The following is a 110,096-nucleotide window of genomic DNA, read 5'->3' as shown; positions in this document are numbered from 1 at the left end:
TTTGAATTTTTTTTTCAAATTTTGACGTCGGAACATATGCATGTAGGATATCGTTGAAATCCTTATGAAATTATCTTTAATTTGATATATGTTATATGAATTTAAAGTTTTGGGATTTCTTTTAAAAGTTAGTTATAACTAAACACGCAGTTAATTGACATTAATACCCTATTGATATTTTTTGGAATTAATCCTATGGACTTATTGACGTTTTCCGTTGATCGTATTGACATTTAGGGATTAATGACCTAAGCCCTTAATTTGAATATCTAATAACTATTATTTAATTGTAATTAGCAATTAAGTTATGAGTTAGCAATATAACACTCCTCATTTCAATATACTAGTATTATTTTTAGTGAAATGTGTAAGAGAACTTAGTATTTACAGTAATCACTCTATTTCTAAAGTGAATTTTATGCTGTTCTAGAGTATCATGTTCATATAATCATATTCAACATATTACATATACATATATTTTTGAATTATGAAAAAGAAAATTAAAACCACTTAATTTGCCGGAGTTGGTGAACCGTGAACAGGCAACATATCCACAATAATTCCCAACCCCATTCTATCACTACAAAAAAAGCGGCCATTTGTGAGCACAATGATGCTAGCAAAACTATATTAAGTGCTCGCAAAGGTAAGTTTTGCTAGCAGATTTCGAACACCAACGCTGCTAGCTATAGAGCTTGTAGCAAATTTGTTAGCAGTTTTTGTGAGCAGAAATTCTTTTGCGACCACCTTTTTGCTCGCTAATCGACGATGTCGACCAAACTATGTATGTGCTCGCAATATTCCTAGCAACTCCAATTTGCTCGCAATTTTTTTAGCACCTCCATTTTGCTCGTAAATTTTCTAGCACCTTCAATGTGCTGACTGTTCTTTTACTAATTCTTATTTGGATAATTTATTAAATAAAAATTCTAACGAAATAACAATTAAAAAAGAACAAAATTCAAAACATTTATAATGAAATGACAATTAAGAAAGAGCAAAATTCAAAACTTACATAAAAGCAATAAGATTGTTTTACACTTTTTAGTTTTTAACTCATTCGGTTAACCTTTTCAGTAAGATTCAACAAGTGTTCTAATATCCTCTCATTTTTTTTCTCAAATTCCGCGCGTAACTCCATTTTTTGCCGCGCTAAAGCAGCGTCACGCGCTGCACCTTGACTCTCCAGCTCCGCGCGCAATGCAGCATTTTGCATCTCCAGCTCGGCATGTCGCTGCTCCTGCTCTGCGCGGGATGCCGCATTCTGCTGCTCCAGCTCCACGCGCATCTCAGTTGTAATTTGCTCTCGCATTGCTTGTAACTCTTCCGTGTTAATACCTGAGCCTCCAGTGGATGATCTGCTAGCAACATTAGGGAAATAAATGCTCGTTGCCTGTCCAGCTCCGGGAATTTGGTTTCTCTTCATCTTCTTCACAAAAAGGTCAAGGAAAATGCGATCAAAATCTGGATCTACTTCCCCTGCAGCTCGTAATTCATCGGCTCTTGCCTTAACTTGCTCCTATAAACATGTATAATAAGACAATAAGCATCAGAACCAATGCAGTAACTAAAAGATAACAGTAACTAAAGAAGAAACCAATGCAGTAACTAAAGAACAGTGAGCATCAAATGCAAATGGAAAGATAACAGTAAGTCCACTGTAGTTTAATAAGACTCAATCTCCAAACATTGTATCTCCAAGGCTAAGTTCTAGGGAGAAGCTTCAGACTTCTAATTTCTAAACCCATTGTGGCTTTCTGTGTACAAATTAGCAAGTCCTAGCTCCACTATAAGTGATATGGACATTGCAAGGGGACACAATTTGAAAGAAGGTCAGGTACTCGATTGAAGACTCAAGCCCCTCTCAACAAACAAGTGAGAAAAAACACAAACAACTCAAACAACTCAATCTAAGTGTAAAAATACTGGCAATACATTATTTGGATTATCAGTAAAAAGATTCTACCAAAAGCATGAAATTCTGAGTGTCTATGGAAGCATGCACTTAATCTGCCTACATCAATACCTTATTTGGATAATCAATCAAATCTCCCCCCCCCTTCCCCCTAAATCCTACTGGCTACTGCCTCTCCATATATAGAACTTCCACTGCTCCATTTTGATTAAATCACTACTAATATCAATTACATATTAAATCACTACTAATCAAGAATCAGAGTTGTAACAAACCTTCAAATTTGTAAGCAAATTAATTTGAAATTACCATTTTTTCTATGGCGCGCTGCGAACACAACTCCCCCGATGAATCTTTGCCCCTTAGCGTGTGAACCCTTACATAAAGTTCTACAAATTTAGGCATCTTCCCTTTATTCTCTTTAATCTGCAAACAATATTCAAAATGATTAACAATAATTAAAAAATGAACAAGTTAAACTAGAAAATGCAATGTCTACCATCTTTTCCACAGTCACGTCAAATGGAACAGATCCGTTACAATGTGTGCCGAGGGCTTTCTCATAACCTTGTTTACGGTTTTTCGAACATCTCTCGGAAACCTTGATAGACTCAGCCGTCTTCCACGCTTTAGTGTAATCTTCCCACAACGCATTTGTTAAGTAAGCAGGCTTTGTTTTCCTATTTTTCAGTCTGTAGATATGATTGCCATACTTACGCTTACATCTCTTACGAAAAGCACTTTTGGCAAGATCTTGATTGTAGTTCTCAATATTTGCATGGACCTGCAAAATAATATAAAAGAAAAGAAACAAAGTTAGAACAAAATATTAAATAAAATATTAAAGAATTTAGTTACATCAAGAAATTCTAAGCTACAATTAGAATATCAAGTAAAACATTGACCATTCTTTACTCTAATGGATTATAGTTTATACAATTACCTTAAATTCTTCCCAATAGGATTCAATGTATGCTTCGTCAAGAGTTGCTTGTGAGAATGCAGTTGGGTGTACTATATTCTGAAAAGCACTGTGCAATATGTTCGCCACGGCTTTGGAAGGTTGCAATCTGCATATGAATATATAGTTATGAACTTTAAAATTTATAAAAATAATTATCTATCCACTTACAATCCATCATTTCTTAGATGAATGAATATACGACCATCTTGATCATGTGTAGGATGGTCCCTCACTGTACCATTTCGCCTCACTGTACCATTTTCCTCTCCTTCCTCCCCTTCTTCCTCTTCGACACGAATTTCTTCCTCAAGAGCATTTTCTTCATCATCATCAAGAACAGCCAAACTGCGTCCTCGTCTTGTGAATCCTCCTCGCATTTTTCTAACTGAAATAAGTAATGCTTTACTTTCAGTATATGGTAATCAAGAAGAATACATATAGTATACAACAAAATAGGTGTCCAAGCCCACAAAAGACTGCATATGATTGATAACTATAATAAATTATGATAATAAGTATAACAAAACACCACACATATTCATAGCTGATCTATCCATGTGTAATGCTCAGTCTAACATAAAGGAAGAACCAAGTAATCCAACAACAGAGAGAAATGGTGATTATTATCATTAATCAATAACATAAATAGGCTGCCTGACTAATTCTAAAAATGAACACAAACTTACACAGATATTTGAGAAGATCAACTGCCAAAACCAGACACACAATAAACATTCTAACAAATATGATGAACAGAACAGAGTCTAAATCCATTTCTATGAAGTAAGCAAAGTATGATGAAGAAATACCTAGCACTTGGTTCATTATCATCATCACGTTTCTTGGAATTTGTAACATTCACAAAAGGGAGATTCACAATTCTAATGCTAATGCTAATGCTAATGCTAATGCTTCTATTGTACCATAGAAATGAGTATTTCTTTTCAATTATACTCCAATGCTAAAATAATGATGATCTATAGATAAGTGCATTTGTCCAGAAATTGTTTGATTAAGCTCTATAGATAACATTCTGCTAACAAACACTCTAATTAAGTTTGGCCATTATTGAATCCTAATAATAGAAGATCTGTTTGAACATTTTAACAAACACATGGAAGATGGCAGAATGTGTTCTACATCTGTTCATAATTTTTAATCGAATTAGGGCAAAAACGAATCTGCAAAACTCTCATTTCATAATCTGCAAAACTCTCATTTCATAATCTGCAAAACTCTTATTACCAATTCAATCAACGCTATAATCTACATTATATACAAGTAATCACCTGAATCTGATGACATTGCTTAAAATATTCATTTCATAATCAAAATCAAACAATCAAAAGCCATTGCTAAAATTGAGTGGAGAACACTGCAGCTCTAAATCTCTAACCAATTAGCATATTCAATCAATGATATAACCAATTGCTAAAGTTGAATGAAGATATGCACCTCAGTCTCAATTGAGAGGAAAACTAAGTCAGTGAGAGGAAAGCTTGGGATTCAAATCGGTTAAATCTAAGCCGAAACCTAATTCAAAGCAGGCGCACCGTTAGCAGCTTCGGGCTTCAAAGCATTCCCTGCTTGTCCCGAAGAGGAAAATCTGCTAGAAAACTGCAGAGAACCAGTGAGAATTAGACGGAGGCAGTGAGAATTGGGGGAGGAGAATACCGATCGAGAGAATTATGTATACTAAGTCTAATTCATTTAAGTCTAACTCATTTCCAATACCATTGGAACAGATCTTTTCATTTCCAATACCATTGGAATCGGTGAGAAATAATAAGTCTATATACCATTGCACGGCAAACTCTAATTCATTTGGAATACAATTGGACTTCACAATTACTTCTCCCAATAAGTCTATATTTTACATTTTATCATTTGATTAACATTAATTAACTATAGTTATCATTTTTTAAATAAAATATTTTAAAAATGATAACAACTATATTTTCAGATTTTGCGAAATTTCAATAATTGGACGAAACAATAAAAATAAGATAGTACTTACATTTTGAGATAGCATCAATGCCCAAGAACTAGTCATCTTCATCTTCATCGCCATCTTCATCGCCATCTTCCTCTTCATCTTCCTCTACCTCTTCCTCTTCCTCTTCATCTTCCTCTTCCTCATCCTCATCCTCATACTCATCCTCATCCTCATCCTCATCCTCATCTACAATCTCTCTAAAAATTGGAATCATTGCGCCGCTAGGGTCACGATGTGGTGGGTTTATGAATTGTACATCATCAGATATGTCGTGAACTTCCACTTCATCTTCTTGGAAAGCTATATCTTCTTCTGCCCCTTTCATGGTGATGTAACTAGAATCGAATTTCTTTGCTCGAACCTTGAACACTGCTCGCCAGTTCGCCTTGTCTTTTTTCTTGCTCGGAAAAGGTACAAAATAAACTTGAGATGCTTGTTTAGCTAAGACGAAGGGATCATATTTCGGGTACTCCTTCTGAATATTTACTTCTGTAATTTTGTACTTCGGATGAACAATTGTACCACCACGTGGAGGTGGAGCTGGATTATACCATACACAGTTGAACAAAACAACTTTCTTTATTGGTCTTGCACGATATTTGACCTCCACAACTTCTTTCAAAATGCCATAAAAGTCATCCTCGTCATAGTTGTAATTCGACCCTCTGATGCAAACCCCACTGTTGATTGTGGATTTACTCTTTCCATAAGAGTCTGTGTGGAATTTATATCCATTGACAATACAAGCATTATAACTCGTGACCCCGGTCAATGGTCCTTGCGACAAATAGTATAAATGACTATCGTGAGGTAGGTTATTTTGACCCTGTATATCAACCACTTTGTGAATAAGTTACATATTCCCGACAATTAAAAATATACAAAATAAAAATATATAGAAAACTTACATATGCATTAAACCATGATGCATAATGACTTTCTAATTGTTGCTCTATCTCCGGCAATGTTATTCCTGGAAAGCATTCGCGCACTTGCTCGACAAACATGTTGTTTCAATAAAAAAAATTATTAAATAAGTAGCATCTATTTAGTTCAATAAACGAATTTAAGGAAATCAAACTTACTGCTCATATTCCTTTGCTTCTTGAGTATTCAACAATATGTAAGTGTGTGCCGCTTTGTACTCGACTTCTGACAAGAATCGTGCACGTCCCTTCCCAACACATCTGGTATCAAATGTGAAAATATGAAGCATATATGTTGGGTGAGTAGTTCCCCCTCCGTCGTCATTACGAGGAACATCTCTACCTCGGCAACGAACATGTGACTCAAAGTAATGAGTGCAAAAGTGAGATGATTCCTCAGTCAAATACGCATTACATATTGATGCTTCCACAGCAGCCTTGTTCTTTACATTTAACTTCAACCTGCGCATGTACCGTTCAAATGGATACATCCATCGAAATTGCACTGGTCTTGCGATCAATGCCTCATATGCTAAGTGGACTGGAAGATGCTCCATGGAGTCAAAGAAAGACGGAGGAAATATCATCTCAAGCTTGCACAAGGTAACCACAATCGACTCACTGTACTTTGTCATATCAGCCTCCCGTAGCACTGTAGCAGTAAGATCTCTAAAGAAATTGCTCAACTCTGTCAGAGGCTCCCATACATTGTGTGGAAGTAACTCACGAAGTCCAATTGGTAGCAATCGTTGCATAAACACATGACAGTCGTGGCTTTTCATACCGTACAACTTGTGTTTCTTCATATCAATGCATCTTGACAAGTTAGAAACATAGCCATCCGGGAATTTCAAAATGTTGAGCCACTTGAGCAATAATTTCATATTTTCTGTATCAAGTGTGAAATTAGCCTTGTGATATTTCCCGTCACATGGCCAAAGTTCAGGCCGTATACCAAGTTCTTCCAAATCTCTTCTTGCATTAGCATTATCTTTCGTCTTGCCTTCCACATTCATGATGGTATTGAAGATATTGTCAAAAATATTTTTTTCTATGTGCATGACGTCCAGATTGTGACGAATCACATTTGTCTTCCAATACGGAAGATCCCAAAATATGCTTCGTTTATTCCATCCAAAAATTTTGCTCAACTCGGAGTTTGCTATTTCTGCACCTTCATCAAAAACTCTCTTGTACTCAAACTGTTCCAAGTTATTAAGTATCTCTTCTCCGTTTAAGATCGAAGGAGGCCCGGAATGTTCGGTTCTATTCTTTATGAAATTCTTTTTGTCTCTGCGGAACCGATGATTTCTATTGAGAAACCTCCTGTGACAATCAAACCAAGTATTTTTCCGTCCATGTTTCAAGGAAAAAGCTTGTGAGTCCTCCATACAATACGGACATGCACGGTGCCCAGATGTACTCCATCCTGATAACATTGAATACGCGGGGAAGTCGCTGATAGTCCACATCAGTGCTGCACGCAACTGGAAGTTTTGTTTTCTTGATATATCGTATGCTGGAATTCCTTCAGCCCATAAATCATTGAGCTCTGCAATCAATGGTTGTAGAAATACATCAATTTTCTGTTTCGGACTCTTCGGACCTGGCACGATCACAGTGAGAAACATGTATGGATCTTTCATGCACATCCACGGCGGCAAATTGTATGGAGTTAAAATTACCGGCCATAATGAGTATTGTGAACCACTTTGGCCGAATGGCTGAAATCCATCTGTGCTAAGTGCCAACCTGACATTTCTTGATTCAGAAGCAAATAAGGGATGTGTCTTATCGAAAGTTTTCCAAGCTATAGAATCAGCTGGATGACGCATCTCTCCCGGAGTCTGGGCGTGCTCTGCGTGCCATCGCATGGATTGAGCTGTAACTTCAGACGCATACAATCGTCTTAATCTTGGGCCCAGAGGAAAATAATACATCTTCTTGAATGGACTCCTGCCATTATCCTTGAATCTAGCCTGACCACAAACTTTGCATTCGGTCCTATTCTCGTCTTCTCTCCAATAGATCATGCACCCTTTCTTGCAACAATGTATCTTCAGATGGGGCATATCTAAAGTCTGCATTTGTTTCTTGCACTGGTAGAAACTGTTAGGCATATGATTTGGCTTTGGCAAACGCTCCTCCATAAACTGACACAATTCGTCAACAGCTCGCTGAGACATTCGATGTTCAGACTTCATAGTCATTATTCGAGCATTTGTTGACAGCTCAGAATAATCACACCCCTCCCACAAATCACACTTAGACGCTTCTAACAAATTATAGAAATGTTGCGACTCATTGAATGGGGGCTCTGGCATGTATGTAGGCGGAACATACTGCCAATGCTCGTGAGCACCTGACTGTCCCCACGCATCGTGCACCATGTGCTGGTACGGATTCAATGGTGGATCACAATGCATGGATTCTATTTGTCTTGAGCTGGACGACGCTTCAACATCATAGTGAAATCTCCAATCATAATAATTTTTAGTAAACCCCCTTTTCACAAGATGCTCCTTCACCATGTCCGTACGAAGAAAGTTTTTATTATCACATCGTGCACATGGACACCTAATTTTCGAACCATCCATTCTAGAGGGATGTTGCACAACAAAATTTATAAACTTATCAAAACCATCAATAAAATCAAGATTCAATTCTGCGGTGGAAAATTTTCTCTCATACATCCACTCTCTTCCCGAAATTTGATTCATTTTACTATTTATCATACACAAACAATATAAATCAAATAAAGTATAATAATTTGAATTATTTAGCCCACAAATTTAAAAGAATATTTGCTGAATAAAAAATTTACCTTTTAATAATTGGAAGATGTCAAGTTGGGTCGACCACGGGCTGCGGAAACACCTCCAAATCGCAGAAATCTTAGGCAAGAAACAATATAAATCAAATCAAGTGTAATAATACTTTGAATTATTTATCCCACAAATAAGAATAACTAACAAATGAGGTATCATAATATATAGATCAAATAAAGTACACTAATATTTTGAATTATTAAGCCCACAAATTTAGAAAACATCTAACAAATCAAGTATAATAATAATAATGTGAATTATTTAGCCCACGATTTAGAAGAACATCTAACAAATCAAGTATGTAATAATTTAGCTCGCACATTTAGAAGAAAAGCTAAAAAATCAAGTATGATAATATTTTGGCTTATTTAGCCCACAAATTTAGAAGAATAGCTAACAAATCATGTATAATAATTTAGCCCACAACTTTAGAAGAATATCTAACAAATCAAGTATAATAGTTTAGCCCACAACTTTAGAAGAATGTTAATCAAAGTTTTACCTTTCAATAATTGAAAAATATCAAAATTGGATGAGCTTGCTTCCCCACATTTCTCTACTCCCAACTTCAATAATTGAAAAATATCAAAATTTGATGAGCTTGCTTCCTCATATTTCTGAACTCCCAACTTTTATGTCACCAATAATGTAAATCAAAGAAGCAAATTCAAGATTATGGATAAAGGTTTAGGGGGGCGTCTGGGATCTAGAAATGAAGAAGGCAGATCTGGATAAGGAGGTACATTTGGATAAGAAATAAAGTATTTGCTAGCACCTATTTCTGCTTGCTAATTTGCTAGCACTTATTCCTACTAGCTGATTTGCGAGCACATGTATTTTTGCACCATTTTGCTAGCACTTTTTGCCAGCAAATTTTCGAACATTATATTTGTGCTCGCAAAACCCCTAATTTTGTACCAACTCCAGAAACGGGTCGTTTTTTTAGTCTTTGCTCGGTGTCTACTAGCAGATTTGCGAGCATTATGGTGTGCTAGCAAAAAATTGGTAGCAAACCGCCGCTTTTTTTTTAGTGTATCTTTCGTAAGTAAATTTCCTTTCCTATCGTAATTAGAATTTAACTATTCTAAGAGCTTCTAATTATGATGTGAACTCTATAAATTAAATAGAGACTCTCAAAAAATAAAATTTATCTTTCTCAAGCCTAAACTCTTCAATTATTCTCTCCCTGTATTGATCGTGAATGTATGTCAATTATCCTTTAATTTGTTTCAACAGCCTTTTCCGTTCTGATCAACCGATCAAATTATTTATGTAAATACATTTATTTTGTGTTCAAACCTCTTCCAAACAAAATATCACGCGCTACAGAATATTGAGTTGTGTTACTGGACATATTCTAGTTGATATTAATTCGCCTCGAATTATTGTCTTTAAATAAAGAGAACCCAACCAAAAAAAAATAAAAAATCAATGGTCAATATTGGATTGATTTGAATTGAAACATCTAGCATGCGCACTTTCAGTCTTCTTTTTTTGTTGTTCTTATCACTTTATTTTGAATTAATTTTTTGTGGGATCGATTTTAGCGGATTTCTGATGAGTTATTGTTCCAAACATTTTACCCAAACGCAGCCCTTAGTGGAAACGATGTTGTAATTGACTGATTTGATTGAGACAATTTAAATGCCAGAATATATATGTGCAACATTAAATTATATTGATGCCCACACAAAATATCAAGTATATAAAGGTCAAGAATATCAAGCTCCTCGTACAAAAAAGGAAGCACGCTACATTACTCATCAGTTCATATTATAGTGCAATCAATCATTCACCTAGGTTAATCTAAATTCTTGCAACCATATATAATTAAACCAATCTAAAGAAAGAAGAACTATATCTTTCATGGTTATATATCACAATAATTTTAAACTCAATTACTCTTTTGCGCCTTTTCCATATAATTGTCGGGCCTAGCCAGAATATTGGAGTACATGAATAAGGATTTGATATCATTTTAGAGTTACAATTAATGTGTCAAAATCAATATATCATCACATAGTGTAATTGTTCATTACTAGTTAGCTAAAATTATCCCTAAAATAGAGTTATAGACCTTTTGCTTTTTGATTGCATATTCTATAATCTATAATTCGGATTTTCTTCGGATGATCAAATGAGAGTTAGGATTTTAAAATTGGGAAAAAGAATTTTAGAAAATTAAACTAAGGGCTAAGAAATGTTTTTGAAATAACTGAACTTAATAGTTAAATATGCTTGTGACTTATAGCTTGAAGAACCAAAAATAGTTGTTGCATGTGAATAGTTTACTTTTGGAGGAAATCTTTTAAGGATAAACATGTTTTAGTGCATTCCCATAAAAATAACCCACTTTTATCCGTCCTTTTAACATAGTCAATTCTATTTTTAGAAAACTTATTTTTCTAGGTAGATCTCATTCTCTATTAGTAATATTCCAATATTTTATTTTCCTCCTTATCTCTCTTATTTACTGACTATAAATTAAAATTCGTACCATTTCAAGTATTTATATTTATGGGACGAAAAGAGTATCATAGATACCAAAAATCCAATATGACACGAACATGAGCTCAATCTCTGAGTGTCGAATAAATTTTGAACTTGATGATATACTCCACTCAAGTCTCAACAAATTAAGTAGCCCCACAAAGGTCTAATACTCCTTATTATGCTTTTAATGTTTAGCATGTGTGATTCCTTTGTAGAATGAAATCAAGAATTGAACTACTTTATTTTCGTGACTAGTTCACGTAGACATGACATGAGGGACATAGCCGCAAACACAATTTTTTGGAAAAGGTCGGTGGCAACTCATACTATTTTGGATTGTTTAAATATACGATTCAAACACGTTACAACTTATGAGATGTTATATTCAAGCTAAGCTGTCAAAAAAAATATATTCAAGCTGAGCTGTCATATGGAGTAAAATAATGAAATTTTGACTTAGTCGCCAAATCTATGAATACAAAGGCTTTCATCAACGTAATCAAGAACGTACACTCCAGCAAGAATCGTCGTCGATTAATTCATTAAATCCTTTAAAAAGATGAAGCAAATTGACAAAATATAAATTTACAAATCGAGTCTACTATATGTCCATACCAACGAAACCGGTTTAAGCAAATTAATGAACAAGAAGTCAGCAATGGATACCTTAATTAACATAAAACAAGAATAGAATGCCGTTGGTTTCCACTTAGTAATTAAAAACACAATTAAAGTTTTGACTTACATACTAATCGTTTGGCCAGTTTACATTTGTATACTTCCAAAACTCGATCATTCTCATTCTAAACTTGTAATCTTATAAAATTAGATATAGCCTATACACCTTCATGTCCTAGCTAATTAATTAAATTGAAGAAACGAATACAGCGAATGGGACATACAAACACACGTATAAGTACCCGATTGGAAATAACAAATCATATATTGTGATTTAATTTCCCTTGAAAAAAGAATTCTGCTATTAATTTATTCAGTATAGGAAATCACAAAATTTTCTTAAACCAATTATCTATAGAGATAACAGATAGAACAAGTACATAATATACACAAAAAGTTGCTTCAATAAATATGAAATAGTGTCTAAAATCCAGCAACACATTTAATTAATTAGGCAAGAAAAATACGTACAACCATTGATCTAGGGCTGTTGAAGAAAAGATGAATCCATGTTGAATTGATCAGCTAGAAATTGGGAATTGATCTCGAGCTGTGGAAAATTTGAATTATGATGGTGATTAATAGCAGTGAAGTAGTTGTCAGGGAAGCCATGGAATCCGAGCTGCGGCTGCGACAGCAGAAGGGGAGCCGGCAGCGTGGTGGCTCTGCCCCGGAGAGTGGCGGGGCTGTGGTGGTTGTGTCTCCCCAAATAGGTGGTGATCACCATTGATGAGTCTTCATATGATCTCTCAATAAGCTTCTTCACACCACACTTTTGGCTAGTGCACTTGTAGTAGCTCCTATATAGATTACATTTTACATCTATTAGTCCAAACTCCAATTCAAAATCAAAATATAGATTGAAACAAATCAAAAAAAAAAAAATCACTACAAGTAAAAAATGAGTAGGGGTTGCAGATTCTCACTGCATAATTTTATTTCAAAACTGAATTACCTTGGAAAGGGGCTATTCTTCACAGCTTTCTGGCCATACTTTCTCCATCTATATCCATCTTCAAGATTGTCTATCTCGCTTTTAGTCACAAAAGCAAATCGTGCTTCTCTTTCCTTTTTCTCCCCTTTCTTTTTCTCTTTGATGCTAAAAAATATTTGTAATCAAGTTAGCCCTCAATCTAATTGTATTTTGGCTAAATTTTAGATCTTTTACATTTTTTCTTCATATATATATATAGAGAGAGAATTAGGGTTTTCTTTCTCGTTTCCGACTAAGATTTCTAAAAATCTAATCACACAAAATCATATTGCTCAACTACCTCAAGAAAGCCAAAATCTCTATTTTTCTAACTTTATACTATGTATGAATGGTGTATAGCCTCAAGCAATAGGAAAATACGAATTTTTTTTTAAAATTTTCGTATTTGAAACAAGAAAACTACTATTGAGATCAAAACATAGAATTAAAGAATTAGTACAAAAACGTACACTTTTTTAGGCTTCAAATCTCCACCTTCACACACTTTCGGCTGCTTGCTTTTGCAAGAATCTGCTTCTTCAACTCCGGCCTCCATGGAAGAATTCTGAGCTGCTGCAGCGCTGGAGCTAGTCTCTCCAAGATCAAGATTATTGTTAGAGGAGCTATCACCAAAAACAGCCGCAGCTTCAGATGATGAGTCAAAAGCGGGTGCTGATGGGGTGTTGTACCCTCCATGAAAGAAGCTCAGATCAAAGATTTCAGCAGGGTTTTGAATAGGCTGCTTCGGGTGGTTGTACATAAAAGGTGTGGGAGAATTGTGATCGGTTAAGAAGGAAAAGTGAAACCCTTGTTGTGATCCCATGTTGTAAGGATATGCGTTGTTGTCTGCATCAGGCATGGGAGATGGATCTTGAACACTGATTTGTTGAAGAGAATTGGGGTTTTTTTGTAGGAGAAAGTTGAGGAAAGATTAAATTAGGCTTCTTTTAATGTGTGATCCAGGATCTGAGGCATTCTTAGCTTATGCTTTTTCACATACTCTTGTGCCCCCTTTAGAGAGAGAGAGATGAGATCGGTCATATAAGTCATGATCATGAAAGTGATGTTTTCAATAAATACCACTCTATGCTTTGAATTATTTTTTGTTGTAGGCTTCATCAAACCATCTTTTTCTTCTCATTTTCGGATTTAAATTTAATCATAGTATACTACTATATGTGAAACGCGTTCGTGAGTGTGTGTTTTTTGTATAATACTTCTATGTTACTATTATAGATATATCTAGGATCTTGATCTAAGAACAATTTAATTATTAATATGACTAGATTTATGTACTTTGCATTGCTTGTGTTCTTCACTAAATCTTAAAGTTATTGGAGTTTTCGCTCATCAGAAATTGAGCACCTTTTAAATTGAATTTACTTTTCAAAAATTTACATAGAATATGGTTTTACATTCGGCCTGCAGCCATTATACTATTTGAGTATGTTTTTTTTTTTAAATCTGTCACCTGTACGATTTAGAGATTTTAGTCATGATTTGAAGACTACCCTTAAAATGAGGCCTAATACAAGGAAAATAGTATATTGTACATATGGGGACTCGAAGTAAAGGAGATGGCATTATCCATTACATTGGTATGTTACATTATTATATAATTCCATTCTATCACGTGCATATATCATATATAGTTGATTGCATTAATACGTTGGTTTTAAACTAATCGCCTACAATTTCATTGGGGTGTGAATACTAAGCGGAAACCTTCATGATAAAAGAAGAGAAGAAAAGAAAAGGAATAAATTCTAGTATATCTTGGAGTAGCTTTCACAATTTGATGGCAAAAAATAAAACCAATAAATTAAGATAAGGCCTTATTTAATTGTGTTTATCTAGCGGATTGTCAATATAGAGAACATGATCATGAGAAATTGGTTTTGGTTTCTTCTCCTTCATGGGTAATTAACATAATGTGACACTATATAATAGTTTCATTCAATATATACACGAATAAAAATCTTATAATCAAATAATCTAATACAGTAAAAAGTTAAATTAGCTGCTGATTGTGCACAAAGCACAGGATATGATCACATTATGCACACATGATTAACTAATTTGGACAGTACTATTATTTTTAAGTACATCTAGCTAGACAGTACATATCCGATTATTATCCCACCAATTATTTTCGGAAAACAGTTTTGAATTACTATTAATCTAATCTAATCTAATTGTATAATGAATTGAGCATAGTCTCATTTACTTTTCTTTAATGTGTTAAAACTGGACAGATAAGTGAACCGACGAAAGTATTGATTCACGATTGTAATCAGCCGGATCGATGCGACATTAATCATGTTATTGAAACACAGTAGTTACTTCTTTTATAATCAATTTGATATACTGTGGAGTATAGTTTTTGAAAAGTAAATTGCTATAAAAAAAACTTGAAAATTTGACAAAAATTATCAACTAGTAGAACCAATCTAAACATTAAAAAAAAAACAATTTGAGTTAGTATTAATTTATGAAAATTGTATTTGTATACATAGTTAACTAAAAAAATCTGCTCGTGAACAACTGATTTCAAATTTTCAGTTTTTAGAGTGATATCTCCTTTTATATTTATTTATTTATATTTAATTCAATCATTTACTAATATCGACGAGGGAAGAAGATGCCTAACTAATTAGTGATTAAGATGTTTAGTTCGAAGCCACCATATACAAGTCTTTGAGTAAATATTTTGACGTTTTGAAAATTTTATTAGTGGCTAACTCATAATAAAATTGCATGTGGCCGTTAAAATGGGTGGCAGGAGAAATAAAGCCAAGATCACGGCCTTCTTTTTCGGAGAAAAAAAAAAGTCTAGTCATGCCACGTGCACCGTCATCTGACTCTGAATTGGCACGTGCCAGAAGTCCACATTACCGGCTTCTGAATTCTTCATTATACAATTTAATTAAATATGCTAGACGCTCCCCCCCTAAATAAGCTAGTACTATTAAATATTAATATATCAATAATCAACGTGCTAGATTACTAATTTACTACTCCATCATGTATCGATTGTTAATGTTACACCAAGGTGACGTTCGATTGTCACAACTAATAATTATGAGATTATTCATCTAGAATTAAGTTATGAGATTATTTTAGTTGGAGGGGAGAGATTATGACTGATTATCATGAGACTATCCATCTAGGATAAATTGTAGAGTATAATCTTATGAACCAAACATGATACATATTTAATCATGAGATTTAATCTTGGCAACCGAACACCCCAGTATATGTTTAGAATTTCACAAAGATTAATGTCAAACGGCGGTGATGTTTGTAACTGTGTATGCATTGAAACTCATGTAGTACTAATATCTAGAATTAAATGAAGCTTAGCCTTAATTAGAGAAGTCCAGGAACCACAATCTGTTTAAGTTAAATTATTTGGACCACAGCATCAACGTGCAACCACAAGTTTATTTTCAACATTTATGGGTGGCACTGGCACACGAAAAAGTCACCAAAATCAACAAGTTTGTTTGTGAAACTTTGACCAACATTTCGTGTAAAATGAATGCCCCAAACAATCTGGCTTCCAGCAAACAATCACCATTAACAAAAGCTACAAAAATGAGCAAGCTGGTGTAGTATTATTAGCTATTAACACACGCAAAAACAATGATGGTCATTCCCAACATCTATACATCACAAACACATGTACATATCTCTCTCTCTCTCTGCCTCAATCTTCTTCTTTTGGAACTAACAACCAAAGTCCAAAAGAGCTCAAATAATTCAAGATTTCCAAGTTCCAACTTTGTCATCAAGAATCCTTTTTTCCCATTAGCAAATACACTTTGAACATGTGCAAGTAATGTGTGTCACTAAAATCAAGCTCTAATTATCCCGACATGTGTCTCGGTCAGTTTCTATCAGCTGCATTGTTTGGCATCTAAGAGTGGTTGTCGGTATTGGACGAACCGCACCCCTTTAATTACTTTCATTGTAAATATCATTAATTTTATTGAGAGATGCAATATTGAAATTGAAAATTATATGAACTAGATTAGAATACTCGACTTTAATTAGTTATACTTGGACTTTTTCATTAATTATCGTAGACAAATGCAAGCCTAGCGACAGAGTGATTAATGTCCGAAACTAAAGATTTTCGATTGGAGTCCACTATGACTTCATAAACTAATTCTAACTATCACTTATTTTTGAAATAATTGTGTCAGACACTTACTATTAGAATCAAACCCGAAAATAAAGGAGTTCACTACCCTTAAGCTGCTTTTGATGTGAGTTCCATCAATAGTTAAGACAAATTTGCATAATTGAAAAGCCTCTACAACTGCCCAAAAGACATATGCTTGAAAACGTTGTTCGTCCTATGGCTCAATTAATCTTTCATCATACAACTACTCAACAATTGTACCCGAATTTTGTCTTTGCATTTCATGGTAACCATGTAAGACGACCATTCTTTTAATGACATCTCCCTGACACCAGATACAAGCTGAATACAATAATTTTTTAAAACTAATATGCATATGATGCTTATTCTCTTATACTCCCCCCGTCCCGTTTAAGATGACACGTTTTCCTTTTTAGTTTGTCCCAACTAAGATGACACATTTCCTTTTTTGGTAACTTTCTCTCTCCAATTAATACACTCAACCACTTTTTCTCACTCCTATTAAAATATCTATCTTTCTTTATCTCTCTACTTTAATACTTACACCCACCTTCTCTGATGTGAATCCGGGAAGTGCCAAATCAATAGAACAAACGAAGGCATCCAATGAACCACACCGGAGCTGGGGTCCGCTTCAAACATCAATATACCTATCAAGATGATGTCCAAATACTCTTCTAAGACCATCATTGTCTTTATCGTCAAAAGAGCTTCGCGTGGGTACCTCACACGTCCCAAACGGAGTTCGGATGAGAGAGATATGATCGTTTTAAGAAGCCGCGCAATGCAGAAAGAAACACGCGGGCGGGTGTTTTGCCAACCCAAAAACACCCGGTCGGGTTTTTTTGCCGAGAAATCAGTTTTTGTCCAGAGACTTCACCCGGGCGGATGAAATGAGCCGTGGGAAACACCCGGTCGGGTGTTTTACCCGAAATGTGACTTTTTTACCAAGACTTGTCTTGTTTTGCTTCTTTTTATCTCCTAGTATAAATACTTTTGCTAGGGTTCTTTTCAAGCAGCTTTTGAATATTTGTAAGAGACAATTTCTCCATATTTGAGAGCTCACCTTCTTCATCTTTTGAAGACTCATCAAATTCCTTCGGGTTGCATTCGATCTTTTGCCGGGCTAAGGTTGATTGTAAAGGTATGCTTGCTAGTTCTTGTGTTGCTAGTTTGTGGAGCCATTAGGTGTTTGTATGTGAAAGTGCCTTTGGGATTTCTTTCTTGTTCTTCACCTAAATCATAACACTAATCCATCCTCTATCCTTTTATCCATTTTTCTTGTTCCATTTCTTGGTTTATCTTGTTTATTTGTTGGGTTTATTTACAAGAATAAGTCCGGGGCAAATTAATGAGTCTTCAATCTAGAAGATTCACATTATTTGGTATCAGAGCCATTGGTTCTTGTTCTTGTAAGAAAAAAAAATCCTCAAATGGTGAAAATTGTTAGAAAAAAAATTATCAAATAAAAAAGAGATATCTCAAGATCTATCCATGGGCTTTAGCTATAAATTGATATATGTGTTCTTGGGTATGTCAATTTGATTGTCGGAAAGTTGTAGGCCGAAATTACATCAATTGTTGGGTCTTTTGTTGTTGGATGAAATTGTGCACACAAAGTGTTTGTTAATTTGTCCCATTGGCTTAGCTTCCCACTTTCACTAATCTTGTGGCTTCTTGGACTAGTTTTCACTTGCCTAGTTGTGTATCTTGTTTGTGCTATTTGTGCAACCTTGGGATTACATCATCGAGAGCAAGTGAGGGAGAGTATCTAGCCACTAAATCTCTAAGCCTTCCGAGAGACATTGGGTGTGAGTTTGGGGAATTGGGGACATACTTTGTGGGTTGGGAAGTGAGCTCCTCACTAAATTCTTCATTCTTAGGTGTGTGCGTTGTTTGTGTTACTAACAAAAGGGATGTGTCCCTAGTTCTTTTTATCTTCTTTGTAGGTACTCGAAAATGCCACCATATATGAGGAATTCTAGGCACAATTCGCCTAGAAGGGAGGATGGGGACGACATCGCGTCCACATCCGACGACACCCTCAAAGAGATGTTTTCCTCAATCATGAAGGAGATGCACGAGGTGCGGGGAAACATGAATTCTATTCAACGGGGCTTTACGGCATACCATGAGGATATAGCTCTCCTTAGAAATCGAGTTAGGCATAACCATTCCGTAGCACCTAGTGACCAAGAGAGACATGATAATAGTGGCTACAAGTCAAGGTACCATGATGATGGACTTGATAGAGGGAGTAGAAGGGAGCGAGTACCAAAGTTCCATGGAGAGTCTCACTCTAAAAGGATAAAGGATCATGGTCATCATAAGGTGCATGAGTGGTTAATGGGGGAGGAAGTCTCAAGTAACGCAAGGATGAGCTCAAGCCCTCGACATGGTGGTGGAGACACAAGCCGAAGAAGCATCCCACCAATGAAGGTGGACATATCTCATCCTAGCTATCACACGAAGGTTTCGTCGTGGTTGTCATCCAACTTCACTCCTTCAAAGAGCTTGATTCAAAATAAGTGTGGTGATGTTAACCACATTGTTAAAGATCATGTCAAGCATAGGGTGGATTTTGTTGCCAGTGATGATGAAGAAGAGTCTTCCACGGCCGTACATGAAGAAGACGCACGCCCAACTTTTAACGATGGCGTGTCTAGCATAGTGGAAGCCGAAAACGAGTGTGAGCCATTAAAAGACCTTCAAGTATTGAGCATTGAAACAAAGCCACATGAGGTTGATAATGGGAATGAGCACTTGAGAGAAAATCGAGAGAAAGAGCAAAAGTTAGAAAATGAGAGCATGCTTCAAAAGCAAATAGAGCGTGAGAAAAGACGAAAATGTGAGACGCAAAAGCCAAGAGAGAGTGGTGGGGGTGAGTGTGAATCAACGCTTTCAAGAGAGAAAAACCACAAGCATGTGAGAAAAAAAGGTTGCTTGTTAGATTCTAAGATCACCCATGAGAGGGCTCTAAATCACCCTATCATTTTTGCCCTTGGTGATGAGAATGACCTTTATTTCACTAACTCTTATTACTTGTCTTTTCTCTTGGATGAATTTTTGAGAAAGGAATTGGAAGGATTGGAATGTGAACCTCGGATCATGGATGCACCAAGTAACTTCTTAACGGTGATGAACTCATGGAAACAAGGTCAAGTTGAATCACCTCTTTCCCGAGGTTCAAGTATTCTCACCTTAACTTGTGATAATGATTTAATGAAACAAGTGAATGTGATTGGTTTTCAAATGCCCATTTGTGTTGATACTCGTATCACTTGTGGTTTGTTTGATATGTGGCATGATAATCTTGAATCATTATTTGCTAAGTTTAGTCTTACAAGCTATAAGGATCCTTTCTTGTGTATCCCTAGCCCTTCTAAGAATGTAAATTCTTTTATGAAGGCAACGTTAGATATGTGGATTGGTAGAGTGGGTGAATTTGGGACCAAGAGGTACAAAGTGTTTTATGCATGTGTGTCTTGGCATGATAAGTTCTATTATTGCAAGACAATCAAACCTTTTAATGGAGTTGGTATGTTTTATGGCTATTTTGTCAAAGATCTTACAACAAATGGTTTTTTTTTTGAGGTGCCTTGTGAATGAATTGTTAGACTTTTGTGCCTCCATATCATGTGCTTATATTTTGGACTCGTTAGAGTATGATCAAGGAAAATGTCTTGATGGGATGCACATTTGTGTTAGGAGAAAACTTGGTAACCATACCATTACTTGTGATATTGAGCTTACACGTGCATTATGGTTAGGGTGTAGATCTTATACTCCTTACTTGGTGCAAGCTTCATTGTTTGATCATAACCTCATAATCCCTAGTGGCCGAATTTTTCCAATATCGTTATTACTTTATGATCACAATGATGGTATGATTGATAAGACCATATATGCATTAGATATACTCCACATGGAGATTTGTAATCTTGGCTATATAGCTGATAAGTCGTATTCTAAGCCTTTGTTACTGGTCAGTATGTCGTGAAATGCATGTATTATCTGCAAAACAGTTGCTCAAGTGTGTAGGATTAAGGGATCCAAGTCAGTAGGAGACGATTCAGGTGACGCAAGTGAAAAGGGCGCCAGAAGGGTGCAATACTGACCAGGATGCATGCCAGAGAAAAGGCTCGAGATGGAGAAGAAGGATAGCTGGGATGATCATTAACAAGGGCAGAAAAGTCAAAACGTGAAGGAAGTCTACCCTAAAAGCAAGGGCAAGCCTCCCTATAAAAGAAGCCACTTGGAGAGAGAGAAGGGAGTTGGTTCCTTAGAGTTCGGTCAGGAGCTCTAAGTTCTCGGTTCTTAAACACACTTAGTAGAATTCTCTCTAGAAGATCAGTCCTTCAGTATTGTCCAACCTCTCGTTCCTCGCCACAGCTATGGTCACTTGACGTCCAAGAGTCTGCCGGAGAAGTCATCGATCCACCGTTCCAGCCAGTTGCCGTAGTAGTATAGCAGTATCATCGCCCGGAGTGGCAAAACAATCGTTATTTTGCTTTCTAGTTTAATCTTTACCTGTTTTCGTCGTTGGTTTTGTTTCAAACACTCATCGTTGTTGCCTTTTGAAGTACTTTGTGAAGTTCCAACGTTTAAATTATGAAGTTTCTATTTCGTATGTCGCTTTGGTTCGAGTTTGCTTCATTCTGCCTAGGAAAGTTAGATCTAGTTGTTGCTTTTAATTTCAAAGTGTTTTCTTATCTGGAGTTGTCGATCTGAAGTTGTAGTTATGTTTTAGTCTAATCTTCGTGCTTGAGTCTTCGTTTTGCATTATAATCACCGCCTTGCATGTTAGTCAGTAGAAGTAAAATTGCAGTTTCACCGTTTATTTTAAGTTGAGCATTTTAATCAATGGATCTTGAGTTTGAGGTTATGAATCTGAGTTTAGTTATGGTGTTTGTGTTCATCTGATTTTTGTTAATGCTTGGTGAAGAAGAAAACGTCAAAATCAACTTTAGTTTGGACCACTTTACTTTTAAGTTACTTTTGCTTTTGTTCCCTACTTTTCAGTTGTACTGTCCAGACCTGTCAGAGAGCCACCTAGCCACCAGATATGCCTTGTAGTCTAAATTTCCTCTTTTAGTAACTGTCTACTTTTCATATGCCTTGAGACACCTTGTCCCCTATTTCCACGAACACCACCACATGCCTGTTATTTTCACACCCACTAGTCAGTAGAGTACCACCTTTATTTCTTGCCTAGGTAAAATCTCAACCCAAGCGTGGTAGCTAACCAAAAACACCCAGGAAAGTCACCGCAGTTATCCAAACGTGTCCATCCTTGTGGGATTCGACCCTTACCTCCACTATACTAATCAGTAGAAGTGGGTTGAGGAAACTTGTTTGAAGCCAGGTTCCGGTTGTCGTACCAACGACACAGCTGGGTCGGGAATCTCTTCCTGATCAGTTGGATACACTCCAAATTACATACGTAAAACTAGGGAAAGAGTCTGGAACCTCTCAATAGCTCTCTATTCCTTTGGCAAGCCTAGTCCATCTTCTAGAACTATGATACTTGATTTGGATTTACTTGATTTTGTAGGTATGCTTGATTGGGATTTGAGGACAAATCCTTCAAAAGAAGGAGGGAATGATGTGAATCCAGGTGTCGGAAAGACGAATATAAGAACCGGATTTGAGGACAAATCCTTTCAAAAAGAAGGAGAGGATGATGTGAATCCGGGAAGTGCCAAACCAATAGAACAAACGAAGGCATCCAATGAACCACACCGGAGCTGGGGTCCGCTTCAAACATCAATATACCTATCAAGATGGTGTCCAAATGCTCTTCTAAGACCATCATTGTCTTTATCGTCAAAAGAGTTTCGCGTGGGTACCTCACACGTCCCAAACGGAGTTCGGATGAGAGAGATATGATCGTTTTAAGAAAGCCGCGCAATGCAGAAAGAAACACGCGGGCGGGTGTTTTGCCAACCCAAAAACACCCGGTCGGGTTTTTTTGCCGAGAAATCAGTTTTTGTCCAGAGACTTCACCCGGGCGGGTGAAATGAGCCGTGGGAAACACCCGGTCGGGTGTTTTACCCGAAATGTGACTTTTTTTATCAAGACTTGTCTTGTTTTGCTTCTTTTTATCTCCTAGTATAAATACTCTTGCTAGGGTTCTTTTCAAGCAGCTTTTGAATATTTGTAAGAGACAATTTCTCCATATTTGAGAGCTCACCTTCTTCATCTTTTGAAGACTTATCAAATTCCTTCGGGTTGCATTCGATCTTTTGTCGGGCTAAGGTTGATTGTAAAGGTATGCTTGCTAGTTCTTGTGTTGCTAGTTTGTGGAGCCATTAGGTGTATGTATGTGAAAGTGCCTTTGTGATTTCTTTCTTGTTCTTCACCTAAATCATAACACTAATCCATCCTCTATCCTTTTATCCATTTTTCTTGTTCCATTTCTTGGTTTATCTTGTTTATTTGTTGGGTTTATTTACAATAATAAGTTCGGGGCAAATTAATAAGTCTTCAATCTAGAAGATTCACATTATTCTCTCTCTCCAATTAAACACTTTAACCAATAATTCCTAAAATCCCGTGCCGACTAAGCAATGTGTCATCTTAGCCGGGACGGAGGGAGTATGTTTTATAATGGTCAACGTCTTGAAAAAATGAAAAACACTTGAAAATGTTTAAATTTATTTTTCATGAGCTAGCTAGAGGCCCACATCAAATGTTATTTTTTTTTATCTATGTTTGGACCTAAAAAAATCCACGGTGCATTAATCTGACTTGGAACTGGACTGATTTTGGTATCGTAATCAACGCCTTTTGGTTTAACTAGCACTATTGGTTCTACTAGTTCAATTTAGTTCCAACATTTGTGGACCATGACTCGATGCGGATAATTGTTGGTTGCATATCCAAAACCGGTAAAACTGATATTGATTTTGGCTTGAAATCAACAAAATGCCGTAAGAAACCCATCATAACCTGCTAAAAATGCCAGTTAGAAACCACGATTTAGCTCGTTTGACCAGTTACAGTGTCACTCCCTTTGGAACTAGAGCGACAACTCTAAATGGTCGTGTCTATTATTTTAAATTATAGTAATATTGCATCTATGTATACCTGATTCCAACTAAAATGAAATATTTTTGTCCTATAATTTGGCAATCATTTCACCTTTGTTTTTGGATATTAATAGTAGTAGTAATTTTCCTTTGATTGAAAGTAGCATAAGTTGTCTTATAGCTAAAGTTTAGGTAAAAATGAACTAGGGGAGCACTATGGTGACACCATAGTTAGAATGACAACCTAACACCATTATAGGCCGTCCGATCTCTTAATTAGATGGATGAGATTGATTTGTAGGATTAGAGTACGAATTGCTTGCCTATTAACAGAATATTGCGTGTATGGGTATATTTGTCATTTGACCATAAATGAAACTGATACAGATTTGAAAATCACGATTAATTTGGATCTGATTGAGAATTACTCTCTCCCACCACCTTTCGCTCTTCCGCTCTTCCCTAATCTGCAATTAATAGGCACTCTCAATCCAAAAAACCCTTTCTCTCTCCCCAATTTTGTAATTAATCGGCGCTCTCAATCCAGAAACCCTAGGAAGAAATCGTTTTCCACCAGTTCTCTTCGCCTCCATCCTAGCATTGCAGAAGAAGGAGCATCGCTGCTGAAATCTGTCCAACCTTGCACTCTCATCATAGATGCTCCTGTGATGCTCTTGATTGTTGCTCCGACACGATAGGTTGAGTGATTGTGTATGCAATTTTTTGATTTGGTATTGTTGCCGACTATTGGGTAATTGCTTAATGTCGATTGTTGGGTAATTGATGTGTATTAAATTTTCTGGTTTGTTGATGATGGTTGGATAATTGATGTGTATGCAATTTTATGAATCATTATTTCCTTCTAATCGTTAGTAGTTGATGAGTATGCATTTTTTTCAATTTGCTATTTCTTTGTATATGCAATTATTTGATCTATGTATGCAATTTTCTGATTCAGCTTATGCGTTAATTGCTTGACGAGAGTGTAGTGAATTGCTTGATTAAACATTATGGATTGCTTTATCTATACTCAGACAAAAAAAGTAGTAGTGAATTGCTTCACTACGATTGATTAAGCTTATGCGGTGGTGAATTGCTCAATTAAAGTTTATGGATTTCTTTAAATAGTAGTGAATTACTTTACTGTGTTTGATTAATTGCTTGTCTACATAATACAAATTGATTGCCTAGAATCTAATTCTAAAAACTAAACTGAATTACTTGTGTAGTGAGTGATAATTGCTTATGTTATCCAATTTGCATGCTTGCTTGCAGATGTCAATATTTCTTTTTCATTTGAAAGTGCTTCCTATGTAGCCACGAAGATACTGTTTGTTTTGCTATTGGCTTTCCATTTGCTCATGTTTCGTTTTAGCAATAGTTGTTAAGATATGATATGTTGGTTGATGCATTATTATCCTCATAGGTTTGGAATATTGAAAATTGAGTATAGATCTGTTTGGTACGATTTGTTGTTGATTGTTCCACAATGCGTATTTGACTGCTTAATAAATGGAAAAATGATTGACGGTTTGTGGTGAATCGCTTGATTAAACATTATAGATTCCTTTAACTACACTTAAGCAAAAAATAGTAGTGAATTGCTTCACTGCTTTTGATTAATTGCTTGTCTACATAATATAGATTGCTTGCCTTGAATTTAGTTTTTATCAAAAACTAAAATGAATTGCTTGACTAGTGAGTGATAATTGCTTATGTTTTTCAATTTGTGTGCTTGCTCGCATATGTCAATCCTTCTTATTAGACTCCAAAATTCTGTTTGCTTATTGACTATGTTGATTGCTTCTTGTTTATATTGCCCCCTTAATAATTACTAAGTGCCATAACCGACTGTTGTTGCTTTGCATGTAACGCACTCTAAATTCCATGCTTGCTCCTTTTGGGTTCTTTAATTGATTGATTATTAATCACTTTCTAGATTGCATTTGTATGAATCGGTGTTTGCTTGTAACGCTTTGAAAAACATTAGGAATTGCTTGTTTTTATTGCATTGTTGCTTGGTTGGTAATAGATGGAGTGCTTTTTGAATTACGGGATGCCGTTGGTGTGGATCCTGCGCCCTAATGACACTTGATTGAGCCTTAGTAATTGCTTTGTTCTGTTTTATTGTTTGCTTGGTGTGCATCAGATACAGTACAAATGTGTAATTCTAGTGAGGTGTGCTTGGTTCACTTATATTTTTTGCTTGGTTGCCAACTGATTTTTTTGGTTGCTTATTAAGGACGGAGTATTTGCTTGTTCTAAAGTTATTATATGCTTTAGAGTATTTGCTTTGTTTTATTTGTATTTATTTTGGTAATGCAACACATGACTCAATTATATAATGGTGAGAAAGACGAAGGCAACCGAAGAGGAATGAGAAAGACAATCTGTCGAAGCTCGCAGTCAGACAGAAAATTAGGGTGGATGAAGTAACAATTATGTTTTGAATTCCGAATGATGTTTTTTGACAATGACCACAACTTTATTTTGTTTATGAATTTGTTGGACGAAATCTAGGTACTCAATGAGTTTTGGTATGTTTTACTGTAGATATTACTGGTTTTTGAAGTCAGGGTTACTTTTGTCTTTATCATATTAAGATTAAGAACATTAATGAAACATAATATGATCAATTATTATTTTAAGCAAATGGTGCCGAACAGACAAGCAAATCATCAAACCTAATCAAACGAAATTGTAGTTTCAAAAATCAATTGCGAATATTATTCAAAATCAATCACAAATCGATTTACAATATTGTAAAAGAACATATAACCGACTCTGTAGCAACCATGTATAAATTTCCATGAAATATGTGATACATTAGTATTTTAAGAGCATTACTATTGCATAAGGAAACAATGAATATAAAAGCAGTAAAAACAATGTAACCAAGCAATCTGACATCAAAAACTTTGATATGCAATTTCTGAATCAAAGGCAAGCAATAAAACAATTGTAAACAAACAATTTGATTATTCTTTTTCATCCACCCTCTTGCAATTCCTAGAGTCGTGGGGGCCTTATTCCCCACAGTTCCTACACCTACGCAGTGGTTTGTCATTAAACTTAATAGCCTTATATTTTGGCGATACCAAACGACTGACAATTCTGTGTACCAAAACCAGATGCCCGAGCATATGCGTTGTAGAAAGCAATTGTTTTGTCTACAGTTTTAAATTTCTGACCAACGAATGGTTTGAGGCTGTTGGGGCAATTAAGCACACATGCAACTATATAGCATAAGAAATAAATAGCAATTGCTTAATTATGAAAAGAAAAGGGCATCGTGACTGAAAACACAAATACGGAATGACTGTTACAATAAGCAAAATATAGCACACACACAAGCAACTAGGCAAATATTAGTAAGCAATCAACAATACAAAGTAATGGTTGACTATTACAGCAAGCAATCACGGAATACATAGTCATGCAATCTATTATCTACTTCTATTTGTAAAATAGAAAAGGAGTATACATGAAGGAAAAACAGTGCTAAGCAATTTCAGAACTACAAAAAAGCATTATAACAAATGGTTGCAAGCAATTTGAGATAATCACGGACCAACGACATGTATTATTGTGGTAATATGGTAGGGACATGAAATTCCAGACGCAAAAGCAAGCAATATAGCAAACGTATACCAGCATGAAATATGCAGTCATTGGATATGAATTTCAACTACATGAGTTTCAATTGCACATTCATTTCAATTGCAAATTCAGAAAATTAAAGTGGGGAACAAAAACAATTGTCGATCATATTGAATCAAGGGAACATACACAACCAAATTCTTGAAATCAGGGAGATGAATTGCATATTGAATCGATTAAGTTGAATTGCAAAACATATTCACAAAACTCCAGTTCAAATTCCTGATTAAAGATGAACATAATGAGTTGAAGAATTTATTACATTCTGGAAAATCAATGATTCCATCTATATCAGAACACTCATTCTCCATTGATTGAATGAATTGAAGATTAAATTAATAATTGGAGAGTGAGCGTCAACAATTAAAATCAGCGCAGCCAAAATCTGATTCAAATTATCGTGAATATGTTCCAAAATTGAAGAAAGAGAGAAAAGGAAAATCACGTGAATTATGCTGGGAGAGAAACAGATGGAATTGTGTTTCCATCTCTGCCCTCCACCGTTATTTTCTGAGTTTTTTTTATAAATAAAAATCTGCCACATGTCAATCTAAGAATGCATCTGGTCTTATATCTAACGGTATGCATTGGTGGTACAGTGTCACCCAAAATAGCATTGTCATTTTAGCATTCCTCATCAAATTTATTTAGAGCATCCGCAATGGGCGGCTAGCGACCGGCTAGCCGATTCGTCGCGCTGGCTGATCGGCTAGCCGAACCATTGGAGTCGGCCAGCGCGAAATCGGCGAGCCGATCGGCGTGGGCTGGCCGATCGCTCGGCGCTGGCCGATGCGCTGGCCGCCATTGTGGCGGCCCGATCGGCCAGCGCCGAATTTTGTTTTTTTTTTTAATTCTTTTTTTTAATTTTTTTTAATTCTTTTTTTTAAAAAAAATTTAATTCTTTTTTTTAATTTTTGAAAAACTATATAAACGCGATTTTCTCCATCTCTAAATTTCTGTACAAGAGCAACATCTAGCGATGGACAACAACAACTAGCCCAATACAAAATTAAGACCTAAAACAGAAACATGTCATACCGTCGGGTAGCGGCAAACTATAACAGATTCAAGGTGGCTCGTGTGTGGAAGCCCGGATTTTTTTTTATTATGTTATTTTTATGATTTTAGTTAATGTACTTTTTTTTATTTAAATAAAATTAATGAATTTTTCCGTATATGTCTCGTAAATTTAATTCCGTATTTTAATCGTAATTTTAATTCCGTAAATGTAGTATATTTTGAATTATTTTTATTGCGGCTAGCCTATGGCTGGCCTAAATCTGATGTGACAAGTAGATTTTTTAGTATTGCTGACGTGGCAGGGGAGAGAATGGCTGGCTTATTGCTGGCCTAAGCACCATTGCGGATGTTGTTATGTTTATAGTAACTGTAACTGGATGTTGAATAGTTTTCTTTTAAAAAAGGCAAGGAAATAAAGCAAAAGGGGCGGGAAAAGGGCAGTCGTCTCCTTGTACAAAGTGGAAATCTAATTCACAAGGCAGCCAAATGCTACGATTCACACACTTGAAAAGCGACCGATTTTCGAATTATTGCGCCTAAATTCCTTTCTTCCTTGCAGAGAAAGAGAAAAAGATTTGCCCCACTTCTTCATCAAAGCATCAATCCTTGTCGCCTTTGTATATATGCACTCTTTAATCACAATGATGTTCACTGGAAGCGGAGGCGATTTCTGGAGAATTGAGAGTGATAGAGAGGGGCCAAAATTGGAGGGTTTGCGGAGTAGGAGAGTGGCGTTATGGCCAGTAGTAGTGGGACCAAGGGCGATATGGGCCCGCCGCGGTCGCTCTCCAAGCGCCTCACCAGGGCTCTCACGGTCATGGACCCTTCCGACGAGAATTCCGCCGTGGACAGTGAGCTGGTGCCGTCGTCGCTCGCCTTCATTGCCCCTGTTCTCCGGGTCGCTAATGAAATTGAGCAAGATAATCCCCGCGTTGCTTATTTGTGTAAGATTTTTACTTTAAACAATACTATCTCATTTTCATCTTCGTCTCTCTCTTTCCACTTTTCAACCCAGGTTTTTCTCTACTTTTATTAATTTATCCCAGTTTTGCATCAATCAAGTGTTCACTATATTATCGTCAGTTTAGCTAATTTAATGTCTTCAAATAAAAATTTTACTTATGCAATATGTTTGTCATGTATTTATGCAATTTTCTTTCTTTTCAATGCCCTGTTCGTGTCTTGCTACCGTCAAGAATTCTCACCTCCTAGTTTCTTAATTGTGTCAAAGAATCTTATCTAAGATGTTGGAAGTAATAGTTTCAGAAATTAAACAGCAGGTCCAATGCTACAGCTCCGATATCCAGTTCCTTCTTGTTAAATTTGATGTTATAGACCGATATCATATCTAAATCAAAATATGGAATCTAAGCTTTTTTTATATAAGTCCTCCTGCTTTATTTTTTTCTTCTTGTGCTTCAGAGTTAGTAATTTGTTACTTTTGCTGTCTCTTTCTTTTCGGAAAAAATGGACCAGGCCGATTTCATGCATTCGAGCAAGCGCACAAGGCAGATCCGACATCCACTGGGCGTGGTGTTAGGCAATTTAAGACATACTTACTTCACAGACTTGAAAAGGTTGGCTTGTTGTGCATTCCAGTTTCCTAGAAATTTGTTTTGATATCTATAGGTATTATGTTCCATTGTTCCTGAGATTTTGGTCTTTGAGCTTTACCTCCTGACTCCTTACATCTTTATTTAGTTTTCTGCTATATACCGTCTCCTAGATTTGTTCCTAGGTTCATTGTATGCTTGCCAAGAAATTAGAAACGGTAACGGACAGAGAGAGGTCAATATATAATAATTTACTGTGCGTACAATTCTTTAATTGTCGGATATACTATAGCATTGCAGAGAGAGGAAAAAGATTCTTTAACCTTTCATCACTGCTCACCAGTGTACCAAGAAAAAGATATGATTAATCCATGGTCCTGCTTCCATGAGCGCAGCATTGTGTTGATAGATGAAGATGCAGTGCTGTGTTCTAGGCAAATACTTGAACTGTATCTAGTTTCCACAAGCAACCACTTCTATTTAAACTTTTAAATGGATCATAACTCATAATCTGTTGCTTGCCTTAGTTTTTTATTAATCCAGTGCATCTAGTCTTGTTTGTGTTTAAAAATTAATGGTTGCAGGAAGAAGCAGAGACAGAACCGAAGCTTGCAGGTAACGATCCCAGAGAAATCCAGAAATATTATCAGCTGTTCTATGAGCACAATATCAAAAGGGGGGGAAATACAAAAACACCGTGAGGCTTAATCCCAAATCTTTGTTATTATTAAGATCAATAAACTACAGAATTTACTTGATAGTTTAAGGATGTTAATTTGTCCTATAAGGGAGGAGATGGCAAAGATCTATCAGATTGCTACTGTCTTGTATGATGTGCTGAGGACGGTCGTGCCATCAGCAAAAGTTGATAGTGAGGTTTGGTTATGTTTCTCTTATAGTAGTGAATTGTCCTATCCTGTGTTAAAAGAATTTCTAATTCAATTATTATGATGTAATAAATGCAGACCCAGAAATATGCGAAAGATGTTCAAGAGAAAAAAGAACAATATGAGCACTTCAACATTCTTCCCTTGCATGCTGTTGGTGTTAAACCAGCAATTATGGAGCTCCCTGAGGTTATTATATATGCGATGTATCTATACTCGATTCGTGTACACATGCATTCAGAACTTTTGTCTTCCCTCCACCTTAGAGTGAATATTTCTTGATTAAATATTTTAGATCAAAGCAGCACTTCAAGCTATTCGTTATGTATATCATCTTCCAACATTTCAAATGCCTGAAGAAAGAGAGAGGCCAGTCAATGACATTCTTGAATGGCTTGCTTTACGTTTTGGATTTCAGGTATGCATACTACTTTGTGGGTGTTATTGTTGCTTTTGCTACTTGACTACTGCTAGTCCTATAGAGTAAATATTTATGTTGATTTTTCCTTGGCTCCTTTGTGACACACACACACTTCATTTGATTCATTGACTGCATTGCAAATTCTTTCTTTCTGTTTACTACTGTTATTTCCTGAAACTTGATGCTTAAGATTGCTCACCTCAATGTATTTGTATTCTTCTATGGTGTTGAAGAAAGGAAATGTTGCTAATCAGAGGGAACACTTGATATTGCTTCTTGCTAACATGGACATAAGAAACAAGAATCTTCAGACTTACACACATGTAAGTATGTCATTTGTTCTCCATGGAAAGAATCAGAGAATACAAAGTAAATCCATTTTTTCCTTGATCCCCTCTTTTAATAGACTAATGGTATTGATGAAAAACTGTTATCCAGTTGGAAGGCAAGACGGTTCAGGAATTGATGGACATGATTTTTAAAAATTATCAGTCATGGTGTAAATATCTACACCTTAAACAACATCTGGAGTAAGTTGACTAAATTATGATTGCACTATTACCGAAATTTCCTTATTAGAATGTCATGTAGCTATCTCATTTTCATGCTTACAGCTGTCCACGAGATGAAAGGAAACAACAATTGCAGCTTCTGTATATTGGACTTTATCTCCTCATTTGGGGTGAAGCATCCAACATTCGATTTATGCCAGAGTGCTTATGCTATATTTTTCACTGTGTACGTTCACTTCTATTATTTTACAACATCTTACTTGATATGCTATTATATGTGCTATTTGTTTTAGTATAAGAAAAAAAAAAAGTTCTTTGTGATTCTCTGTTTAGTGTTCAAGTACATTTCTGATAGTTATTCTTATATATGTATTCAAAAGAATAACTTGTTCTGTTTGGGAAAACAAGATGGCAAAGGAGATGCATGAAACTCTGTTCAATAATGCTCAACACGTTACTGGAGCTGCTACCCAACTAGTACCACTAGGTGAGGAATCATTTTTGAAGAAGATAGTGACCCCTATTTATGAAGTTCTCGAAAAGGTAAATCAGTCTTTGAATCTAGTATTTGTTAGTTATTTAATTATTCATTTTATATTAACTCAGTTATCTTCTAAATAAAGGAAGCCAGGAGAAACAAAGAAGGAAAAGCAAGCCATTCAGCATGGAGAAACTACGATGATCTTAATGAATACTTTTGGTAACTCATTTATTATAACTCTATGTTTTATCATTAACTTTTCAGAACATTTTATGAACTTATCATAACACATATTCTACATATTGAGACCTTCACAGATACTTTTATTGTTATAAATCTAATTTGGTGAAGTCACTGTCCTAAAAGTTGAATTTTTTATGTATATTATTTGTTCATTTATGCATTAATTCTGTTTTTTTTCGTTTGTTGACTTGCATTTCCTCCCTTATCAGGACTAAGAGGTGTTTTAAGTTGAAATGGCCACTGGATCTAAAAGCTGATTTTTTTGTGCATTCGGAAGTGATAAAGTCCAGGCACAAGGTATTGAGTCCTATAACATGGTTATATCTACATTCATTGTGTTGATAAACACAAATATATGGACCTCTCTAGTCACACTTCTTTCTTGTTTATTCTTTGTAATAAGATTGATAATTCATCTCATAAATCACTATTTCTTAAATTATTGCAAAGGTATATGCTTGAACCCAAGTTGCATTCCACTTGCAATGTGGGTTGGCTACCACTAACAAAGGGGAAACTGAGTCAGGTTAACCAAGATGAAATAGATGTTTCATTTTAAAATCCTTTTATCTAGAAAAGCAGATATGTTGGTGAAATATAAGTTAACCATAAACAAAAAGGAAGAAGAAGAGTAAAAGAAAAATACAGCCAAGGGATAGTCCTGAAGTCACTCTATTAACTCGTTCATGAAGAAAATATTAAACTCACTGAAATTTGAGATGTTTGCTTGAAGTTGTGAACTGTAAATTTTATTGTCTTGTATGTACCCAGGTTTTCTAGAAGTATTTCTCAATTCATGTTTTTAACTAAGAAATACGGGGTACTAAATCAGTTTTGTTGACAGAGACATAACCAGACTGTTGGAAAGAGAAAGCCCAAGACTAATTTTGTAGAAGTGCGTACGTTTTGGCACCTTTACAGGAGTTTTGACAGAATGTGGATTTTCTTTATATTGGTGCTACAGGTACTTCATTTATACTCACTTTGTTCTGTGATGTTTTGTACTCCCTCCGTCCCAACTAAATTGAGTCGTATTCCTCTTTGGGATGTCACAACTAAGTTGAGTCATTTCCTTTTTTAACAAAAAAACAAAACATCCAATCACTCTTACTTCATTCCACCATCTACTTTACTCTCTCTTTATCTTTCCTACTTTATTCCTCTCTCCTACCTTTCAACACAATTTCTTAGTCTCCGTGCCCAAAAGATTTGTCTCAACTTAGTTGGGACAGAGGGAGTATATATATTCATCTTAAGTTGTTTTATGGCTCTTAATTAGAGTTGGAAGTTTTTCAGAAAATATTTATCTAGAAACAACATTTTAGAACCTCATATGTCTTACATAAAATCAAATCTCAAAATGTGTCATCATTTTCTAATCATCTTATCTTAAGCCAATCCAAAAAGATTTACAAGATTCATGCACTAAAGTAGGAGGAGATTATGTGCATATTCTCGTGTTAGAATGGTTGTGACAATATACTGCTTATTAGTTATTACTTCGAACTGGCCCAAATTTAATGTCCAAATATACTGTCATATTTTAGTTTCAGTCTAGATATACTGCTATATCAATTAAATTTGACCCATAGTCGGCAACCTCGACAACCTGTGCTCTCTGCTCTCTGATACTATTATAGAAATCCAATTGGTTTTACGATGGAACCTTAGGAATGTCTATCGTGGTATCAAAGCAGGTTGCCAACTCTGGCCAAATTTAACTGACCCTATATCTAGACTGAAACTAACAAAATGACTGATCTAGCATATCTGGCCAGTTTGATTGTGGATTGGTCCAACCTGATTAAAAGAAGTCCAACCCTTCCAAGGTTCACCTTGAAGGGTTTGAAGGAGGGTGTTGGCAATTGAAACTAAAAGTAACATATAACTATCCCAATCGGTGTCAAAAGAGAACTGAAACCCCTATATAGATTTGATGGGTCCTCCTATCACCAATTGGTTTTAGGATGGAACCCCATGGATTTCTATCATTTATTGTTTAACTTTTTTGCACCTTTTCTTTTAACTATCAGTTCCTCAATATATATCAGGCGATGATTATAATTGCATGGCATCAACGTGTATCCTCAAATGTTCTTTTTGACGAGGATGTATTCAGAAGTGTTTTGAGCATCTTTATCACTGCTGCCATTTTGAATTTTTTGAGAGGTACCTGTTAGCCTTTTTCTTTCTGTTTTCAAAATTGTATGTTTTTCTTTGTGCCAGTGTGGGTGTGTCAGTACATCATTTGCATTATTCTTGCAATTTTGTTATTCGAGGCAGAGCCTTGTTTTATATCATTCTTAATATAAAAATAACATGCCAACCATCCCTCTGTAGCTGTCCTCGACATGGTCCTCAGTTTCCATGCCTGGAGGAGCCTGAAAGTTACCCAGATACTCCGATATCTCCTGAAATTGGCAACTGCTACATTTTGGCTTATAGTCATGCCACTGACATATTCCAGATCTATTCAGAACCCAACTGGGATAATGAGATTAATTGACAATTTGGGAGCAGATTGGCAGAACCAAGACCTTTATTATTACTGCATTGCAATCTACTTTTTACCAAATATTCTAGCTTCCTTCCTCTTTCTGTTTCCTTTTATGCGGAGAGTCATGGAACGCTCAAATTGGCGCATTATTGTTCTTCTTATGTGGTGGGCTCAGGTTAGTTGATTTAAAGCTGCATTTCTGACGTATATGATAATTATGGTTTAATGTATCCTTTTTCTGTTCCAGCCAAAGCTGTATGTTGGAAGAGGAATGCATGAAGATATGTTCTCCCTTTTCAAGTAAAATTTCGTTTTCACCATTAAAAATGCATAAATCTGTGTATATATATATAAGAGAGCGATCAACTTAGTTCCCTTTTTACTGTTGGTATATTTGCCCACACACCAAACATATAAAATTACTAAAAGGTTTAAGTTTCAGAGTTCAAAAGCTAATTATGAGCATGACATCTGATTTATTTCTTATATGAAATGATAATATCTCATTTTTTGGTCCCCATTTTGCTACTTGTCTCTAGTTCGATATGATAAGTGTCTCAAATGTGTTACTAGAGTATCTCTTAGGCCCTTCTTGTTATGTAGGAATCACCATTCCATTCGCTCCTCCATTCCATCATACCTAGAAGAGCCTAGTTTCTTACCTACCTTTTTTTTAACATTCTTTCCAGGTACACGCTTTTTTGGATTACCCTGCTAATAAGCAAGATAGCATTCAGCTACTATGTTGAGGTAACCTTATTCTCTTTGACGAGAAATATATATGTATGTATGTGTGTATGTGTGTATGTGTGTATGTTTGTATGGGTGTATGTATGTCTATTCGTCTTGGGGACTTTGAGGAAACACTTAATGAGATATATGCTATATAGAGTAGTAACTATAGCATTCTAAATTAATAAATATCTGTTGTCACGGTGCATGATTTTGTGCTCTTCTGACAATAGGCTGCTGTATCTGACAGAATGATCCCAAAAAGATATTAATTCATCTGGACACAACTATAGAAACTTGGTCTTGTATATTCAGTTTTTTCTATGATCATAGACGTGATTCCTCTATTTTTAAAAGTTTGGCGTATTTGCATGAGCTTTCTGCTCTCTAATAAATTCTCATATGACTTCCATTTTTGTCTTAAATCAGATATTGCCATTAATTGAACCAACAAGGACGATCATGAATATCACTGTCAGTAATTATGATTGGCATGATTTCTTTCCAAATGGTAATATTTTCTCGGTTTAACAGTTTGGGGTTTTGTTCTAATTACTTCTGGGGTTTTGACGATCTAACCATTATGCATATGGAATTCAGCAACTCATAACATGGGTGTGGTTATTTCTATCTGGGCTCCAGTCATTCTGGTACGTGACCAGATACACTCTTGCAATGAAATGTTTCTACCAATTTTCTTCTTAATATTCATGAAAAGTTTATCTGCCTATAGGTATATTTCATGGACACACAAATATGGTATGCTATATATGGAACTATCATTGGTGGGATTTATGGCGCATTTAGCCACCTTGGAGAGGTTAGTGATTTTGACCCTGTCAAGTGGCGAGATAGTGACGTACAAAACCTTTTCAACTTGTGGGTGTGCTTAAGTAATATGTTTCAAGAATCTTTCCTGACCCTCTATTTCCTTTTGTTAGATTAGAACCCTTGGCATGTTAAGGGCAAGGTTTGAAAATGTTCCTTTAGCATTCAGCAAGCGTCTTGTTCCATATTCCAAAGGGGAAGCCAAACGGCATAGAGGGGTACTACATCGATTATCTCTTGATGATGATTTGACAGTCTGGGAAACATTTTTCAAATATTCAAATGAACTATCTTATTAAAATGTTTGTACACTTTACCGATGTATGTCTGAAAGCCTTTAGCGTTCTTATTTCTCTGAACTGTTATGGCAGGATGACATGTATGATAGAATAAACATCGCAAAGTTCTCTCAGATGTGGAATGAGTTTATATCATCTCTCAGAAATGAGGACTTGATCAGTCACTGGTATCTCTCTCTCTTAGATGGGAAAGCATATGCTTTTCCTTCAGAGTTCGGTTGTCCTGATGACAGTAGTTTTTATCGATAAAATGATTATATGGGACCCATTTTCAGGGAGAGAGATCTGCTTCTTGTGCCTTACTCATCAAGTGATGTCCCTGTTGTCCAGTGGCCTCCTTTCTTGCTTGCCAGTAAGGTAATAACTTATCACATTTTTTAATTGCTATTAATATTCCTTCTTGAGTGAATGTCTTCATGTTGATATCAGATTCCAATAGTACTGGACATGGCAAAAGATTTCAAGGAAAACGATGATGCTGAACTCTTCAGGAAAATCAAGAGCGATGATTTCATGAAGTCTGCGGTAATTGAATGCTACGAGATATTGAAGCAAGTTCTAATTGGCCTTCTGCTAGATGAAGGGGATAAGGAGTAAGAGACCTATATCTGGCTTGTCATGCTGAGTTTATCTTAATTGCTAATTGTGAAGAAAGAAGCAGATGTTGTTTCGTCTTACTATGTTACTGAGATGAGTTACTTCTTGAACTCTTGCTCCAACTTTCAGAATTATCAGGCAGATCTGCAACAAAGTTGACAGCAGCATACGTGATCGTAGATTCTTGAGGGAATTTGACATGACTGGGCTGCCTTTATTAAATGAAAAATTGGATAGATTTTTCAAACTTCTTGTAAGATCCAAAATTTTGAATGTTCAGAATCTAACTCTTCAGTAAATCTAGATGTTGAATGTCTCTTGTGATATCAATTTGGAGTTGGTTGTTGAATGACAGATGGAAGATTATGAAGACCTAGAGTTATACAGATCTCAGATCATAAACAAGCTCCAGGATATCATAGAGATTATCATTCAAGATGTAATGTTTGATGGCCATAAGTAAGTTTCGTATTGTTTGTAACAGTTAGGCTGTGATGTTATATTTTCAGTATTTTGAAATGTAACCTTTTCTCTTTTCTTCAGGATTTTGGAAAATTTCAATCAAGGAAACGAGAAAGAACAGCAGAAGTTTGAGAAGGTCAATATCAATCTCTTGGAGAGCAGCTCCTGGAAGGAAAAGGTATTGGAAACATGAAAGTTTGTTAGATTTTGTCTTCTACTGTTCTACGTCCTCTCTATAACTGACCTAATATTGTTAATCCTAAATTTAGTTTATTTTCTATTGTGCAGGTCGTCCGACTTCATTTGCTTTTGACTGTGAAAGAGTCAGCAATTAATGTCCCAATGAATTTAGAAGCTCGGCGACGCATTACTTTCTTTGCCAACTCTTTATTTATGACAATGCCTCCCGCTCCTAAAGTTCGTAACATGCTGTCTTTTAGGTATGTTCTAACCTTGAAAGTCTTGGGTTGCTTGTCTACTGGCTCGTGGCTGTAGTTATGCTCATTTCACTTCCAAAATAAACAAAAATATTTCCCATCCGAAAACATGTAAATTGCAAAGCGGACAGGAGCATATTCTAGTTCAACTCTGAAATCTTACCCTTTTGAAATCATTCCATTGATCATCGTAATCGAAAAACATGTAGCCAATGCTTCTTTTCTTTTTCTCCCTCCCTCCCTTATAAATGTTCCCAACTTTTCGGCATGAGTTTTAATAAATGTTAGGTAAGTGTGTAGAGATGACCACATTTATTATAGGGTATTGTACTTTATTGCAGATGTTAGGTTAGTGTTTAGATGAGCTGTGGGCCATGCTTGGTTTTTTATGTAAATAAGTTGATATAATGAGGGGAAAATTGAAGGGGTTTGTGGTGGGTAATTCCAGAATTGGAATGGGAACACTCGTGAGGGACAAACTAAAATGGTAAAATGAGAGCGCACTAATAATGGACAGAGGGAGTATTACTTTTTTGTTACATGTTTGTCTTTGCTAGCTTTTCTAAAATGGCTCTGTTTCTTATCTTTCTTGTCTATACTTTGCACGTTAATATGACCCCCAGGCATAATAGTTGAGCTGAGTCTCTTGCAACTCTACCACAATTTTGAATCTGTTATATTTTTCAGCGTTTTGACGCCATACTATAGAGAAGATGTTCTATACTCACCGGAAGAGCTTAAAAAGGAAAACGAGGATGGCATTTCAACTTTATTTTACCTTCAGAAAATTTATCCGGGTGAGTTCTAAATCCATCTTGTATTGCAATTACTGTGATAATTCAGGCATTTATTAAACTATCGCGCTGTTCTGTTTTTAAACAAAAAAGATGAATGGAATAATTATATGGAGCGGATCAGAGACCCCAAACTCAGTTATTTCAAAAGAGACAAGAATGAAATGGATCGTTATTGGGTATCTTACAGGGGCCAGACACTTGCTCGAACAGGTCAGATATACAAGCATATATTTGAGAACATCAATGTGAATATACATTCTGAAGGACATTTTCTTTTTTATTTTTCTTGCTGGGTATCCAGTGAGGGGAATGATGTATTACAGGGAGGCCCTAGAACTTCAATGCTTTCTGGACTTTGCTGATGATGATGGTTGGCCTCTCTCTCTCACACACACATCAATGCTTTTCTGTAGCAAATCACTTCTCTTTATGTGGAACTATCTGTTGATTTTGGCATTCAATGTTCCCCTTGCAGCTATATTTGGTGGCTATCGGGCCATTGATACGACTCACCGTAACTACAAAACTCTCAAGGACAGAGCACAAGCTTTAGCAGATATGAAGTTCACTTATGTTGTGTCTTGCCAGGTCTATGGTGCACAAAAGATGTCTAGCGATCCTCGAGAGCGTGGCCACTATCTCAATATTCTGAGCCTCATGTTGGAGTAAGTGAAACTAAGCACTTAGTTTTATAGATCGATCCTACACTGACCAAGTTCAAAATCTGTAATGGATCTTCTAGGCATCCAACGCTGCGTGTTGCTTATATTGATGAGAGGGAGGAGACAGTAGAAAAGAAAACTGAGAAGGTTTATTATTCTGTCTTGGTCAAGGGAGGGGATAAGCTGGACGAGGTGCAAAAAATGACTATCTCCGTGTTCTGTTGCAATTGATTCGTACCTGATTTCTTCTTTTTGGCCTGTGAATGACATCATTTTATTGCAAACCCAGGAAATATACCGTATCAAGCTTCCAGGTCCTCCAGCTAAAATCGGGGAGGGGAAACCCGAGAATCAAAACCATGCTATCATTTTTACCCGTGGAGAAGCCTTACAAACAATAGACATGAATCAGGTTTGTCTAAAAGTTCTCTATAAATTTCATCTTTGCTTGTTTTCATCATCATATAAATGGTTATTTTTCCTCAGGACAATTATTTTGAAGAAGCTTTCAAGATGCGCAATGTTTTGGAGGAATTTTTAAAACGTCAGCGGAGAAGACCGACAATTCTGGGATTAAGGGAGCATATCTTCACAGGAAGGTTTGTCATTCCATTTGAAGAGCTAACGGATACTATTATTACTTTTATTATTAGACAACTAATCCCCCATGATACAATGCTGTGCATGCACTGATCTTTTCTTTTCTATAATAGTGTCTCATCACTTGCTTGGTTCATGTCCAATCAAGAAACTAGTTTTGTGACTATTGGGCAAAGGATTTTGGCAAACCCTTTAAGGTAATGTTATCTTTCTGGTCTATCCTCCTATATTTTATGTGTCCTACTATCATGATGTGATGTTTCAAATTCTTCTATTGCTTACAGGGTAAGGTTCCACTACGGGCATCCTGATATTTTTGACAGAATCTTTCATTTGACAAGAGGTGGCTTGAGCAAAGCTTCAAAAACAATTAACTTAAGTGAAGATATTTTTTCTGGTATAAATATCTAAAATCTCTTCAATTGTAATATTCTCTTATTCTTCATTTTATCTTGACTGAGTTAATACCTTCAGGTTACAATTCAACACTGAGGAACGGCTATGTAACGCATAATGAATACATCCAAGTGGGTAAGGGACGGGATGTTGGCATGAATCAGATATCTCTGTTTGAGGCGAAGGTTGCAAATGGCAATGGAGAGCAGACACTTAGCAGAGACGTCTATCGGCTTGGACGTAGGTTTGATTTCTACAGAATGCTGTCCTTCTACTTCACCACAGTCGGATTTTACTTCAGTAGCATGGTATGTGAAATTACACCTATTTCTTATACTTATAGTTTCTCTGCATATTAGAAGAGTGGATAAGATGTTATTTGTCACCAGGTTACCGTGCTTATCGTATACGTCTTCTTATACGGACGACTATACATGGTCTTGAGTGGTTTGGAAAAGCGAATTCTGGATGATCCTTATATTCGTCAGAGTAAAGCTCTTGAGGAGGCTTTGGCAACTCAATCTCTTTTTCAGCTAGGCTTGTTGCTGGTGCTGCCAATGGTGATGGAAATCGGCCTTGAACGAGGCTTTCGAACTGCCATTGGCGATTTGATCATCATGCAGTTGCAGCTGGCATCTGTCTTCTTCACATTTCAGCTTGGAACAAAGGCTCACTATTATGGTAGAACACTGCTACATGGAGGGTCGAAATACCGAGCCACAGGTCGTGGTTTTGTCGTCTTTCATGCCAAGTTTGCCGATAACTACAGAATGTATTCCCGCAGTCACTTTGTCAAAGGTTTGGAGCTTTTGATGCTTTTGATCGTGTATGAGGTATATGGGCATTCCTATCGAAGTTCATCACTGTACTTCTTCATTACCTTTTCAATGTGGTTCCTTGTTGCTTCCTGGTTGTTTGCTCCTTTCGTTTTCAACCCATCCGGGTTTGACTGGCAAAAGACCGTGGATGATTGGACGGACTGGAAGAAGTGGATGGGAAACCGCGGAGGTATCGGGATTGCACAGGATAAAAGTTGGGAATCTTGGTGGAATGGAGAGCAGGAACACTTCAAATACACTAACTTAAGGGGTAGAGTGCTCGAGATCATCCTTGCATCTCGCTTTTTCATATACCAGTATGGCATTGTCTATCGCCTCAAAATATCACACGGCCGCAAGGATATCCTGGTACGCTCTAAAGCAACCATCTTTTTCCTTCACCATATCTTCGTGCCATCACTCTTGCTCAAAATCATCCACCTTGTAGGTCTATGGCTTGTCTTGGTTCGTGATGCTCACAGTTCTTCTCGTCTTAAAGGTATAAATGTTTGGATTTCCCCTTATCTCTCTCTGCATATGGTCAATCTCATGATAGAGTTGTTTCCACCACAGATGGTGTCGATGGGGAGGCGAAAGTTTAGTACAGACTTTCAGCTCATGTTTAGGATTCTGAAAGCACTTTTATTCCTTGGGTTTGCATCAGTGATGACTGTGCTATTCGTCGTTGCTGGCCTTGCTGTCAGTGATATATTTGCTGCTACACTGGCCTTCTTGCCCACCGGGTGGGCCCTCATCCTCGTAAGCATTTGGGTTTATCGTTTTTCTTCCTCCATTCTATGGTATACATGTGTTGCTTCTTTATCTGATTAATACCACTAATTGGCAGATTGCCCAAGCATGCGCGCCTTGTTTGAAGGGAATTGGGCTTTGGGTGTCTGTGATGGAACTGTCCAGGGCCTATGAAGCCATAATGGGACTCGTGATCTTCATGCCCGTTGTTGTGCTGTCATGGTTCCCGTTCATGTCTGAATTCCAGACTCGTCTTCTCTTCAACCAAGCCTTCAGTCGGGGCCTCCAGATATCGATGATTTTGTCCGGGAGGAAGGAGGAGAAGTCGTCAACCTCTTGAACCTCTTATTATACCGCAGCTGTTTCCAAATAGAGTTGTGTAGTTAGTGAAACTGAAAACGAAGTAGCAAAAATAGCAAATGGTATTAACATCATTTTCCATTGCAGTTGGATTGCCGCACTTGTAGTAGCCTTTTGCGATATTATACACGTTGATATATTTATATGAAATACATCATTTTTTAACATTTATAGCTTATTTTTTAAAAAAAATTACAGTGTCTTTTTGGTATTGTGAAATTGTAACTATGTTGGAATTGGAATTGAAATTCTCTGAAATAGTAAAATTTAATTTGAAAGAAGAGTGAACTACGTAAATGGTACGTGATCTTTCACTTTCGCACGCAAATGGTACTTGATCTTTATTTTATACTCCCTCCGTTCCATAGTAATATGAGCGTTTTTCCATTTCCGTCTGTTCCATAGTAATAGGGGCGTTTTTCCATTTCCGTCTGTTCCATAGTAATAGAGTCATTTCCCTTTTTAGTAAAAGTCAACACATTTTATCACACCTACTTTACTCTCTCTTACTTTTTTCTATCTTCATCTTTCTACCTTTTTCATTTTTCAATTTATTCTCTCTTTACTTAACTCACCTAACACAATTTTTCTTAATCTCCGTACCGAAAAGTTTTGCCTCCATTACTATGGAACGGAGGGAGTATCTTTTTTGGTACTCAGTGACAAGAATAACCCTAGGTACCAAACTTGTGATTATTTTGTCACAGATGATATTTTTGGAAATTTCCACCAAACATGTGATTATTTTTTTCTTCATTTCTTATTTCTTTTTTTTCTTCTTTAGTTTCTCCTTCTTTTTTTCTCTTCTTTTTCTTCTTTCTTTTTAGTGGTTTATAGATATATCTAATTGCATTCATAATATAAATCAAGAACAAAACACCTAATTAAATTAATTATTTAAAATTTAAATCAATTAAATATTTTGTATTGAATTGCTTTATACTCATTTTATGATTTAATTACATAAATGGTACCTGATCTTTCACTTTCGCACGTAAATGGTACCTGATCTTTATTTTATATCGTTTTTGGTACTTATAAATCACATTTTTGGTACCTGATGCAATTTTCTTCCCAAAATGCCCTTTAAACAAATATATTTTCCCATTTATGTCATAGAGGGTATTTTGGGCAAACATAAAATTAGAACCAAAAGTGATATTATAATATCTTCTCTCATTCTCCTAATTCTTTATATTATTATTAATCAATATTAATATTAATATTCATTTGTAATATCATTCAAATATACTTAAATATAATTATAGTTATAATTATATTTAATTATTACTATTATAATACTAAAAATTGATAGTAATTGATAAACAATTGTAGTATAATTATATAAATTATGAATCACATGATTTTATGTAATAATAATTATTATTATTTTACATTATATTAGTAACTAATCAATATAGATTATTATTGTTATAATACTAAAAGCTGATAGCAATTAATAAATAATTATAGTATAATTATATAAATTAGGAATCACATAATATTATTTAATTATTATTATTATTATTATTATTTTACATTAAATTAGTAACTAATCAATATAGCCTTAATAAAAATTTAACATTGTGAATTGTATTCATAATGATATAAAAAATTGAATATTTTTAGTTAGGTGTTTCAACCTTAAAATGAGTATAAAATAATATAATAAAAAATATTCAATTGATTTAATTACTTTAAATAATTAATTTAATTAGATATATTTTTTTATTTATATTATGAATGCAATTAGATGTATTTATAAACCACTTAAAAGAAAGAAGAAAAAAAAAGGAAGAAGAAACATAAACTAAGGAGAAAAAAGATAAAAGAAAGGAAGATAAAATATTAAAAGGATAGAAGAAAATGAAGAAAAAAGAAAGAAGAAGAAACTAAAGAAGAAAAAGAGAAATAAGAAAGGAAGAAAAAATAATAACATATTTAGTACTATTTAATGGAAATTTCCAAAAATATCCTCCATGAAAAAAAATCACATATTTTGTACCTAGGGTTATTTTTGTCACTGGATACCAAAAACGATATAAAATAAAGATCAGGTACCATTTATGTACAAAAGTGAAAGATCAGGTACTATTTATGTAGTTCACTCCTATTTATATGGAGCATGTTTTTTCAATATATTATGTACCATGATACACACTTTATACAATACACACACGTTGGACACGCATAGACAAAAACAACACACACTTCAAATACAAATACATACATTACACGCACATTGGTGCACACACAAAATACATGCATTACACACCTACGTAATACACATGTTGCATTCAAATCACACACACTAATTACACCCTGCAAACACACATATTCAGTGTGCATTGTGTGTGAATGCGCTTGTGTGTCTGTGTTGTTTGCAATGTATCGTTGTGTGTGTAGTGTGTATATGCAATGTGTATTGTGTGTAGTGTGTATTGCGTGTAGTATGTGTTATGTATCAAATATTGGAGTAGCAATTGAATTAGATGTATTTTCTTCTTTCTTATGTGCTATCATCGTTGTTTATTCCTTTTAGTACAACTTTAGAGTATAATAAAAATATTTAAAATCAAGCAAGAAGAAAAAATATGGACGAGAGGTAGAGAGAATTTTTGAATTTTGCAAAGAGGCAGATCGAATATAGAAAATTTTGTATAGTTTTGGCAGGAAGCGGTTTGTGAGAGGAGAAGAAAAATATACTCCACATAAGAAAAATAAAAAAGAGAGGTGACGTGGAAGGGGGCCTTAATATTCATATCAAATGAATTTGGTAAAATAACGAACCAATTTCTAATTAAAAATAAAATTATGGCTGAATAGCACCACCCGTGTTATAAATCTATATATCATAGTGATATTATTTTGCACATATCTATGAAACTATACCAAACGTAATTAATGGAGTAGTATATTCATTAGTTGTGGCATATGTCTAATCTGATTGCAGAAACATCTATAAATTGAATGCGATTAGATCATCCCTCTCCATATAGCATAGTAATTATATATAACTAATAAAAATGAAACGCAATAAATGGAGTAAAATCTAGGACTGCCGAAAACACAAATTAACACCTCACTGACCTTTCATTTATGCAAGTATCGCCGCCAAAGTTGCCATTAATATTTTTAATCACGCTAATAACCTGTGGGGATTAGGCATCAACTAAACTCCGTATCTGTATAATAACTTGGATATCATACATATACGAATTAGGGTAGTAAACTCGATTGAAAAAGTAGTAATGAAATTCGAATTTGAAATATTTTGGTCTAAATTAAAGGATAGTATAATAATCTTTAAGATCACATTGCTAAATATTAAGGAATTTCGGTAAAACAAAATAAAATAGCTAAAAATATTAAGACAAATACGGAGTACTATAATTCTGGCATATTACACACGTGTCACACATTTTTTACATGAGTTACAGCAGTTTACACTCGTTGGGTTTATGGTCAACATTAGTTTTTCGGTTCGATTTTTTTTTTAACAAAATCGAATTTAAAATATTTAAATTTTTTTGAAAATAAATTAAATCGAACCAAATTATTTAAACACATTAGAAAAATCAAGATTTAAAGTACAGAAACTTCTGTCCGAATAAACCCAAATTCTACTACTATATCTTAAAAAACCGGAAAAAAATGAACTTGAGTATACATAAAATATTCGTATTAAGAAAGTAAAATGAAACATCCCATCATAACATTCATATTCATATATATAAGTTAATATAAATAAGATTTGTTATAGGATATAATATTACAATTTGAACTGAATCTAAAAACTGAAACTTACCAAAAAAGAACTAAATCGCATCGAATCAAAATAAAATAAAATAAAAAATAAATTTTTTTTTTTCAATATTAGGATATTTTGCTCCCCTAAACATCTCCAATAGATAATTCAAGAAGATATATTTATTATTTACCTCTTTAGTAGTGAATTTTAAGAAAAGAAAGTAAATAGAAAAATATATATTACAAATAGAACTAAATTTACGTGCACGGAGAAGAAGTAAGTATATCTTCTCAAAACTAAAGAAGGTATATCTTCTCAAAACTAAATTTACGTGCACGAACCTCATATTCCACTAACTCATTTCAACTCACATTTTATTATAAAACTAATACTCCATATAAAAGTAGGACCCACTTCTACTAACTTTTTCAACCCACTTTTCATTACATTTCTTAAAACCCGCGTCCGGTCAAAGTGTGACAAAATTTAAGGAAAGGAGGAAGTAGTATAATAAATTCTCATAGTACTATATTTTTTTATGTTAGAGTATAAATTTAAAAAAATTTTGAAAAAAAATGCAAATATGATAATTATTTTTATTTGTTTATATCTTTCCTTAGGCAGAACTAATTTCAGCACCTATAGGCGCTAGTATAGGCCTTAATTCAATTAATTTTGCCACACTATTTATTGTTCTCCAAAAAACTTTGCTCTTCATAATCATAACTATATATACACACCTCTGAAATTAAAAGCAACGTGTAAAAAAATGGGAAAGAGGAAATCAAATGGATCAAGTCCAATAAAATCCTCCAAGCATGAAAAGATGTTGCAGCCAAAAGTGTACATCGCAGACACCTACAACTTCAAAAGCCTCGTCCAACAACTCACCGGAAACGGAAAAAACCCTGCCCCGGCGTTGGAAGCTCCCTTGGTTGAGAGCGTGAGCTGCGGAAGCGTTGGTGCGTCGGTGGAGGCGTCACCGGAGCTGGAAATTTATAAGGGTTTGGAGGCGATGCTGATGGAGATGGACTCGGATTCGTCTCATAATATTGATATTGCATTTACCTCTAATAATCATCACACGCTTCAGCAAGATCATCAACATCAGGCGACGTCTCTGTATGAGTATGACTATGATTTTAGTGGGATCATTTAATTAATTTAATGGTTTATGTATCAAATTCACGGCTCATAATAATATATGACATAATTCTATTTTTATATATTTTCAGAAAACATGCATATCAAGATTATGAATTTGTCATCTTGCGAGTTATTGTTAGGACTCAATTCTCACGTCGGTTGTGAGAACAACTGTGGGGTATATTGAGTTTTCTCTCCTAACAGACTAGTCTTTTAGGATTAGTTTTCATGTTTGGCATGTACTATCAATTACATTTAAAGATTCTCTTATTAGTATGTGCATAAATTCCTCCTCTAGCTCCTTCTATTCTCCATGATTCCATGAATATGCATATGGTTAAAGCCAAGAATTGATGAACAATTTTTACCAACAATGTTGGCAATTATACAATACAAAAATCAACTAATATTATGATCATATCAAATGAATAACGCAAAAGCTAGCAAATGATAAGTTATCAACTAATGAATTAAAAGCACACATAAATATCAGGTCCACCTATATCTTCTTTATCAAATGTATCAATCTCACATAATATATTCATCAATATCCACATGTATACCACAGATAACGCGATCTCATCAAACAAAGCAATCATAAAATACTCTAATAACCACAAAAATGTAGAATGACAACAACGTGATATCTAACTAACTAAACCACAACCCTAAATTGTGTCAATTAACCGTTTTCAATTATTTAAATACGACATACGTGGCACCAATCAAGAATTTAATAATAGGGAAATATTTAAAGTGACAAGTATTTAGCCAACTAAAGATCGAGATATCATCTTATTCGGTGTGAGAAACAAATTTTGAAAGTTTAAATAAGGAGTGTAAAAAATTAGCAAGAATATAATCCAAATTGTTAAAATTCAATATGTTAAATTTAAATTAATTAAAATATAACCACATTGATTAAATAGTAAGTAATTTGGAATATTAATTGTCATTCGGCGGGGCAGAAGGAAAATCCCCATTTGTGATAGCCGATAGGTATTTCGCGTGATCAGAATATAGAACATCTCCAACGGCGGCTAGCGGGCCGGCTAGCCGATTTCGGCGCTGACCGGTCCGCTAGCTGAACCATTGGAGGCGGCGAGCGGCAAAACGGCGAAGAAATCGCGAGCCCACGCCGGTTTACGGGCGTTGGCCGATTCGCTAGCCGGTCGGCTGACCGCCATTGCAGGCGCCCGATCGGCTAGCGATCGGCCAGCCCATTTTTACTTTGTCTTTTCGAAGAAATGGAAGAAAGAGGAGATGCAGAAATGGAGAAGAAGAGATGAAGAAGACGGCGGCACTTTTTATTTAGGTTTTAAATGGACTTATTGGACTTTATAAATGGACTTTAAAGTTGGGCTTTTGGGCTATCAAATTAAATTTATTTAGTTAAATTTTAAAGATGAATATTAAAGTGAATCTTAATAAAGGGACATATTTAACTATAAATTAATCCCGTATCTGTGTCGTAAATTTAATTCCATATTTTGTGTGATTGTAATTTATTTGTTATTTTTAAATATGTAATTTTTTTAGGACACATTTTTTTAATTTAAATGAAATTAATGAATTTTCCCGTATATGTCTCGTAAATTTAATTCCATAATTTGTCGTAAATTTAATTCCGTAAATGTAGTTGTTTTTGAATTATTTTTATTGCGGCTAGCCTGTGGCTGGCCTAAGGCTAGCCTATTTGAGTCTAATGCTGATGGGGCAGGTGGATTTTTAGTGCTGATGACGTGACAGAGAGAGTGGCTGGCCTATGGCTGACCTATTCTTAGTGTGGATGCTCTAAATAGGTAGTAGGAATAGTAGGAGTTATATATATTGAACAATAGGAGAACAAATGACTCTGTGGCCCAATGGATAAGGCGCTGGTCTACGGAACCAGAGATTCTGGGTTCGATCCCCAGCAGAGTCGCGTTTCACATAATAACTATTTTTTGCTTGAGTTATTCAATTTTCTGTATTTATTAATATAACTTTACATCATTTAAAATGATGTACTTTTCCAATTTTAGTTAATGTATTGTAATCTGAATCATGTAAAACAATGTTGTGTGAGTTTGTTTGTAATCTGAATCATGCAAAACAATGTTGTGTTTGACAAACTCTATATTGCCGTCCAAAAAAAATAGAGCACATTTATTTATGGAAAGTTTTCAACAAATAATAATCCTACACATCATTCTACTAAAACTATTTTTCACTTACTTTTTCTCCTTCACTCTTACTTTTTTCACTTCTCTCTTACTTTACTAATTCTATATTAAAACTCGTGCTAACATAAATTGCTCTATTTTTTTTGGACGGAGAGAGTATATTGTAATCCGAACCATGATTTTAGAATAGAATATTGAAGTTGCAAAAATGAAGATAAAAATCATGGATAGTCTTTATACAAAGATTGAAGCTGCCTACTAATAAGCTTACTATTATTAATGGCCATCTCCAGCTCCAAGTCATCGGACCACCACTGCTCCAGCCCATGCGCCTCCACAAAGCTCTGCTTCCCCTTGCTCGCCACAAACATCTTTGCACCACCACCACCACTCACCTCCGCCCCACCTCCATCACTATAATAGCAGCATATATAGTCACTGTTGTTCACATACAAAAGCGGCATCCACACCTGCTTCACCTCCGTCTCCACCGATCTCGCCACATCAGCATCCCCACCACCACCACCTCTCATCGGAATCACAGACTTAAGCATTCTCCACGCCACGCCCGCCCTCTCCCCCACACTTTTCAAGCTCGAAGCCAACGAAACCGAGGGCGGATTGAACAGATGCGCCTCCACACAAACCCCTCTCTTGGCCAGCTCCTTCCCTACCTGCAGAGCAAAGCCAGCACCCAACGAATGCCCCGCGATGACCACGTTAGCAGCGCCATGCTTTTGAGAGAGGGAACTCAGAGCGGTGAGGGCTGTGGTGAATCTCACTGAGCCTTTCAAGCTCTCCCAAGCTAAGAAACGGAGATCATCCTGGATGTCGCGCCTCATGGTGGGAGCCTTGAGGAGAGTGCCTCTGAGAGCAAGCACAGCCTTAGGGGCGCCGCTGGGCTTCATGACCACTAGGTCTTGGAGGGCGGCGGCGCGATCCCATTCCAAGACAGCGCCGAAGATGGAGGCGTCTCGGTGGTCTATAAGGGGCTGGACGAGTTTGTACTTGAAGGGCTTCCACCATTTGGGAGCCAGGCTTCTGCTTTCTTGGCGGTCGAGCTCCAGTAGGTACACTGCTTGTATGAAGCAGGCCATCACTGTCCTCTTGTAGTTTGCATCCTTCCTGTTTGTCCATCAATTAGAAATACGTCACTCACTCCTTTTAAAAGGCTAGGCCAGAGTGAACATTGTATACAATATGAGATTAAAAAAAAATGGGCCAATCGTTATAAGGGAGAGAGATATTCATACTTGTTTGCTATTGTTTCATATATTCATTCAAGACACGCCTAAATAGGCTGAGAATCATGTACATATGGTATGATTTACCCTAACTATAAATCAGGAAGAGATAATTTACAATTAATGTGAGATCATTCTCATTTATTCTCTAATCTCGGTGTATCTTCCAACAATACTTATATAAATGAGATATGATCATGAGGCGATGTGGGACAGATTTAGGAGATTTTTTTAACAAAGTAAGCAATGAAGTTAGAGGGATAGCAGTATAAAACAGAGACGGACCAGGTGGAGTTGATGAGGTCTCTCCAATTGATGGAAGGGACGTTGCGAGGGCCGGAGACGTTGAACGCATAAGGGTGCTGGATTTCATGCTCCACCGCGTGCGCCGATACGTTCTTGGTCTCCACTGCGCCCCGCCGCCACATTTCTTCCGGAAACTAATAATTGAGTGGGCGTGGAAATATTCGCATGGTGGGATGCTTTATGCGTGTTGAAGGAAGAATAAAGGAGCTGGGTGGGATGCCATTGTTTTTGCATCGGATTCCATGAGAACAAATTTAAGTGATTTCAGAGCGTAGGATTACGATACTTGTAATCTGCCGGAGACACCCATATGTCTTCTTTTTTTAAAAAAATTATGGGTAGTGGCATGAGCATGAAAAAATATGACCTTTTTTAATACTTATATCACTTTTTTTATAATCAAATATGCATAATCATATTACTATATACTGTATATATTTAGTACTGCCTTCATTTGAAAAATAGAAACTTTTGAAATGACATGAATTTTAATACATAATTGGTAAAATAAGAGAGAAGAAAATAAAATATGGTGGGAGTAGTGTTAGTGAATTGTGGAATCTAAATTACTATAAATGATTTTTTAATGATCTTGTAATTAAGTTGATATGTAGTAATAATATATAGATTAAAATTTTAATAGAAAATTTTTGTTTTTAAGGGACGAACCAAACTGAAAATTAGTTTTTATTTTTAAGGAATGAGTTATTTTAATTAAATTTAAACTGTACAATGTAAAAGATTTTTTTATTCTATATTCCTCATTTTGACATTTTATTGTTACTCTCTCAGACTAATATTTACAATAAATTATCTTTATTTATTTCTCTAATTTTAGTCCCTGTTAACATTTGATAATTGGTTTTTATTCACGTCAATTTAATAAGAGCTAAGAGATTTGGAAAATTTTAATAAAATTAACAAAAAGAAAAGAACAATTAATAGGGAGTTATAAGGTCATGTGTCCGCCCATATAGGCCGCGAATTTATCAAGAATATAGGAATTAAATAAAAATACAATTCACAGTATAACTATAATTGTTCTGTGATAGATTAACTGGCATATGATCCCCTGAGCCAATATGTTTATTTTCTTTTGTATGATTTAATTAATTCATAGTTTAATTAGCTATAATTATTCGACCTAGTTTGTTTTGCACGTTCCATCCATAAGTTTGTGCAGTATGAGTCATGACAAACAATTGCATATTCATTTATGATATAAGACGTTGTGTCTGGTTATAATTTACAGAAAAATGAAACCAAATCCAATATCAATGCAAATATGACTATGTCACTACTAAAAAAAAATCACATGTATCATCAGCAATGTTCGCTTGTTGTTTCTTTCTGCTGGGACGTCGGGATCATCTCTCGATCACTGGTAGGTAGCACCGGCTTATTCCCGAGTATTGCCCCTTGTTTGCGAATATAGTGCCATTTTTCTTGTAGGAGATAGACAAAGAGTGTGAGAGACACCTGAATTGTGAAAAGGATTGTCCAAATCCTCACATTCTTTGAACTTCTCTTGTGGTAGGCTTCTAGGCCAGTGTATATGTTGATAACTCCCAGTAAAGAAACAATTATTCCAACTAGCCAGTGAAAAATAAACCAAATATTTCTGCTTTTGCTTCTCCTGCAATAAAAAAAAATGTCACAATAGGTATGTTTGCATATTTATTGAGTGCATTTGAAGGGTTTTTTTTTTTTTTTTTTTTTGAGTGCATTTGAAGTGTTAAATCTTTACCGGTGCGGCCTGCAGATGCCGGCCAGTGCCTGTAACCACATGATAACATAAAAGGCGAGGCCTATTCTCTGGTGATCGTTGTTGAAAGAGTTGTCGAAGTATTTTAATGACATTACTGCTGCTGCTGAAGCGAGTAGGACCGAGACTACCTGGGTGCGACAAATATTAGTTCTAGTTAAATTGTGATCATAGTGAACAAAAATTGGTCTCATTACTTTGAACTCGTTAGGAGTACTTAATTAAAAGGGATTTTGAGATTTATTTGTTATATTACATAATTGGTAAAATAGTTCAATACAAGCAACTTTGAATTGCTCATTCATGTGAAAAGAATTAATGAGTCTTTTCCTTTTCATAATGATTATTAGCACCAATTAAAGATGACTAATTTAGATTATCTTTGAGTCATTAAAGATGGTTGTGGGGTAACCCTGACTAGCTACCAAAATGATACTGTTGAGTGGATTTCATCAATAATCATACATAGGTAACTATAGGCAATTGTATTAGTATTAATTAGTAGTAGTGGAAAAGATGAGAATAATGGGCTTGCCTGAGTAATAGCATGTATATAGAATATGATCCTGAGCCTCTTCCCAGATTCCTCTCTGTTAGTCATTCTCTTTACCAGTATGGCAGCCGGCATGAGCAAGCCGACTGAAGCCCAGAGGAGAAACCCGTGGAGCTTGATCTCGAATGACAGTTCACGAGTCACCTGACACATACACACACAGTTGGCCCCTGTTCTTGAAAATTAAACATGGATAAGATATAAGAATATTCTAGTACATGAAAATGTACCTTGTATCTGCTGCTAGAATCCATCGTTGGATGCTCTTGCAACGAGGCGATTGATGGTCGGAGATTGAGAATGTTGAGGCCTACCGGTAGAGCAACAGCCACCAGCTTATGAGAAGAAGGCATTTTTCAAATGTAGAGGATTTCAACACCTAAAAAAAGTGAGAAAAAGCAGCATATATACATAATAGATGTCATGCTATTGTGAAAGAGAAAGCCATCTATTGCTACTTAGATTTGTCACCACTACTTAGCAGGAAAGAAAAAGTAGTTGCTCATTTACTCTTTTTGTGTGTAAAAGAAAAGTTGGATGATTGTAACAAATTTGTTATGTGTATATTTGTTTGAGGAATGGGGAAATTTGAATAGATTTTAGAATGGGGGTGGGGCCATTTAATGGAAGGAATGTAGAATTTAGGAGATGGATTTGGATTGTTAGTCAGAATTGGTATTGGTGGAGGTTAGAAATTTGAGATATTGTATTTATAGTGGTCTGCAAAAGTTTATGCTGTGACACTATCTTCTGCTACCCCCACAATATATGTGCAGACAATTATAGAAACTATATACTATAAAGTAGAAGATGCTTTTTTAAAAGTTTACATGAGCTTTCATTATCTCTACGTGTTCATTCTTTATCATAAAAGGTTTCTATTTTCTAATTAAGATAGTAGTATAATATAGGAGTATTAACTTTGAAAACGATAATTATTTAATTTCATATATATGTGTCTGAAATACAACATGCATATCAACGTATATATAGTTCCTACCTTTCCCTCAAAATTATATTCAAACTATAATATGATGTGTTTTATTCGTCTTTGCTTTTTTTTTTAATTTTTTTTTTTATGATGAATGATTCAGTTATGGGTTCACTGCTATAATGGTTGCTAACAGAAACAGCTCACAAAAGCATAAATAAATTAAATGTAGAATTTGTGGAGACGGATGATGCAAACTTTATTTGTGGGAAATCTAAGTAATTGATTGCATAAATTAAAAAAAGGTGAGGAAAATGGTCCCTCCCTTTATCATATATAGAGCACTGCGCAGTTGGGTCTTGTTTGTCATCATGCAGAATTGGATTCGCATTATTCATGCATGAATTTATTTATTAGAACGTGTATAGCTTGATTAATTTGAAAACAACGTTACATAAATGCAAATACTCAAGAAGGGATTTCTTGATTTTGATGGAAAATGACTGTCAAAACATTCTAAATTGGTTTATTGACATGCTTTGCATATCCATAAATCAAACAAGATGATGAATTTTGGCAGTCCAAATACTTTAATTTATGATTTTTTTGCCTGCTACGTACTTAGATAACTAGGAATACAAAAAGGCAAATATTAGTATACTAGCAATTGAATTAATATGAACAACTGACTAGCTCACTGACTTTTTTTACCATATTTTTAGCACTCCAAGAATAAATATCGATCATTTCGAATTTTGGAAATGAAACATATGGCCTGCATATTGTCCTAATTTCAAAATTAAAATGGGAGAAGATTATGAAATAAATAAATGAAAAGAATGCAAGATCATATGCCAAATATTTCAAATGACTTGACTTTTGGTCACATGGAAAGTGATGAATGAATAAGCTCTAATAGTCAAGTAACAATAATGATGCCTAATTGACAATCTATTGGTAGCAGGTCTTTTCTTTTCATAACAACCAATTTTGTTTTAGTTAAACGACACAACTTTTAACAAGCTATAAATGTGAATGAAAAAAAGGTGATAATTAATTGGGTAATCAAGTCATTTAGTGTACATGACTGTGACTCTGTAAGTGTGTGGATTGTAACTATTAAGTTTTGATTGAACTACTATAACAAATGTTTAATTTATTATATACTCCAGTCGATTCATAATAAAATGTTATAATTGAAAACTTAATAAAGTTGTGATTGATTTAAAATTACTCGAAAAAAGATTGTGAATGCCTTTACCCACAAAATAACGCCCTTTTAATAGGGAAATAGGAGTATATGTTTACGTACACAAATTCAACATCGTGTCATTATTATATGGATGTAAATTTCTCTAGTTTGCAACTTAATTCAGTGACTGATTCAATATTTGGCGCAAGTTATCCTTTATTAAAAAGAAACACTATTCGCGTTATTAAGAAATTTTCAATATCGATATGATTCGCCCAAAAAGTATTTCCAAAGGCATAACCATATATACATATAGTTCTGGTTGGCAATCCCATAATGTCATTAGTAATTAATCACCACTGACAAACGAAACTATTGATAAATTATACTATCAATTTTTGAATTGAAAAAAAAATCCAACTCTGCGTTTTATTTTAAAAGAATATATTCTTCAATTGTTTAGGCGTCAGATACTGTCATCATATGTATCTTTAATTCATATTTTGCTCATTCTCAAATTATTTATCTCTCAGTTCTGTACTGTTTATATCAGGACTATTTCGGGCGCCGTTAACATTAAAAATAAGCAATTAAAAATAAGCAACAATCCTCAAATATCAAAATCTTGGGTCGACCACTGATTTCAAACTCCTCGATGCAAATATAAATATCCCCGACCACGAGCCTGAGCCGACACTTGCTCTCTAAAATCTAAACACAGGGTGATTTCTTTGTCGTTGGCAGCCATAACCAGGGTAAAAAGGCTGTAATTAAGTGCACTTCCTATTAGAAGATAAATGCTGTCTTCATAATGGAAGTAAAATTTTACTGAAAACTTCCTACTTGAAAAGGGAATTGGAATCCTAAAACAATGATCTTTATTTTGAAAATCATCTTATCTACTTGAAATTTTTCTTTCTAGAAAAGCAGGACGCAAATTATAGGCATGGCCAGGGTTATGTGTGTAAAGGTTTAAACCATGATATGAGCCTTAAAATTAGGAATTATGTCAATTTTGTAACTACCACTTATTATTGCTCAAACGGACGTCAAATTATCGCCCAGTTTTTCCCTCACGCCGTCTAAAATATTAGTAAATGGAATTTAATACCACCAAGTTTAGTCAATTTTTAGTCTATATTGCACCTTATCTGATTTGAACGAGAAATCACGTAAATTGTCTTACAATGATTTTTGAGGGCAAATGTGATGGAGCTAGACATACATTTGTAAAATTTTGGTGATGTGGATGAATACTGCCATAAATGTGAATAACTTTAAAAAAGAGTGATAAAATAAAATAAGAAAAAACAAAATAAAAACGATTATCACCATATTTTGTCTTTAATTTTAATAATAAAATGATGAGGTGCAATTGATTCAAAATAAGTTTGTGATTTAGTCTTTGAATTTATAAAAGGCCCCATAAGCATTGATATGTCATATATCGTCATTTCTGATGCTAAATTTGCGCCATTTAATTTTTATTACTAATATACTGTATAATTCTCATAAAAGTGATAGGGGATTGCATCGGCGACAAAAACTTCGATCCTAATATCAAATTGTGGAGTCCATAAGATAAAATGTAGGCATTGCTGAGGTGGCGAGTTAAGGATAAATTAGACCTAATATATATTTATAAATAATTGTCAGTAAAAGACTGATATTATGGAATACTCCCTCCGACCACGAAAAATAGAACATATTGTGAATGAGACGGGTTTTAATGTGGAATTGGTAAAGTAAGAGAGAAGAGAAAAAAGTAAAATGTGAGGTCCATATTATTAGTAAGAGAGAAGTAGCACTAGTGGAATGTGAGTTTATATTATTAGTAAGAGAAAAGGTGACAAAATAAGAGAGAACTTGTTGAATTTTTTCTTTTTTTTAAACGTGCTGTATTTTTAATGGATGGAGGAATATATAATTTGATTGACAAAGTCATTCGGTCCCCCGTCCATCAGAAGCAATGGCACATTTATTTTACCTGAGGAAATTATATTAGTAGTACTACATATCATAGTATTTGGGCCAATTTCGGGCTTCGAATTCGTGTTTCTAGTTAAACGGATTCAGGCCCAACTATATGGGCCAATTTCGGGCTTGAAATTATTATATTTGAACGAGGGAATAATAAAAATCAATCGTTTCGAAAAATTGATGTTCCTGCTAAAAAGGCGTCAGGCCCAAACGTATGGTCCAATTTCGGGCTTAAATAACAAGTTTAGATAGATGTTTTATGTTTGTTCGGATATTATTCCAAACTTATGGTATATAATTTTTTATTATGAGTTGAATCACAGTGGAGTAATAATTTTTAAAATAGTGAAATTCCATACAAAATTGTGGGACACAATTTCAACCTGTATTACTACTTATATTGAATTTGTAAGAAATAAAATAAAAAGCCACTTTGATTGTAGCCATATGTGCTATGAAAAAGGTTTGAGGGAAGATTGAATGTAATAGTGTAGAGTGGGCTATATATTATGACTCATAGGTATAGGAGAAAATTACAAACTCAACACATCCTAATATATTACTCCATAAATAAGTTTACAAACGATGCACATTCATCTTGAGTTCCCTTTCAAACTCTACATATGGATAAGCCAAAGTTTGTTCGCCCTCTCCCACCTCCCATCTGCATAACAATCACCAAATTAATATGACTCCAAATCATTATCATTAACATTAAATTAATAAGTGGATTAATTACCTATAAGTTTGAACTAGATGGTGGAGGAAAAATGCCACCTCAACTTTTGCTAATTCGAAACCTGGGCAACATCTTGACCCTCCACCAAATGGAGTAAATTTCTTGCATGTTTGATCTTGTTTCTGCATATTCAATCATTAAATTAAATATCTAATTTATAGTCATAAATTAAATATAGATTTTTTGGAAAAATGGGCTTAATTTTACCTGCCATCTGGAGGGATCAAAGTGAAGAGCATCTGCATGAATTGAGGGGTCAAGATGAACTGCAGAGAAAACAGGTAGGACCTTCCAACCTGCTGGAATTATATAATCTGCCCCAAAATAATATCAATGAATTAGCAATACATGTACAGATAGGAAAATTATGTATGTATGCATGAATAATAATTGCATAGAAACTACTTTTTTGGTTGTCAAATAGTGCTGCAACTGATATAGCTTAATTTTGTGGACCATCAAATATTTATCTATTTAAATATATACCTCTAAACTTGACATCTTTGATTGCCTTTCGGTGGACAAATTTAACAATGTTTCCATATCTCAGAGCTTCACTTATGACCTGTCTTAGAAAGGTCCACACAAATTTAATTAATATCACACTTTTTATTGCAGTCAAAAAGATACATTCTGCAATGAAATTAATATTCACTGCTATCATGTACTATTACATGTATAACTACATTAATAATAAATTGTGGAAAAATATCTTACATTTTGTGTGTATTCCATCATTCTGTAATCTTCCCAGTTCAGAAATTCATCCTTTGTCTTCATGCTTCTTATTTTATTATGTTCAAGCTACAACAGCAAACAACAAATTTAGATCAATAAGAATATAATATAGGAGTACTATTATTTATTGACACAGAAATATATATCAAGACATTTACTAAAGTGAAAAAACTTTGACTATTATGAAGCCATCTAGTTCTCATATAAAAGTACTAATTGATGTACTCTCACCACACCCAATTATTAAAATCTCATGATTTTATCTTCAAACACAAGTATAAATAAAGTGTTGACTTCATAAAGAATAAAGCACAGTCTAGTATGGTACTGTACTAAAGCACGCGCGCGGCATCTTCTATCGTCTAAAAGAATATGAAATAAAATACGAGACTGAAATTCGAAACTCGAATTTACCTTTAATTGGTGGACGGCTTCAGGGGATCGATCGAGAAAGAACACGACCATGGACATAAGAAGTGAGGTGGTCTCATACCCACCAAGAAGAGAATCCAACACAAAGCTAACTTTTTCATCTTGGGATAAGGATTCTACACATAGTAGAATCTCAAGAAAATCACTCTTTTTGCAACCATTAATATTACTTCTTCTTCTTTCCTCTATGATTGCTTTGACAGTTGAAGATATTCTAATTCTAGCCTGTAAAGATGTCATGGCAAAAAGGGTGAGCACATGCAATTCATGCCTTTTTTACCCTTAAAAAAAGAGAAATGAAATTCCCATGGGAACAATAATTGATGAAATCCAAATCTAGATATATAGGCTTAATTTATAGTAATAAAAAAAACCTGAACAGCTCTTGCGTATGGAGTGCCAGGAATGTAGATAGGCAAAGAAATGAGGCCTTTCATAAATGTGAGAAAATCTTGAAGAATTTCCTTTGTTTGTGGCTCATCTTGTGTTAGTCCTAGCACTTGCTTCACTATCACATTGAATGTGTACTGCAATAAAAGAAATTAATAATAATATGTAAAACATAGGTAAGTATTTGTCAATTGTCACACCCTTATAAAAAAAATTGACAAGACACATTACCTTCCTAGCTTCCTCACAAAAGAGTACTTGATTCTTGTCCTTCCACGAATCAAGAATCTGCGTGGCAGTCCTCTCGATGTCGTTCAAGAACTCGGGTTTCGACTTCATGGATGTCACGAGTGAAACGGCGATGTTCCTTAGGCGCTTGTGCGTCTCACCAACAACTACTAACATTGAATTTTTCCCCAAAATCCCATGAATCGGTTTAGGATAGCTGCATTGGAACAATTTGTCTTCGTTTTGTAGTATGTAGTAATTCAGCTCTTGGTCACATGAAACAATTGTGGGAGAGAAGAAGAGATGGGATTTGAACACTTTCCCATACCTGCAAAAAAATTATGAATCATCAATTTTTTTTTTCATACACAACACACACTCTCTAGGTGCATGAACACGTGAGTGATGGCAGCTTTATCAAAAAAAACACAATGATGTGAGAACATGTTTATGAACTTGCCTAGAGCAATGGTTTTGTAAAAAGGCACCAATTGAGGTGGAGGAGTGAGGCTTTAAAAAGGAGAGGGTTTCGCCGAGAAGCGGCCATCCGAAGGATCCTCGAGGGACATTCTTCACCGCCACCAAAGGCCAGAAATGGTACACGATCGTCACCAAAGATGAAACGGCTAATACGACCACCACAGCCACGTTGGCAATGATCGAGAGGCCTCCGGCTATGCCAAGGATCAGCAACATATCTTTTTATTTCGAATTTTTTAAATCGGAAGAGTGAAATATTTGTTGCTAAACAGCACTCTGAGGTTGGCAACAAATCTTGGACAGGCTTGAGTTTGACTGGATATATATAGACACAGGAAAATGCAAATGAAAAAAAAATAATGGAGTACTAATAAAAAGCGAAAAAAAGGAAAGAAATTTTAAAAGAAGAAAAGTTCGGTTTAGCCTTTTACCGTTGATGATCATATATATGTAGAGATAGATTAGAGGTGTGTGCAGTAAATTGAAAGACTCAAAGACTGTACAAGGAAGCTAAAAATTTACAATGGGGTTCGGTTTGCAAGATTGTTTCAAATTTGTAATGTGTTTGGTGGATGAGATTCAACCCCACACCTCAATCCTAGATGGATAATCATGAGATAATTAGTCATAGCTACTCCTATGATTAACATAATCTCACAACTCAATCCTAGATTGTATTTCGGTATTATTTTATCTTGGAAACCGAACACCACCCTATAATATTAAATGATAATTTAGCAGCCTCTCTATCCGCTGCGTTGCATATATGACATGGAGAAAAAATTCCCTAGCAGTATTAAAATAGCTGGATTATTACTAGAATATTGTTGAGGGAAATGCTTTTTAGCAAGACAAATCGAATATTAAATACTACTCCGTATATATGATGATCAAAACAAAACTAGCTAACATTAAAATTAGGGCGAGGTGAGTATTGAGTTTTCATATTATTTTCAAATCCTAAAAAACGAAAAAAAGGTCTCCACTCCTCACTCACCAAAGGCCCACATAAAACTACCGGAAATCGATTTTCATTTTAAAATAAAGCCGAAAAGCTGCATTCAATTTTTCTTGGTAAAAGTAAACTTCAATCCACCAATGTTTAAAACGCTTAAATATGTCCGTAAAACACACGAAAAATAAAATAAAATTATGAATATTGCAATAATTTATGTGGCATTACTGAAAAAATAAACCCGAATGAGTGATGACTAATTCTAAAACAACTCATTTCCAATTTCCACATTCACCCACAATTACAAATCACTAACAATAACATAGGCGTCCACGCACCTTATGACTAATTAATGGCCCTAAACTCAGGATCCATATATCTCTCTAGGCTAACAAAGTCATGCCAACGTCAGCAACAATTTCGGTCATACATGGAGTATAGATGTAAATTACATAAGGAATTACTACATAAACTCTATTAATAATTATGATAGGGACCCTTTTTCGGACATTGTTACTAAAATTTAATCGTGTGAACATACGTAGTCATAGTTGCAATAAAAAGGAATTTATGATGAAATTAGATAGAACTGATCAACCTAGTCTAGGATCTAGGCATTTACAGACAAAGTAGGGAGCAGAGAGTTATAAAGATGAATTGTAAATGCAATTTTTATGATATTTGACTGTTTTCTTATTTTTATTTTTGTACTCTGTATTTGACTGGGGTGAATAGAAGAGAGTAATATCTTCACCTTCAAGATTTATCATGTTATGCTTAATAGTACTTGAAAGTAATATTCTTTTCAGTTTTTTCTCAGGAAAAAATAAGAGTAAAGTAGAATACAATTTTTTTTCAATTATCTACTAGTGCAATTTAGTTTCTATCTATTTAATTTATACGGTGGGACGGACGGATTAGTACTTTTCTGTTGTAAAACAAGCCAATTACATTTGGTGTTGGCTACTTTTTCTGGTTAGTACGATTAACAACTTAACATATTAATTAATTTGTTAGTTGGGCAGTAATTCAATGATGTCTCCTGTGACTGATCAATGTCATAATTGTTAGCCATAGTCGTTTACACCTGCCCTTTTGCCTTTATGCATGTTATACATATTGCAAAACATTCTTATACTAATAATTTTAAAAATCGTATGAACTATGAAAAATTATTTTTTATAGGCATACACGCTAAATTTTTTAAAAAAATTTGAACTGATTTTAGTTTTCGACGTATTTTGATACTATATTTTTTTATGTAGCTAAAATTAGGATCATTCCCCGAAAAAAGAAGGCTAAGAATTTTTGATAGAGATGGAAATGGGGAATTTCGGAAACTTGGAGAAGTAGGAGTAAATTTAAAAAATTAAAAGATTCAGAAAAGTAGTGGTCTAATCTTTTGTCAAATTGTATAAATATATATGGATTGCTGAAATAAAAAGGGAGCATGAAAATGGCTGTGTAGTGAGTATAACAACATGCAGGCACTTTAGGTGGTCAAATATAGCCACTATGTAATGAGTAGAAATTCATGATTTTCCACTTATCCATTGTCTCCCAATTTGTAATTAACCATTAATGCCCATAATTGCTGGACCTAACTGCGGCTAATCCACTATCTTAACCTTTTTTTTTTGGTAAAATCTAAATTTGCATATCTTACAAGCATAAAATCACACAATTAATAAATATTAATTTCTTATGTATTTGGAAGATAAAATGAAATATTAAACACTCTTATCATGCGATGCACGCGAGATATTAAAAATTATGCTCAGCCTAACCCTTCCCCTCGTATTTATGATCACGAATATTAGAATTTGTAGATTACCTTTTTAAATCTGATTTATATATACACCAGTCCACTGCCAAAGTAACAAGTTTCATTATAATGATAATTAACGATAAGTGCAAATTAACGTCTACAGATAACTAGCGAAGTGCTAATAAGTAGTTGTAGTGCAAATACAAAAACAGAAATGATTAACTAGCTAGTAGTAGTTGTTGTCTTCCAATGCCTTCATTTTAAGTGCTACTTTCTTGGGGAAACCACATCATATTAACAAATTATTTTTATAATGCATGTTACTTTTCATGCATATCAACTATAGTCTATATATGTTAACAATCGATGTAAACTAGTGGTGACCTTTTGACAAAGTATCTCACACAAACCATAGCAAATCACACCTTAACTCTTTTAAGTGAAAAATTTCTATGATTGATGAATTTTAATCGGCAACCCTCAAGAGAACATTACTTAATTAGCAACAAATTAATGCTTCATATGTTCTTGAGTTTTTTTCAGTTACTATCTAATGACATCTTGTTCTAAAAGCGTATAAAAACTCTTGTGTCACATTTTTCATTTATTGGTTTAGATAATTATAATTTATAAAAACATTATACTATAGTAAGTATGATTTAAAACCACGATGAACTCCTTTTCTTTTTAAATTGAGAAAAGTCTCACAAAAGAAGGGACAATGGCCAACCCGCAGCTTTGTTTGAATGAAAAGTGCTACAACTTTTTCTCTTATTAATTGATGACAATTTTGTACTATTTCTTGTAGCAATATCTCTCCCCTGGAACCAACTGCGCTAAGCCCCTGTGGGATTTTGTACTATTTCTTAAAATTAAAAATATAGTTGTAATGTTATGATCTTCACCAACCAAAAAAACAAATTCAACGAAACAAAAAGAATAAAAAGAAATCAGTTCCTACTAAATATGCAATCTAATTAAACAAAAAAGACATAAAAACACTAAAACCAAAAAGCAATAATCAACCTATAAAATTGTGGAGTACTATGAAAGAAGTGAAGAGTAAATACCTGTGGGCTATGAACATAAGGAAGACTAATTAGAAGCGTGTACATTACAACTCTATTAGTAGGTGTGTGTGAAAACGTTTTTTTGCATTATAGTATATCACTGCAGACATTATGTTATGAGTTATGATTATCAAAGTTTTGGGAGAGAGAGAGAGAGAGAGAGAGAAACAGTTTAATTAAATCTACTAGAATTAAAGGATATAAGAGTTTTTTTAAGGAAGTGGTCGTTGTAGTTTTGGGTGACAAATCCAAAACTAAAGCAGATTTTAAGGGATTTGTAGGAGACTGCATGCTGTAAAACACACTGGTGGGGAAAGATGTTACATAAGCACTTTCTATTCACACAATAGTTTAACCATATTTCAGCTCTTATGTTTGGTATTCTGAAAAAGAATAAACTGACATTAACAATAAATTTTAGAAATTGGAACTTCCTTGTATGATTATTAGTTTGACTATAAAGTGCATTTGTCGTATTGACTATTGAGATCGCAATGGCCTTTAAATTTCAAATATTAGGTACGTGTGTATGGACAAAAAAAATATACAAATTGTGTTAAACTACTTACCATTTTTTTTTGAAAGAGTGGCATTTTATTTGGCTATATCTGTACTACTATAATATAAAGTCAGTGTTAAAATAATTGATCTGAAAATCTGAATTCATTTTTACGCTATTCAATTACATTTGTGCTTCGTATGTGACGTTAATAATTAAAATACAAAACAAAGTGTCGAAGGTCATATATATGTCTAAGCACATTATTTCTTGATTTTGAAGCAATAATTATTAGTTCCAACTTTCAAGAGACCATTTCCTATTTTTCTCATATTGTTCGTCAATCGAAACTCTTACTGTGATTCTATATATGTCTTCCGTCACACACACATGTATTATGTTAAAAATAGATTGACATGTTGCACTGCCACTTTATTACACGAGTTTGTCTTATAGTATATTTTTTAACTGTTACCATTATTTTATAGAGAAATGTACATCTATTCGATTGATTATCACAAAAATATACTCATTCACAGATGTTTAAAAATGATTACATTGGGTAATTGATTTAGTGCCTCTAGGCAAAAGTAGTTAAGAATGGTTTGTTTTTTAAATAAGAAGAATAGCTGCAGTTATCATAAAATAATGAAGGTGGTATCATTAGTGTTAAGCAGGAGGAATAGGCTAATGACTGATATAAATTGGTAGTTATTACAAATAATTTTGAAAATAGCCACTAATCTTAATTTAGATAGTTGGAATCTGCCATATATATGAAGCCAAAAATGCCATGCATGCAATTGCAAAGTGAGATTCACAAGTTCCAAGACTGCACGAGGCACGAGCTTATGTCAGTTTGACCATTCTGTGTTTTTATATTCCCACGTTTGACTCCTTTTTTATACATATAGTAATTAATTATTACTACTACTATTACTATCCTCTTAATTTCTTTATTTTCTTTTTTTCCACTCCATGACAAAAGCTCTTTCAATATTTGGGTCGGGTTTTAGAAACCGTGCATCTTAAATTTAGTTTCCTATATATTCAGTGTATGCATGCTATTTGATTTATGAGGTTTCTTCACTATTAATTGATTTTTCTTATACTCCATAATAGTACTCACATGTCACATTATGTGTCCAATTAAGGCCAATGGGATAACGCATTTGAGTAGTCATAAATTTATACTCCTATACATGTATCCATCTAATTCGGAAAATTAAGGTTTTTTTTTTAAGAGATCTAATTCGAATTTTGAAAAGAAAAACACTAGTTATTTATACACCTCAAAATTATTTTGAAAATTTGATCGAAAAAATAACAAAACATAAATTACAATGAAAAATCAAAATTAAATTATAAAATTACTAAAGAAAAATTGATATTAAGAACATATAAGTTCAGTACGTACTATTTTAGAAATTATTCTAGAATTAATTTCACATTTATAATTAACAATTAACAATACATTAACATAATAGAGACAGCTTGATCCTAAAGTCCATGTCTCGTGCATTCATGGGAGTTTTGAAAATTTGATATTTAAATAATTAAATCATAGGAGTAGTAGTAGTATAAAACAATCGCGTTTGTTCTAATTAATTACTTGGACAATAAAATTCTATAACACTCAATACTTAAATTTATATCAGGTGGATAAATTGATAAAATTATGGGTTAATATTAAAAAATAAAAATAATATAATTATAGTTTTGAAATTCGTCAAGTTATTATCACTATACTATCATAATAGGGATCACTCAGTAAGCTTTAAGAGATCTTTGGTACATAAATTCAGGAGATTACAGAAAAATGACATTAATAATAAATCAAACTCCTATAAATCATACTCCATAATAGGGGTCACTCGACGATGGAATTTTGTAACACATGATCCTAAATAAATTATATTATAGGAAAACTGATATTTAATAATAAATTACTGTATAACTATAATTTTGAAATTTTAACATCAACTATATTATAACATAACAAGGGCCATTCAACAGTCATTTATGCTTGTTGTATGACTAACTGATATTATAGAAAATTTACATTAAAAATTAAGAGTAGTGATAAACGTACTTATACGTACGTACATAACCGAACTTTTTTAAACATTTTACATTGAAAATCATTTTATAAACATTAATTGATTTAAAATAAATTTCATACTAATCATTTTGCAACACTTCAAGAAAGATTTAAAATTTATACTTAAATATTTGTATATTTAATAAAATATATATTTTCTACTAAATATTGTATATTAATTCAAATCATAGTCGAAATCATGCTACGATTCGACATAAAATTTCTATATCACTTCTTTGTTATTGCTACATATATTACAATAAATAACAAAATTAATTTTTAATTAAATTCACTTAAATCTAAATTTTTTTAAAATATTATGTACATGTACAATTATGTACGTTTATCTTTTCCCAAAAATTAATACTAGTATAAAGCATCTTTATTATTTTTAAAAAATATCAATTATATGTAATAACGTAATACGGGCCACTCAATTATGAAAGTTTGTACTAACATATATCCAATTCTTAAGTATATCTCTGATGCATAAATTGATAAAATTATAGAAAAATTTGTATTAAAAAATACGGAGCATATAATTTTGAAATTCATCAATTTATCATTATATTAAAAACATAATAGGGATCACCCATAAAAGTCTTAAAGGAAGATAATTATTTTTAATTAGATGCAGTATAATTATTGATGAATATCAATATTATTTTAACTTTTAGAGTACCATCAAAATGGTTACTAATTTATTTATTATCTTATTACATTCCTCTCTCTATATATATTGGTTACATACATTATTTTGTTTAAACAAATTTGATCATTTAAATATATATGTTATGTAATGTACATAGTATACTTATGAAAAAAGGGCTGTTTTAATTTTTTCAATTTAATTTCAGGTATCTCTTAGTTGGGATCGGATACTCAAGTTTGACAATTAAAAATCTGAAATTAAAATCGGATCGAGTATTGGATATTTTTTTTGGTGCAAAGTCGGGATCGGATAAAAAGTTTTCAGATCAGATACCCATCATACCCGATTGGATAAACTTGTATCTGTCGTAAAATGGTTCTTCACAATCTCGATAGGCTTACTGCAATCTTAAAATTAAAAGAGTTATAATTATGGTGTTTCAGTGAAAGAGATTGGAGCCACTAGGGATGCCGTGTTGTACCAACATTATAATGAACAATTAATCAATATAGGACCCTTTTTTAATATAATAAACTACATTAATTTTTTCGAATAGATGGTCCAAAATTGTAAATCACTAATTAAGGTTGAACTACTTTGAATTATTAGAATAGAACATGAACCCCATTAGCGCTGCAAATCCCATCATTAATCTCAATAATCCCACCATGCATATATATGTTAAATAATCCAAGTCAAACTGTTCACAACTTTACCAATTTTGGTGTAGAATGACGCGATAAGGGTGTAATCAATCTTTGGGAATCAGAATGTTGCTTTGTTAAATTATTGTATATTTGTATGTATGGAGCATAATATATGCAAAGTAAATGCATCAAGTTTTCAACATCAATACCCGGAATATTGATATATAGTAGTAATTAATATGCAGTCCATCATTTGTAAAGACTTATAAGTTACGTTATTAATTTTCTTTTTAATAATTATTTTAATTTTAATATACATCATTTTTTAGACAAATAAAATAAAATTCAAAGCTCAATTAATTTCTTTTAATTCCTCTCTAACTTGATTAATAAAATAAATATATACTCCACCATTTATAAACTTAATGATCTGATAAAATTTTCTGAAGTATGATAATGGAAAATATGTTTTTAAAAAATAAGATGTCAACAAAATATTGATATGCTTTACTGTAGTATTTAAAATTCCCTCCGTCTCTTAAATTTAAACATAATTTCACTGAGCACAGATTCTAAGAAATGCAATGGAAAAATGTTTGAAAAAGTGAATGGATGTGAGTCCAACTTTTAAATATTAATTAGTTTTATAAGAAAAGAATAAATTAGTGGAGTGTGAGGTCTAGTAATTCACTACTAAAAATAGTAAAAAGTGAAATGTGATAAATTTTATGAGATGAAAAAAAAAATACTACGTGACAGAGGGATAGAGGAAGTATTATTCTATATCATATAGAATGTTGCTATTATTCTAGTTTATAAGTATAACAAACTGAAAATGAGAAAAAAGAAAGTGTGCATAAAAAAGTTGTCGTGGTGATGAGGCGGCCAGAGCCAGAGAGAATGAAAGAGGAATACGCTCACGAGATATAGTTGAGTGGACCGGCGCACGTGCAATCATGCACCAAATAATTATTACCAATTTATGATTGTGGGGACATTTTATTTGAACCAATTTATATCTTTCAAAACATTTAAGCGGTAAGATTCATATTAGGCCACAAAAAAAATGTCTCTACTATTCTATCCTTTAATGAAAAATTGTGTTTTGAATGACGATTATTCCCTTATAATTAAAAAAAATGAAGAAAACGGAATGAAAACTCAAATGATTTAATAAGTCGAACCTGATAGGCTGAGTTTTACTATAGCTCCAATTTAAGAGTTTGCAGGTTAAAGACACTGTGCCGATATAATTTTTATTTTGCAATTTTATTTATTTTATAATTCAACTTTTTCATGTACACTGAAATCAAACTGCACATGAAAATATTGCAACACAAACTGGAGTAAGGAAATGCTCATTCATCACATAAAAATGGTCTTCTTCGTCTATTTTGATTTGTCCCACAAAATCAGTCTATTTCTATTTTTGATATGTTTTTCTTTTTTACGAGATAAATCATATTCTTCATTAATAATACTATAATTAATTTTTTTCTCTCTTTTATATTTTATTAATTTTATATTAAAGTATTTATTGTTTATTAAGTTTCTATTTTTATGGAACGAAGGAATATGATTTAGGAAATAGGAAAGTTGCATGCGTGCGTGCAAGAATACAAACAATGCATAAAGAAGAAAGGAGAGAGGGCTTTCAACTCCATTATGGATGTTTGCACGTGGAAGTGGGGTTGCCCTTCCCTTTCTCTAATACTATTATTACCTTTTATTTATTAGGGGTCAAACTCTTTTATGTGAAATCATTTTTTGTGTCAAAATCTACAAGAGGTCTCATTTTATTTTTTATTATCCTTTCAATTTAAAGCCTACTTCTAAAAATATGTTTTGCTGTTGTGAGATCTAGATGATCTAAGCACAACTATTTACGAATAAAGAAACATTCAACAATTTTTATGGGGTACATGCCAGGGGTGGAGTCAAACAACTTTTAAATTAAAAAAATCAATATTTAAAGGGGATGATAAATAAATAAATCAACCTTTAACTTTTACGTAATTTATACACTCATAATGACAATAACAATTCATGAGCTATCAAAACAAAAAAATAATTAAAACTCCTATTAAAAACAACTTGAATAAACGTCAATGAATAATAAGGTCATTCATTATCTACAGACTTTCAACTTAGCAAATAAGGTACCAGGCCCACGCATCTATTGATTTTGCATTAATGAGCCTAATAAAAGTATTTATAACCTTCCAACTAAGTAAAATATGAACTATTGGTATTGGTAGCCCATAAATGACAATCAAAGAAGATAAGTGAACATTCTTTTTGTAATGCAAAAGTGAAATATCCTAAATTAATAAGATATTACTAAATTATGGTATTATTCGTTAGTAAACTTTAATTTGTTTTAATATAAATGGTAAATTTACTTTTTTCGTGTAGTGTATGTTTGATTCAATTTATTATTCCATATGACAATTAAAATGTCGCGATCTCAGTATAAGTTCAATGTTAATTGTCTTTCTTGCCTCAGCTCATTTCATTTTCTTCTGTGTACATGCCTTTTTAATGTGTATGATTGTCACGTGCAATAATCATGTGAATTAGATGCTTAAATACAAAAGCCATGGCAATAATAATCTGAATTAGATCCTTAAAATTGAACGAACTGCATGATGGAAATCATAAAATTGATTTATTCGTATATTTGTTATGTTAAGATTTTCAAATAGATGAACTAAAAAAAATGGCTGTTATTGTAAAGTTTTATTGTGCTATAGGTTATTGGGGATTATTTAAAATGTTTTTCCTTTCGTAGATTTTCACTATTCATTTATTATTTGTATTTGGAGATTACCTAGTAAATTGGAGGCTAGCTATGAATAGAATTACTAAAAAGGGAGGTGAATATACACCGTAAAACTAACACATCAGTATGTGCAACAAAGTAATTACTTTTTTACTTTAAAAAAAAAATTAATTCATAAATGTATTTTTCGTTACTTATCACAGAGGAATTTCTCCATGTTAAGCAACATCGACACATTGTAAGAAAACATTATAGGAATTTTCCCATGTTCAAACAAATCAAGATTCAAGAGCCCTTTTATCTGTTTCCTCTTGAAAGGCGAAGGATAAATATTGCCACTATATGTCTTTGAATATCAATAAAATCTCCTCATTATTTGATTTGCTTTCGTTTGGACAAAACACATTGTGTGTTTAATCTAGCAATTCAATGTCGTATGCTTACCTCTTCAAGTACATTATCATCGGTGATACCGGTAATATCCTTTTTTCCTTTCTCGCGTTTGTTTAGGTTTATTAAATACTTTTTTCGATTAGATTATGATATTGATTTATTATTTTGGCATTGTCTTATGATCTGTAATATTTCGACTGTGTAAATGATTTATTTTTAACTCAATTAAAGCTTTAGTTGTAGTTTTTGCAGTGAGAAACTGTGAAAATATGATTCAGAAATTGCCTTCATAGTCTTGCAATCTGATTTTGTATCTCTGCCATATAGATCTGTAACATTATTATGCACATTAAGAACGAACTATGTCATGGTAAAATTTGTATGTGATGATGGATGGATGAAGTTTTTGTATCATTTCTTCAGGTGTTGGAAAATCATGCCTGCTTCTGCAGTTCACGGACAAGCGCTTCCAGCCAGTGCACGACTTGACTATTGGTGTCGAATTTGGAGCTAGAATGATTACCATTGAGAGCAAACCGATCAAGCTACAAATTTGGGATACGGTTTGTCATATGATATATAGACATTGGTTTTCTTATAATGCAATGTTATGAACAACATTTTTGGTGCCAACTTGTGAACTAAGATGTTCCTTTGTCATTTTTCTTATGTACAAAATAGCTATGGTTAGTTGGTATCTTCGTTTCTTATGATCCTTATTTCATAATGATCATGCCAGGCTGGTCAAGAATCGTTTAGGTCGATTACGAGGTCTTACTACAGAGGTGCTGCTGGAGCCCTGCTAGTCTACGACATCACAAGGTGTTATTTTTTTGAATACACGGAAATTAGATACATTAGCTTTAATTCAATGGTGTAATTAAATTATGGACTAAAAATTCAGATGCAGATGGTTACTTCTCTCCCACCATTTTTTTCTTTCATAATGAGAATGTTTTCGTACAATTTAACTCCAAACATATAAATTTAGCCTTTGTAACAATAACATATGTTTCAACTTCACCAATGAAACCCGATTTCGATATAAAAGGGGCTCCATTGAATCGTGTTGTACCAACTGATTGAATTCGATTTCATCACTTCTAGGAGGGAAACTTTCAACCACCTTGCCAGCTGGTTGGAGGATGCAAGGCAACACGCGAGCATGAACATGACGATAATGTTGATAGGAAACAAGTGTGATCTAGCTCACAGAAGGGCCGTTAGCACTGAAGAAGGTGAGCAGTTTGCAAAGGAGAATGGCTTGGTATTCATGGAGGCATCTGCTAAAACAGCTCAGAATGTCGAAGAGGTAAAACCAGTACTCATCAAGTTCAAGTCCTTCATATAATGAGCTACTATATGTTATAATGTACATAATATTTCATGTTTCTTGTGACTCTTTTCCTCAGGCCTTTGTGCAGACTGCATCAACAATCTATAAGAAGATTCAGGATGGCGTTTTTGATGCGGCGAATGAGGTGCGTGCAAGAATTTTCTAATATGGCAAATTGATGATAATGATGGCCTTATAACTTGTTTTGTCAAGAATGGTCTAGAGATATTTGCCATATTCATTTTAGTTTGTGTCTTGTTTTCGCAGTCGAATGGGATCAAAATCGGATATGGAGGAAACCAAGGAACTTCAGCTGGAAGAGATGGAGGTGCTTCTCAAGCTGGAGTTTGCTGCGGTTGAAACTTTGTGGAGAAAGTATGAAAATGACGAGTGTTAATCTTTATTTTCTTATGTTTCAAATAGGTCTCACATATATTATCAACAATGTACTTACTACAATGTTGATCCACATTCTAAAGTTGGTTGATGTGAAAACAAAGGACATTCCTCATCAAACTTTTATGTATATGTTTTTTTTATGGTTGAACTAGTTTACATTATTACTATACGTATATGAACAAGGTCCATGGTGATGAAAAATCGAATTTCAAATAGGTGTTTCATGTTTAGGGGATTGTTGGGATTCGTTAAATAAATTTTTGATCAATTTAGATGATTATAGGATTAATTACTTCCATGTTAATTCATGCTAATAACACAAATAATTCATGTAAATTAAGAATTAAAATCCTAAACCACCGCTTAGATAGTTCAATATTTTGATTCTCTTTGTGAGGACAAAACTAATCAAATGTAAATGAGTTGGGCTAATCAGTTTCCTTTTTATAACGTTATAATGTGCTTGCTAGCGCCGAAAATTTCAATCAGGCCCTGATTGATAAGCAAACAATGAAATTCTGGGCCATAAAGATGAAATCCCTAAAATTATGCTCAACTAAATTTAATATATCCACCACTCATCCTTCTCCTCTCCTCATTCTATCGCACACATCAAGCCTAATTCTCGTCATGCTTGCGTCATCATTGTTACAGGCGAGCTTCTGCCGGACTTTTACATTTCTCTCCGACTGAATTTTGTGTACCAAAAGAATAATGGTCAGCTCTTAATTTTCTCTTTCATTTTGTTTATTTTTATAAACCATACGTGTCTATCGAATTTGATTTTAAAATGATTTCTTCAATGTGCATTAGTGTGGAATAAGAATTGGCTTGATTTCAGGAATTTTCTGGTTTGTATACCAAAGGAGAGTTAGGTGTTCAGTCCAGGTTTAATATGAAATCTGCAATGTAGCCATGTATTCACATCATCTTCATAAGATTTCGGTTTTAATATGCACTGCCTCATTAATTCTTTAGGTTTATTATTTACCACTCTGGTTGTACTTTGCGCTGCCATATATTTATCTAATGGAAATTAAATTGCTGTTATTAGTGTATTTCCTGACTCTGTTTTGTGTTATTCATTTCTGGCATTGATGGAGTCTAATTTGCAGAATTATCCCTCTTTTTGACTTATTATATGGTCTAATATTTTAATGGTGTGTTCATTTAGAAACTATGTGGGCATCATTTAGGTTGATTTATGTAGAAATTTTTTTTTTGCTATATAGAGCTTCAGAGAAGTAAGAGGCAGACCTCGAAGGGATTACCCTTCAAGATCAGAAGATAGATCCTACCATCGTCGAGAAAGTAATCCGCCATCAAGGCACCTCTGGGTTGGAAATCTTCCTCATAACTTAACTGAAAGTGATGTAGCTCATCTCTTTTTACACTTTGGAGAGCTTGAGAGCATTGCAGTCCAACCAGGCCGGAGCTATGCTTTTATTAATTATATAAGTAAAGAAGATGCCTATGATGCATTTAAAGAGCTTCAAGGTTTTGATATCGAAGGCAATCCACTTAGGCTTGAGTATGCCAAGGCGGTTAGTTCTGTCAATCTTTGTCTTTTTTTCTTCTCGTTCTGTATTGATGCCTTTCCTATGTTAAAGTATATTACTTGCCCTGTTCTATGGAATCTATAGTTATCCAAGTTAGGGCTACTGCACTGCAGAAGATTCAAAAATGCTCACATGGAGACTCGAATCATTGCACAATCAGTTCCATCTCATTCGTGCACATCAGTTACTATTTAAAGGTTTTCACTCTCCTCAGCTGGCATTCCAAAATGAGAAGGAACAAAAAGTAGACAATTATACTTATGTAGTCTACTTGTTAATGACTGAGATTCTTATCCTCACTTTGTTCCACTCAATGCTTTCCAATTATTAGCATGAGTTTTGCTCGCTCGCACAATATCTTACATCAAGTGCAATTACTCCAAGGTGCTGAACCAATGCTTCCCTCTTTACACATGGATCTTTCCATCAAAACATGGATGCTTTGTGCCATTCTTGTGTGCCCTGCGCTCTTAACAAGACTGACTGGAAGTCCTCTTTAGTAAATATTTGCATTAGATGAAAAAAGTTATGCAAGCAAAATAAGGCTAAACTATTGAACATATCCATTGCTTGCCAAGTAGTTGAGTTACTTCTTAGTTCTTACATATGGGCAGCCAGTCGCCAGAAAAACCAGACTTCATATTCTTGCTAATTGCTGTGAACTTGAATTGCACATGAATAGAGTTAGCATTTATCAGCAGGCCTCCTCCAAGGCACATATCTCCAGACATGTTCGAAAAGTTAAAACTAGTTGAACGGTGTAGGGTGACTGAATTTGTAGTTCCTGTCCTTGAACCATAATATGTCTCGTTTGTGGTCTTAGTATCTCAAAGCTTTGCTGCACAAGGAACATTTTACACCATGGTGGATGTACACAGCTAACTATGCACTTACTACAAGGAACCTTCTATGGGTTTCTACTTCGTTGTTCAAATCAAGCAGGACAGTGCTCATATCGACACAATGCTAATATGCAACTTTAGACCCTCACAAATGCATATTAATCTATTGAACTTATTGTTCAGCACTGTTATTTCTGACCAAACACTGCAAGTTATATCCAGTCGTGTATTTTGCAAAAAGGCCATTGTAACTCCATTGCATCAAACACCACGCATATCATTATATGTTTCTCACAGCTTGTACCTGTCAGCTAGTGATTTCATTAGAAGCACAAATCATTTTTCTCCAAAGGTGGAAAACAATGAAGATGGAGAAAACTGTCTGTATGTCTCCGACGATATAATTCTAAGCCATTCATCTTATAGCGCTAAAAGACATTTTGGCTCATGATACGCATATCTTTATGATATTATATTTTTTGGGAGAAGAAGGTCATATTATTCATGGTCCAGTGTGCTGAGCTACATTTATCCATGGAAGAGTCCAAATGTCTGGTGAAATCTCATCCAATGAAACGTGAAGGTGTAAACTGTCACCTAGTTGCCTATACTCGGTATACAGCATTAGTGTCGTATGTGTGATAGGTACCAAGACTTCAGGATGGGGTTTAAAGAGCTGATATTTCAATGAAACACTGTATCTACAACTCACCTTCAAATGCATGCCCCATATCCAGCACATCTAGACTCCAACATAAAGAGAGAAAATCACATATAGCTAAAGTAAGCATGTGAGGTCAATGAATGAAAAAGTTAAATGTTCTCTTGAATCGAATGAACCATAAACCTCTGTATCTGTTTCTTGCTCTGACTTTGCTATAAGTAATAAAAGGCCACTGATAAACTTTTCCTAGTAATTATTCCAACTCCTAGCTTTCAGGATTTGGTTCAGTGACATGCTTTTCAGGCAAAATGAATGCATAAAGTAGTTGTGTGATTCTCTAAGTTGTAGGTAATAAGCAGAAGGCTATATGGTAATTGCCTTTTCTGATTTCTGTGTCATGTGTAGATAGTTTCTTCCCCTGAATTCAATTGATTTGTGACTTTTATATGTTTTTAATACCTTTGTTTGACAATATAGATAAAGCACTCTTTGAAATATCTTCTCAGCATTAATATTCTGCTATAAAGATACAGGTGAAGTTGGTTGCTTCATTGGCATGTAGTTCTTAGTTATGTAATAGCTGCAGCGAGCCATTTTTATAAAAAAAACCTTGATTAAGCAGATGAAAGACAATCAACCCTGCAGAACACAAGTATACCTTTGAGATGCTCCTCCACAAAACTTTCCGAAGCACACTTAGGACTTTCATATCTTTCATAGGACCATTATAACTGTATATAATGGGATCATCCAGTCTAAACTCAGGGACTGATGTGTAGGCTAGATCTGCACTCATTTCCATGTTATGTAATAAATGTTAGGACTCAGGAGGAGTCCCTTGGTTTTCGTGGCCCCTTAGAGTCTTGCTTAGCCTAGGTGTGCTAAAGAGGTGCAACTCATGGAACTCTAAATATCATGGTGATGTGAGAAAGTATTTAAAGATATGAAGTTTTAAGGACTGTGAACTTTGGTAGTAAGAAGAAGAAAATTGTAGGGTTAGGTAGTGTTCTCTGGCGATTGGCGAGTATTCTGAATGCTGGTGTTAAGGGAGTGCCATTGGTGACCCACCAATGAATTCCTTTGTTCCCTTTTGCAGATCTCAGAAGTTGGAGATCTTTGCACATTTCTGGTTCAAACTTTCTGTTCACTTGAGATTTTTGCTGGATGCATCTCCCTGTTTAGATGCTATATGCAGAATTTTTTCTTGGTACCCTTAGCAGATAACCTCACTCTCACTCTCAGTCTCAGTCTCAGTCTCACTCTCACTCATGCATAGACATGTATGTATATATTGAGTGTATCCATTTTATCTTTTGAGAAATTTTTCCTTTCTTTCAGCTTGTATACCATCTAGTTACTGAACATTGCATTGGTAATTACATGTTCAGTTTCTTGTGGTTGCAAAACTCAATATCAAACTGCTGGTTGAAGGCTAATATGTTGCTTTTATGGTGAAACAATGTGAAATTCTCTGTTTGTTCACATAACTGAATTGACTTTGTCCTGTATTTTGTGTTTCTCAACATTTTGAATCTTTTGATTTATTATCCTTTTTTGGTTTTGAAGAGGAGTCGAGCTATCATGGCTCTTCTTTTTTCAGTTTTTATGCCACAGTGAAATTTCTTTCTTAGAATTCGGGCACTGCTTCTATGGTGCAAAAATGATACGGATAATAAGATGGCGGATTTTTCTTTTCAGTACTTGCTCAATTTCCTCCCCTCAAGTGTATATAATGTGAAGAGAGAGAGAGAGAGAGAGGGAGAGAGAGAGAGAAGTTAGATGGATGGATTTTGAACAATTTAATTATAGATTAGTGGTTGTGGAAGAAGCTTTGACTTTTCAAGTATGTAATTCAATAGTAGTAATGGAGTTCAAATTTGCAGGAAAAATCATTAGTTCCACCACGTGATGCAGATTATTACTCTGAGCGCGAACTGAGGGATAATCCATATTCCAGGGGACGAGGGTCTCCCTTTTCCTCGAGGGACTCAAGAATGCGTTACTCTAGTCCCGAGTTATCACATCACAGAAAATCCAAGAGTGACATTAATGCAGAACCAAGTGAGGTCTTGTGGATTGGATTTCCTGCCCAGCTGAAAGTAGATGAATTTGTTTTGAGAAAGGCCTTTTCACCATTTGGTGACATTGAGAAGATAACTGCATTTCCAGGTCGCACTTATGCATTTGTTCGTTTTAGAGATGTGATGGCAGCCCGCAATGCTAAAGAAACACTACAGGGGAAATTACTTGGAAATCCCCGTGTAAATATTTGTTTTGCAAAGAATGACATTGGGCCATCAAACAGAGAGAGGAGCTCAAATGCTCCTGCTTCACCACACATTGGAAAACATGGACGCACTGAATATCTTGATGACTTTCGTTCTGATAGGGACTATGGTCATATGTCTGGTGATCACAGCATCAGATCTCCTAATGAGCCACATCTGGATTATGGTGATCGTAACATGAGGCATACTGATTCTTGGTCCGGGAGGAATAATATCCATCAACGGAGGAGATTCCCCAGGAAAGGGTCTGAGCTTGGGATATCCACAGATATTTATGATCATCCCCATAGCCATCCAAGGAACATGAGAGCACATATTCGTGAATTCTCTCCTGAAGGTTATCCTCATCAAGGTCCTATCTATGATGATCCGTGGGATTTGCCCGAAGATGTATCTCTCTTGCATGGGGTAAAAAAACTGAAGACCAACACATTTCCTACTGATAATGAGTTGCCAGAATATCCACTGTCTGATCTAGAGAAATCGAAACGAATGCCCTCTCGTAATATTTCTCAGTCTGGTCTCCTTGATATCAATGACAGATCCAGACATTCAGGTGGTAGACCAATTTCTGAGCGTTTGATGAACACTGGCCGAGGTGATAATCAGAATCCACCATATGATGATTTTCAGGTTGCTCCTTTGCCGATGATGCCTCCCCTTGATATGAGAAAATTGACTCCTGATTCTCGTGAATCTTCCTCAAAAGAAGTGTGGAGGTGGAAGGGTATGATAGCTAAGGGTGGAACAACTGTTTGTCGTGCTCGCTGCTTCCCTGTTGGTAAACCACCGGACATTGTCCTGTAAGTAGTAGCCTATCACAATCCTTTTCTAAACAGGTATCATGCTTATCGGTTTCCCAGAAGCTTTCAAGGTTTTATATTGGCAGAAATTGCTGCAGACATTTATCGGGAATCTGTTGAGCACTCCGCTTATCAGATAGTACACTTGATATGCTAGAAAGATAAATAAGCACATCCAATATTTCTCATTTGGACATTTTTTTCCATTGGAAACATAATAGAATCTAGAGGAGTATGGCTGCTCCGGAGAATTTATTGAAACGATATGTGACTTTTACTATTTTATCAATTGTACTTGGATATTGCCCTTTTCGTTACATCTTTCACCTTATGCTACCAGACTACTCATGAAATGGTTTTTAATTTGCAGGCCTGAAATTCTTGATTGTACAGCGAGGACTAGCTTAGACATGCTTGCGAAACATTACTATCAGGCGGCTAGTGCTTCAGCTGTCTTTTTCACCCCAGCAAATGATCCTGACATTTCATATTACAACGAATTCACGAGCTATCTTGTGGAGAAGCAGTGGGCAGCAGTTGTAAAATTGGATGAAAGGAACACCTTATTTCTCGTACCTCCTTCAGAGTTCTCTGAGAATGTTTTGAAAGTACCAGGTAAAGTGTGCATCTCTGGTGTTGTCTTGAGGTTAGATCCTCCTGGTTCTAGCCAAGGATTCCTTCCTCCAAACGAAAACCGAGAAACTCCATTTAACTCGTTCCTGAATGACTCGGTGTATCAGAATTCAGTCTCACCTTCGGGGCCTCACTTGCCGCCTCCACCACCTTTTATTAACGATATGCGGTCAGTTGATTCTCAGCTGGCATCGTCTCTCATCGGGCAAAAGAGACAATTGAGTGGCGTATCGGGTTCAGGAGAGTATAAACCATCAGGAGGAAACATGAATCAACCAGGTTACCAGTCCCAAATGCCCCCTAATTATGGATTACCTAATAATCAGATGTCAACCGATTTCCCACCACCACAGTACGATCTAGTGCGGCAGTTGCTGCAGCAGTCCCCAAACTTAGTTACATCACAACGAGAGCCTCAGTTAAACCAGCAACAGCAGCTTCAAAATGCCAGGCAAGATGATGCAGACACTGATCCGCAGAAACGTTTGGAAGCAACGCTGCATCTCGCCGCAGCTCTTATTCAGCAAATCCAGCAAGGGAAAGGTACCTGAGAGATCGAAATCGTTTGTGGAGCTGTGCTATTGCATTCTTAGTGATAATCGAAAACCGGCTTTCTGTTTTGCCTTCTTGTCCTCTTCTTGTACTTTTTATGGATTGTTATGTAACAGTAGATTTGTGTGGAAAAATATGGATAAAGGAACCTGTGCTTACACATTCATTCCTGAGATTGGCTTTGGGTATTTAAGTTGATGTATTGGTGTTCTTGCTAAGCAGACGGGATTTGGATTATACACCTCAATTTTTATCTACCGTTGATGTCTTTCGTCATGTTTGTGTTTGTAGTTGCATTCAGTGTGTGCAATCTTGCAAGGCTAGGAATGTACAGTACATTGGTTGTAAGACTTGTAACAATTGAATAGTGAAATGATTCGTTATGAACAATCAATGTTGATACTCCAAAAAATGTGAGATAGTTGATGATAAATCTAACAGCGTCAAAAGTTTGCAGGGCTATCATCCAGCTGCTTCTCGTCTTCTATATCCACCTCCAATATTTCCTGGAAGCCCAGAAATGATCTCATTAGGATCATATACAAACATTAGCAGACACAAAGTGGATCGAGCAGCACTTACAGGTATTCTCTGCTTCAAGTAATTCCCCAACCTAGCCAAAACTGTGGAACGTTTGTGCCAAAATCGGCCGCTGAGCCTGATCTTCACATACGGTCCATCCAATTCCGCGAGTTCCACTTTTCCTATCCAATCCACATTATCAGATACTACTACACATTGAAAAATTCATGGTGACAGTTGAGAAGTAGTATCACCTGTTATGTTAACTGAAGTGTCAAAGAGCTGCCCCAGCTGCAACAAATTAATAAAAGTGTGAGGGAGGTAAATGCAGGGAGAGAGAGTTGCGAAGACGAACTTGCCTCTGTTTTAGCATCGATGAGAACTTGCTCGATATTATCCTCTGTTAAATCGAGTGGTGCTGATGAGGCTGAGATTGCAGCACTAGGGAACCTCCGCCTCGGGTTTCTGAGATGGATCATTGTGGTTCGATTCTTCAACTGCAACAGTGTGGGTGCGGAGAAGAGATTGGATGCAAGATGATGTGATGAAGGTGGAAGTTTTGCTGTGGGAAAGAGGCTGCTATGGAAAAGTTTCAGTGGCATTGTTACCTGTTTTTGTTATCCAACAAATGTGTGGCCAAAATATGAATAATATTTAGTCTTACTTTTTATGCATTATTCATCACTTCTTTTTATATGAGTAATGTGTAACTCGTTTCAAGCCCGGACCTGTCCCATAATACTTTATTGTATTTTTGTATATTAGCATTATTTTTTGAGTAGTTTTTAGTTTTGGTTGGCAATAAAGCAAACATTTTTAGAAATAAGTTGTTTTGTGATTTTTAAAATAATCAGAAGAGAGTTAATAGTAATTGAGTTTTTCTACTTTTTTAGGTCTTGTATTTTCAAAATACTAGGAGAACTATATAAGGATTTCGATTTAACTTTCGTGTTCAATTAAATTAAGTAAAGTCCATTTTTTTACGAGAAGTCTAAGTGATACTCTGTTCGTCCTTCGTTATGTGTCTCAATTTTTTATTTTAATCCATTTTATATTAATTGTCCCATTTTATTTTTATCATTTTTTATAATGGACCTCACGTTTTACTGACTCATTCTCACCCACATTTAATTACTATATTACTACTAATATATAAAAGTAGACTCACGTCCACTAACATTTTTTAAACTCATACCGGGTCAAAGTGAGACATATATTGCATGGACGAAGGGAGTTTAAAGAATGTTATTTTGACATGACATACAAAATAAATTTTATTCCCACACTGATATTATTATTATTATTATAGAAATTAAGTTCTACCATGTAAATTTCTAATAATCTCGTATTGAAACTTGAGAAAAAAAATAGAAACAAAGTAAGAAAGATTAAAGTAGAGAAAGATAACAAAATATGAAAAAGAAAATGTATTAATTATTATCATATACAAACAACTCAATTATGGTGGAATATCTCAAAATTCAAAAAAGGACTTAACTACGATGGAACATCTCAAAATTGTAAAATGACTAACAAAGGAAGTGAGATTACATTAGTCGAGACTTAAAATATGGGCAAAGCCTACATTTCGCCTTAAAGATCGGGTGAGTTTAACGGTATCGATATCTTTTCCATTGACCACCAACTGATTTTTCTCGTCAATCTCGAACGTCACTGATTCAACCCCTACAAATTCATCAAACAAATATATTCATGATTTCATATTTTATCACGATATTCTATATACGAAAATAGATAAAGTGCATCAACTTGGAGTAAACTTGAGATGATGAGGAGAAGAAAACAGAGGAAAAATAGTAAATACTGATTCAATTACCTTTGGAAACTACTGCAATCTCCATTGCCTTTTTCCTTAATTTAGCAGTAGAAATGCGTCTCTTCCAAATGATATCGTAAGGAAAGATGTGCTTCAACATATAAATCACAATCTTTAATGGCTTCGGCAGACACTTCCTCCCATCCAAACACACCTTAATAACAATCTTCTGTTGTTACACAAAAAAAATACTACTCATAAAGATTTTTTTTACAAATTAAACACAGATAAGAATATAAGATTAAATAAATGAAGTAAACTATACCGTCATTTATTTTCTTGGGAGCTGGAGCATTAAGTTTCAAGGAATAACAAGGTATTTATTGCATTCGAAAGAGACTTTTCCAAATGCTGATTTTTCTTTCACAAACATGCATATTTGATATTTCCATCATATTTTTAACTTCTAAACTGGGTTATGATGTCCAGTCAATGACGTAACAGGGCATAAACCATAAAATACCAGAAATAAAATTAGTCCCACTCAATAAATATGCTAACATTCTTAACCCTCATGGAGTTTTAGGAGGGGTTATCAATACTGCAAGTAGAGAGAGAAAAGTAATTAAATATTTTAATGAGGATAAAGAAATTTATTTCTAAATATAGAAAGCACACATTTTATGATGGAAATCTTGAATGAGGGAAGGGAATACTACTATTTATTAAATATTCTTCAATTTTTAAGTCACACATTTCATAATTCAAAATATCAGTACTAGCTACACTACTACTTCATGACATTTTACTAGTCTCTATCTCCTCAAAACGATTGCCAATACTGTCATCGGAAACTTGTAAAAACACACTCAAGGAAAGCGACCAAATAATCATGCAAACACATATTTTTCACAACTTGTGTAGAAATATGAAGAACCAAAATCAACTTGATATATAAGTGTATATAACAAACACACAAAAATAAGTCACCTCCCTCTTAATTTCAACAAATTTCATTAGAAGAGAACTACTAGTATCGTGCAAATTTTGTAATTCTTTTTTAATTTTATACTTTTGATACTCCCTTCATTTTACGGTAGTATTAAATTTGACTTTAATGGAAAAAATTAGAGAAGAAAAGTGTTGACTTTTACTAAAAAGAAAAATGACTCCACTTTATAGAAATATGAAAATGACAAAATGATTCTATTATCATGAAATGGAGGGAGTATTAAATTTGCATTGAATTAAGAGCCATCATATCGATAATTGAAATTTAGGAAGGATAAAAAAGTGGTTACAATTGTTCTATAATTGTAAATTGTAATATACTACTAAATATGATAAAATATATATTTATTTTAAAATTGATGGTACAATTGTAATATTGTTACAGTATGGCTCTCATTGACTGATTGACTTAATTTAATGTGAATATCGACGTCAACGGTCGAAATAACTTCTTTCATTGAATCTAATTAAAATCATTCGGACTAAACCACACGGCGGGGAAGAGAACTAATCCATTTTGGCATTTTTGTAGGTAAATTTCGAAGTAGTAGAAGTAGTCAAAATTTGAATATGGAAGTGCTGAAAAGTATTACTATAAAACATTTATGTACAAAATCGAAATTACAGGTTGGCTTAATATTCTTTTTTTGTTTCTCTCTGTCTACAGTGATTTATTTAATGCACTCTCTAAAAAAATTTCAGAATATAGATTGCTTGTTCTACTTTCTTTTTCTTTAATATTTTTAAATTATAACTTGAATTTTTCTAGGTAAATTATTAAAATGTTTTTATTTATAAAATTTGATTAATTGTTCCTTTTATAATTTGGAATTAGAGAATTGTGAATTTCATCCCTAAATTTCTCTCGATTTATTTGATAGGAAAGTGAAGTTCTGAGATAAAACAAATTTCTAGAAAATAATTTACGAGAATATGACTTCCAATAATTTTATTTTCATGTGTCTGAAAAGATGACAAGCTTTTAAATTATATGTTTAATTGAGACTCCAAAAGATGCCTACAAAATTGAGAAAAAAGGTTTAGCATGACTGCGTGAGAGATCGGAAGAGAACTCACAGACACCGATAGAGAGATTGGACAAATTGGGGAGAAATATACCTAGATTGAGTAATAGAAAAAGAATCATGATATTTTAACTTCCATATTTTTAAGAATAATATTAATTTCTTTATTTCCTTTCAATAAAACCAAACACATAAATTTAATAATTAAGAATTTTATTTTACTTTCTTCATTTGTCCGACATTTAATAATTAGAAATCAGATTACTTTGACGGAGCACAATCTTTATCAGACAAAGAGACCCTTAAATAAATTTATGTATCAAGAGAATAACTCATTTTCTACTACATATCTTGAGGAAGATATTAAGCAAAGTTTTAAACTTGGATTAATATCATACCTCTGTTCATAATCATACATAGTAATCAAGCTAGGTTATGACGACCAAAGTCGAGAATCAAATTAATATTGTTAGTTTTGATGTGAATCAATTTGAAAGTGGATGAACTCGGTGGAATCTTGGAAACATGCTCTTCTTATTCTCGTAGGCTAGGTGTACATCCATATACCTTGTGTGTGGAGAACTGATTTTCATTGTCTTTTCTTGTTGGACTGCTATAGAGATTAATGGTTACTTAATAGTCGGACTGCACTGCTATTCGAAATACACTTATTATTATATAATCTAACGTCAAAATTGTTTGACGTTCAACAAGCATAGACGTATGATTTAATTACTGACATACATATAACATTGATTTAACCGCCGTAACTTAATTACGTAAGGATTTTAATATTGTATATACACGAAGTCAATGAATATTATTTGCTATATTCAATTTCAAGGAGTGATAGAGCCGAGAAAATACAAAACTCACAAGGATAGGATTAAAACTCAGTGGCTAAATATAATATCCCTACTAAAAGAGTAGTTTGCAGTAAAATATACTTATAGCTTGATAAAGATAAATGTAGAGGGAATGTATCTAAATTTAGAAATGCAAATCTTGTTCTTGGGATTAGGTAATCTAATGGTCAATAATTGACTAAAAATACAAAAAGTGAATATTAATCAGTTTTAGGTCATTATAAAAAATTTAGATTTGATGTCATTTTAGTTCAATTTAGGTTGTCCATTATAAAAAATTTACCTAAAATATATACACTAACAATGACCTAAGTCCTCCGTGTAATTTTGTTATGCGGTTTTTTTTATTAAGATATAGTTTTGCATAAATCAAAAGCATGTATCTAGAAATACAAAAAAAGTAATATGAGCAATTATATGCACTAAGCTTCATGTTAAAATTAACTTTGAATTTTATTTCCTCCATTTAAAATTTTATCATTTTTCTTCACATAAAAAAATCACATCCTATAAACTTATTAATTTAAAATCTATATATTATTTCAATTTACAACACAAATGTTTTTCTATAAAAATTCTCAGGAATTTGTGATTACAATTTCTTTTTTAAAATTGGACTCTATCATTGATTTGGACTCATCCTAATATCATATTAGAAATTGATCACTCACCCATTTATAAAAGTAGCAAAATTTTCGAATAAAACCAACATAAAAGTCATGGTTTAATGATTAAAAATGACCGTTTTCATAAATAAAACAAAAAGGATAGTACATTACAAATAAAATGACAAAAATTATGATTGTAAGAGACATTATAAACGTAATTATAATAAATTTATATGTCATGACCGCACTTTGCTAAGGATAGCAAAGCCGGGAAACCGTGACTTAGGGTGGGGAATAAGAAAAGGGGAATAAGAAAAGGGATAATAATGATCGAATATTCATTTAGAAATAAAGGGAAACAACTTCAAATTAACTCTTAATCACTAGAATTTGAATGGAAATCTTACATTTCAATAAATAATTATCAGAGTATAGAAAGACAGCCGATGTTATCTATCTAGAATCTTAGTATGCAGCAGAATGAACACAATCAACATGTATGGAGACATGCACCGCCGAGAGCCTCTTCTTAAAATAAAAAGAAAATCAAAACTCTGCTCAGTATTCTCCACTGTCACTGTCAACCTGCACATTTAGAAATATATGCAGGGCTGAGTATAAAATACTCAGTGAACACATTGCCGAAATATACATACATAAAATTGAAAATGTTGTCATGCCATCACAGTAACACTCGAGAGTTTTCTCTTAAAAGGCCCGAGCTTACTAAATTCTTTGTGAGCTAAAGTTCGACTGATCAGTCTAAGTCCTTTTTGTACTTCTGCCATATCTGAACACCAAGTGCCGTGGAGATGGTGCTCTCCCACGGTCATTGATAAGGCTAATTTCATGCATTGGTTAAGGAATAAATTCTGTGATTTCCCAGGTCTAACAAACCTTTTTGAACCAGGTGTGTAGAGAAAATTGCCAACCCCAGGAAGAAGACAGAGATCACCTGGTGGAGGAAGCCGACAAGGGAAATAAGCTGAACAAGGAAGAGCGCTAGACAAAAGAGCATTGAATCGAAGGGCAAAATGGGCATTGCAAGAACAGTCTAGAAGCCCCATCCATTATAAAAAGGGAGCACGCAATCAACATGATGATCACCTTCTCAGCTCCTAGCTTAAGTTTCTGTTTTTTTTCTACACACTCACACACTTGGGGGAAATCGTAGGGGGGTTCTCGTTTCATCGGAAGTTTGGGTGCAACACCGTCTCTACGGAGGCGAAGAAACAATTGTTTTTATTTTTCTGTCTATTTTTGGTACTCGCCGAGCCCTCGCTGTTCGAGGCTCGGCTTTGGTGTTGTTTCTATCGTTTGACATTTCGTATTTTGCAATGAATATGTCTGTTTATGTTTCGTTTATCTTATCGTGTTGTTTTGGGTTTGATTTGTTGATTATTGTTGGTTGATCTGAGTTTGGAGTTGGTTTGTAAGAAATCTGTTGTCAATCGGTTGAATCTACGTAGACTAGTGAGGATCGGAGGTGGAAATGATGTTTGGTTGTTGTGGATGGCTTGGATCCGGAGTGGATTAAGCGTCCCGTGGTTGGATCTGCTTGTTTTTGTTTCATTCGATTGTTTAAGTTCGGTATTCTCGTTTTACCTCGTCTAGTAGCCGTAGATCTGCTTTAGTTTTATCTATTCTTCGTTTCTGTCGGTTTAATTCCGTCTACTTTGCTTTGATCTTCGTTCTTTCTCTGTTTTTAACTGGTTATTTCATAATAAATGTTGGAGAAGATGATGTCGCTGTTAGTTAGTCCTTTAGTTAGTTATTTTGCAGCTTTTCAATCGTACTCTACCTTTTCAGAAAATGGTCCCCACATTTAGTTGCTTTCCCAGGTCTAGGTTAATTTAGGAAATTGTTCGTTCGATCTAGTAATTGTCTCGCTCTATTTCGTTTAATATGCATGTTTTTATGTTTCTGCCTAGATCTAGCGGTTAGAGTAGCATATTTCAATTATCAAGTCTAGGAATTAAAGCTCAACCCCAAAATTGCGTGGCAGCAGCCAACAAAAAAAATAGTTCCCGAGTATTTGAACATGTTTACTTGTGCATTCATCTCTGTGGATTCGATCCCTACTTCCACGTACTAGTTTTCTTAATTAAAGCGGGTTGAGGGTTTTTGTAACAGCCCGCCCTCCTAGGGTACAATAAATGCGGCGGCTGCTACCCAAACTGACTCTAAAGAAGTAAACATAGGCTTGAGTTTCATTTGAAAAGTATTGACCCAAAGAATTGAAAGAATTATCAGAGTATTTAAAGCAATAACTTAACCTAGAAGTTTAAAAGAAAAAGAAAGCTATCATAAATGACGATCAAAATATCTTAAGAGTACGACATAATATCCAAGACAAAGTCACAAGAAAAATCAAACCGAAGGCAAGATGCAAATATTCCAAAAGAAATTCTAAAGTGTATCAAGATTCAGCGGAAGGCGACTAAGAGAAAGAATAGCTATGTATGAAGACACAACTACGCTTGAAGTTCAACATATCCATATTAATTAGTTATCATGCTCAACACCCGCCACCGCTCGTCATCGTTCAACCTGCACATAAGGAAAACACATGCAGGGCTGAGTATTTTGAAATACTCAGTGAGCTCATTGCCAAAACATTTTATAAGTTATGCCACCCTTACCAAGTGAACTCGAGTTTTAAGCAGTTAAGAGAAATATCACGAGTATCACAAAATATATTTTCATAGACTGGCCAGTCAAAATAATCCCCCATTTTCTCATCAAAATAACAATCACAACATTCCATAGTGCGATGAAAGTGTGGCCACACTTTTTGCCCATGAGACCGGCCGACTAGCAAGGACGGCTCTCGATCCCCTCGTGTACACAGCCTGGTAGGGCTTGCGGCCCATACTCAGACCCGAATTCGTATAAGCATATCCAACATCACATCTAAACAAACATAGGCATGACATAACAGTTAAACCACCCTTATAACACCAAGCAATATTTTTGACAAGATAAAAAGAGAGTTTTTAGAGTAAAGCCCACCTTGACTGCTTAGTTTTCAAGTAGTTTCGCTTTTCCGTTATCCGGCTTCGCAACCAAAGTTTCACCTTTTAATCACATAAGCACATATCACAAATTAGGTTCAATACTACTCTTACTCATGCATGTCTCAATACCTTTTTCCTTTTCCCATCGATTTATCTTATCATTACTAATTAATCAAGATCATGTTTATCACACAAGAATATTTAGCCATCAAACACACACTACACAACACAACAACACACACACATACACGACACACACACACACACGCCACACACGCACACACACATGAACATATTCCCACATCCCTTTTATCCCACTTTCACTCAACCAAGATGCATGAGGGTTCAAGAAGACCGATTAATCGGTTAGAAGAAGAAAAAGAGAAGAAGAAGAAGAAGAAGAAGAAGAAGAAGAATAAGGAGAACTCATAAACAAAATACCTTTTTAGAGAAAAACGATCGGTAGAAACAAAGTAGAGACTTGGTTCTTCAAGAATCTTGGCGTTCAAACTCTAAATTCTTCTCAAAGGATGACAAAATATTGGTGTGTGGAAGAAGAAAATTTGAGAGAGTGAGGGGGGAGGGTTTCGAAAATTATGGGGGCTAGGGTTGGGGTTTTGGTTCTTATTTATAGAGTCCAATGAGATCTTTAGAATATTTGGTAAGATTTTATTCTCCACAATTAAATAAATAAATATTGTGAAGTAGGGAAGAAGAATTAACAAAAATAGATCCTAGGGCAAATCTCCTAGTTTTCGAAAATTATGCTTCTAAGATGACCAAGATTTTGTTTTGGTATATTTTACGGAGTAGAATAAAATATCACGGAGCAAAATAAAAATAAGGATTCTCCCATCTTGGGATGGAAATAGGCGTCCCTATGCCTATTAAATAAGGCATGGATTTTGAATATTAACTAAAATAAGATAAGGCAAGATCTCTTTGAAGTATGGAAAGATTTGGTAGAATAATTAAATTCTAGGTATGGAAAGAAATCAAATAAGAGGTTAACTAAAATAAAATAATTCCTTTCCTCCTACACATGTGATTTTCGAAAATCACAAAAAATAAAATAGGTGGAAATTTTCTCTAATATTCTCACTCACCCTTAGAAAATTAATTTACCACATAATCTCATAAATTAATATATATATCACATGCCACATCATTAAATCAACAATTTGACTTTTCAAACCTCCCGGTCAAAGAAACTCATGCAATAAATTCACTCATCAAATAATTCACACCTTCCACGTCATCAATAATTAATTCTAGGGCTCTAAAATTAGGGTTCTAAAGAGGGCCTTATGATCACCCGCGTATCATGAGGAGAGGTTCAGCAAACGCAATCAAGGAACAAGAAGGAGAAGGAGTTGGGGACAGGATAGAACGGTTGGAGAAGACACTTCTTAGTGCGATTGAGAAAAAGAATTCCCCGACCTCGCAGGAGAAAGAAAAGCCGCCAGGCCCAGAGGAAAATTAACTCCAGCTCTATTATGGTCCACCACCCGATGGAGAGTTCCAAGCCCAAGTAAATGCAGTGGAGAATTGGAATCAAAGTAATCAGAATACAAGCTGGAATCAATGGAAGATCAAGGAGGCACCATGGAGAGACAACCCTTGTTTTAGATGGGCAGACGGAAACTAACAGCTCCAGCTACAGTACCCAGGTCCAGCAGAGAACCAGCAGAACTGGCCTAACCGTGGTCAGGACGGACCCCAACATAATTCAAACTGGTCCGGAAAAAACCAGGAAGGATCGAATAGTTGGAGTTATCGCAATCAAGGGGACCAGTCCAATTGGAACAACATGAACCAGAGTAATCAAGGGAGCTCTTATGTGCTGCCACATCAGAGGAACGCCACCGGATACAATCAGAATTTCCAGTGCACACCAACGAAATCAAGGGTCAGGGAACCAGTTCAGCAACAATCAAGGAGGTCAGGGTAATTATCGCCCAAATCAGGGAAGCGGACCGAGCCACAATCAGGGGTCAAGTTCAAATCAATCGAACTACAAGCCTCCGAGGAATCTGGATGAGATGGTACATGACCTCGTCAGCTCTCAACAACACATGCAGAACAATATGCAGGCAAACAAGATGCTCAGCAATAGCATAAGTCTGCTATGGATATGTTGGCCAAACAAATGTCGCAATTGGCCACTTCGTTGAATGAGATGAGGGGACACGAAGTAAGGATACCAGCTTCAGTGAAACCACCTGACCGGGCAAATATTAGTCAGATAACTTTGAGGTCAGGACGGGGCTATGAAGGTCCGGTGATGAGAAAAGATGAGAATACACCTCTATTGGTGAGCAAGGAAGGAAAGACCCCTGACCTAGAGGGTAAGCAAGGTCAGAGTAGAAGATGATCCTCAAAAAGGGGATCGGGAGAAACCACTACCTCGGATGGCCGATCCATTTTTCTTAGACCCGGAGCCTGAAGTGGAGATTGAGGAAGGAAAGAAAGAAGTCGGTGAGTCATCCGTCTCAGGTCTGGCAGGGACGTTGAAGCGTACGAAGCCATTCCCTCATTGTGGGGAAGCCAAAATGAAGAAGGACGACACCAAAGACTTCATGGAGATTTTCGGCAAGCTGGAGATCAACCTGCCCTTCCTACAAGCTTTGAAGCTGCCTACATTCAGTAAATTCATCAAAGAGTTCATAGTAGGAAAGACCAAGCCCGACGGGAAGATAGTAATTGGAGAAAATTTGTCGGCTGTGATACAGAAGAGGAGGATGCCATCAAAGTGCACAGACCCATGTATATTCACTTTGCCTATTTCTCTGGGTGACATAAAAATTGAGCATGCTATGTGTGATCTAGGGGCTTCGATAACCCACTTTCGATATATAAGAAGTTGATAGGAGTGAGTCTGGTGGATACGAAAATGGTAATTCAGTTAGCCGATAGAACATGCATTTCACCCGAAGGTGTGTTGGAGAACGTGATAGTGATAGTGCATGATTTCCTGTACCGAGCTGATTTTCATGTGATAAAAATGAGTGATAATGAATCTGCTGAGTCAAGCGGAGTGCTATTAGGGAGACCATTCTTACGCACCGCTAAGACTATGATAGATGTGTTTGATGGAACAATATGCCTGGATTATCATGGGGAAAAATATACATTTAACATCGATGAAGCCATGAAAAAACCATTGGATGTTGGGAATTTGCATTCTGTCGATGTCATTAACCCCCTGGTCCAGGAATATCTTGAGACTGAATTAATGCAGGAACAGTTTCACAATTCGGAGCTGAGCCAGTCTGTTGATAAGGAGGTGGCAGGATGGTGTGAAACCCTATTAACTCGGAACCTGACAGATGAACAGATCAATGAAGCGATCATGGCATTCTGCCACCAACCACTGTCATTCGAGTCTACGGGGTCTGTTCAGGTGAAAGGTCCAGACGAGGGAACAAACTTGGATTAGATAGCAACAAAGAGTCTGGAGAAAAACCCCCTGCCCCAGGAAGCCATCACACCTAAGAAGGAGTTGAAGAAACTACCCGAGACACTGAAGTATGCCTATGAAAGGTTTTGTTTCGCTGTGCGTGTTCAAATAGGAAATAGCAGGTTCCCTAGATCCAGCAAGTCCACCAGATCACTCGGTCTAGGAACTCGTGGGTCGCGAGGAATCCCGGTCGTCGGACACACAGAGCACTTTTTCTTTCAAAAACCCTCAACCACTTTACTAAACCTAGTATAGGGAAGTAGGGATCGATCCCACAGAGAAGGATGCGTAATACTCATGTTCAAGGATTTGGGAGTGTTTTTGGTGTTGGCTGCTGCCACGCATTTTCTTGGGTTGAGGAAATCAAAATTAACTTGACTTGGGAACTTTAAAAAATTCTTAAACTAACAGCTAGACCTAGGCAAAATCATGAAAGAGCGTAGTAGAGGAAATTTAACTATCCGACACTTGATCTAAGAAAACCTCTACACTACTAGACCTAGGAAATAAAGCTACTGTGGGGACCATGTCTGAAAAAGCAAGGTACGAATGAAAAGTTGGCAGAATAACTAACTCTCGTACTAACTGACAGTGCCATCGTCTTCTACAACCAAAATTGCTTAAAACTTCTTAAGAAAAACAGCATAAGCAAAATTAAAACAGAGCAACTGACTTGAAATCAAATTAATGCATAACAAATGAAGAACTTAACAGATCTGCATACTCTAGATGAAGTAAAATAGAAATCAAGAAGAAAAACAGAATCTATCGAACAACTATCTTTCCACACGTCGAATCCAACCTCAGACGCTAAATCCACTCCGGATCCAAGCGTCCGACATGAACTCCAAACAACAGAAACCCTCCATCACGTCAGATTTAAGCCAGGAACTCCGAATACTCAAACAACCACAGATCTGTCACCAAATTCCATATCAAACACCTCAACACCAAAATAAACAGAAATCGACATAACATTTGAAGAAATAAACTAACAGCAGAGAGATCTATGCAAATTGACTTGAAATTTAACTGCTAAACGCAGATCAACAAACGGTAAAACAAATAAGCATCATCATCATCAAGGTCGACTCCCAAAAGTGAAGTTCGACGGTAATAACAAGCGAAACAACTGAAATTAAAGGTAATTGTATCTTCGCCCTCACTCGGGCGGTGTTGCCAACCACGAAATTTCTAAAAAGTAACCTTCTATTCCCGACTACCCCAGATCTATTTCCAAGTGTGTGTAAAGTGTGTGAGCTAAGAAGAGTGAAAAATTTCTCCCTATTTGCGTTGCATGCTCTTCTATATATATAGGCGTTTGAGTGGGCCCAGCGAGGTATAGATAAGACTTTGTTGCCCTCAGCTGTAGACTCCTCTGTCACGCCAATTTTCCTTGTAAATCCTGCTCACTTCGTTCCTTTCCCTCGCTAGACCATCTCCTTCATTACTTCCTTGATCTAGCGATTTTCTTCACACACCTGACTTAGGAAACGTGTTAGACCCAGCAAATTATAACATTTTTCGCACATTACCGATGCATGAAATTAGCCTTATCAAACTACCTTGGGGAAGATGAAACATTCCCAGTGATCATCGACAGCCACTTGACAACGGAGCAGGAGAATGATCTATTGGAAGTAATCCGGAGGAACAAGAAGGCCATTGGGTGGACGCTCTCCGACCTGGTGGGGATCAGCCCTGATCTTTGCATGCACCACATCCGACTGGAAGAGGGGGCGAAGGCGCGTAGAGACCCACAGCGCAAGCTAAACCCAAACTTGAGGGAAGAAGTTCTGAAGGAAGTATTGAAGTTGCTATCCTTGGGGATTATTTACTCCATTCCAGACAGCGAATGGGTCAGCCCAGTTCACATGGTACCAAATAAGTCAGGAATACAAGTTGTGGAAAATGATAAGAATGAATTTGTGCCTACTAGATTGGTGACTGGATGGAGAATGTGCATCGATTACAGGAAGCTTAATGAAGCCACTAAAAAGGATCATTTTCCTTTGCCCTTCATTGACCAAATGTTGGAAAGGTTGGCTGGAAAGCAATATTTTTGCTTCCTGGACGGATACAGTGGATACTTCCAGATATATGTGGATCCGGAAGATCAGGAGAAGTCAACTTTTACCTGCCCGTTTGGTACTTATGCGTATAGAAGAATGCCGTTTGGATTGTGCAATGCACCAGGAACATTCCAGCGCTGTATGATGAGCATCTTCTCAGACCTGTTGGAGGTATGCATTGAAATTTTTATGGATGATTTCACGGTGTATGGAAATTCCTTCGATGCATGCTTTGCCAATTTAGATATGGTATTGAGAAGGTGTCAAGAGAAGAATTTAGTCCTAAACTTTGAAAAATGTCATTTCATGGTACCTGAAGGAATAGTCCTTGGTCATGTAGTCTTCGAGAGATGGATTCAAGTGGATAAAGCCAAAGTGGATGTAATCTCGAAACTACCCTACCCCAAGAATCAGAAGGAGGTTAGAGAGTTCCTGGGTCACGCAGGTTTTTATAGGAGGTTCATCAGGGATTTTGCAAAAATCGCCCAACCGCTAACGCATCTCTTGCACAATGATGTGGAATTTGATTTTGATGAAGGATGCAAGAAGGCATTCCAGATGCTGAAGGATAGACTTGTCTCTGCCCCGATAATCTGCGCACCAGACTAGAATTACCCATTCGAAGTAATGTGCGATGCGAGTGATTTTGAAGTCGGAGCAGTCCTAGGTCAGAGGATTGACGGGAAAAGCTATGTCATTTTTTATGCCTCGAAAACCCTCAACCAGGCTCAGAAGAACTATGATACCACATAGAAAGAGATGCTGGCAGTGGTGTACTCATTCGAGAAATTTCGACCGTATCTGCTAGAGTCGAAAGTAATAGTCTACACTGATCATGCTGCGATTAAGTATCTCCTTGCCAAGAGGGAATCTAAGCCAATGTTGATTAGATGGGTGTTGTTGCTGCAAGAATTTGATTGGGAGGTAAAAGACAAGAAAGGGACGGAGAACAAAGTTGCAGATCATCTGAGCCGAATATTCCAAGGGGATACGGATGAAGCTATACCGGATGCCTTCCCCGAGGAACATCTTTATTATGTATGGAAGTCTACTAGGTCTATTAACTGGGAAGCAGTGTTCACAACAACAGGTCTAGGAACATCAGACAGGGGTAAGCGTCCGATGAATGTAGAGCCATGGTTCGCTAACCTGGCCAATTACTTAGTCACTGGAGAACTACCAGGGTCCCACGAAATTTCCCGGGCCCAGAGAATGAAGTTGAAGAGTGAAGCCAAATACTACTTCTGGGATGATCCCTACATCTGGAAGATGTGCTCAGATCAGGTTATCCGACGATGCATCCCGGAGTGGGAACAGAAGGATGTCTTGAACCACTGCCATGCCTTAGCTTGTGGAGGGAATTTTGGGCCTAGGAAAACTGCCAGGAAAGTTTTGGACAGTGGATTTTATTGGTCGACTCTGAACAAAGATTCTTTTGAGTTTTGTCAAGTCTGTGAAAGATGTCAACTGACCGGGGGAATTTCTAGAAGAGATGAGATGCCACAGAATCCAATAATACTTTATGAGATTTTTGATGTTTGGGGCATGGAATTTATGGGCCCTTTCCCATCTTCATATGGGAATACATACATTTTGGTTGCGGTGGACTATGTATCCAAATGGATAGAAGCAAAGGCTACACCCACCTGCGAGTCAAAGGAGGTAGCTAAATTTCTGCGGGCCAATATTTTCAATAGGTATGGGGTACCCAGAGCCATCATCTCGGACCAAGGTACGCATTTTTGTAACCGCACAATAGAAGCTTTGATGAGAAAATATGGTGTGCATCATCGGTTAGCTACACCCTATCATCCCAGTCGAATGGTCAAACAGAGATTTCGAACAGAGAAATCAAAAACATCTTGGAAAAGACGGTGAACACCACAAGGAAAAATTGGAGTAAGCACCTCGACGATGCTCTCTGGGCATATAGGACTGCTTACAAAACGCCAATCGGGATGTCACCGTACAGATTAGTATTCGGGAAGATGTGTCATTTGCCCGTGGAAGTGGAGCATAGGGCTTACTGAGCTGTGACAGAGATGAACATGAAGGCACAGGACTGTGAAGAGGAACGGAAACTGCAGCTACAAGAATTAGGGAACTAAGGCTGGAGGCATTCGACTCGGCCATGTGGTATAAAGAAAGAACAAAGCTCTGGCATGATAAGAATCTCCGAGTCAAGGAATTTCGAGTAGGGCAGAAAGTACTCCTTTTTCAATCCCGGCTGAAACTAATGCCTGGTAAGTTGAAATCCAAGTGGATAGGGCCATACACGATCATTGGCCTTCGAGCAAATGGAGCTGTAGAGATTCAAGGAAGCGCCCTAAACTCAGTTCCTTTCCTGGTAAATGGGCACAGAGTGAAGGTATACAGAGATAATACAGATATGCATGTGGTGGAAGAGACGCCACTACATGCATCTGCTATTATTTCTTAGGATGGTCAGGCAAGTGGATATCCTCAATGAATTCCTAGGTCAGGTAAAGTGGGGAACAATTTTTTTTTTTTTTGCACTGACCTAGGAAATCTTGGGGATACTCATTTGCTATGTAAATAGTTTAGTCACTTTCTAAAAACAAGAAAATCCAAACAAATTTAAAATTTTAATCTTCCAAAAATATTTTAGAAACACCAAACTCCTTGGGGAAATTGCTTTGTCACTCATGATCTCCGACCCAGGAATTTGGTGTTTCATTTCTTTTGTTCTAGATTGCTAGGGGAAGTAAGAGTCTTGCAGATTGGAGGGAAGGCGGTTGCCTTTTGAAATTCGAATTCCGCTTTTCGAGGAACGTACGGTTGCTTACATCATATGGCAACCTTTCGCCTGCCTCTATGAAAAAGGATGAAGATATTTGATTTTTAATCATAATCAATTGTCCACTTCTCTCTCTACTCTCATAATTCTCTCTCTAAATAATTTTCCCCAAAATCGTTTCAAACCCTAACCAAATCTACCCAAGAAATTGTGAGTCGCAGGTAACCATGAAGAAAGCACAGGGAACCACCGTGAAGAAGGGAGACCCAGCCACCAGACTACCGTCCGGCGAGTCGTCCGGACAACCGCCGTTTCAACCGACTTTCTCGACGCTTGATATTCGCTCAGAATGGAACCCGACTTCTGTGCAAGGTTCCTCTACCGTCAAAAGTTCTGATGAGGAAGCATTCCTGAAGGAACTAGAAGAGAAGTTCGGAAGTAAAGAAGAGGCCGAGAAACTGTTCTCCCGTTTCTCGATGTTTCGTCAGCAACCGCTTGCAATTCCGGAGGAATCAAAGGCGCAACCACCGAGTTCAAACCTAGGGGATTCCAAAACCCTAGATCAGACGCATGCAGCAACTGGGCCGAACCCAAACAGTGTAGAACAGGGAAAAGGCGGCAGCAGACTCGAGGAGGAAAGCGTCAGCAGATTTGCAGACGAATTGACAGGATGACGGTGGATTATACGGTGGATGGAATCGCGAGGGAAGGTAATGCACCTGCCGTACAATTAGTGGACGGGGAAACCCCGGTGGTTGAATCTGTGGGGGGGGGGGAACCCCCGTTTCTAAGAATGTGGAGGGGGGGACCCCGCTTGATCATGGGGGGGCAACCCCGACTTTGCTTGTTGAGGGGGAAACCCCAGTTGTGTCTGAGGGAGAAATCCCTAACAAACCTGAGGAGGAGACTCCGATTAAATCTACGGGGAAACCCCAGTTACGTGTGCTAGGGGAGAAATCCCTAAGAATTCTGGAGGGGACGAGGTCCCCGTTGATGTTGCAGGAAAGAGGCCCGAAGAGGACGGGCCGTTGGAGGTAGTGGATTTGGAGAAAGAACCAGAGGACTCACCCGCTGATCCGCGGGCGTCAAGGAGAATGGTCCGACGAAGTTTGCTGGACGAAGTAGAAGAGGATGACCAGACGAACGGATCTGGATTCTTGGCCCCGGGGGCGACGAGCATGCAGGAGGGAGAGACTCCTGACTCTGAAGATGAGGTAGACACCGCGGAAGAGCGTCGAGTAGTCAAGGAGCGCAAACGGAAGGGAAATACAACTGTCGTCCCTCGGCCCAGGAAATCTCAGAGACTCATCTTGGTCGGGAAAGTTCCCCGCTCGCTCCCCAAGGCCTCTGGACCTGGTGATGAGAGTAGCGAGACCGAGGAAGAGATCGAGGAAGAGGAGGAGGTCCCAAACTTCGAGCGAGAAGAAGTCTGGATCACGAAGAAGCTCCTAGGAGCTATGTCTAAGTTCAATGACTCGAAGAGGATACAGACGTACAAGGATCGAAGCGCAGTTGGGAAACTGGCCAAATCAAGGAAGAGATACGATAAGGACTCGTTGAGGGAAATAGAGTCTGATGAAGAATTCCTTGGCCACATCAAGGGAATAGGCTTTGAGTGGCTCCTGAACCATAGTGAACAGGAGGTGCCAGTGGAAGCGGCCCGGGAATTCTTTTCCACTTTCAGGTTCAAGGCTACAACCGATCCAGATGCGAACTCTATCTCCTTCCGTCTTTTCACCATCGAGCATACCATGAGTGTAAGGGAGTGGTTTTTGAGGATGGGGCTATTTAGCAATGCCGAGGATGATGAGGGCATTTGGGACGACAGAGTATACGGCCCACCAAAGGACACACCCGGATTCTCACCACAAACTGCTTGGGAATACTTGACACACACTAGGAGCGGAATTTTCAAAACCAGAATATCAAAAGGGATCCACCTCACCGACCATCTTCTACGTTTCGCCCAAGAATTCATCGGGTACAATCTGATGGGCACAGCCAGCTCCAGCATCACCACCACCGTGCTCTACTTTACTTGGTGCATGTCTAAACGCATCAAGGTTCACCTTGGATATTGGTTAGCCCAGGCCTGCCATCAGATGACTGCCAACCCATCCCGCCACATGTACACTTGCTACCTTCTCGGCGCCTACATAGAACGCAACTTCGGCATGAAGATTGGGAAGGCAGAGCCGAGTGTTACAATGTGTGAGCCCCAGGAGTTATTCAGCATGGAGTACTTTTTCAATAAAGGGCTCTTACACATGGAAGGGACGGAGACGTGGACAAGGTGAAGCGTGAACCAGAGCTAGTGGAAGACGTGGTGAATGTGGATGTGACCGAACTACGGAAGGAGGTGGCTGAGGTGAGAGGAGAGATTGGGGAAGTCAAGAAGGTGCTACAAGAGATCAAGGTGAGTTTGAATACCCTGGCTGGACGCTCATCTGCCCAGAATGAGAGGATGACCGAGGCGGTCAAGCTTATGCAGAGAATGGCAGTATGGTTGGGAGAGATGTTTCCCCAAATCAAGGAGAAGCGGAAGCCCGGTTCGGGAAGTTCCTCCCTGCAGCAACTTCCACCCCCCTCCAAGCCTTCGGTAGCCCCGCATGTGTCTCCAGCCTTGACGTCTATCCCTGTGAAGAAACCCATGTCTAGACCCCCCCGTTATTACTGAAGAGGAAGCGCCGGCATCGCTGGCAAAGAAGAAAGTGAAAGTGAACCGCCCCAGCATACCATCTAAGTCTGGCTCCCAAGGGAGCCGGACCCAGAATTGAATCCCCCCGTTGACCAAGTAAATTTTACATTTCAGTCATTTCATTTTATTTTTTGTTTTTGTATATCCATGTTATTTGTGCTGAGCATGTTAAACTGTTTTCTTGTGTGTTCTCCCACTTAGCCCAATCTTTGGTCTAAGTGTGAGAAGTTTATATGTTTCTTCAGCATGCTTTTCTTGTGATTAGGTGTTCATCTCCCACTTAGCCCAATTCTTGGTCTAAGTGTGAGAAGTTTGTGTATATATTCGGTATGCTTGTTCCTGTTTATGTCTTTGTTCATAACGGTCATTCTCGTTTCCTTTTACTTTTTACACAGGTTTAAATTCTTTTTACTATGTTGAAATTATATTCTTCTGCCATGTACGGATACAATGAGTGTAATATCTTTTGTTATGAATGGATTGTCACCAAGGGTAGTGGTCAACCCAGATTGTTCACTTTTGTTAGGACATAGAAGAGAGATATCTAGTTCCTTTCATTTTCTGAAAATATCATTCATTCCCAGCTCAAATGGTTTTAACTTTCTTTTAGATCGCATACTTCTCTAATTATCGCTCGGGAAATCGAAAAATGTTAGCAACTGCCCTTCTATATTTAAGTTCATACTGTTTTCTAAAGGAATGCACAACTTAAAAAAACATTCTAAGTTCTTAGAAACTTTAATTTCCCTTTGCATGCATCATGATTCATACGCTACTCGAAAAGATATATTCTTACCAAAAACTTTTCAACTTTTCTTGATAAAGAACAACCTTCTATTTCGTAAACCTTTTTTGCAAAGAACTAATATCATCTTCCACTTTCACATTTCACTATTTTTACTAAAAACAAAAGTTACTTCTTCCTTCATCGTATAAATTCTTTACTCGATAAAGACACATCAACTCTTCACTTAAAACTTTTACCAGATAAAAACACATCATTTTCTTTCAAAAAAAATTTCCAGCTCTTTCTCGAATGGAACAAACTATCATTTTCTCTATAACTCTCACTTCCAACTCTTACTTCCGAGTCTCTACTCGATAAAACTCATCTTTCTCAAAAGTCTCATTTTTTTTCCTTCATTTGCTTGAAACAAAAACCTGATAAGACTCATCGTCTCTTTCTCTAAAATCTCATATTTTCATACTAGACCCGTTCATTTGACCGTCGGTCCCTACAACTTTCTCTTTTTAAACCTCTTGAACATCTCAAATTGCTTTTAAAAGAAAGAACAAATTAAATTTTTCTCGTTGAGCGCGATTGGTGGGAATGCTGAAAGTTCGATAACAAATTAGATAGTCTAGTGGAACAAGTCTAGACTGGTAACTGAAAGAGACTCTTGGGTTCAGAGCATCAAAGAAACTGCTCTGATACCACTCTGTCACGACCGCACTTTGCTAAGGATAGCAAAACCGGGAAACTGTGACTTGGGGTGGGGAATAAGAAAAGGGGAATAGAAAGGGGATAATAATGACCGAATATTCACTTAGAAATAAATGGAAACAACTTCAAATTAACTCTTAATCACTAGAATTTGAATGGAAATCTTACTTTTCAATAAATAATTATCAGAGTATAGAAAGACAATCGATGTTATCTATCTAGAATTTTAGTATGCAGCGGAATGAACACGGTCACATGTATGGAGATATGCACCGCCGAGAGCCTCTTCTTAAAATAAAAAGAAAATCAAAACTCTGCTCAGTATTCTCCACAGTCACTGCTCAACCTGCACATTTAGAAATATATGCAGGGCTGAGTATAAAATACTCAGTGAACACATTGCCGAAATATACATACATAAAATTGAAAATGTTGTCATGTCATCACTGTAACACTCGAGAGTTTTCTCTTAAAAGGTCCGAGCTTACTAAATTCTTTGTGAGCTAAAGTTTGACTGATCAGTCTAAGTTCTTTTTGTACCTCTGCCATATCTGAACACCAAGTGCCGTGGAGATGGTGCTCTCCCACGGTCACCTACATCTTTCTCCAGCCGGGGAGGTGGCCACCTCCCAACGGCCTCCACTATATCATCTTTGTGCCGTGGAAGGTGGCCACCTTCCAACGGTCACCTGTGTACACTAATCCGAGTAGGGACACCACCCTCACTTGGACCCGAATTCGATTCTTACGTTCCAACCAAACAGATAGGCTTCATACACATAAAACAAATCATTTATGACAAGACAACATTATTTGTATAACTAAATATCATCTCAAAATATTCGACATTTTATCCACATTAGTATGTAGGATAGAAAAGTTCACCTCGTTCGTTTCATTTCTTTATCTCGGATTTCCATACTCCGACCTTAACTTGCTCGTAGAGATGGCCTTTTGGAAACAATAACATATACTTAATCAGACTCAAGAAAAGATCTACATAGAATGCATGCATCCTGCACGTGTTTTTGTTTTGTTCCTTGTTCTTTCTTAGGGACGTTCTAAAATTCTTGTATGGTAATTAAATCAGAGTTACTCCTACAACCCGTCCCCGTTACACTCATCAAGGAATTTCTTTATTCTTGTTGGAGCTCGATTTAATCATCTAAAAGATATTTCACATTTTGTTTTCATAAATTAAATCCCACGGATAGCTTATCAATCTAGAATTTATTATCTAATTATGTCGGAAAATTAAATTACACAGGAAATTAAATTATTCGAATTTAATTAGGAACTAGCCCAAGGGATTATTTTGTGTCTCCTAGCATTAAAAGAATCATTACTTAATAATGTGGTAATTAGGCTCCATTAATTTTCTTTCATCCCCGTTCACATAATTTTGAGTTGAACTCTTAGTTTTAGTTTCCGTTCAAGGAAACAAATCCCTAGTCCAACCCGGAGGCTCAAAAAGAAAGAGCTAGGCAAGATACTTCTTCTTCATATCCCGAACCCTCATTTTGGAGAGAGATGGTATTCTCTCTCTCTAAACCTCTCGCCGTCAGCCGCCGGCGACACCTCTTCCTCAGGCGATCATTCACATTCGATCCCTTCTTTCTATCAACCTCTTTCTCCTTCTCTCTCCCTACCTCCCTCTCTCTCTTGCGACGACTATCGCCACCACCACGCCTCTCGCTCGTAACGCCGCTTGCATGCAGTGGTTCATCCCATCACCGTCGCGTCGCCCTTCCTCCCTCAGCGCTCTCTCGCCGTTTTTATGGAACAAGTGATTTCTCTCCCTTGTCGGCGTTGTCACATGGTGTGTGCGGTGGTTGCTGCGGATGTGTGACAGCAGTCGACCGCCGTCTCCTCCTCTCTCGGCCTAGCCTTGTGCCGCCTCCAGGGATGTCTCCGACGAGTTTAGATCCTTCTCTCCATCCTTTATTTTGAATCTCTTAGACTTGTGATGGCTCAATATCAGCACATTCAAAGAGAGGAATCAGCCTTGAGCTAATCTCAAGCTCGAGTGTTTCAGCAACCGTTGGATTGCGTTAGTTAGTGATCTTGTATCTGAGCCGTCAGATTAGATAGCCGTTAGAGAGTTGTTATTTTGTTTTGTTGCCTTTACTCTTTCGGTTTTCATATTAAAAACAGAGTTGTACAGTTTCTCTCTCAGATTTTGATCAATAGGATTTCGCTCCATTCTCTCGATCAATCCTTCCTCTCGCAACTCTTAGATAGATCTCTAAAACTCGATTAGGCTTCGAATCATTTCAATTGGCGCCGTCTGTGGGAAATTCGATTGAATCTTGGTTAGGGATCTGAATTTTGATTTTTCGCGAAGAATCAAAAATGGCTTCTAGATTTGAAGCTGAAAAATTTACAGGGAAGAACGACTTCGGTTTATGGCGCGTGAAGATGAAGGCGTTGTTAATTCAGCAGGGGCTTTCATCGGCTCTGGAAATTGAGAGCGAGGATACACCGAAGGTCGTTCTTGATGAGAAAGCGACTGCGAAGAAGGCGGAAATTGAGGCGAAGGCGCATAGCGCTGTTGTGCTGAGTCTGGGAGATAAGGTGCTCCGGGAAGTGTCGAAGGAGACCACCGCGGCTGGTATTCTTAAGAAATTGGAAGATCTCTATATGACGAAGTCGCTCGCCAATAGGCTCTATATGAAGCAGCGGCTCTACTCCTATCGCTTCTTGGAGGAGAGGAGTGTTCTTGAGCAATTGGAAGACTTCAACAAAGCGGTGGATGATCTAGAAAATATTGATGTCTCAATTGGTGATGAAGACAAAGCAATCTTGCTTCTCAATGCGCTACCAAAGGCCTATGATCAGCTTCGCGACGCAATCATGTATGGACGTGAAAAGACCATCACACTTCTTGAGGTGCAGTCTGCCTTGAGAGCTAAAGATTTGCACAAGTCAAATGAGAAAGTGCAGGATCCTACTTCAGAGAGTCTCAATGTCAAGAAGTTCAAAGGGAAGAAGTTTGCCAAAAAGAATCAAGAAAGCTCAAAATCTTCATCAAATGATCAAAAGGAAACCAGATCATGTCATTGGTGTAAAAAACCAGGGCACCTAAAGAAAGATTGCTATGCATGGAAGAAAAGGCAAGCAAATGGTGGTGGAAACACTGCCAACTCTACTGATTGTGTTGAGGAGAATGATTCTCCAGATGCTCTCAACATAATGGAGGTCAAGGATGGAAGCTCATGGATTATGGATTCTGGCTGCAGCTTCCATATGTGTCCTCATTTGGATTGGTTTGAGGAAATTCAAGAGGGAACAGGCACTGTGATTCTGGGAAATAATGTGGTGTGTCACGTTAAAGGGATTGGATCCGTGAGGCTGAAAATGCAGGATGGGTCAATCAAGAAACTACGTGATGTAAGATATATCCCAGAGGTGAAAAGAAATTTAGTGTCCCTTGGATCTCTTGAAAGAAAGGGCTGCACATTCTCCTCTGCAAATGGAAGCATGACTATCATGAAGGATAAGAAGGTGGTCATGACTGGTGAAAGAAGAGGAACTTTATACTACCTAACTGCTACTGTGATGAAGACATCTATGGATGAAGTTCACATTGTGAAGTCAGAGTCTGTGAGCTTGTGGCATAGGAGGCTTGGGCATCCAGCAGAAGGGAGTGTAAAGCAACTGATAAAGAAAGGCATAATTCATGGAGTTGATGATTCACACAGCACTCCATGTGATGAATGTATCCTTGGGAAATCTAAGAAGCTGCCTTATCCAGCAGGTAAGCATACATCCACCTCACCTTTAGATTATGCTCATAGTGATCTTTGGGGGCCATCCTCTGTAAATTCTGTAGGGGGAGGTAGATATTACATGAGTATAATAGATGATTTCTCTAGAAAGTGTTGGATTTACATATTAAAGGAGAAATCAGAGGCTTTTAAGTGCTTTGATCACTGGTGTGTTGAGGTGGAAAGGGAGAAAGGTGTTAAGCTTAAATGCCTTAGAACAGACAATGGGCTGGAATTTTTGTCTAAAGAATTTGAAAACTATTGTAAAGATAGAGGAATCAAGAGACATAGGACTGTACCCCTCAACCCACAACAAAATGGAGTGGCAGAGAGGTACAATAGAATAATTCTTGAGAGGGTTCGATGCATGTTGTTGGCCTCTGGATTGGAAAAAAGGTTCTGGGCTGAGGCAGCCTCCACTGCAGTAAAACTATTAAATATGTGTCCTTCATCTAGCATCAATGGAGACACCCCTGATATGAGATGGTATGGGAGAAATCCTGAGTATAGTCATTTGAGAATTTTTGGCTGCAAGGCTTTTGCCCACCTAAAGCAAGGGAAGCTTGATGCTAGAGCATTAAGATGTGTAATGCTGGGCTATCAATCAGGAGTTAAAGGGTACAGGCTGTGGTGTGTGGAGCCTGGAAACCACAAGATTATAGTTAGTAGAGATGTAGTTTTCACAGAGACTGAGATGCCATTCTTTAAAGGGCAACAAGTGGCAGTGGAGAGTGAAGCTGTTAATACGGATAATAATAAGCCTGAGGTGGAGTCAGGGGAGTCAGATGATGATACTGAACCAATACAACATGAAGCACCATCTCAAGATACATCTCAAGGTAGCCCAGTTGATCTGAGAAACTATATGCTCACCAGAGACAGAGCCAGGAGAGTCCCAAAGCAAGCTGCTAAGTATTCTGATTCTGAAATGCTCTTTTATGCGCTTTGTATAGCTGAGGAGGTGGAGTATTCTGAACCAGCTACTTACAAAGATGCTATGAACAGCAAGGAATGGGAAAGCTGGATGAAGGCCATGATAGATGAGATTGAGTCTTTATTGAAAAATGGGACTTGGGTACTTGTTGAGAAACCTGATGGTAGAAAGGTAGTGAGCTGCAAGTGGATCTTCAAAAAGAAGATTGAGTCTTCACCTAATGAGGCTGATCATATAAGGTTCAAGGCCAGATTAGTGGCAAGAGGATTTACACAAGAAGAGGGCATTGACTTTACTGAGGTTTTTTCACCTGTTGTGAAGCATGCTTCAATTCGAATGCTGCTGGCTCTTGTAGCTAAGAAAGATTGGGAATTAGAGCAGCTTGATGTTAAGACTGCATTCCTTCATGGAAATCCGGAGGAAACAATCTACATGTCACAACCAGAGGGCTTTATAAGGCCAGGGGATGAGAGCAAGGTCTGCCTGCTTAAAAAGAGTATCTATGGTTTGAAGCAGGCTAGTAGGCAATGGCATAAGACTTTTGATGCCTATGTGTTAAAGAATGGCTTTGTCAGATCTAAATATGATGGTTGTGTGTACATCAGAAAAAGAAAAGGTGTTCCCATTGCCTATCTATTATTGTATGTTGATGATATGTTAATGGCTGGGGAAAGGATGTGTGATGTGCAGGATGTGAAGGATGATCTAAGATCAGCCTTTGAGATGAAAGATTTGGGGCCAGCAAGAAAAATTCTGGGTATGAATATTTTGAGGGAAAGACAGAAGAGAAAGCTGTGGCTAACTCAAAGTGATTACATATCCAGGATGTTGAAAAGATTTAAGGTGGAGAACATGAGAGAAGTGTCAACCCCCATGGCCATTCATTTTAAACTCTCTGTTACTCAAAGGCCACAAACTGAAGCTGAAGTTAGAGAAATGCAGAAGATACCTTATGCTAATGTTGTTGGTAGCATAATGTATGCCATGATAAGTACTAGGCCAGACATATCACAAGCCATTAGTGTGACATCTAGGTTTATGTCAGATCATGGGAAAGAGCATTGGGCAGCTTTGAAATGGCTGCTGAGATATCTTAAGGGAGCATCAGATTATGGTATTCTATTCAAAGCAGATGGCTACAAGGGAGATATTTTGATGGGGTTCTGTGACTCAGATTTTGCTGGCAGCATAGACACCAGAAAGTCTCAGACAGGCTATATCTTCACTATGTTTGGATCTGCTGTGAGTTGGAAGTCCAACCTTCAGAGCGTGGTGGCTTTATCTACAACGGAGGCTGAGTATATCTCACTCACCTCTGCTGTAAAGGAGAGCTTTTGGCTGAAAGGGATGTTGGCAGATCTTGGTCTGGTGCAAGAGGCAGTTAGTATTGGGTGTGATAACCAGAGTGCTTTAAGTTTGGCTAAGCATCAGGTATATCATGAGAAGAGTAAACATATAGATGTTCGTTTGCACTTCATCAGAGAAGAAATAGAGAAAGGGAAGGTCAAGGTGTTTAAAGTGCATACTTCAGAGAACCCTGCGGATATGCTTACAAAGCCTTTATCAAAAGAAAAGTTCCAGTTGTGCATGAGGATGATGAATTTGTGCAAGCTGGAGAAGGTTAATGATTGAACAATCAAGGTGGAGTTTGTTAGACTTGTGATGGCTCAATATCAGCACATTCAAAGAAGGAATCAGCCTTGAGCTAATCTCAAGCTCGAGTGTTTCAGCAACCGTTGGATTGCGTTAGTTAGTGATCTTGTATCTGAGCCGTCAGATTAGATAGCCGTTAGAGAGTTGTTATTTTGTTTTGTTGCCTTTACTCTTTCGGTTTTCATATTAAAAACAGAGTTGTACAGTTTCTCTCTCAGATTTTGATCAATAAGATTTCGCTCCATTCTCTCGATCAATCCTTCCTCTCACAACTCTTAGATAGATCTCTAAAACTCGATTAGGCTTCGAATCATTTCAGTATCTACAAATTGCTTTATGTATATTTTAGATATTTTCCTTTTTCTTTTGTAGACTCGTATCGATTGTGCGACTCCCTTCCTCATGAGAGGTGCTAGGCCACCATTTCTACCGTGCTGCGGGAGCGCCGCCGCCGGAGCTATCTAATTGTTCTAATTGTTATAGTCGTAGGTCTTGTTTCATAATTTTGGGATAAGTACTTATGCATATTTGAAATTTGTTCTTATATATATGTTGATTATTTGAAAGCTAATTGTTTTTGTTGGAAGATTTGTTGTTAATTTCTGCTCTTAATTGAGGCAACTTCTATATTTCTATATACCTACTATGATGTAAACGATAGCAAGAATAAAATTTCTCTATTAACTTACTTGGGAACGAAGGTCCTTAGCTTCCAAAGCAATTGGGAATGAATATTTTTGTGATATGTTGGAAATAAAAATAGATCTGTTTATGGCCTGCAAGTACAGCTCATTGTTTCTATAGCTTACACGTTGCAAGGTTTGAGTAATACACCAAAGTGTATAATTACCAAAGTGTATAATTGAGGATCAGGGGAAAGATTTACGTATTTTCTCTCTCCTATAAAGAATGGATATTATGAAAGGAATGAATTTCATTTTCTTTTTCTTGTTTCTTTCGTGCATGTATATATATTTAGGAATCTATATTTTATTTGATTTTGTATGTGTAGGAACGAAAAGAGTATTGTGTTGTTACTCGGAGACGCGTCGTTCAAATGGCTCATCAAGACTTACACTTTTTTAAATCAACTCTTTAACTTTTAGATTGTCAAAAAGAAATGAAGATTAAACGAAAAAATCCATTTGACATCCTTTCAAGTTTAACTAAAATGATAGGAAAAGTCGGGGTTTTACATTATACCGAATAAGTATAATTGATTTTAAAAAAAAAGTGAAATAGAGAATTACCTTGAATAGTAATAGTACAAAATTTGAACATCGATCCGAATTACAAAATCAAGTATGAAAAGCAGTGAAATAAATGTGTGTTATGTTAATCTCCTCCGTATCCACCACAGCCACTACCATCGCCATCGCCACCGCCTCCGCCACAGCAGCAACCCGGCTGGACTTGGACCACCGTTTCAGCAACCTGCTGTATGCCATCCAGAACGACCATGTTGCCGTCCCTATCATCGCCTGTTTGTGGCCTTTTCTTTTTCCGTTGAGCGTCGT

The 110,096-nt window shown here is 35.9% G+C and overlaps 11 protein-coding genes and 1 non-coding gene across 15 annotated transcripts; 4 read left to right on the top strand and 8 right to left on the bottom strand.

Moving 5' to 3' along the window:
• Positions 1-1,051: 1,051 nt before the first annotated feature.
• LOC125195190 (uncharacterized) lies at positions 1,052-3,055 on the bottom strand. Its single transcript, XM_089056764.1, has 4 exons — positions 2,859-3,055; positions 2,415-2,699; positions 2,225-2,341; positions 1,052-1,519 (listed from the first exon to the last, which is right to left on the bottom strand). The coding sequence occupies exons 2-4, from the start codon at positions 2,415-2,417 to the stop codon at positions 1,052-1,054; spliced, it is 588 nt and encodes a 195-aa protein (XP_088912890.1). The 5' UTR covers positions 2,418-2,699; positions 2,859-3,055.
• A 2,901-nt stretch (positions 3,056-5,956) lies between these two features.
• LOC148929243 (uncharacterized) lies at positions 5,957-8,332 on the bottom strand. Its single transcript, XM_089056763.1, has one exon. It carries the CDS (start codon positions 8,330-8,332, stop codon positions 5,957-5,959), a length of 2,376 nt encoding a protein of 791 aa, XP_088912889.1.
• A 3,854-nt stretch (positions 8,333-12,186) lies between these two features.
• LOC125196745 (uncharacterized) lies at positions 12,187-13,793 on the bottom strand. Its single transcript, XM_048095359.2, has 3 exons — positions 13,244-13,793; positions 12,756-12,899; positions 12,187-12,600 (listed from the first exon to the last, which is right to left on the bottom strand). Exons 1-3 carry the CDS (start codon positions 13,630-13,632, stop codon positions 12,282-12,284), a joined length of 852 nt encoding a protein of 283 aa, XP_047951316.1. The 5' UTR covers positions 13,633-13,793; the 3' UTR covers positions 12,187-12,281.
• A 15,375-nt stretch (positions 13,794-29,168) lies between these two features.
• On the top strand, positions 29,169-43,151 carry LOC125194223 (callose synthase 7-like). The gene is made up of 42 exons (XM_048092333.2): positions 29,169-29,596; positions 30,129-30,229; positions 30,790-30,902; positions 30,994-31,081; positions 31,171-31,281; positions 31,388-31,510; positions 31,747-31,836; positions 31,952-32,043; positions 32,128-32,251; positions 32,434-32,568; positions 32,649-32,725; positions 32,959-33,046; positions 33,594-33,713; positions 34,801-34,918; positions 35,090-35,421; positions 35,494-35,546; positions 35,936-35,996; positions 36,408-36,489; positions 36,579-36,628; positions 36,712-36,798; positions 36,920-37,024; positions 37,178-37,272; positions 37,381-37,462; positions 37,535-37,698; positions 37,832-37,955; positions 38,058-38,161; positions 38,246-38,342; positions 38,453-38,604; positions 39,289-39,398; positions 39,489-39,608; positions 39,700-39,768; positions 39,874-40,063; positions 40,141-40,252; positions 40,350-40,472; positions 40,547-40,659; positions 40,774-40,857; positions 40,945-41,057; positions 41,135-41,364; positions 41,446-42,243; positions 42,323-42,373; positions 42,448-42,633; positions 42,722-43,151. The coding sequence occupies exons 1-42, from the start codon at positions 29,389-29,391 to the stop codon at positions 42,962-42,964; spliced, it is 5,718 nt and encodes a 1,905-aa protein (XP_047948290.1). The 5' UTR covers positions 29,169-29,388; the 3' UTR covers positions 42,965-43,151.
• A 6,581-nt stretch (positions 43,152-49,732) lies between these two features.
• Positions 49,733-49,805, top strand: TRNAR-ACG (transfer RNA arginine (anticodon ACG)). Its single transcript has one exon. It is a non-coding gene; the product is annotated as a tRNA-Arg (tRNA).
• A 435-nt stretch (positions 49,806-50,240) lies between these two features.
• Positions 50,241-51,834, bottom strand: LOC125192628 (GDSL esterase/lipase At4g10955-like). Its single transcript, XM_048090252.2, has 2 exons — positions 51,576-51,834; positions 50,241-51,171 (listed from the first exon to the last, which is right to left on the bottom strand). The coding sequence occupies exons 1-2, from the start codon at positions 51,716-51,718 to the stop codon at positions 50,268-50,270; spliced, it is 1,047 nt and encodes a 348-aa protein (XP_047946209.1). The 5' UTR covers positions 51,719-51,834; the 3' UTR covers positions 50,241-50,267.
• A 954-nt stretch (positions 51,835-52,788) lies between these two features.
• Positions 52,789-54,585, bottom strand: LOC125193660 (cytochrome b561 domain-containing protein At4g18260-like). The gene is made up of 4 exons (XM_048091503.2): positions 54,145-54,585; positions 53,897-54,058; positions 53,344-53,492; positions 52,789-53,232 (listed from the first exon to the last, which is right to left on the bottom strand). Exons 1-4 carry the CDS (start codon positions 54,265-54,267, stop codon positions 52,920-52,922), a joined length of 747 nt encoding a protein of 248 aa, XP_047947460.1. The 5' UTR covers positions 54,268-54,585; the 3' UTR covers positions 52,789-52,919.
• Positions 54,586-58,550: 3,965 nt separating this feature from the next.
• LOC125196523 (cytochrome P450 724B1-like) lies at positions 58,551-61,353 on the bottom strand. Its single transcript, XM_048095071.2, has 9 exons — positions 61,005-61,353; positions 60,548-60,872; positions 60,301-60,453; positions 59,909-60,151; positions 59,474-59,560; positions 59,243-59,321; positions 58,964-59,070; positions 58,757-58,878; positions 58,551-58,681 (listed from the first exon to the last, which is right to left on the bottom strand). Exons 1-9 carry the CDS (start codon positions 61,238-61,240, stop codon positions 58,594-58,596), a joined length of 1,440 nt encoding a protein of 479 aa, XP_047951028.2. The 5' UTR covers positions 61,241-61,353; the 3' UTR covers positions 58,551-58,593.
• A 10,365-nt stretch (positions 61,354-71,718) lies between these two features.
• Positions 71,719-73,785, top strand: LOC125193446 (ras-related protein RABB1c-like). The gene is made up of 6 exons (XM_048091235.2): positions 71,719-71,973; positions 72,315-72,454; positions 72,631-72,713; positions 72,999-73,203; positions 73,304-73,372; positions 73,495-73,785. The coding sequence occupies exons 1-6, from the start codon at positions 71,928-71,930 to the stop codon at positions 73,585-73,587; spliced, it is 636 nt and encodes a 211-aa protein (XP_047947192.1). The 5' UTR covers positions 71,719-71,927; the 3' UTR covers positions 73,588-73,785.
• Positions 73,786-74,118: 333 nt separating this feature from the next.
• On the top strand, positions 74,119-81,224 carry LOC125193447 (flowering time control protein FPA-like). Of its 4 annotated transcripts, XM_089056424.1 has the most exons (5): positions 74,121-74,343; positions 74,859-75,170; positions 78,575-79,782; positions 80,153-80,397; positions 80,523-80,709. In XM_089056424.1, exons 1-5 carry the CDS (start codon positions 74,341-74,343, stop codon positions 80,573-80,575), a joined length of 1,821 nt encoding a protein of 606 aa, XP_088912550.1. In that variant the 5' UTR covers positions 74,121-74,340; the 3' UTR covers positions 80,576-80,709. The 4 variants fall into 4 exon arrangements, with proteins under 4 accessions (XP_088912549.1, XP_088912550.1, XP_088912547.1 ...); XM_089056421.1 differs by having other exon boundaries at positions 74,122-74,343; positions 80,153-81,224; XM_089056422.1 differs by lacking the exon at positions 74,121-74,343 and adding an exon at positions 75,270-76,810 and having other exon boundaries at positions 75,034-75,170; positions 80,153-81,224.
• An 81-nt stretch (positions 81,225-81,305) lies between these two features.
• On the bottom strand, positions 81,306-82,149 carry LOC148929242 (uncharacterized). The gene is made up of 4 exons (XM_089056425.1): positions 81,849-82,149; positions 81,744-81,780; positions 81,550-81,671; positions 81,306-81,473 (listed from the first exon to the last, which is right to left on the bottom strand). The coding sequence occupies exons 1-4, from the start codon at positions 82,089-82,091 to the stop codon at positions 81,411-81,413; spliced, it is 465 nt and encodes a 154-aa protein (XP_088912551.1). The 5' UTR covers positions 82,092-82,149; the 3' UTR covers positions 81,306-81,410.
• A 752-nt stretch (positions 82,150-82,901) lies between these two features.
• On the bottom strand, positions 82,902-83,732 carry LOC148929241 (heavy metal-associated isoprenylated plant protein 16-like). The gene is made up of 3 exons (XM_089069641.1): positions 83,592-83,732; positions 83,327-83,495; positions 82,902-83,175 (listed from the first exon to the last, which is right to left on the bottom strand). Exons 1-3 carry the CDS (start codon positions 83,595-83,597, stop codon positions 83,042-83,044), a joined length of 309 nt encoding a protein of 102 aa, XP_088925767.1. The 5' UTR covers positions 83,598-83,732; the 3' UTR covers positions 82,902-83,041.
• Positions 83,733-110,096: the final 26,364 nt, after the last annotated feature.

Source organism: Salvia hispanica, chromosome 4 (assembly GCF_029641045.1).
Source record: "Salvia hispanica isolate PSC_SH4W2 chromosome 4, Shi_PSC_v1, whole genome shotgun sequence".
Classification (NCBI taxonomy): Eukaryota; Viridiplantae; Streptophyta; class Magnoliopsida; order Lamiales; family Lamiaceae; genus Salvia; species Salvia hispanica.
This window is presented reverse-complemented; position numbering and strand designations above follow the sequence as displayed.

Coding starts and splice junctions, on each gene's coding strand:
- LOC125195190 (XM_089056764.1), bottom strand. Junction 1,520..2,224: donor AGCGCGCCATAGAAAAAATG/GTAATTTCAAAT, acceptor ACATGTTTATAG/GAGCAAGTTAAGGCAAGAGC.
- LOC148929243 (XM_089056763.1), bottom strand. CDS start 8,332: ATGGTGAAGGAGCATCTTGTGAAAAGGGGGTTTACTAAAAATTATTAT.
- LOC125196745 (XM_048095359.2), bottom strand. CDS start 13,632: ATGCCTGATGCAGACAACAACGCATATCCTTACAACATGGGATCACAA. Junction 12,900..13,243: donor GATTTGAAGCCTAAAAAAGT/GTACGTTTTTGT, acceptor AATATTTTTTAG/CATCAAAGAGAAAAAGAAAG. Junction 12,601..12,755: donor AAGAATAGCCCCTTTCCAAG/GTAATTCAGTTT, acceptor TAATCTATATAG/GAGCTACTACAAGTGCACTA.
- LOC125194223 (XM_048092333.2), top strand. CDS start 29,389: ATGGCCAGTAGTAGTGGGACCAAGGGCGATATGGGCCCGCCGCGGTCG. Junction 38,162..38,245: donor GTAATGTTTGATGGCCATAA/GTAAGTTTCGTA, acceptor TCTTTTCTTCAG/GATTTTGGAAAATTTCAATC. Junction 42,634..42,721: donor CCGGGTGGGCCCTCATCCTC/GTAAGCATTTGG, acceptor ACTAATTGGCAG/ATTGCCCAAGCATGCGCGCC.
- LOC125192628 (XM_048090252.2), bottom strand. CDS start 51,718: ATGTGGCGGCGGGGCGCAGTGGAGACCAAGAACGTATCGGCGCACGCG. Junction 51,172..51,575: donor GACCTCATCAACTCCACCTG/GTCCGTCTCTGT, acceptor ATGGACAAACAG/GAAGGATGCAAACTACAAGA.
- LOC125193660 (XM_048091503.2), bottom strand. CDS start 54,267: ATGCCTTCTTCTCATAAGCTGGTGGCTGTTGCTCTACCGGTAGGCCTC. Junction 54,059..54,144: donor ATTCTAGCAGCAGATACAAG/GTACATTTTCAT, acceptor TGTATGTGTCAG/GTGACTCGTGAACTGTCATT. Junction 53,233..53,343: donor GGCATCTGCAGGCCGCACCG/GTAAAGATTTAA, acceptor TTTTTATTGCAG/GAGAAGCAAAAGCAGAAATA.
- LOC125196523 (XM_048095071.2), bottom strand. CDS start 61,240: ATGTTGCTGATCCTTGGCATAGCCGGAGGCCTCTCGATCATTGCCAAC. Junction 60,454..60,547: donor TTTGTGAGGAAGCTAGGAAG/GTAATGTGTCTT, acceptor CTTTTATTGCAG/TACACATTCAATGTGATAGT. Junction 60,152..60,300: donor CATACGCAAGAGCTGTTCAG/GTTTTTTTTATT, acceptor ACATCTTTACAG/GCTAGAATTAGAATATCTTC.
- LOC125193446 (XM_048091235.2), top strand. CDS start 71,928: ATGTCGTATGCTTACCTCTTCAAGTACATTATCATCGGTGATACCG. Junction 72,455..72,630: donor AGCTACAAATTTGGGATACG/GTTTGTCATATG, acceptor TGATCATGCCAG/GCTGGTCAAGAATCGTTTAG. Junction 73,204..73,303: donor CAGCTCAGAATGTCGAAGAG/GTAAAACCAGTA, acceptor TCTTTTCCTCAG/GCCTTTGTGCAGACTGCATC.
- LOC125193447 (XM_089056421.1), top strand. Junction 75,171..78,574: donor GGCTTGAGTATGCCAAGGCG/GTTAGTTCTGTC, acceptor TCAAATTTGCAG/GAAAAATCATTAGTTCCACC. Junction 79,783..80,152: donor AAACCACCGGACATTGTCCT/GTAAGTAGTAGC, acceptor TTTAATTTGCAG/GCCTGAAATTCTTGATTGTA.
- LOC148929242 (XM_089056425.1), bottom strand. CDS start 82,091: ATGCCACTGAAACTTTTCCATAGCAGCCTCTTTCCCACAGCAAAACTT. Junction 81,672..81,743: donor CACTTCAGTTAACATAACAG/GTGATACTACTT, acceptor TGGATTGGATAG/GAAAAGTGGAACTCGCGGAA. Junction 81,474..81,549: donor ACTTGAAGCAGAGAATACCT/GTAAGTGCTGCT, acceptor CTGGGCTTCCAG/GAAATATTGGAGGTGGATAT.
- LOC148929241 (XM_089069641.1), bottom strand. Junction 83,176..83,326: donor GATTGCAGTAGTTTCCAAAG/GTAATTGAATCA, acceptor ATGAATTTGTAG/GGGTTGAATCAGTGACGTTC.